Source organism: Pleurodeles waltl, chromosome 8 (assembly GCF_031143425.1).
Source record: "Pleurodeles waltl isolate 20211129_DDA chromosome 8, aPleWal1.hap1.20221129, whole genome shotgun sequence".
NCBI classification, from domain to species: domain Eukaryota; kingdom Metazoa; phylum Chordata; class Amphibia; order Caudata; family Salamandridae; genus Pleurodeles; species Pleurodeles waltl.
In genome coordinates, this window is record NC_090447.1 from 185767878 (window position 1) to 185912056 (window position 144179).

Consider the following 144179-nt stretch of genomic DNA (forward strand, 5'->3'; position numbering starts at 1 on the left):
AAATATGAGTGCAAAGTGAGAAAAGAAGACTTGGCAAAGAAACAGGTTAACTATAGAAACTAAAACTTTGAAATTGTATTTGTTCTGCTGGGCACGTAAACACACACCTTCTGTTTGCAGGGCCATGGAAGTTAAAAAGAAGTATCTCAAACATGTTGAAAGCAGCGGACGGCCACTGATTAAACTGAATCAATGAGTCCTTGATCCCTGCTCCACAGACAGGAACGGAAATGATGCTAGACAAGCAGTGACCAATTAAGATGCTGTAAAGATGATTGCAACGCAAGACAACAAATGGTAAGCAACGGGCAGCCTCCCAGCCCATTGTAACATTACAACAGTCTTGAAGAGACAGTGCATGCCTGTCTAGCCTAGACCGAAAAAGACAGCTGTTTCAGGTTTATTAAACTGGTGTCTGTTCAAAACTTACTGCTGCTGTACATGCTCAAAGAATAGGAACTACATGTCCCAGAAGGCCTAGCACGATGTCCCTCTTGAATGCAGACGCTATAAAATGCAGCCCCACTCTAGGCTAGCTGCAGGTTATCCTTAGACATGCAGGGAGACGGGAAGCTCTGCCTGAGCTTCAGTCTTCAAGCAAGAACACTCAAAGGTATTTTGAGAATGGACTAGTCCCGGGTAGTATTATTAGAGGATAAGACTGTTTTGGATTGTAAAATTGAAAGAGATCTTTTCTGTGCTGCAGTTTGTTGCCACGGTCTAACAAAGGCTCCGTATTCGTAAAAACTAATACATAAATACAAAGTCTGAAGTTCAGACTCAAACAGTTCAAACTTTTAAAGGTTATAGGAATGAATGTACGATAATTTCATTTTTGTTGTGTTTTACTTTTTTTTATTGGAAAAAAACATGAGCGAAAGATCTCATTAACAATAACGACAATTTTCCTTAACATTTCAAAGGAAAGTTATCCTGAAAAAAACTGACTATGGAAAATAAAATCAAAGACAAACGTTATTTCATTTTCTTGGACACCAAAACACCCCTGGCTACTGTGAACTTTGACGCACCTTGGAACAATCCCTGTGGCATGTCTAAGTCAATGTCTCAAGAACAGTTATTTCAAAATAACATTGTGGCCTTGTTAAGGTTTCATTGAATAAGAATGTATTTATATTTTAGATATAATCCAAGATGACCCGAACAGCAGATGAGGCTGAATTGAGGAGTGAGGCAATTAGCATTCTTCTCCTAGGTGAAAAACGACTGGGGAAAGAGATACCGAGAGGGTTGGTGATTACAGTAAGGAGAGCACCAACAGTGATTTCTTTTCAGGTCCCCGTCTCAGCCGCCACACTACACCAATCCCCTTTCCTTACCTAGCCACACTAATAATCTCTGCTACCACACTGTACACACTTGGTACTGTCTGGAGGTGGACCTTTCTGAGCATCGCACTGACCCTGAGGATTCGAGGACCGTGCCATCCACATGTACAAAATCAAATTAGGGATAACCTTTCTGAATTTTCTGGAGGTGGTGATAGAGAGTGTGTAAATACTGGGGAAGGGTCAGCCATGCCCATGCGTATGGTGAAGGAGAACGCCCTGGCAACATATTAGGTGCTATGCGCTGACGCCTCTGTGCCTCAAATAAATATCCCAAACAACTGTTACTTCATGAGCATACCTTCAGGATGTGCTCCAGATTTGTAGGCATTCACATTATACCTCACTAATATATAGACCACCACTAGCTCACAGCCGAAGTCGTTGCTAGCTAAATTGTCTGGGGGACACGGGGCTGGGTCACCGACGCACCTTGCCCCTTTCTCACCAAACCTTTTACTTTAGAAAAATTAAAGAAGTGTCCAGTGTGCCCCCCCACATGTAATGCTCCCGGTCTGGATGGATTTCCAGCCGCATTTTATAAGCGCAATGCAGATGTATGGACCCCTCAGTTGCCATTACTTGAAGAGGCTCTTGTAAGGAGTGAGCTTGCCCCATCTTTGCATGAAGCAGTGCTTATCATACTATTGAAACCGGGCAAACCAGCACAGAGTTGTGAATCGTGTCGTCCTTTATCATTGATTAATTTTGATGCAAAAATACTTGCTAAACTGATTGCTAGTACCTTGACTCCTCTGTTGCCAGAACTGGTGCGACCCGATCACCTGGCTTTGTCTGCTGACGGTCCATAGCTCACAACTTGCACACTTTTTTTCCTCTCTTATAGGACCTAAACCTTCACCTAGATCAGAGGTCTTCAAACTGGGGGCGGGCCCCCCTAGGGGGGCCTGAAGTGATCCCAGGGGGGGGCCCAGATTCTGGCCAAAATAAATATTATACAGATAACAGGCCTTTATTTTAAGCAGGAGGATGTTATTGCAGTTTTAAAAAGGTAACAGTACCTAACTGCAATGTTTAAATAGGTTTAGACATATTTAAACATTGCCATGTTTATAAAATAATTGTGAAAAATTCTGAGGGGGGCCCAATGATTTTTATTTTTCAACTGGGGGGGCGCGGCATTAAATAGTTTGGAGACCTCTGACCTAGATGCAGGTGGATTCCTAAATTGCTATTTACGTTCGTAAATAAACCTCTGCCCATTACTGGCTTCTCCATTCACCTGTTTCATACACAACTGATTAGATTGGCCTGGACTGGCGAGCAGCCCAGGGCAACATAGGGAACACTCACTTTGCCGTTCCATCGCAGAGGATTTGAGGCCCCAGACGTGGAGTTTTATTATCTAGGTACATAAGGCCACCTTGCCCACTATTGGTTACATCCAGCACCTTACCTACCTCATCTTGTCATTGAAACAGATGCATCAGCCCCGTCTTCAACGAAAGTATCTGATCAGGGCTCATCCTCCTCGATAAACATTAATCATGGCCACCAGGGCCTGCACTTCAGCAATCCCAGACTTTCCATTGGAGCTGACATCTTTCACACACTGAGAAAACTGGTGTCATTGACCTCCAATACCAGATAATCTCAAGACTTTACCTGTCTGGAGGGAAAAGCAACCGTACTGGCCCTTTCTGTACTGGCTAACTGGGGGGTGGAGATGGTCTGGAGATTGCGTAGCATATGTGGAAGTACTGCTGTGCATATACAAGTATGATCTCCCCAGCAGTAGAATACAAATCATTCAATACAAATTCCTGCAGAGTGTAGCATTCACCTACCACCTTATGAAGAATCAGCATGCGCAAAAACTCACAGTGCTCTAGATGTGGGCAATCGGATGTGAATTTCCTACATTTGGCCTGGGCATGTGCAAATATACAGACATTGGCAAGGGGTGCTGTACCCCCCTGCCCCAGGTGGTCAGTTGTGAGTCAGCACCTGATTCGGGGGTTAGCTTAGTACGATCAAGGGTGTGAGAGACCCCCCTCGACACAAGGAAAGTTCACTGCTCTGACACTTTTACTGGCCAAGAAATTGGGTGCCTATAGCTGGGGCAGGTGGAAGTCTCAGGATATAAACAATGGATCAACTCACTCATTTATTGCAATGAATAATTCGACCTTGATGCTTAGTTGCTGCCTCCACTGTCCAGTTCAAGAGACATGTGGCGCCCACTGAAATTGTTTCTTCTAACTACCACCTTTAAATGCATTGGCTGTCACACATGTAGCAGTGGTTAGATTTGTCAGTAGAAGTTTGGAAGATACAGGAGTCTCGATAGGCATATTCTTATTGGATGCTATGCAACAGTAATTATGAGAACAAAACTGTTATGCTATGCTATAATGTGTACTCCTATTTGCCTGGAACATATTCTCTAGTACCTCTGTCATATCCTATAACATGAGAATCACTATCATGCTGAATTGCGAGTGTCATTGTATTTCTTGGTTCAGAGGAGCCGCGCTGCAAATGTGTCGCATTAGAACTACCTAAGTATGTTAGTTGTATTTGAAATCTTAAATAAATAAAAAAATTAAAAAAACTTCAATGGGATTTTTGTTGGTGACCTATATGTGCTGCATGGCTAGGGTCCCTATAAGAAGCCCTGCAAAACGAAGAAGCAATCTAAGATGATTCTCAGCTTTTGCCCTGCAGGAGCATTCAGGTCAATTTTCATATGGCACATCTCTAAGGTTGATGTCTCTAAGTATATGGATGGTATAACTTTGAGCGAAGATGGAGTGGTGTTCTGGGCTTAGTGCTTTAGGCTGGTAATGACCTATGTTGGTAGGGTGTCTGGTAGGCGCTTGAGGGTGTTGTGCCCTCTGCATGTGAGTGTATGTGCTGTGAACCATCTTGGTGTAATCCACTGTGATAACTAGGGATGTCATGAGACATTGATGGCCCTACAGACTATGGCGTGTGAAGCCTGGAGTGGCCATGAAACTTGGTAAGGCGGGAATAACAGAATTCCTCCTCTTGTGGGGGGGCTACAAAATGTGTATGCGGTTCACTAGGCTGTTTTGTGTAAGCTGCTATGCCTGCTGCTGCAGGACATGCTGTTGCTCAGAGATTTAGATGTTTAGCTACAAGCCAGCACAGGATGCTGCGGTTTTGGTACCCTGTGTCGGTTTTTATCATAGCAGGGGCCTGGAACAGCAACAGAACTTGATCTATCCTAGTCTGCTACATGATAGAAGATGAGTGCCTAGTAGGGCGGATCCACCCTATTAGACTCCTGGGTTGTAGCTGGAGCCAGAGGATGAATGTATGAAGCCTCCTGGCATAGGTTGGAAGAGGAACAGGCATTGCTTGGACAGTCTCACAGGTTGTGTCTTTTTTCCCATTCTCAGCATCACCTAGTCATATAAACCCCTTCCCATGGTCATCAGGGAAAAGACCTCTTGGAATGCTAGCAAGGACTAGGTGTAGAGTAGGAAGCTTCCTCACTGAGGGTGTATGTAGGTGAACTGCCTGGAACCTACAGGGTTTACCTGTAGGGTTACAGGACGGGGGCCTACAGGGGTAAGCCATTCCCAGCCAGCTTCTGGGTGGAGCCCTTGCTTTAGGAGCCTGGCATAGCATACCAGTACAGTTTCTTAGACCTCTGAGGATGTGGTTTAGCTCATTGGTTGAAGTCAGGCGGCTCTCTGGCTCAGTAGTCGGGATTTACAATGTGGTGAATGAAAGAAGCCAATACTTTAGCTCTGTCCTGTACCATGTGATGCTGCTTCTTTATAAGATCTGGATCGTGCTCATGTTCCAGAATATATGGTTCTTCACAGCTTAGGGCGCAGTCAGGAGGTATGCTACCTCAAACAGAAAAAGCTACTGTCGAGGCCTAGCAACGTAGGTCCTTTAGACAATTCACCCATTTTGGTATTCTTTTTCAATTGCCATTGCATTCCATGTAGGTTTTCTTTCTGGATATTGACACTTCGTAGTTGTGTCATTGGGCGAGAAAGCCCAGGATAGGCACACACAGCGACAGTCTCGTGTTTGTATCTGGAACAGTATCTTTCCATGACCATCCAGTTCTGAAATTATGTCAGTCATTCTTACATGGCAGGCATCTAGTCTTAGTCATTCTGGGGTCTAGCCTAGAGACAGCTGCAGCTGTTTCACCTGACTCATATATTAAAAAATACTTATATACAATCAGGGCATTGGACTGTTAAAATATTATTCTGGTTTTGGTTCTGCCCAGTACTGCATGCTGCATTTGGCAATTGGTCAGCCCACTTCAGTGATTGGTTCTTCCACTGTAAGTAAATGGTGTCAGAATTTTGCTGATCACAAGCGCACAGCTGCGTAAAAAGTAGTATGCTTCAATGATGGGACTGCGGGAGAGTAGGGGTCAATTTCTCCATTCATTTTTGTATTTAGTGTTTACTTATTTATTTTGTTAGTTTCATTTAGAATGCATTTGCTTGCAAAAAACATAAATAAAAGAAGATTGCACAGTTATCTACGCTAGACCTACTAGATTTAACAATGCTTGTTTTATTTCCTAGGTCAACTGCAACAACAAGGTGAAAATCACTTGGATCATCCCAATCCAATCCTTTGTTGGACTGTTCCCATTGGAGCAGGGTTAAGACTTATTTGCATATAGTTGGGTCCAAACTGATGTGTCATTGTATACAATGGACTGGGACGTGACCAGAGTAAATATTAGTGGTTGAGATTAATTCAAGGCTTTCCTCCATCACTTTTTGTACAATTCAGTACACTGTGGCACTAAACTCAAGCAATACTGAACTGATGGGCCCTTAACAAAAGCTAAACTGATCTTGGGCTGCTTGTGTGCTTGTTCAGGGAGGACTGGGGTTGGCAGTCCAGACTGGACTGTTCCCATTGGAGCACAGTCAAGACTAATTTGCATATAGCTAGGTCTCAACTGAGGTGGCATAGTGTGCAAAATAACGATGGACTGCGGTGCGGCCCGAGTAATTACCAGTGGCTAAAATTACTTCAAGCAATCCAGCCATCACTTTTTGTATAATTTGGCATGTAATACTAAGTGGGACGGGTATGCTCAGACATGGGTCCCACGCATACTACATCACTGGAATCAAGCTATACCGGGCTGATGAACCTTTTCTGAGGGCTAACCAAGTTGCAGTTCAGACTAACTTGTTCCCACTGGAGTAGGGTCCAAACTAAGGTGGTCTGGTGTGCAAAATAATGATGGACTGGTATGTGGCCTGAGAAATTACCAGTGGCAGACATTAATTCAAGCATTCCACCTATACATTTTGTATACCTTAATATGTTTACTTCCTAGGCGGAGCAGCATTTGGTTGGCCAGTTCTGGCTCATGATGAAACCGTCCAAATCTGCTCTGCCGGCATTCACAGAATCCAACTCTTTCTGCTGATTTTTAATATCAGCACTTACAGTGGGCTCTGATTCAGTCCACAGATTGGTATTGGTTGGCATTCTTGTGAGTCTCATTTTCATGCCTCTTATTCTATGGCATTCCTTCCTCTTCTTGTTTGTCCCTCCCTTGGAGCATAGCTTCTTTATTATACTTTTGATTGGATGAGTTGTACCATTCCACTACTCACCATCAGGTAACTGCTTATTCATCTTGCCTTTAGAACTTTATGGAACAGTCTATGTTTTCTTCCTCTCTCCCCTGGGTGCTAATATCCCCTTCACATTCCTGCCCACTTGAGCTCTCCATGTTGCCATCACCGTCCCCTAACCTGGTCCCTTTCGTCTCTCGCCCTTCCCATCCCACTTCGCTCTCTTATCATTTTTTTTTATTTCAGCCTCTAAATTCTTCCTTAGATCCTCCGCCTTGTTGCATGTCAATCTTGCGGCTCAGCTGCACTTACTTTTCCCCTAATCCACTCCACCATTACTCTCATGCCCTTCCTAGTCACATATATTTTTTTTTTTTTTGTATTTCTTTTTTGTGTACGGCTCTGCAGCAGAAACTTGCTGCCAGGCACAGCATTTTGGGAACACAATCTTTCACACATTTTTTTTTTCTTTACCACTACACAAATTGGTGATCATCACCTTGGAACACTAAATGCCAGCAGTGGTTCATCCATAGGAGCGTGGGGGCATTTGGCCCCCACTGCGAGCCACTACACCTCAGACAGACTAAATACCACCATTCACTTGATTCATTTAGGGTAGGGGCAGGGCTCCTGAACTCACTCTCTCCCAGCATGTTAACTGCGCATGTCAGATTGGCTGGTGTTTTTGCTGTGGCCAGCCTCACAAACGTAGTTCAGGATTCCACAGTCACTTCTACCTGGGAGCTGGAAGAGCAGACACAGCACAATCGCCAATCCTGGCACTGCTCTCATTATTAGTATTATTAGCGGCATGAGAGCAGTGCTTGGATTGGTTGGGAGGCTATTGCCCAGCATGCACATTGCCAGACAGCAAGAGGCGGGGGGTCAGATCATCAAGATAAGATTGTTTATTTATGTTTATTTACAGCAGTACTCCCAATGAGCTGCAAAATTAAATTCGTATTGTATAGGTGATCAGGTCACATTCTTTATACGTAGAACGAGCCCTAGTCACCTCGGCAATACACATTTAAGCATATCCGTCCTTTATAAAACGAGTTAACTTTTGTGTGCCCCACGACTTTCAAAGGTCCTCAGCCCCCACTGTTAAATGCATCCTCGATTACACGAGTGCGTGTATTTCATCACACTGGACGTCTATAGTGTGATGATGCATGCATGCATACACGATTGCACTTTTTTTTCTTTAACATCTTCAAAAAACATTGGCAAAAGCAACAGGTCTGTACTGGCAAAATCAAAAGTCGCATCCTATTGGCTTTGACAATTCTTATTACTGTTTAAAGCATACCCCATAAACCTTCTCCAACATTCCATCATCAGCAATGCGCCTGTCAAAAAGGAACGGTCTGTGACAGACTGCAGCTGGAAGTGACATTCGACAATCTGTTTAAAATCTCCATTAAATTTTGCATCTCTGATCTGCTTGAAAACTTCTCATTTTTCTGAGCAAGTTAGAGCGTGTCTTGTGCTTCGCTGTCTATTGAAAGACACAGATAAATGTCTTTCAGATTTATTTTCCAAAACCCAAATTAACCTTGTAAATAAATCATTACCTTACTTTCTTTGAGGATGAAGTTAAAGACAGGGAACCATCTCCTTAATGCATAATTTCCAAAAAAGCACAGAAATTGTTTGGGAAGTTTAAATTATAGTTAAAAGGTAATGCAACATTTATTACAAAGGGCAAACATTTTCAAGACAGGTGTGCTTTTGTTTTTCTAACAGCATGTCTATGAATTATATACACATACTGGTAAGTGTAAAATGAGTATACTGTAGTATACAAATGTTTACACAACTGTAATAAATTAGGTTATAAATACAGAAAGTAATTAAAGACAAAGTGCAGGGTTAATCATAGCGTGTTAATGGGAAAAACTGTGATCATTTGAACTTCTAACTAATTTACAATATGGAACGTAAATGCATATAGTGAAGGCAATTATGTGTAGACTTTTTTCTTATACTAGACATTAAATTGACAAATCAGAGTGTATTTTTCGCTTTCCTTTAAGTAGACGTTGAAAAATTCTCTGCATATTTGGACTTAAAAAAAAAAAGAAATTCTGTCAGATTTTTAGCTATTTTTCTTAGATCTGAGCTGTCTCTACTCCTGGGTGATATTTGTATGCAGGGCAAATCTGGTGAGATGCCTTCTAGGATGTGCACATACATTTGCACACAAATTAGCATGAACTGTGACTCCCAGAAGACTCAGCCTGGAGGCAGGTTGGTGGAGCGCGGGAGAAATGTGAAAAGGTGGTGCCCAGCACTTTAATTTGAAGCAGAGAGTGATTATGAATTCTGTCTTTTCCTTAACACACTTAAAGCTAGAGACCTGCCAAAGAATGGAGATCAGGCGTGATGTTAGATCATTTATTTTTTTAGCGACATTCATTTGGAAAAGGAGAAGTTATCATATGTACCCCGGAAACTAAAGGGGCTTAAATCCCTTAGAAGATATAAGGTGCAGGCACTGAAGAGGAAAATAAATATGACTGTTTCTTGGAGGGGGAGTGAGGGGTATGTTTGGGGGTGGGGTGGCGGGGTATGTTTGAGGATTCAGTGGGTGCAATGGATTACCCACAGATTTCTGTTGATTCATCAGCGCAGTGGTTCACCTGTTGAACTCATTCTGTTGTTCAGGTCTTGAAGAATGATTATGTCAATGATTATGTCAATAGTATCGAAAGTAGCAAAGAGTCTGAGGAGGATGAATGGAAGAGGAGGGGTTAATCAGGGATTAAAAAAGAATCCTCATTGGAGCGGTGGATGCCTGATCAGCTGTCCAAGAAGTCTGTGTAGGAAGGTATTTCATGCACCTGTTGAGTGGAAACGTTTTAAGAACTTGCAAATAAATTGTAGGTTTGACACCAGGAAGGGATAGCTGAAGTCGGCACAATTGAGGTGAGTCTTAGCATTAGCATGAAGACAGCGAATTGAGATGTTTTTAAAGAGAACCCATGGACCAGCTGTTATAAAGTATAACAAAACATGAGGGGCAGTACTTGGTCCACTGTGCATCGAAAGCAAAGGAAGGGGTTGCCTTGGTGATGACAATCATGGTGGTATGTCCTGTGTGGATGAGAAGAAAGATGGAGGAATAACAGTGGGACGTTGTAGAGACTACTGTGTTGGGTAGCACCAATGGCTAAAAGGTGGGGCGAAGGCTGGTATAGATGATGATCTTGGAAAAGAAGGGGAGCATGTGGCATCCTTCTGAGGCATGTGCTAAAGCTGTGGCAGAACCGTATGGGAGAGAGAATGGATGTTGGTCGACTGGATCTTCGAAGGCTTGGGAGTGATCAAAAGACTGTTTGGGGCAAAACTCTGTTTTCTCTTGGACACTCATGTGATTGCACTTCTTTTGTTGAATGTACAACTGTGTCTGTCTGGTTGGATGTATGTGCATTAAAAGAAGCCAGATGTACAAAGCCCTTTTGCGGTCACCAAGAATAAGTTACTAATATTCCTTAAAGTTCTTTCTGGGGGGGGTACGCTAGCTGAATGCAGATCTCTCACCTTAAGAATATTCTTAGGCACCAGACTGGATCTGGACAATTTTCTGGGCAGTTAACTTGAGTGCTACTAGGTGGTGCCATGTGGCTCCTTGCGGACTCCATTCTGTCCCAGAATTGCGGGTGTGGAACAGCATATAAGTGTCATCCTTGTGTGCTGACATCAGTTATTTAATCATTCTCCTTCCACACTCCATTCAGCACTACAAAAAAAATTGCAGGTGGAAGTATGCTAAATCCACACTTAGGGGCATATTTATACTCTGTTTGCACTGAATTTGGGTCAAAAATGTTGCCGCAAATTCGGTGCAAACCATATTTATACTTTGATGCCCGACCCCGCGTACGTCAAAGTTCAGCAGTGTACGTCATTTTCTGAATGCGTGAAACTGCGTTGCGTTAATGACATGCAAGGTAGGTGTTCCCGTCCAAAAAATGACTTTAAGGCATGTGTGCCTTATTTATACTCCTGCGTCATTTTGACACACAGGAGGGGGCGGGCCTTAAAAAATGGCGCCCAGCCTGATTTGCGCAGTTTTTTAACGCCTGGGTGAGGGCAGGCGTTAAGGGACCTGTGGGCTCATTTCCATGGTCTCTGACCATAGAAGCAGTCCACAGGTGCCCTTCCCTGCCCCCAGGGACACCCCCTGCCACCCTCGCCCACCCCTGGAGGACACCCAAGGATGGGGGGACCCATCCCAGGTAAGTAGCAGTATATTTTTTGTTTTTTAAGTGGAATAGGGGGGCCTAACTTGGGCCCCCCTAAATGCCACTGTGCCCAATAACCATGCCCAGGGGACATAAGTCCCCTGTGCATGGCCACTGGGCAGGGGGGCATGACTCCTATCTTTCCTAAGACAGGAGTCATTTCAATGGGGGTTGTGCATCAAAAAACGTTGCAAGTCTGGTTAGAGCCATGATTTTTTACTCTAACCTGACTTGCTCCATTTTTTGACCCACAACCCCCATTCTTCCCTACATCTGCGTTGCCCGGTTAGAGTAATTTGTTTTTACTCTAACCAGGCCGCAGCGCCTGCTAACGTCAATCCAGAAATAAGGCACCCGCCTGGCGCGTTGGAATGGCGTTAGCCGGCAGTAACTTTTTTGACGCAAACCAGCGTTGGCGCTGGTTTACGTCAAAAAGTATAAATATGGGCCAAAGAACCTAATTATGATGTCCATGATTCCAAACCACAGAAACAGGAGTTGGGAGGGAAGTGAGGAATCCAGAGTACACACAAGAAACAAGAAACAGCAGTACCAAAAGTAAGTAATTTGTCTTCTGATGGATACTTCTACCTGCAGATTCCTCTCCCTAAGAATAGATACCACAGCGGTACATTCCAAAGGAGGAGGGTCTGAGGAGTGGACTCAGACCAGAAACGTTTGCAAGACAAAAGGGGAAATATATTTATGGTGGCATTGGTAAAGCAGGGTGCAAGTTCTGGATATCTGCCAGACTGTGATGTGGGCAGTGCCTCCTGAAACACTACTTCCATGACAGCCAGGTTTGACAGGAGGGCCATTTTGCCCGCTTGGCCTAATACTTGTACTAAGAATCTCTCTGTACCATATGCTACTGACCCAGTCGGGGTCTATTAAGATGACTTTGGCCTGGTCTGCCCTGACTTTCATCAGAATACCAGGAAGGGGAGGCAGTGGCAGGAATACATACAAGAGGCCTGTGTCCCACTGCAGTTAGAAAGCATCTTCTAGTGACTTTCCTGAAGGAAACTCCAGTGTGCAGTAGAGTTGACACTGTGCATTCGCAATTCTGGCTAACAAACATGGCATACCCACTGATCAAAGATGTCCCTTGCCACCATGGGGAGGATATTCCACTCATGATCCTCCAACCAAATTCTGCTCAGACATTTAGAGACCCTCCCAGATGGTTAACTACCAGAAAGATGTTCTGCTGGTGCAGTCACAACCGTGGGAGTAGGGCCTCCTGTCACTGAACTCTGTACCCCACTATGTGCTGCTTGCACCAGGCTCCCCTTGATGAATGGCAGGAAGACTTTCAAGGCCAGACAGATTGCCCACAGCTACATAAGTCTGACGTGGAACTGGCTCTCTGCCTGAGATCAGAGGTCTCCAATACCCTCCTCCCCCAGGTGATCTCTGCACCCCCAAACTGTGGAGTGTCAGTCAAAACTGTGAAGTTTGAGGCGGGGTGAAAGAGTGACCCACCACAGGATAAGCTGGCATTTGCCCGCCACCACAGAATATCTGAAGCCATCTCCTGAGATATCTGTATGGAGTTGGAAAGGTAGCTCTGATGCTGGGCCCACGGAAAATGCGATTCCAGTGCACGGTCAGCATATGCCACCTGCTGTGTGGGATGACCAGAATTCATGAGGCTAGGAAACAAAGAGGCTTCAGAGATGTCCTCACCTAGACCCAGGATTAACCCTGAGACACCGAGATCTTATCCTGAATGTTTCAGACTCACTTCGGTGGTGGACCGGCCTTGCACGCACCCTTGTTCAGGACAGCACCAATGAAGGGAGTCCACTCTCATGGGGCTAGGTTAGAAATTCAGCTCATTGATGGAAAACTCCAAAGAAGCCAGTTTTTGATTGGTATTCAGAGGTGTCTACAAATGACTATGGTAGGCCCAGCTTCAGCAGCTGGTCATTAAGGTATAGAAACACATGTGTCCTCAACCTTTAAAGATGGGACAGCCACCACCACCATCTCTTTTGTGAACATCAAAGTGCTGAAGCCTGAAGAGGAGCACAGCAATTTGGAAGTGGCCTTGACAGCCCAGTGGGAAGCCTCTGCCTGGAGCAGGAGGCTCTGCTGTATTTATCTAAGCCCTGGCTCGGCAGCTGTTGAATTCAGCACAAAGGAAAGATTTCACTAGCACTGTAGGATAGGTATATGAAAATACACATCCTCATAGTCCAAGTACATCGCCCAGTCTCCTTGGTCCAGAGCAGAAATAGTCTGGGGTAGGGTTAGCATCTAGAATGTGTTGTTATGCAGAAAGGCATTCAGTGGAAAGGGGTCCAGTGAAGGCCTGAGTCCTCCGTCCTTCTTCGATACAAGGAAGTAGCACAAATTCCAGACTTCCCCTATCTCCAAAGTCTGCACCTGCTCCATGGCACACTGGGGCAGCAGAAGGTCAACTTATTGCAGCAAGACTGCAGAATGGTCTAATAGTTGCTCGGATGTTGGGGGTGGCGGGGCAAGGAAGAAATGAAAGGCAGGACCTAGCCTCTTTGAATGATTTGTAAGATCCATCTGTCCATTGTGACAAAGAGGAAATGTTGTATCCTACCTCCTGCCAGCTGAGGATGGGGTTGTGAGAACAACTTAAAGCTGCTTGGCAGTCACCGCAGCAGCAAAGAAAAATGATGAGGAGAGCAATCCTTATTGGTGTGAATGGCCTAGGCCATGATCTCTGCCCCAGAAGGATTAGGCCTACTGCTGCTGCACAGGTGGAAAGGCTGAGGTTGTCTGTTGGCTATCCCCTTGGAAAAACTCCTAATATTCCTGTATTCTTGGTGGGACTACCTGGAAGGAGACAAGAGCCTGAGGGATCTCGCCTTGGCACAACTGTCCTTAAACTGTTTGAGTACCAAATCAGTCTTCTCCCGAAACAAACGTCAGAAGGCATGTCCATAACAGATGCTTACATACCCTGAAAATCTGTTTGGTTGCATTCAGGGGTGCCTTCTAAGCCCTACAAGGATGTCAGTAGCTCTACCTACATAATCCAAGGTGTCCAACCCAGCACACAAGACACATTGCCACATCCTGGCCATCATATATTGTTTGGGCCAGGGAGTCCCTGAGGTCTTCCAGGACAGTCAGCAAGATTTTGCTGGCCATATCCTATAATGCATAGGTGCACCTACCCAGAAGGCACACTGTGTTCAAGGGTCTAAAGACCAAACTGGCAGAAGAGAACAACCTCTTTCCGAAGGCATCAATGCAGTGACTTTACTTGTTGAAGACCGTGCCACTAGGATTTGAGGCAGGGTGCCTTGCCAGAACATCAGGATCACAGCGAACCAACCTATGTAACCTGGCAACAGGTTAACTAACTGGAGGGCCCAAGCATGGCTTGGACCACAGGGCCACAAAGGTGTCTAGAGGAACCTTGTTGAATTGCAGTAGTGAATTTGAATATGTTACTGCTGTTTGAGGGATCTCAATTATCAAATCTGCCTTGGTTTCCACGGAAGACAACTGTAAATCAGGCACTTCTGCTGCCCTTTGCACAACTACTGAGAAAAAGGAGTTTTGTCTGTTGTTCTGTTGGTGGGCCAGGTGACAGGCCTAGCTCAGTTTCTACAGATGTATCTAGATCACTGTAACTCTGTAAATCCAGGTAGAGATCGTCATTAGTTTAGTGGGGAGGAGCAGGTTGCCTGCGTCAGCATCATCATCAGGGGTATGGGGAACATTCTGCATATCCCGAACACCATCAGAGTTGGATCCAAATAAAGTCTTCAGCCTAATAGCACTGGTATCGAGGGAGAGGTTGACCATTACAGTAGGGTTGCCAGTTGACTAAGAGCATCTTTCAGACCTCATCTGTGACCACAAAAGAGCTTTCTTCAATGTACTAATCCCATTTTGTGACACAGAATAACCTTTCTTACTTAAAGAATGTTTTTTTTTATCTGTTTTAACTTGCAGTTGGAAAGAGGCTTGAAACGGGTGCTAGTTGCAATGGTATGTATGAGTGGTTTCCATCAACAACCATGGATCAGTAACTGACAAGTCAAAAAAGGTGGTAATTAATTGGCATTAGGCAGGGTGTCTCTTTGGGACACCTTCCACTTTGTAAATGCTGTCAGAAGCCTTGGTGGGAGCAGGCCGTGGGAGACAGGTCCTCCTGGTGTTTTCTTGAATGAGAAACATAATTTTTTTTTAAAGGCGCACTGGATCCAGGGGACCAGAGCCTGGTCTCCCCAGTGTTTTCCCGTGAGGTAAATTATTATTTTTTAAGCAACAACGTTTTCTTTAGACAACAAGAGCTGTTTTTACAAAATAGATGTTTCCCATTTGGGAAAGCAATACAGGGTCAGAGGTCTATTGTCTTTTGCAGGTTTCCATTCCTCCTGCACTTACAGTCAATCACAGGGGGTTTCAAACTGCCGCCTCCCTAATTGACATTCATTAGACAATCGTTTTGTGATCCCCTGCAAATGGACTATTTGCATTGCAGTGTATTAGTATATAGGTGGCTTGCAAGTTGCATTCCCATTCGCAAACCAGTCAGAGTGCAAACTGCACTTCCGTAGCTTGCAAATGGGGATGATACCTCTGGCCCCACAGTTACTCTCTACATTACAAACTGAGTGGTTGAAGCCTTACAGTTGTGGCAAGATGGGGTTTACAGTGGGCCAGTTGTTGGCTCAGATCACAATGCATATGATATCTACTTGAAACAGCAACATTTGTCTGTGGTATAAAATGCTTATACTGGTTGCTCATTACTTCGTGTTGCCTCAAAACCTCAAAAAAAGATTCTGAAAATAAAATGTCCTTATTATTAGTTCTAAACATTTACACATCGAAAAATGAACACATCCTCAAGTGTTTGTTTCCAAAATATGTTGAAGTAAGGACAGTTTTGGAGCGATTAGGAGCTATGGATGAAGGATATGAATTTAAGGTTTAGAGGATTAGGTTGAGTGTTTGAAGCGCATGGGTTAAGAATCAGGATTTTTGGGTTCGCGTATGTGGGTTAAAGTAATATGGGTTATAGGTACTGAATTAGGGGTATAGGGTTAAAAGACAGCGCTAAGGCATTGGGGGGTATGTTTAAGCTTTTGTGTTATACAGGTTACGGGTACAGAGATTTTAGGTTAAAGAGTACTGGTACATACGAGTTTTAGTGCACAGGGTTACGGGTATACAGATATGTGGTAAAGGTGAACAATATAAGGTTAGGTTTTGGGGCGTAAGGCTATGGACACATGGTTAAGGATTACTTTTTATAGTGTAGCAATTAGAGGTTGTGAATTGACTGTGTAAGGTTTATGAGTAGTGGTAAAGGGTACACAAAGGTATTATGGGTTACGTCTATGCATGTTAGAAGTTAAACTTCAAGTTTATATGTTTAAGGGTACAGAGTCTGTGATATAAGGAAAAGCGGGTAAGTTATGGGGTCAAGGATACAGGGTTATGTCCTATAATTATAACTGTTTCTAGTGTTAAAGGTTATTTTTAGCCTATCTTTATGATAGAAAAACGCAAGCTGTTGCTTTTCACAGTAATATAGCACATCATTTATTGTAATGGAGCAGACTGCAATTTTGAAAAGATGCAATTAGAAGTGTTATAAATTAACTGATTCTATTTCTCAGTTAAAAAAAATGAAATCAACATGGTAGAGCCCGTAAACTCTTTAAGTGCATATGGTGGAGGTGAACAATGCAATCTAGAACTCTAAAGAAATGGCACAAATCTGTTTTGTTTAAGATACTTACATACATTTATTGTTTTTGCACAAAAATGCAGCTCCAAATTTCCCCCAGCTTTCAAAAAGTTTCAAATAAACCTGAGTTCATAATTCAAGTTACTATTTGCAACACAATGAAGTATACACAAGAATCTGCTGTTATGCCAGAGGCATGCGCGGTTTGGTAAGCAGGCTGGTCCGGCCACACGCATTACGAACAAACACGAAATACACTGTACAATCCGTGAACTTTTAGGATAGCTAGAAAAGTTTGGCAAAAATGTGACTTTGAGCTTTCACAGCGTACAGGCACACAAGTTACGAACAAACAGAAAGTTGACGGCTGTATTTGACAATGCCAGCTCCACAGCCACTATGACAACCACCCTAGGTGGGGGCCACCCTTGCAACAGGTGGCACCTGGTCATGATCCAATAAGCAATGTTCTGTACCAAACGCTAGTAAGCACGTCTAACTGGGAGCAACAGCAAGCTGTGAATGCGCAATTCCAAATAACTGGACACTCAACTGGGTGATGCTGTGAACACACAACGATGAACACTGCTGTGTACAGAAACACAGACAACAAAGAAAATAATCTTTGGTTTTGACCAACTACAGTTAAAACCGGCAACAATTTGTTTCCCACAAAGAAAAGAGTTGGCTACAATTTTCCTAATACTGCAGCAATGTTTAATTTTGCAAAGCAGACGAGGAGAGCTACAGCTTCCGAACACTTTGTTAAATGTGAAACGCTGGTCCCTGTAGGGGGGTTTAGTGTAATGGATTTTTCTGTCTTTATTGCATGCTGTGCAGTTTGCCATTATACTTTTTCCAGTAATAAACTAAATATTTATGTATTACGTCCCTGGAAATCTACGTGCAGTTTTGTCCCTTTCATGTGGACTAGGGCATTGGAGTGGCTCCAAATCCACATCCATTCCATTTACAACAGTGACTACTCCAGTGGTAGATAAAGTCTGTTCTCGTGCTAACAGCCACTTGTTCAGGTGAGTGTGATTAACAGATATATGGCGTTTTAATAGGACACTATAAGTCGGGTAACACCAGTAATATACTTCCTACCAGAAATCTGTAAGTTCCACATGGATGTTCCAAAATATCTGGTCAATGTCCGGGAGGAAGCAATTTTTCAAAAAGTGTCAAGTCACGCGCAGTGGGGCTCTCACTGGGTGTGATCACCTGTAACAAGTTGTACTTGGCCAGAAGTGACCATCAACTTTTTGAAACGTCTTTTGTTTTAAAGGTCTAGTGCAGGTATCTTTTTCTCTAGGTGTGAGTCACCCTCATGTTGATGGGACTGTGCTGGGGGAAGAGAAATTAAGAGGATATGGACAGCATCTTGCCCCAACTGTCATCATTAATGAGCTGAGCAGCTTGTTAAATTTATATCCGTGTCCATGTAAAGCTGTCCCCCGGCCTGTCCTCTTACCAAGACAAGAACACTTTCCCAGACTCCCATGCTGGTCACGCTCTATGGCGGACATTAGAAAACAGCCGGTAACACTCATCTTACAGCTTCTTGAACAGAGCACACCTGCAATACAAGGTGGAATAAAAAATGTTTTCACATTGAACAGATGAAATTGGCTTCTGATCAGAACAATCTTTCTAGCAAACTCTTGTGTGCAACAGGCTATGTCTGCTGCTGCCAAATGATTAAAAACAATAAGATGTGTACTCTTTCATGAAACGACTACCACTGCATGTTCCATTCTTAAGGATCGTACAACAGAGAGACAGTCTTGACAATATTACAGCACGACTTCTGGAGAAACGCAGTCCTTCAAGAGGGATGTCTAAGCTCGTGATGGACATTGGCGATTCATGTTCGCTGTCAAAGCGTCCGTCCATCAATGCCGCCTCCATCCCTCTGCTTTCTCCACCTTACAGCTGATTTTCTGTACACACTGCTTAACCGCCGATTGTCCACCTCGCCACAGCCAATGGTCCCCTTATTACACTTGCCCGGAGTATGTTAGCTGCGATACTCTAAATCAAAGCACGAGTTTGATGTGTGTCCCCCAAATGCAAAAGTCCAGTCAATTACAAATATGGGAGTCAAAATAACAGTTGCTTTGCTGGTTGATTCCATAATGTGTTTTCTCTAAAAGAGGCTAAGGCGGTCTAAATGTGCTTCATCTCTGTACCGGCCAAACACCATTCAAATGCCTCGCAACTCCACTCCATTTCACAGCTTTGTACAAAATGGTCCTATTTCAGCGCTCAGTTTGAAAAACAGCCATTTGCGAAAGATCCTTGTGCAAACTCTTCAGGAAAGGTGTATTCTGCGGCAATCAACATGCCTGTCCCTTTCCCCACTCAAATGTCAGTAGGAGGCGGCCTAGCAAATCCTGGCTGCCGACAATGCTGGTGCAACCCTGAGGCAGCCAGCATGTGAAAAGAAAGACCCTGGGGCTCCTTGCAAGCCGCCTTGGGATCCGAATGTGTGTGGGTCTGTTCTGGTATCCCTCCAAAAATTAGTTTCTTGATACCCGCGGAGTGATCCTCCGCCATTTTTCTATCAAGCAACGGTATGAACCTGTATCACTTTTTGCACTTAGAGACCGCGGCAGTTAGCACACACCAGTCACGGGCTCTGGTGTGTCGAATGCGAAGTAGGCCGGATTCATGTGCTGCAGCTGAGGCATTCGAGCTTCCAGAGGCTTCTCCGACTTGGGAGAGGTCACGTGGCTCTTCTTCCTCAACATCTGTCCAATTCCCATCATGGGGAACCTGCCTCTGCTCCGCACGCAGTTGGGGCTCCCCAAGTGGCTCCCATAGTTGTTATTTCCAGACGGCGATGAGGGGGATATAGGGGAAACAGGAGAATTGGGGGAACCGGAGGAAAAGGGAGAAGATGGAGAAAGTGGAGAAAATGGAGAGGAAGGGGACATAGGGGAGAAAGGAGACAGGGGAGATGTGGGGGTGAGGGACATTGGTTCTGGGCTGGAAGGGTTGCTCCTGTCTTCGTATGTGAAAGAAGCCTGGCTGAGGTGAACGGAAACCTTAACAGGGGTTGTACTCCCAGTGGGAAAGACCGGAGACAGTGCCCGTTCACTGGAGTGCTTGGGAGAGAAGTTCACCGGGGAGCTCAAAATCCTGTAGTGGTGGGAGGGGGACACTGGCTCGAGTTGGTCATCTCGGTCCACGGACGTGAACGAGCGCACCACGTTCACGATGAGGTGATTGTCCTTCAGCCGACACACAGGGTTGACGTTTTCCTGAAGATCAGAATCTTGGCTCCGCGTGATCTTCGGGGTCCGCGGAATCGGGTGTTGAATCTCCAGGTATTCCAGGGAGCAGGATGTGACGCAGCCGGTCTTGGTGGTCATGTTGTCATGGAATGGACTTAGATAGCTGTTCGTTGATTCTGGAAAAAAAAGATACAAATGTGAGCGAAACCCAGTGCAGAGTGCAACAGAAATACCATCTGCTTTTCTTGCTTTGTAACTGATTTGCATCTGAACTTGCAGGCATGGGCACAGAGACTTGTGGACAGCAGGGCAAAAGGATTGCAATATTGAATATAGACCCCACCCTCCCCCGAATATCGTGGTACAAAATTACTGAGGACAGAATATCGAGGGAGAAAATATCGAAAGGTAAATAAAAATATAGATTTATTATTCCTAACTCCACATCTCAGCACCTTGAAGAAATAGGTACTGCGTAAGTCCATGTATGTGGAGTGAGGTATAGAAAATCTGTACCTACCTGTAGACTTGAATTTATCTTTTATCCTCAATATTGGGTCCCATCAATATTCCTGGGTCGATAACTAGGATGCACACTGGCAAAAGGAGCATAATAATGGTCATAAGCATTTGAAGTTGCAAATGGTGGCAAATCATCACCAGCCATTTTAGTACCTGGGCACGCGATACAGAGGTTGCAAAGGACACATTTAAAGAATATTCTAAAGAGAGATGGGATTGAATTGCAGAAGTATGATGGGAGGAACAGTGTTCGGATATTTCAGATGCACAGCAGAACCACAACTGATTATGGCTCACCTAGTTCTGCTGTGTTCCAGCATATATGGGAGAACACAGAAATATCAAGAATTGGGTAGCACTTCCTCTGTTAGGATAATAGGTTCAAATGCCTAGAGTTCAATTTTTAATTCTTTAGTGTCAACACGACCATACAAATCTATACCGGTCTGCGCTACCATGACCCATATTTCCATCTTCTGCTTCTCTATAGTCACTGATACTAGTGGCATCTCTGAACCATCTCCAGGGCACTTCCCACCACAGGCTCGTCTGCTCTAGGAGCAAGTTCACTCATATTCCTTTTAATGCCTTGTTGGAACCAGTCCAATGCCTGGTGCAATATCAACTCAAGGCACATAAACAAAAATGCATTTCATGTGTTGAGAGGTCACACAATCTTCTTAACAGACGAGCACTGAGGGGGTCATTCTGACCCCGGCGGTCTTAGACCGCCGGGGCCAGGGTCGGCGGGAGCACCGCCGACAGGCCGGCGGTGCCCCGCAGGGCATTCTGTCCCCGGCGGTAAAGCCGCGGTCAGACCGGCAACACTGGCGGTCTCCCGCCAGTGTACCGCCGCCCTATTGAATCCTCCAAGGCGGCGCAGCTAGCTGCGCCGCCGAGGGGATTCCGACCCCCCCTACCACCATCCAGTTCCCGGCGGTCCGCCCGGCGGGAACCGGATGGCGGTAGGGGGGGTCGCGGGGCCCCTGGGGGCCCCTGCAGTGCCCATGCCACTGGCATGGGCACTGCAGGGGCCCCCATAAGAGGACCCCTACAAGTATTTCACTGTCTGCTTGGCAGACAGTGAAATACGCGACGGGTGCAACAGCACCCGTCGCACCTTCCCACTCCGCCGGCTCGATTACGAGCCGGCATCCTCGTGGGAAGGGAGTTTTTCCCTGGGCTGGCGGGCGGTCTTTTGGCGACCGCCCGCCAGCCCAGGGAAAAACTTAGAATACCCTCCGCGGTCTTTCGACCGCGGAGCGGTATTTCGGAGGGGGAAGTCTGGTGGGCGGCCTCCGCCGCCCGCCAGACTTAGAATGACCCCCTGAGTGTATTACAAATGCAAGTTTGTGTTTTTATTTAGCATTTGCTAGCAGTTTTTTGACGGTACATGGTGTTGTAAGTTACTGGTGTTGTCATAAGTTACTGGTGTTGTCATAAACAAAATCAGAAGCACAAATATTTTTTAAACTCGAAGGAATGGAAAGCTGTCTGCCCTAGCAGGATTTGTAACTCTGACTTTCCAGCTATTAGCAGGTCTCTGAAGCTGCCAAATTTAACCACTGGGCCGTTTTTGCTGGTACGAGGAACATACACATTTATTGCATAGAGTATGTGGACTAATGGCTAACTGGTTCACTTTGAAAAAAAGTGACAGAAATTCAAACCCTACATTCTCCCAGTTGCCCAAATACTATTCTGGAATCTCAATTTCATTTTTTAACAAGTCTTGAAGTTAACAGTCACAGGTTGCTCTAAAAGTGCTAAAAAAAACTTCAAATTTAGGCCACGGTTTGAGTTCAATGATCCCCAAATTCAATCTCCCCCTTAAGTTGCTGATTTTACTTCCACCTGCTTCTTTTGCAGCAGATAATTTCCTTACGGATGTAGAAGCTTTTGGTGTTGTCTAAAGTTCTGAACAGTCTACACCAAAATAAAGGAAGCAGAAATCTTCTCCTTAAAAATTCCCTGGATGCTGCATGGATGTTAATTCTACTAACTCTGGGGCCGGAGTGAAGCGACTTAACTAGGATTCCAGGTTAAACCGTGAGAATCCCCCTATGAGGAATTAACAAGGCAATTAGTCATTTCAGGTTTCACTCCCCAGGAATTCCTGACTTTCCCCTGTAGTTTAAACCTTGTAGCAGGCAGAATCACTGGGGGAAACCAGAGAGGTCCTGAGACATAATTCCCGATAACTGGCAACAGGAGCTCGATTTGGAATTACAGGCCTTTCGTCATGAGGACCTGAGCACTTAGCAAATACGCAGGATGCACTCTCCAGCTCAGAGAAAGTGAGATCCTGTCTGAAACAAAGCGGAATGCAGACATCTCAGAATCCATGCGCTACAGAGAAATGTTTGGAAGAAGCCTTTCTTACCCCACCGGAATGCTGCCAACCCTTCAGCCCAGAGAGACAGGATCCATCAAATCATGACCATCCCGCCTTTAGGATCCATCAAATCATGACCATCCCACCATTTAGGAGGGACTGGTTCCCACACCAGCAACATTTCTTTGCATGTGTCACAATAAACCCTGGATCATTTGAGACAGCTAATGAAATGTTGGGATTTCGCATGCTTTTTCTAGAACTTTCTCTCCATCAAAGTGCGACAAATTGTGGTGGGTCTAGTGCTGTGGCACCCAAGGTAACATTCCGGCCAATGGCAACATCAGGGCATTTTAACATTTTAACCGGATGGGGCCCCAGCAGGTTTGGTGCCCCTTCCTCTAATGGAAAGAGCACGGAGCACTCATATTATACTTTGTCCTCTACGCCAATAGCTCACACTGTTCTAATAATAATAGTTTAGTTGAAGTATTTTATTTAATGGTACGTTACACCATGGGGAACAGGGTCAAGACTGATTTGCATATGGCTGGGTCCAAACTGGAATGGCATGGGTAGCAAAAAAAATGATGGATTTAGGCCCAGATCTCTGTACTGGGGGTGAATGTTTGACATTGTTCAGCATTCCATCCATCACTTGTTCTTTTTGCAATTGTCGCCCTAATGGGAAGGATATGCCCAGACGTGGGTCACGTGGTCCCCATGCCACTGGATTCAAGCTAGCCTGGCTGAGGAGGGGAGATACCCCGAAACCAGTCCCAGGATTCTTGTTTCCAGTCCAGGGAAGACCTGACCTGGCAGTTCGGGCTGGACTGTTCTCATGGGGAACAGGGTCAAGACTGATTTGAATATGGCTGGGTCCAAACTGGAATGGCATGGGCAGCAAAAAAACAATAGATTTAGGCCCAGATCTCTGTACTGTGGGTGAATGTTGACATTGTTCAGCATTCCGTCCATAACTTGTTCTTTTTGCATGTTGCACTGGTATACACTAGTATATGCGTAGCCCGGGTCTAGATTGGAATATGGCCCAGATATATTTTAAGGACTCATGTAATGACCTTAACTGAACTTCTCTTTATCTTCAGGCAGCCCTGATGCCTGCGCTATCCATAACAGCAAACTAAATTAATTAATTAATAAGCTGTGGTTTTATGCGTTGACTTGTTGTTCTGATCTTTGACTTTCAGATGAAACTTGAAATCACTATTAAGAATTCCGTTTCTACATTATATTTCCAGAATTAGTCCATTTCAGCTGTGTTGTTTCACCAAAATCACGTAAGTTGCAAGGAATGGCACAACATGGCTTTTGATGCACACTGACAACACAGCAAGTAGTGCCAATGAACCTTGCCCACAAAGATGGGACCTTTATAGTCCCTTTACTGAGCACAAACAGTGAGGGATTACACATTTCTAAAACTATAAAACTGTTAAAGTGATTGGTTGTAGTGACTGCTACCCGTAGGTGCCACTGATTGACATCAATGGCCTTTTGTGCCACCAACGGACTAGCAGGCAAATCCTCTGATATCACCAGGCCCACTATTCGAGGAAGTGATTGACAGCTGGAACGTCATGCCTCCACATTCTCCTTTTATGGATGCGCTCTCACTTGGTTTGAGCCGGAAAGAGGCGTGGCCAATTTTTAACTGAATCTAAAGCTCGATGACCTCGTTAAACTATTTTGTAAAATGTAGAGCTGAGATCAGAGCCTTCTGCCTCTTGCGAGGTGAAGAAGACACGGGTGTTTAACATTCTCATCTACATGACACCTTTCCCTACATGCACAGCAATAATCCTGCATCATTTTATTCTAGAGGGAATATACCCACTGGGCATTGCCAAATATGTGCAGGTCCTTTAACATACCTTTCTCTGCACTTCCGGACTTCGGCACTTTTCGCTCCTTCACTTGTGCCTTGGAGTTCTGACTTTGTCCGTGATGAGTGACTTGTTGTTTGTGTGAGGGGGGACTTTTCTCAGCTTTCTTCTGTGCCCGCTGGGCCTCCCCTCTTTTCTCTGAGTCTTTAGACTTCTTTTCCTATTTGAAAAAAAATACAAAGAATTAAAGATTTCAAGGTCATATCACGAATGCATAGTTCCCCTGGCCCCAGGATGTTGGGCGAATCTTTGGATGACGAGCATAGTTTGATTCACATTATGGGGGTTATTCTAACTTTGGAGGAGTGTTAATCCATCCCAAAAGTGACGGTAAAGTGACGGATATACCACCAGCCGTATTACGAGTTCCATAGGATATAATGGACTCGTAATACGGCTGGTGGTAAATCCGTCACTTTTCCGTCACTTTTGGGACGGATTAACACCTCCTCCAAAGTTAGAATAACCCCCAATGTTCCTTAGTTCCAGGTCATAGAGCGCATTGTGCCTGAAGTCACAGATTGAAAAGAAAATCCTCACCCATCACAACAAATCTGAGCTTTAGACTTTTATAAATTCACATGCTGAACATAGTGGCTGAGCTATGAAAAGCACTGTATTTTTAAATAAATACTTTTTTTTAGGGTTGACCATGGATGGAGTCTGTAAGAATGCACTGCACGTGAATCTAGAATAGGTGCTCTCAACAAAGCATCCCTTGACTCCTCACTTTGGAAAGCCTGCTTCAGAATTATATGCATCCAATAAACACTGCACAAGTGTGCAATTTACCCAATTCAATTGTTCAATTATGGAGCTGCACATCTGGGAAGAGTCAGCAGCACTGCGCCGCTGCTAAGCCGACTTTTACTAAACTGCAAGAGCGGGTGTATCCTTCGTAGTCATTGGTCCACCTCCACAAGGGTTCTATACACATCTGCACTGTTCACTTTAAAACACATTAAATGGAACCTTATTCATTTTGTATATGACTACAGCTTCGGCAAGGGCGCTACACCCTCCAGTGCTCAGCAATGGGCCGTGTAAGATCTGAGACTACGGCTTCACACTGGGCGCTACAGCCTTCAGTGGTCAGCAATGGGCCGTGTAAGATCTGTGACTATGGCTTCACACTGGGCGCTACACCCTGTAGTGGTCAGCAATGGGCCGTGTAAGATCTGTGACTACGGCCTCACACTGGGCGCTACACCCTGTAGTGGTCAGCAATAGGCCGTGTAAGATCTGTGACTACGGCCTCACACTGGGCGCTACACCCTGCAGTGGTCAGCAATGGGCTGTGTAAGATCTGTGACTACGGCTTCACACTGGGCGCTACACCCTGTAGTGGTCAGCAATGGGCCGTGTAAGATCTGTGACTACAGCTTCACACGGGGTGCTACACCCTGCAGTGGTCAGCAATGGGCCGTGTAAGATCTGTGACTACAGCTTCACACGGGGTGCTACACCCTGCAGTGGTCAGCAATGGGCAGTGTAAGATCAGTGACTACAGCTTCACACGGGGTGCTACACCCTGCAGTGGTCAGCAATGGGCAGTGTAAGATCTGTGAATACAGCTTCACAGTGGGCGCTACACCCTGCAGTGATCAGCAATGGGCCGTGTAAGATCTGTGACTACAGCGTCACACTGGGCGCTACAACCTGCAGTGGTCAGCATTGGCCCAGGTAGGACATCCATCGCCATTTCAAGGTACTCTGAGTACTTGTAACTGCTTACTGACATTAGCCATGAGACAGTTGTGCCTCAGGATGTTAACATCATGTGTCCTTCTAACGCTGAATGGTGAAGCAGCTTGTTCTTCACCAGCCTTTTCATGATGGGAAAACCGCCATTGAAAGGCTGGAGGAAAACAAGGTTGTAATCAGCCAGACGGTGCTGGGTTCAGCGCCACCCTCGCTGACTACAACCAAGACCACTGTCATCCCACTGGGACCTTTGATCCTGGTGGGGATGGCGGTCTGTAGTGGGTCCACCTTCCAAATTTGTAATGTGGTGTTCTGACCATCACAGTTGCGGTGGTCCCACTGCCACCGCGAGGCTGGCGGTCCTAGGGCCGACAGACTCGTAATGAAACCGATTATCTTTACCCTCAAAGACCATTGAGTATGAGTGAAATGATTACTGTGAAAAAGGGTCGTGAAAAACCTAAGGATCCCAAAAACTATTCTGTGGATACAAATGGACTGAATACCTTACTTAACAGACTATTAGAGGTAGGAACCGGTTGAATATAATTGACCAAAGAGGTTCACATATAAATATCATCTAAACAATTGAAGACAACTGAACAATTGAAATGAAAGGAAATATTTCAGAGAAACCCTCCATCCTTTGCAGGACAGATTGTTCATTGCAAAAACTGAGTTACATTAACAACATTTCTACCAATTATCAGTTGATAACTGTTTTACAGACGATAACGGTCTGAACTCCCGATAAAGACCTCACTGAAGAACTTTACCACTGCAACAGGCCGAAATGTGTTAATTATAATCGAGCTGAGAGGATGAATTATTATCACAGTACAGTACAAAATTGGGGGCAACCGGACAATTCAAATAAAAGGAAAAATTTGAGGCGGAAGTCCACTCTCAGTGTGATAAATTGTACATTGACAAAAGTCTTCCTTTAGCCTACAATTGTTCTCAATACTGTACATAATGTATCAAAAGCCATGCAGTGCATTTTGAGATTTTTTTTAATGATAGGTGTCATAACGGTGATGATAAGTCACTTTGAAGACGGGTATGAGCATTGCAGCGTGTTTTCATTTATTTTGGCCCTCTGATTGAGGTATCTCATTCATGAGAATAGAAGAATCCAATTGGAAATGAGACACCAGGTTTGAGTTTGAGTGTGCTATTGTGATCAAGAACCTGCATCATAAGGAAATTAAGAAACAAGTACAAGAATTTAGATTCCTGAACTCACAATTCAGAAAGAAGGTAGATTCCGTTGTCAGCTGAGTATTTGACTACATGCTGAAAATCAAAAGAGACACTGAATCTGCAGAATTTACGTTGATCAGAAAGGACGGCTCTTTGTCCTAATCTTGTGTGAAACTATTCTCAGGCTGACTGCTTGTAACGGGGAGGGTGCAGCTTCTCCCACTGTGAATTGTTCTACTGTCACACTGGAGGTAGTCTGTTGTTCTTGATTTTTGGAAAATCCAAGAGTTGGTCGAATGAAGACAACAGAGGAATTTAACAACCAAACAAGTACCGTTAAATAATGCACCTTTTGAGAACATATGAAGAGTCAAACTACACCAATCTTTGGGACCATTTTTAGGGTCGAGCCTGCGTTGCATGCGCTCGCGCATGCGTATCGCAGCGAGACGCTTTAGTGTTTAGAAAAGGGCTCGGAGCCCTGTCGACGTCACGTCAGTGTTTTTCATTGGTTCGTGGGCACGCAATGTTTAATATAACTTCCACTAGGGAAGCTGGTGCACAGAGATGATTTTTTTTTTTAAAGGTATTAAAAAAGGTACTTTCAAGATGCTATTTCCAGGGACGATTTCAAGAAAGACAGCTTAACCTATGCCTACCACAAATGGATGATCCTTGTTCTATTAAAAGGCTAAAATTGAGATTGCGACATCTGAAATATACACATTGCATGCTTTACATGAATCACTTCCCACTCTTGGAACATTGCCAGGGAACTTAATGACTTTGGCAATTAGCTGCCAATTACTTTTCTCTCTTATTCGCTTGAGCATTTACTCTTTCTGCTGGAAGCACTTGTCAAACATCTCGGATATTGAAAGCTAAGAAAGCCTTTTGGAAGCTATTGATCCTCCAGCGAATAAACAAGCAAAAACAAAGTGATGATGCGATCACAGGTGGCTATATCTCAATCTTCTGATCGATCCTTCGTCCCTGCAGGCATGTTAGTTGTTCTTTCCTCGTCGCATGCCAAGGATTTAAGGAGGGCAGGGTCTTGTGTATTGTTTTTTGCTATTGTATTGTATTTAGGCACGTTCACTAAGTGCTATGGAAACTTTGCAAAGGTATGCACGTTTACACGTTTGTGGGGAAATCTGCATACTTTTAACAACTTGGGTGGGTTTGAGTTGAGTGAAAATGACCTTGCACTGCCCAACAAAAAAAGTACGAGTGATGACGAAGATAGACCAGGAACTTGGGTGTGGAAGGGTGAAACTCATAAAAATGACAAAACTCTGCGGGTGAAAAAAGCATTTTTGAGATAGATTTAAAGTACATGCAGTATGTCATTGTGACTTCTTGGTGCTGGACTTCAGGATGTGTGGGCTTGTAAAGCCACACAATAATCTCACCACTCTGCACAACAACAACAAAAAACAAGAAGGTGCAGTTCAACACGGCACATAACTAGCAACAGCAACATAACAAAACAGCTGCCTGCACACAGAAGTCCCTTGGAGCTTAATTTGTGCCAGGTGGTGGGCACTAGAACTCATTATTGGGGACTGGGGCTATTTTGTCATCTTAATTAAGACATTACCCCAGAGCAAGAGAGGAAAGGGCAGAAAGCAGAGGACGATCAATATGTTAAAACAACAACAGGAGAACCAAGGGATGAACATGAATTTGTAAGAGCAAGATCAAGAAACCCAAAGTGTAGAGCGTGGAAGAAGGGGGCACAACGTGGAATCTGTCTGGGTATTTGGAAGAATAACTTGGAGGCCTGTGCCTTTTTAATCTTTTAAGCAGGGAAGGTCTTGCTCCCATGTCCAGTTCTTAAATCATGGTAACAAGCTAGGACTTAGCAGTCAAATGTTAATGGCCGAGCAGTGGTGCCATCACAGTGAAGGAGAGAGCAGCAGTACAGCTTAGCTTGTCTGCCTCCTGTCTGATCAAGACTGGAGTAAACTGGTGACTGATTATCTGACAATGAGCTGCTATACTCTGGGATCGGCTGACCAGTAGAAAACGTAAGTGATCGATTAAAAAAAAAAAAACTTTGACCCCTCGATTACCAGTTGCCAAATATTTTAGCACAATTTTGGTCCCAACTAATTATTTTATTTTAACAACTACTTGGTGTACATCTTTATTGACAAGGTAACTTGAACGCACACGTTTTACAAGCTAGAGCTATGCATGAAAATGTAGTTTATAGTTTATATATTCCTGCAAGTTCTCTTAATTTGCAGCTCTGTGTAAACGTAGCCAGTGATACAATGCTGAAACCGAAGATCACTACACCACAATGACCCCACTGATATAAAATGTGTCAGTGCACACACAAGCAGCAGACATTAAGGTCAAGCTGCTCCAGTGCTTGGAAGGGGTCCCCCCTGAATCTGAACGTGGAGTCCCATGACCCACTGGACTGCACCAATTCAGTATCACTGCGTTTTCTGCTCCACAAAGCACACGTGTTCCCTCCACATGCAACACAGTTGCACATTTTTCATTATACCAAGGGCATCTAGGAAGCCAGAAACCAAATACAAGAAGCGGGCCCCTCGGTGACCCTAACTACTGTACAGGTTAGGCAGCGGAAGCGCCAGTTTATTTTTATTTTTTAAGTCACCAGCTAGTATGTCGGCCTGAATGCCATTTCAAGAAGCAGGGGGAGAGGAAAAATCATGAGGAGAGGCTTCAAGCACAGGACGGAGACTTCACTAGCAACCTGGAAGAATCCCTGAAAGGTGTAGATTCAATAAAAAGACCGCAGAGTGTTATTTTTACAATCACGGCTCTCTGTGCTCGCTAACCACCACCTATTTCCGGCAGGCGCGAGGGCGCTTTATTGGCCACGTCTGTACCGACAGCCCCGTCCAATTACACACGTTCAAATAAAACGGCCCTTTATAGCAACAAGGGCCGCGATTTGCTCCACCACAGGCCTCTAACTGAAACCACGGGAAAGGTGGGGCCTGCGAGTGATTTACATGATGTGAACACACTTTTAAATCTGTTCCAAGTAGCAGCAAAACAGAAAATGTAGGACTTTGGCCAAATCTATTTTCCTCGGTTTTTACTTGTTTGCTCAGTGTGCAGATCCTTCCTCCCTGGCACTAAATCAAGCTACTCGGAGGAGGATAACCTGACGGTCTGCCGAGGGGAATGGTCTAAAGTTGTTCCTTCACCAGGGAGCAGCTATACCATGCGCCAATGTGAGCTTCTGCTGTAGCATGTGAGAATGAAAGCCTCTATCTATTCTTATGCGTGATACTGTGAGAGAGTTGGAATGCACTGTAGATAGAGGCGTGGACTTCTGTTGCAGCATGTGTGCTTGGAAGTCCCTACCCTGATGCGTGCTAATGTGAGATTCTGCTGTGGCATGTACGAGTGGACGTCTCTATCTACTCTTATGTGTGCTAATGTGAGCTTCTGTTGTAGCGTGTGTGTATGAGAGCCTCCATCTACTTGTGTGCTATTGTGAGCTTCTGTTGTAGCATGTGCGATTCAACGCCTCTATCTGTTGTTATGTGTGCTAACGTGAGCTTTTGTTGTAGCATGTGTGTATGAGAGCCTCTATCTACTCTTATGTGTGCTAACGTGAGCTTTTGTTGTAGCATGTGCGAATAAAAGCCTCTATCTACTCTTATGTGTGCTAACGTGAGCTTTTGTTGTAGCATGTGCAAATAAAAGAGTCTGTCTACTCTTATGTGTGCTAATGTGAGCCTCTGTTGTAGCATGTGCGAATGAAAGCCTTTATCTACTCTTATATGTGCTAATGTAAGATTCTGTTGTAGCATGTTAGCTTGGAAGCCTCTACCCTCAGGTGTACTAATGTGAGCTTCTGTTGTAGCTTGTGCAGATGAAAGCCTCTATCTTCTTTTATATGTGCTACTGTGAGCTTCTGTTGCAGCATCTGAGAAACTAAGCCTCTATCTACTCTAGTGTGTGCGAATGTGAGCTTTGGTTTTAACATACTGGAATGGGAACTTCTGCTGCATCATGCTAATAAAATATGTTAACGTGAACTCCTTGTGTAACACGCTCTAATGTGAACTTCCGCTGTAATGTGATCTAATGTGTGCTTCTGCTTTAACATATGCTAATATGAGCTTCTGATGTTAAGTAAACTACAGTGAGCTACAGCTGTAATGTGCTCTAACGCGCACATATATATGTGTAATACTTTGAGATAATTTTGCAATGTGCTCTGACCTGAGCTTTTCTCGTAATGCACGCTACAACACTCTAACATGAGCTTTTCCTCCAACACGTGCTGCTAACATGAGCATCTGTTATAACATGCCTATGTGAACTTCTGCTGTAGCTCATACTATTGTGAGCTTCTGCTCCTATACAAGAGCTGAAGGGACGTTAAGTCAAGGACCCAAGAATTAGCTACTTCGACCTCACCAAGCCGGCTAGAGCGACTGCCATCTTCAATGAGATCAACAAGAGAAGTAATGATCTCCAGAGGAGGCCCGTACAATCATAAATTGGCTATTCTTGGCTGAAAATGATAACTTAGAATAATCTTGTCTTTCAAGTAATTCTTTTTTACAGAGGACCCAGTGGGCAGACTTGTATTTTGCTACTGGTCTAGTGAGGTGGTGTGAAAACCATTTTTCACCACAAGAAGTGTTATTGAGAAGTGATGGTGAGCTACTGCACCTGGATGCAGTTTCAAGGATGGATGGGCACTCGCAAACTACCCGAGGAAACGGGGTGTGTGAGTGTACATGAAACAAGAGTATCAGAGGAGCGGTACATCTGTACCTGGCATGCAATTACATTTAACTAATCAAAAGCGAGTGAACCAAACTGGTTTGTGAAAACAGGGTCCTTTTGTCTCGAACCCCTCAACCAGTAATTCCCCTGGTAATGTAATAGCGCCATCATCGGGTTTCGCACCTGGCTACTCGCTTCTCCAAGTGAATGCCAACTCCGTCTGGGAGGGTACTAGAGGGATCTGAACAGTGAAAAAATAAAATTACCTCCTATAACTAAGCCACACTTTTAATATAAATAACAAGATACAGGGGAAAGAATAAAAAGGTGACAGAGTGATGCTTTACGGACGTGTTATCTATCTGTAGCATCATTTTAAAATGGTTGACATGTTTCAGCACCTTATTGCTTAAAAGGGTCCTAGGCCTTCATAAGGAACTTAAGTTTTTTGTCAGATCCCTCATATCGTTGTACCCCTTTGTAATTGTAAAACATTACAAGCAAAATTCAGGCCTGTAATGTCCTGGAATACTGAGGGTGACCATATTTAATGCAATGCAAATGAAGAGATTTGTACAGCGCAAACCTAACTAGGAAGCAACTTAGCGCTGAACTCTCTAGGTTCATCTCCGCCTTGTATTTACACAAGCAAGGCCTTCTCTGCCCCATTGGTGGCACACTGCTTGGGTGCACTTTCTTGTGGTTAACTCAGCGGGTTTATTACTCCTGTAAATGTTAAAATGCTTTTTTCTTCTACCTATTTTCAGTCCACAAGATGACTAGGATACAATAATCATAAACCCCCTTAAATAATGATCCCCAGTCATTACTTAGCGGCAGTAACCTGTCTAATGCTAGAGCTTTTCTGTGGGCAGGTTAATTTTCACAGTCCAACCTGTGCATGGCTGAATGCTATTTTCAAGATGCTCTTGCACTGACCATCAGCAGCCCTTTAGAGTTAGGACAGGCATAGAAGGCTTACCTCGTAGACATTCTTGTTCATCTTGTGCAACTGTTGAAGTTGGTTCCTGTGGCACACATTGTCATTTATGTCGGGTTTCTGTTGGAGGAAAAGCAGTGAAAGTCAGGCAGGGTGCATGCACTGCCCTCACTTGTATTGAAGTAAAAATAAAAACTAGAATGTACAACTGATGCTGACTCAAGCCTGACCCACCGTGCAGGAGAAAAGCGACAGAACTCACATGTTGCGCCAAATCACCAGTCACAATTCAACCCTTAATCACACTGTGTGAGCTCAGTGTCCTGAGGGACCTGAATTTACCTGAGCGAGCAAAGTCACCCTCAGAGGCTGAAATGGCATGAGTACAGTCCCTTTAAGACCAAGTACCTCATTAGTGGCTCCAGTCACATTTATGCCTTGTATTCCACTATCAATCCCAGAAGCATTTTTCGCCCTGCATTGCACTGCACAAGCGCAGTTATACTTAGGCTCAGTAATTTACTAACCTAGTAGTTGCCGTCCTGCCTTATATTGCCTCAAGAGGCTGCAGTCATTTTACGTCCCATACTGCACTACGCATGCACAGTTACATGTCCCCCCTGTTTTGCACTGCACTAGTTCAAGCACATGATTGCCCCATGCTGCTTAAGATACAGGAGAGCTCGACTTATTCGTGATTAAGGAAAGATTAGGATTTTGAAAAGGAGATCTGAATTTCACCCTGGTAGCTTTGGAGCAGATGTGGGAGAATTCAGTTATTTCAAGACATTCTCTGGATAGCCCTTTTAATGTTGAAAAGAGTGATGGTGTTAGCTTGGGCCATTTATGGTGATAAAGCCTCGAATGTATCTCTGGTCTACCCCGTAAAGATTTACTGGGTTCATGACAGTGCCTTGAAGGTGGGCTTAGGCAGGTCCCAGCGGAGACCGTGACCTACATAAACTGAATCAGCTTCCTCGAGGCCAATGACCAACCGCACCATCATGCTAAGAAGCAATGCAAGTGCGTACACATATTGAGCATCATCCCTACTCAAGAAACCCCCAAAAAGCACATGAACAATTGTTTTATATGGAAGTTGGCAATTAAGGCTCAGATCTAACCCCAGCAGCCATATATATGCTAAAGTGCACTCTGAACTACGAATTACTGCCAAGAAGCACATAGAGTTGTCATAATAGTCCCCATCTCTGCCACTACTGCCACATGTTATCACTCGCTGCTATGCATTTCACAATCACCATCTGAAAATCTACATTACAAGTGGTTTTGCCCATTTGAACAGGAGAAAGTAGTAGCTGGCACATCCTATCTAGCTCTTACTGCAGGCTCACAGGCTACTGAATATGGGTCCTTACTCATCAAGCAGGTGTCTTCACCCACAGATGTAGTCCTCTTGGAGTTTAAGTGGATATACCAGCATGAGAGCTGCACGGTGATTGCAAAAAGCAAGTGGCGGGCTGGGGTGGTGTCTGATGACAAGCCTTTCCAGCCCACTCTATTCATTTTAAAGAGGCCCTCATACAAGAGGCACACAAAGGTCTTGTTGTACACAGAACAGTACACAGTGATACCATGGGACACAATGGAATCCTGCTAGTGTCCCATGGCTTTACCCACTGCTTTTTGATGGTGAGTCGGAAACAGCATAAATGGGAATGGAGACGGTCACCCCTCCCACCTCCCCCCCCCCTCGAATCTTTAGGCTTAAAGATGTTGGAACACTTTTGAAAATGGTGGACCTCTACAGGGATTTCTGTAGCCTTATGCAGAGTGAGATAGTGCCAGCACTGGGGTAACCTTTGTTACGTTAGCATCCCCTGCTGGTGGTGCCGGGTATAACAGCCTACTCTTGCCTTACCCGCGACCCAGACCTGAAAAGGCAGTAGTTTGATCCCTCTGAAGTACCTATCTTTCTCATTCTGTGGGTTCCCCTAGTAGTCATGAGCAAAGCCATACTTACTCGAATGGATAGCAGGTAATTCTCTAACTTCCTGTTCAACAGGAAGTAGACGGCAAGTGTATGGCACGCTCTATTGGACAGCACCGTGTTGATGACGTCGCTGTGCTTGTAGCCCAGCTTTTCAGACATATGGAGAATCACACTTTGACTCAGGTCTTCCAGATGAATCCTAGAAGTGGGGTGCATCAGGAAGGGAAGGAGGAATGGGCAAGTGATGATGGGAGGAGAGACAAAAACAGACAAAGCAAGAGGGAATGGGTGCAGGCAAAAGACAGGAATTCAAAGAGGGCATCAAAGATGAGCCAAAGGGGGAAGGCAGAGATTATGAAAAACAATGGAAAATAAAAAAATATATTTTTATTATTTACTTAAAACATATATTTAGTCATTAAATCATCTATCGACTATCAACATTTTCACTCATTCTTCCTGCCCCTGCCCTGGTCTGTTAATGACTAGAGGTAAATCACATTTAAAGTGACATCTGGAATCGTTTAATGCAGTCTTGGAATCTGAATCTCAAAAATTATATACATATATATATGTATTTTATATAGCAATTGTTCCACAGATTATCCCTACGTATTATAATAATTCCTAACTCGGCGAGTATATCTGTGGAATTTACGCAGTAATAAATCCTCCCCTCACGAAAATCCCTGCAAATTTCTCAACATCGGAAGGATGAAAGCCTGAGTCGATCGCATTAGGAATCGGCCCTGTGTTAGGGAAAGCCTCAGACAGCGGTGCTACCCACCCTTCGCAGCACTGTAATGAACAACGGTTACTATCACTCAGCGCAGGGCTACACTTCATTCACCTGTGACTAGAGAAAGGCGGCCAACCCCTGCTGGACTCCAACCCTGTGCTCCGCGGCCCACGCACCCAGCACCTCTCACTCTGTGTTGATGTGTTTTCGTTAATCAACGCCACACACAAAACAAAAGCCATTTTCACCTTATTCTGCAGTTGTGCATCCCCCCAGCCCGGTTTTAGCACCAAAAACCATTCCGATGGCCAGTGTCACTCGTAATAACCCAACGACAAAGGACTTGGACAGTGGCTTTACAGAATACGTAGAGCGGTCAAACTGTTCAACGTAGCCGGGCGCTATTCAGAGAGATTTAGGGCCGTATGTACGAACGCATTTTCCCATAGACACAGAATGGGTAAAACCCTTTGCTACATCTGGCCCTTAATGTCTTAAGCTAACAACGGCAAGCGTGATTCTTATTTTAGTTCCAGTTTCGCCTTTCCTAACACAGATGTACAAGTCACAGATTCTGTATGCTGGTGGCTTAAAGATTCCCACCTGGCGTGAAGGCACGTGACAGCTACGACATAATAGCTTCAATCTCCTGCATGTTTACATTGGAATGCTATGTTTTCTCTAACACACTCTGTCGGGACCCGCCCATTTGAGAGGGGGGGCGGCGGAGATCCTGCTTTATTAGAGGGGGAGGGGGTCATTTCTGCAACACACAGTAATAAAACAAGATTCTCACCTCCATTCACTCGGCTGCCGCATTTCAGAATTAACTGAACCCACCAACGGGCAATTTGCTTCAAAGTCTAGTAAATGAAGCGCGCTTTAGTCTATCTTTTGGGAGTTGGAGATCACGCCCCCTCTTCATTAGTGGGTGCGCCTGGAGGATGCTTGCCTTGCAGAAGGGTTGATTAATGGCCGCGCTGCGTTTCATTCCCATGTTTGGTTCTTTGAGCCAATCACACGCATACTCAGGGGCGATTATGGAAGGCCCCGCGGGAGGGCATTACAGTGACGGGTGATGAAAGCAGCTTTCGTTTCTTAATATGAAGAGTCAACCTGCCACATCAAAGGCCGGCGCGGACAGGAGGGCCCGCCCTACGCCCCAAGTTACCAAGGGCAGATAAACACAGAACTTACACGAGGACTCTCTGACAAACAGAAAGGAGTTGATTAAAACTTTTGCCGGACAACTGATTGCACGGCAGCTGTACTATCTTGAAAGACATGACAGGCTGCCATTTTCAAATAATTCCTCTTTTAGTCTGTGAGGCGGGACCTGGGGTTACAGTAACTTCTCGCATTCCACTTGAGTGCAACAATTTTAAGGCCTATTTCAAAAAGAACATCTAATTACAATCAACCAGCAGAGAGTCACGAATTGCAAAGAACATCCTGTCTTCTGAATGAGAAAGTCTGTTTTCTAGTTCCATGAACATTAGCAGGCGCGCGCTCATCCACATTTCAGAATCCTCACATAACCGCAAGGATGCGCTTTGTTTTGGCCCACTATAGGGCACCCACTTCTCGCCATGTTACTGTGTGGGGAATAGAATCGGATTCTTCTGAGCCTGACTTGGCCTTCTAGGAAATCTGGCATTGCCAAACAGGCTATAGCCCCATACGGGCCAGTGCAGACAGGACGAGTTAATCTTGACATTAAAGTCTGGTATTTGACTGACTCCAGCCTTGCCTACCAACTCTTCAAACACAGTGGAATGCTTGGACACTCAAATCACATATTTACCCAATGGATCAGCCTCTTCTAGTATTATTGAAGCCAGGCTTTGGTTTTGCCTAGAAAGGTTGTCTGGCCTACTTCTCAACTCCAACCACAAGATGGAGACAGTTACGACAACCTTTATCATGTTACTCGCAGTATCAATTTGATATGTCCTATATCACCGTTTGATATCTTGTACCAACTCATTATCTGGTCTCGCATAATAAATGGACAGGCATACAATGTATGAAAGGACCTGTGGAACTTTGCTAGCACTTATGACTCAGATATTGGCTATACCAACCGACTAAAAAAAAACACTCTGTCTTAACCAGACAGACCTGCTAACAAAGGTATCTGCCACAAACTGCAGGTCACTGGAAGACTCTAACAAAGTCCACCTTCAGGTACCAAATAGTCACATACTCTGTACACTAATAACAGAGAAAAAACATAAACCATGGTAACACAGTGCCTCATGGTAAATCTATCGGAGTGACACATCATAAAGATAATCATTTAAAGGAGCAAAGCAGTCAATCCTGGCACATCTCTGACACCCCCACACTCTTTAACTCGACACCCCCACACCCTTCAACTTGACACCCCCACTTCATCAACTCCTGGTGCCTCTTGCAGACCCATAAGTAGGGATTCCAGTTGTATGGTATTTAATTGTTTAACGTTTCCGTCTGTATTTATCCATGCTTAATGTTTGGCCACATTATTGGCATTTATCCATATTTATTTTGTGTTTTGTGAACAGAGAAGGTGATAACTGATATATTTCCCACATTTATTTCACAGATAAAGATGCACTAGTACTTTGATGCCTGGGAGGTTTTAGCACATTACACAACTAAAAATAATAAAAAATAACCCCAATTAAAAATATTAGCGTAATAGCACAAATATGTGTTGAGATACGCAGTAACGTAAACAAATCTCAGTGAGTTTTGTAACTCTCCATGATGCCAAAACGTACAGCTATTGGCCTGAAAGTCATTAATCTCAGCATGACGAGTCAGTCAAAAGAACCTAAAGTATCTGTGTTTTTCCGCTTTTAAAAATAAATACGGACAAGGAACACAAGGTTTTCTGTCTGTATTTATCTATAAAAATCAGTCAAACGAAAAACAGGGAGCCCTTTCCACAAGATTACAGCGCTGAAGACCTCCCGCTACAGAAAACATAGGAAATCAATTGTGAACATGGAAGGTAAACTACCAATACAATAAAAGGGACCTTCTCGGCTAATCAGAGCTGCCAGCATTAAAAGCATATGATAGAAAAAAATCTGGTCTATTTCTCACACTCATCCATAACACTGCTAAACTACGCGTCCCATAACACGATAACAGCACAGTGATGGTCATCACGAGTGACGCGGAAACACCTATCCCATAGGATAAAAGCAGGGACAATACACTGCCAACCTCCCCCCACCCCCGGCCCCCGGGTAGAGAGTATTACTTCCTACATAGACAAGCCCTACAGTGCCCCCCCCCCTCCTTCCCCCCACATAGCGGTAAAAATTATTTTACAAATACCACAATAGAAAATTTAGAAGAAATGTTCTCATGCGGAGTGAGTATTCTATAACCACATACAACTGAGTGCGGAAGCAACGCTCAAGTGCCCTTGATTTCTGGGCTGGTAAGGGAGAAGCCGCATTGCGAGATAAGGTGATTTACCCAGGATCACATGGTTTGGTAAAGTGGTGAAGTCGAAGCTTATGTGCGAAACTGTGTCCCAGCCGGTAAGACCAGGGATTTGTGGCCAACGCTGTCTCCTCCAAGAGATCACGCTGGGCAACGAGGGCTTTTGTCCCTTGGCGTGGACCGAGTGACCGTGTTATCTCTCGAAGTGCAGGTCACAAAGGTCAGAGGAGCTGCACCTCCTCGTGTCCTCCGTTCCCTCAGCTCCCCTGACCCGTCACTTACAGCTCATCCGTCTGGGAGCTCTGCCTGCCTCTTTTCACACCCCATCCCCCCACTTTATCTCACTGTACAGGAAAAAAAACACCCCGCAGCCTCAGCCAAATGGAAACCTCAATGCGCAGACACACTCATTTGACCTGACAGCCATGAAAACAGATGCCCCTCGCCTTAATGCAGCCTTGTTTATCTGGCAGGCTGTGTTTTTTCTAACACTCCTAAATACCAAGGGCTCTGATACTAGGTCAGCCTAGTATGGCGGGGGGGGGGGGGGGGGGGGGGGGGTCACATGCGACTGACTCTGCCCCAGACCTACTGGGCTTCCAGAGGCACTGACAGCCCCATTAGGATATGACACAATTTCCATAAAAGGGAGTGCTGTCTGTGTCCAGTCCTCCGTTCCTTACCTGTTGGGATAGATCACAGCATTCAAGACTTTTCCGGGATAGTTATCATTCAGCCAGCGGTTGGCAAGAGCCTGCTGGATGTTGGGCCTCTTCATGGGGTCGGGCTCGAGCAAAGAGCGAAGGAAGTTTACGGACACTGCAGAGAAAAATAGTCGAAGAAAACATCAGCCCCACTTCTAGGTCTTAGAATCAGCCTAACTATGGGAAAACACAGGATTACACAGGCTGTGCCCAGTGTGGGCACATAACACCACAGGGACTCTCGAGGGCCAGGGAAAGTGCACTTTCTGTAGTATACTTTTTCAATTCCTGATTGTAGTAAAAAGGCATCCAAACCGTCAACGTTTTGGCTTTCTTTTGCTATCTGGCAAGCTGAGCTTCTTCAGGACATGGGGTACCAAGCAAATAGATGTGCTCTCTTACTTATATCTGCATCCACCACATTCAAAATACTGCAAGGCTGAGCATGGATCTGTGTAGAGGTACTGAGTGCCCTTACATCTCACTTACAATAATGACTCTCTACAAATCCGCTTGCTTAAAAGTACCAGTGTAAAGGCTATAACCCCTTTAATACACCAATCTCACCATCACACACCCACGTCCTGTGCCAGTTACTCACATGGGTTGGATCTAAAAGAAGAGAAAATCTAAACCAACCCAAGGAGAGGCTTGAAACAATTCCGCAGGTAGGAGACTCTTCCACCAGATCTTGCTTGCAAGGAAATTATCTACCTTTTTCATTTTCCAACAAGAGCAAACACCCTGACTTAAATTTGTCTTACCCATGCTCAAGCAATTTCACTTACATTCTGCAAATAAGTCAGCTAAAGAAATCCAAATGTTGCAGAACCCTGGTTTACCCCTGCTTCGAGTCCATAAGAGACTGCTCCACTAACCTGCCATGCCTGATCTGTGATGCCTTTCATGGACCAAAACATCTTTAGGTGAAAAATGGCCTCTACACTGGATAATGGCTCTTTGGACTACTTGCTCAGGCACTCTAATGGCACTTTAAGGACACCGCACTACTACAAAACATCCTTAATGACACACCCCTATCAGCATCACAACCATCTATGGGAAGCAAGTTAATTCTCTAGTATTCTGTGCACTAACCACAATAAGCGAACTTTAACATTGTTACAGCAGAATTAGCTATGGATTTGTAGCATAATACACAGAGTAGGCATGATCATGCAGCGCACGCCCCAGCATCTCAAATTATCACTGAGTCTCTTCTTTCTTTAGTTCGCACTATGATTTTTTTCAAGTTACATTTTCACTATTTATATGGCAGAGTAGAGATGGGGGAGCAATAAATCAACAAGACGGCCACTGAAGCCATGGCAATGTTATGTCTCCTTCGGGGACTTTCATGCAGTTGAGCTTTGGAACAGGGACTCTTTTCTTACGTCATTTCTGACTGTAATAACCCTGGTACAGACAGGTTGACAGTTCAGATATGTAACAGTATATCTGCATACATGCACACAACTTGCATGCACTAACACACACACACAACCAAACATGTTGTAGTACATACTATAATGTCCCGGTGTGCCCAATTACTGTTGGCCTTTAATCCAATGAACTATATCCTCATTTCATGCATTTTAATTGTGTGAGGTATGCCTTCATCTTGGATTGCATTTTAACACTGTGCACATTGTAAAGCTGGTAGCCGCTTGCATAGAAGGCAGATGGGGAGGTAAAGCTCTTGTGTCAAACCAAAAACAGCTACTGTTCAACACTGTCCTCATATTTTAATAAAGTAATATTTTACTTTCATCCCTCAAAAAATAGGAGTGGTTCTATCATAAAAGGGGCTCTTCAGAATGTGCTCATGCCATCAAAAGACTTACATTTTTATGCCATCCGTATTAAAGTATATCACGAGCAGGCAATTTTCATAAGCTGCATGTGATTTTCTTGCGTTCGCCAGATTTCAATATTCATCGGAGATGCAGCTTGCAGAGTTCCTGAAGCTGAGTTGAAGTATTAAGGCAAAGACTAGCACATTTTTTCCAGCATGAAATTCTAAGTTGATAAGTCATCTGTGAGGACACTGGTTTAAGAGTGTTCACAGAGTACTTCAATGACTTCAGTTAATTCAGTGCCGATACCTAAGAGTACCGGGTACAAGAATTCCCAATCCACTCTATTGGAAGCCTTTTATTCATCCAAGGATATTTCTGCTGCTAGCTCGGATATATTTCCTGACTGATCCTCCATACTGATTGTTGCACTGCTATGGTTTTTAATAACCTGCCCTTTATAACAATGCTTGTAGATAATAGTAATTTTAACAATACCTTAAGTATTGTTTACTAAATATTAGCATCAATATTGCAATGTAAATATGTCTACAATTGTCGGATCTCCACTTTTTTGGATAAGCACTATAAACTCCTCCCTCTGTAGTTCACTGTGCTTTAATCTAGAGTTACTTGTATCACAAGACATGCTTCTGAACAGCATTTTCTGAACACATGTTAAATTCCCTGTTATCCTGCGTTCCCTGTACACCTGGAGCGGTTGATCTTTATCAAATATATGTTTTTGGATAGCAAATGAGATGATGTCTAAGCCAGGGAGTTTACATCATTGTATACACTAATTACCGTAATTATCTCAGAGGGTGTAATAGGTGTTTTCAGGCTGTTTTGCTCAGCCTACTTTGAAAGAGTTGATCCAAACGTATGCTTAATCCTACTTTCAAAAGTTTCAGATTGTTCCTTGTACAGCTAAAAGTAGAATTTTAGACCTCACTACTGGTGAAATTCGATATTCTTAATAAGGCACCACTCTCTAGCTTAAAATAGCTCTTCCACAAGCCCTAGATTACCCTAATCAACGGGTAGGCATGTTCCCCACCTCTCTGTGAGGTAACTGGAACAGTGATGGTGAACACTGTACATTCTTTCAGTGCGTGCGTGCACATGAAACTCAAGACCAATCTATAAGGTAGGTGGATGGAAGTTCAGAATTTATCAGGAAGCAGTACTTAATAGAAAGGGTAAACAGTATATAGAGCAACCTGTCACCAGATACAACTGAAACAAAAGTAAAATGAATGAGAAACAGGCTGGGGCAAAGAAGGAAAACACTGGTGTTATAGACGGATGGGTGAACCTGGAACGCAGATTAGTTCTGCCTGCAGGTGGTTGACAGGTAGCTATATATAAATACTTGCTGGGCTTTCTCTGAAGTCAAATTTTATGTTCAGGTGGGAGTAGGCACATTCTGCCTTTTCAGCATAACGTTTGTCAATTTCTGCATCTAATATGGCCTATACCTCCTAGCTATACATTCAACTCAAGTAGCGTAGTGTCTGAAGTTACTATGTTTTTAATTTTAGTTGTAGTCAGCACATTTGCTAAATGTGCGATCAAGAACAAGAGGTTTGAGCAGTGAGATTGCATGACGGTGAGAGGAAGGGGCGGGCTCTGCACAGGATGCACCATCTTTAGTATGTCTCGAGGGGTTAAATCCCCCATGATTTTACTTCTGGACCCCCTCCTTTCCTTCCTCAGACAGGCTGATGCCACTGGCCAATGCGACAGAACGACAGGGCGAGTCTGAAGGCCACTGAGAGAAACATCTTGCACAAAACAGGGTTTATCCTATTTTGGGAGCACCACTTCCTAGTATACGCTGGAACTCCACAACTAAACTTTCAAAGATTCCAAATGCTCACTTCCAGACTGAGTGAAAGTCCGTGCATTTCAAGAAAAATAAAAGGTGCAGCGTCCACGTTGTAGTCTGGCTTCAGGATTTACTGTAGTATTGAAAATGTGCTTCCATGGTGTTTCTGTACCAAGACTGCTGCAAACACCACGCCACGCACAGCAACACTAGACAGTGGCTGGGCTACGCCTTGCACACAGACTTACAAGCCAGAGGGCACCCCCAGCGATGGAGGGCTTTGCTTGCCCCTGCAGGAGCTGCAGAGGTCCAGGTTCCACTCATATCTGCCGTCCCTGGATCACCCTCGAGCATCAGTGGATACGTGTGCCCTGCTCACTGCTCTCCTGTGGTGGCAAAAAGCCAAATGCAATATTCGCGGCCAGGGTGACGTGACTCGGGGGAGGATCCTTGCAGGGGGCAGAAATTAAGCCAAATTGCCCAGAGATTGGCAACATGGCACACCGTGAAACGTGCTTGCATGCCTGTCATTTCCCACCCTCCAAGCAGTGCTGGGTGGAGCGGGCAATGAATGCCAACAAGGGTACTCGGGAGTCCCGCTAACAGTGCAGTGAGTGTGGCACATTTCACACATTGTAGAAACAAAGGCACAAAAGAGGAGTCTTCTGTTCAGTAATCCGTGGGCCTAGAGGCGGGGGTGGGGTGCCCCCCCCCATGGGCGTGGGCCTAGAGGCGGGGGTGGGGTGCCCCCCCCCATGGGCGTAGCTTCGGGGGTTGGGGGGTAACATCCCCCAATAAATGCATTTTCTAATAAATACTTGTGTACAGATGCTTTCAACCGGGTATGTATAGGAAGATGTCTGCCAGATTTCTCCAGGGACTTTTACATTAATTCAGGCAAAAAAGCACACACACTCGCCCTGTCAGTTTTTTAAGTCGTCAAAAATAGTGCTAATTATACAAAATATTGTGTTTTCCCTCTCCTAGTACGACTACCAAGCCGCATTCATCTCTCTTTCCGCTGTCCCATAGGCCCCTCCCATGCACCGTGCTTGTCGTATAAAGTGTTTTTACAGCATATGTCGGTTTGATATTCAGACAATCCGAAGCCCACAATCCCCCAATCTTACTGACCGAGCTACGCCCCTGCACATCCCCACACTAAGATAGGGACCGTACAAATCTGGAACTATCAGAGGTCGGAGGAGAGAATCGACACAAAAGATCCCGATAATGGAGATCTGGACAGCGAGAACAATATCCATCACCCGGGACATTCCGTTGCCATAGGTGACGGTAGCAGGCGTGCGCGAGGGCAGGTAGACAGCGCTACTCAATCTTGTGAAGAATTCTGTTCTGACGGACTGAGACCCCTGCTCAGGGCCTGCCCTGGCGCGATGCTGTCATCCATCCCACATGAAAGGAAACACACCAGGCGCATAGGTGCAGGCTCGCAAATCAAACAATCCTTGACAAAGCCCACAGGCCTCGCGTTGTGTATAGAGTGAACCTTGCGTAAGAGATGACCATAGGGATGTGTTTTATTGAAAAAGAATATAATTTTATATGGTAATACTTTGCGGTGCACGCTATTGTTACAGGTGTTAAGTGTGACTGAGTCCAGGGCTCCCCTCCCCTTTCCAGGTACTTTGCAGTGAGGGGGCCTCGAGTTTCGCTATGCCACTGATAAGTGTATCTTTTTATCCATACTCAGAACACTACTTTCTTCCAAGCATTTCGTCCTACGTGCACTTGGTATCTCGTCCACATGTTGCACACGACTAAATCACTTGAGACACATGGATACTGCTTCACTTTCTCCGCCCTGACCTAGTGGTTTATGTCCCGGTGGAACCAGTCAGTGTTTGGAATTGGCTGCTCCTGAGTACGCGCTTTTATTTACCTTGAAAGGGGACGCACCAGCACTTCTCAGTAGGCTTGCAACTAGCACTTCTCGGTAGGGCTGCAACCAGCGCTTCTCAGTAGGGGTGCAACCAGCGCTTCTCGGTAGGGGTGCAACCAGCGCTTCTCAGTAGGGGTGCAACCAGCGCTTCTCGGTAGGGGTGCAACCAGCGCTTCGCAGTAGGGGTGCAACCAGCGCTTCTCGGTAGGGGTGCAACCAGCGCTTCGCAGTAGGGGTGCAACCAGCGCTTCTCGGTAGGGCTGCAACCAGCGCTTCTCAGTAGGGGTGCAACCAGCACTTCTCCGTAGGGCTGCAACCAGCACTTCTCTGCAGGGGTGCAACCAGCACTTCTCGGTAGGGCTGCAACCAGCGCTTAGTGGTAGGGGTGCAACCAGCGCTTCTCAGTAGGGGTGCAACCAGCACTTATCGAAAGGGGTGCAACCAGCACTTCTCAGTAGGGATGCAACCAGCGCTTCGCGGTAGGGGTGCAACCAGCGCTTCTCAGTAGGGGTGCAAGCCAGCACTTCTCGAAAGGGGTGCAACCAGCACGTCTCAATAGGGCTGCAACCAGCACTTCTCGGTAGGGCTGCAACCAGCGCTTCTCGGTAGGGGTGCAACCAGCACTTCGCAGTAGGGGTGCAACCAGCACTTCTCAATAGGGCTGCAACCAGCGCTTCGCAGTAGGGGTGCAAACAGCGCTTCTCGGTAGGGCTGCAACCAGCACTTCTCGGTAGGGCTGCAACCAGCACTTCTCGGTAGGGCTGCAACCAGCACTTCTCGGTAGGGCTGGAACCAGCACTTCTCGGTAGGGGTGCAACCAGCGCTTCTTGGTAGGGGTGCAACCAGCGCTTCTTGGTAGGGGTGCAACCAGCACTTCTGGGTAGGGGTGCAACCAGCACTTCTCAGTAGGGCTGCAACCAGCACTTCTCGGTAGGGCTGCGACTAGCGCTTCTCAGTAGGGGTGCAACCAGCGCTTCGCAGTAGGGGTGCAACCAGCGCTTCTCGGTAGGGGTGCAACCAGCACTTCTTGGTAGGGGTGCAACCAGCACTTCTCAGTAGGGCTGCAACCAGCACTTCTTGGTAGGGCTGCGACTAGCGCTTCTCAGTAGGGGTGCAACCAGCGCTTCGCAGTAGGGGTGCAACCAGCGCTTCTCAGTAGGGATGCAACCAGCACTTCTCAGTAGGGCTGCAACCAGCACTTCTCTGCAGGGGTGCAACCAGCACTTCTCAATAGGGGAACATGAGTACCTGCAGTTCTTTATTTTAAAAGGGAACGGCCAGCACCTCTCAGCCTGAGACCAGTAGTGTACTGGGAGAGTTCCTGCACTCCTCAGTACGGGCACAGAGTGCCTGCACTTCATTAGTTTCAAAAGGAATGCGCAATACCTCTCACCAGGTTGCATTACTTGTAATGGAAGAGTACCTGCACTTCTCAGTAGGGGCCCTGAGTACCTAGTAATGCTTTTATTTAAAGGGGAGTGCACCAGCACCACTAAGCCTAAGTGCATTACCTGTAATTGAAGAGTACCAGCACTTCTCAGTAGGGCACTGAGTACCTGCACTTTTTTAATCTGAAAGGGAGCGCACCTGCATCTCTGAGCGGTGGTGCAATAATTGTAATGGAAGAGTACCTGCACTTCTCAGAAGGGGCACGGAGTACCTGCACTTCTTAATTTTAAAAGGGGACGGCCAGCACCTCTCAGCTGGGGTGAAGATCTTGTAATGGGAAAGCACCTGCACTTCTTAGTAGGTGCACTGAGCACCTGCACTTTTATACTCTTTAGCCTGACGAAGGCACCCCATCCCATAGCATGAGACAATTTATCTGATGGACAGGAATGCTGCTGACATGGGTCCTGATTTGGAGCTTGGCAGACAGGTTTCTCTGTCACAAACGTGAGAGATGTCCCATCTGCCTTATTAAAAGTGCATTACATGTGATGGTAGTTGTAATAAGGTGGAGGATATCCGTCATTTTGGGCCTATAGCGTCAAAGCCCTCTACCTGTACTATAGCAAGAAGTATTCGGCTTGAGAAAGCTAAAGGTATTTAACCGCAGACCTAAACATGTTTTTAATGTGTTTACTACAGTTTGTTAAGCATCTGCTACACCACAGAGAGATAGGAGATATACTTCTATGGTGTTTGCAATGATAAAAGTGGAGTCACAGTAACACAAGACAATGCCACAAACATATGCAGATTAAAGTGCACTCTCTCTCTCTGGCATCCAGCGTTGGTGCTTTCACCTCAGCTGAAAGGAGAGACTGCCGCTGGCAGACAGTGAATGCATGCCAAGCAGTGGGGATGATTACCTGGGGACAGGTGGGTGGGCAGGGGGTTCATTTCTTTGTCCACCATCTTCTGGTACAGCGCTCTCAGGCTGAATGGCTCCACGGTAAACGGCAGCGTTCCGGTCAGCATGGCGAACATATTCACTCCTCTGAAAGAGTAATAGAAGAAACATGAGGTTTGCATGATTGGGCCGCATGCAGGGTCTAAGAGGCGTGAGGGGTGAGTAACGTGGGAGCTACGACTCGCAGGGCAGCGAGGGGATGGGGCAGGCGGGCGGCTGAAGGGCTCCTGCACGTGTGAGGGCGCGGGGACCAGCATCTTTCTATTCAGGGGCCCAACACTTAGCAGCCTCCAAACCACCCTCCACATCCTAGCTAAGGGCCATATGTACGAACACATTTTCCCATAGACACAGAATGGGCAAAACTGCTTTCTACATCTGGCCCTAAGTTACTGGCGGGCGTTTGCATGCCCAGCACCGGACTACCATTAACAGGGCTTCGTGGCGCTTTCTCAATCCGTATCTGGCGAGTCATCATTCAACTGTGTCTATTAGGTGTTGGAGATTGTGTGCGGGGCTGACAGTAGAGTTGTTCGATGTTCAATGTTCACTTGCGAAGTGGTTTGTGAGATTAGTCTGAGTGTAAAATGAGTTTGATGTTGGAAAATCTTTTCTATATCTTGTGTGTATGGCAGGCGGCCTGGCCTGGGGGGGGGGGAGCAGGACCATATGGTCAGTCTGGTGCTTCTAAAGGACTGTCATGTCTGAGGCAGAGGCAGTCACATATACATATTTCTCAGCCTTAGTCGGGGACCTGCCTTTTGCAAAATCAGAGATTCTCTATATGCCAGTCTGCCTTTGCACCCGCATCGTCTGTGCTTCGCCAAAATAAATTAACATCGGCAAAATACAATAATTCTGGCTTTAAATGTTAAAGCATGTAAAAAACAGGTATGCGCCAGTGTGCTTTTGTGCATGCGTTGACAGCAAGTAGCAGAGAGAGGGTGGCACGTTATGTAAAATAGTCCCTAGTACATTAAAATGCATGCGCTCTACGGGAGGCGGAAGGATTCGCCCAAAAGCATGAAGTGAGACAAATATACACAGCTGAGCTAAGAGGCAACAGGGTCTCCAGCCGGGGCTGAACCACGTTGTTTAAAAAGGCCAGTGGTCTAAGGGGATGGCTACAAACCCCACTGGAGTATATCGGAGACAAAGGGTCTGTTTGGACTGATGCTCCGTCGAAGCCAGCGCTGAGAACCAGGGAGCCCTCCGCTTGGCGGTGCGGACCCGGTGAAACGCGCCTCCGGTTGCCCGCGCAGCTCCCCCTCCCCCAGACCCGCCCGCGCCTGTCCTCGAAGGCGCCATTTCCAAGCTTCACACCCAGAAGCAGGGATTCATGCTGACAGCAGGTGTCAGACAAAATACAGGCGGCGCCCCGGGGATCGTTTTTGGTTAACTGTGTGTGTGTCTTTAAAAAAAAAACTCAATACAAGGAGCCTTTACCGAACACTCAAAAGTTGTAAAAACAAATACCACGTGAGAGATTTCAAACTACTGTGCGACTACCTGTACATGGACGGCGCTGCTTTTAAGCGGACGTCTCGCTGCAAAGATCGCTCGGCATCCATGCGCACGCTTTATGACTGAGGAAACGTGAGTGCCGGGGCTGGGGGACGTGCCGCAGGGCACAGAATGAAGCGTTCCACGAGAGGGCCAGCTGCCTAGCGCTGTGTGTCCTCGAGGCACCCAGAGAGGCGCAGGGACGGTCGCCCTGAGCCGAGAGGGCGACCTGCACTACGGGCTCCAGCCAGTCCCACTTAACAAGGATCCAGGCCTACAGCTACACAAGGCAACTCCTGCTAGACTCACAACCTGGGGCACAACGTAGCCGTAGCGGTAATATTCCTGGTACCAAGATTATAATATGAGTCGGAAGTGTCTCTGATGCTATATGATTAATCACTCACATATACCATCTTTAAATATAATTTACAAAGCATCATTTTTCTCAAAACATTAGCTATGAGTTCTGAAAATACACGCATTTGCAATTTTGGTATACATATATTAATTCAACCTAGCAAAAGCATCTAAATTAGTAAGCTGGGCTGCACACCGAAGAGCTGCCAGTAGCTCGCGAGCCATTCGTTGGAGAAGCCTGCCCTAGTCTTTACAATTGAGGGTCACGTACAAATGGTGCAGGCCAAACACCCTGTTTTAGTACAACCGAGGGCCTCTGATAATGGCAACGAGCTAAACCCCCATTGTCAGCAAAAAGGAGGACTTCGGACAAATGCAACAGGCGGAAGCCTCACTGGCAATGCAACTGAGAGCCTCTAACAAAGGAGCAGGCTGGACTCCCACAGTCAGTACAACTGACAGATTCGGATAATTAGGCAGGCAGGACCGCATAGTCAGTACAGCTGAGAGCCTCGAACAATGGCAACAGCCCGCCCCCCACAGTCAGTACAACTGAGAGCCTCGAACAATGGCAACGGGCCTGAGTCCCGCAGTGATAACTGAGGGCCTTCAAGATCAGCCCGGACCACAGCCCTGCTGTGCTTTAAAAAAAAAAGTTATTTGCGGGCAGAGTACGGGTACGAAAGAGTAGGTATCTCTCGAGGCGAGGGAATCTCTGGGACTCCGCCATATGCAGAGGGGTCAAGTTACTCTATGAATCAGTCCATGTAAATCTGCTTTAGACGGAATTGCCACGAGGTTTGCTTACATCCTGCTGACTGCTTGTGATGTCACTGCCGTAGAATGTAAACAAGTCGGCTAAAACCAACTCATCCAAACATATGTGAACAGTTAACTGGCATCTCACTTACACACATCTCAGGCAAACAGACTCCCCCACCTATTGGGTAACTTCTTTAGAGAGTAGGTGAAAGGTTGGCGTGGGGTCTGTGGAAGGAGCCCTGGGAGTGAGAGACAAGCAAATGTGTAAGATACTGAAACAATGTCGACTGTATCTTCTGGCGCAGAGGCATATTCCACGCTGATAGAAGGGCTCGTGACGCCATTCTAAAGCCCTTCTAAGGGGACACAATCCAACAAAGAAGGCGCCCGATTATTTCTGAAACAAACTGTGCCCACCAATCTGAAAAAGTGGCCTGTCAAATCTTACACACAGTGGTTGCTGCGCTGTGGCACATCGGCTCCCGGGCGACCAAGCCACAACATAAACAAACACAAAAACCCCACGCCCAGGCTGTCTACTTCCAAACAGGCCTCTAGCACAGCTATTCGTGGCGCTGCGGTACATAATCGCAGTGGGAATGTTCCGACGGCGTTGCTTTCTCAGCTCTTCCCGCTTTTTTGCAGTCAGGGGACGTTTGTAAACCCCAGGCGCCGCAGGGAAGACCTGCAGGCCGCAAACCATGTCAGAGCCACGAGTGCATTTAGGTGCAAAGAAAAAGCATGCATATTAAAAAAATAATATCAAATGTTATGCCAGTGGGGCCAAGAAAGTCCCCAAAAGAACCAGAACGAGCACTAGCAACATACAGATTTGCAGAACATGCACATAAAAGTAATTCTAGCGGGTTGATTATGTTCCAAACCGATGCGACAGTCTAAATTGGTCACTGGGCAATGTCTCGTCTGGGGGCAGAATGTAGGGCTGGTGTTGAGTAAGTTGCAAAAGACTGCACATCTCAAGAGCATGTTGGCCAACTTACGTAGTTCGCACACTGCCTGCAGATTGGAGCCCGAGACACGAGAGTACACAGCAAGGGCTAGTCTGAGCTACTCGCCAATTATCTGAATATTGAGAAACACGCCCCATGAAATTAAGACGAATCCCCGTCATCCAGTGGTGTGCAACAAAATAACAGCACCCTCCTGCAAAAATATGCTAGTTCCCCTAAAATACCCCCTTTAAAAGGGAGTGGGGTTCAGCCCTGTAACTATATTGAGGTCTCAGTATTAATGCAAATGGGGATCTGGCGTGCCGACTGGCTGTACCCGTCTGTGCCCCGCAATTTTATTGAAAATACGGCTCTGGCCTTTAGGTACTTTATGTTGTCCTCAGATTAAATGACAGAGAGGTTCAGGCTTGCTACGTTTCGCGTGGCCATCAGTGTCAGTGGAGTTTTGGCCTCTTGCTACTTTGTGGGTCCTACGTTTTAGTGCCAGTGTGGTTCAGGCTTGCTGCTATTTTGTGGGGGCGCTTATAATTAATTACACTTAATTCCTGGCTTCCTGCCAGATTTGGGCCCCTCAGTTTTGGCTGCCACTTTGTAGGGCCTCAGTTTTAATGATAGTAGGGTTCTGGCCAGTTATCAGCATTTGTCTCCCTTATTTTTAATGAACATAAGTCTCTGGCCTGCTGGTACTTAGTGACATCCTGATTTTTTTTTTATGTGAGTTGAGTTCAGGACTACCGCTTTTTATAGGGTCCTCATTCTTGATTAAACTTACGTTTCTGGCTTCCTACCAGCAACTAGACCCTTTAGTTTTAGTAGCAGCAACGTTCTAGATTTTTTTGGTGAGCCTTGTAGATGGAATTCCAGAGCCTGGGCTACGAGGGGTGGGGGGCTGGGGTGGCAGGGCTTGTATTGCACCCCTTCCATATTAATTGGACCTCTTTCTTATAATCTTTTGATATCTCCTACAGACAACTGAACAGGACATACAAGAGTATGGACCGCTTATGGAAGAAGACTGTCCTGTAAGACTAGTGCCACGGTGACGCCATCAGCCAGATTCTGTGTTTACCTATCACCTGCTTCAGTGGTCCCCATGTCGAGCACTCTCTTGAGAGAGGGAGCACATGCTATTCTGGCAGCCATTTCTATGGGGATGTGAGAACATGCGCAGTGTCTTCTTGCATTTCGTAGGCTACTCCACTCACTGGCAGCACAAGACGAAAAAGGGAAGCAAGATTTTTCTCTTAAAACTTACATTGACCACACATCCACTTTGGGGCCATACTTCTTCCTGGCGAGCAGTTCGGGGGCCGCGTATGCTGGGCTGCCACACTGTGTGCTGAAGGGGTCCGAGTAGCCCAAGATGCCTGCACAGTTGCTTAAGCCAAAGTCTGCAGAAACAGAAGAAGCAATGCAGGTGATAAATCGATAGGGCAGAACAAATTGGGAAAGGACAACACAATGGCATGTAGCGTTCAGTATATAAAAATGAAATTGAATAATGTGTGCACATATGTTTATACCTACATTTTGAGTACATTTACAAACTTTCTTTTAGAAATTCTGAAGGAATTCCTGGAGCATTATCTGGAAGCCATCACTGTCTGATTTCCAGGACTAAGGGTATTAGCATCGATTTAGGCACACAGAAATGTACAGATGTATAAACGCATTTGCTCTTTCAATTTTTCCCATTGAAAATTCCTTCCTGACCCCCAATTTTGAGAATGTCCCCTTTCCAATACCACAATGAACGTAGATTTAGTCCTGACAAGAGTCAATCTACCAAAATGTTCGGGCTGGGAAAATGCCTGAAAAAGGTTGGTGAATATTCACAAACTTGCTTAAAGATTTTCACCAGGTTATAGACGAGGGCCCACCCTGGAACGACGATAACACACCTCTCAAAACAGATTTTTTCCCACATAAATTCCACCATATTGTAAATCAAACCTGGAATTTACCCATGTAGATACTTGTATTTGTGCACCTTAGTTCACACATAGACGCACAAATATGTTTGGTAAAGAACAAGAGCACCATTTGGCCTCATCATTAAGAAAACAGTTTCACATTTACTGAAAACAAAAAGGATGTTTAATTTAGCCTAAATACACCTTCAGTTATTGAGCTTAAATATTTTATATTTTCGTTTATCTTAATGGGGAGATGGAGTTTAGGTCACACAATGTGGCAAATAAACTGTACAATATGCGTAATACTGAATGAGTGTTCTGTTATCACTTGTCTTCTGGCACTTATTACAAATGATACCCTACCTCACAACAGGGAATGATTCAAGCAAGTGAATCTATGAACAATCCAACTCTGAAGAAATGTATATCTGAATTAAATGATCTCAAGTTGATATAAATAATCGCACGGCTTCTGTTGAGGTTTTTTTTTTTTAAACAGTTCATCATATAAACTCTCAGAATATGATTTTGTGTGGTTGTTTCTACAGTGTAAGCCGCTGAAGCCAGAGCCATGGTGGTAGTCTGAAATATTTCCCTGCTACCCTGGGGGATTCAAGGCCTTGCTAGAAACAGAGCCAGGTTTGCTTTTCCGGCTTGTGGTGACCTTGGGAAAACAAAGGGCTGCAGAGTCAGCAAAAGGCAGGAGCAAGACTGGAAAAGAACATGCCTTCAAAGGAAGGCAAAGTTTGTTTGGTTTGAATTTCTCCAAGGTGGTACAAGTTCACTGAGTTGTGCCGTAAGGGAAGTCGGCCATCATGCTGAACTCATTAACGGCGGCCATGTGCTTCGTTCACATGGGCCCTAAAGCTGGCACTCCTGCTGCAGGCACATACATATCAACTCCCTCTAGTTTCCTAGGACAACAATTTGTGCCTGTTTTTTATGAGTTTTATTATTGTGTTCTTTCCTATGGTAGAAATCACACTTCTTTGGTATATCTTAAAGGAGAGATTAGAAATGTTTCCCAATGTTCCAGCCAAATCTCCCTGATGTGAGCTCAAAAGTACTGAGAAATGTGAGCACCAGTGGGAAACTGTACAGAGGAAAAGTGTAAAGAATGTAATCAGTGAGGCATGGGCGGCACAAGGCCGCATCTCCAGGGGTAGAACACATTCACGAGAGCACTGAGACGAGGATGGAGTAGTAGAAGTAGTATCTTACCCTCGCAGGGTACCACTTCCCACAATTCCTAGATCATGGTAAAGGAGCAGATCAGGGGAGGAAGAAGTCACAGCAGACAACTCAAAAAAGGAAAACATCAAGAGGTTTGATGTTGCTCTTATAAAGTCTTCTCCTCAGATACTTTTAAAGAATGGAGTTTCAGTTCGCTTGTAGGACTGCGTCACGTTACGAGAATCAAAAATTACGTCCTCTTTATACAGGTGATTTTGGGAGAAGCCTAATTTAGCAGACAGACTTCCTGGTAAAGTTCCCCGGGTGGCTGTCGTGGCAAGATTTCCCATTGTACAAATCTCTTTCTGCAACACGATACCCATAATACTGGTCTCTGCAGCCACGATTCCTCCCACCGGACTGGTATAACCCCGGTATCCAGTTACCGTGCAACTTCCTGCAGGTGTTGCAAGAAGAGAGGTACACTGAAACAAAAAAACATGTCAGAGGCCGGTCGGCGTCGAACCAATGCTTTCCAATCGAGTGGAAACATCTTTTGCACCCTACCTGAAACCGGCAGGCAAAATGAGGCCGTAGGTATAAAAAAAATATATTTTAAGTGCAGGGGCTGCTGGGGGCAGGATGAACGGAACCTACACTATGATTTGTCAAAGACCTGGATGTCTGAGACCATTAACTCCCTCTCCCCCCACCCACACACACACAGTATTTGTACCATATGGTGCTCTCCTTCGATTGCTCTAGAATATACAGAATTTCGAACATTCTTCTCAGGAACATCTGTGCTAAACCCACCTTTGTGATCGGGAGTCCTGCTGTGCACAGGCACGCCATCCCTGCACGTAGTGGGCCACGCGCCCCCGCCGCTCCCCCCGCCCTGGGGCCCACTGCTCAGGTTCTGCAGGCCTCTCGCGTGGAGATTTTCCCATAGCGCTCTGATGAATAGGTCTCAGAGCCATTCATTTCACAACAACCTTTTGCTGGCAGGGAATCAAGAGAAGGCCTCCAAGTACTTCCTGCTTGCCACAGAAGCCGCACAAGCTGGTGGAAAGTGCGAGCACAGTATCCTGCCTGACAACGCCCACGTGTCATCGTGCCCTTATGCAGACCTGGCATACTGGGCAGATGCACACAGGGTGGAAACGAAGGCAATGAATGGGTGACAGAAGGGGAACTGGGGCCCGCAGTGCACCAGAGCAGATGCAGACTTGGAGAACACACAATAGTGCTCTTAACGCCGATAGGGCCGTGGCAGGCAAGCGGGAGGCAGACCACGCACAACTGACTCCTCCTCAGCCCCACCGGCCTACCAGAGGCTTCGTCCTTTTGTGGAATCTCACAATTTTCTATGTGTACGAGGTTCTGTTTAGTTGAGTGGGTTGGTGTCGACCCACTTGACCTACTGTTTATTTGTAACATATCTTGTTACTCAAAAATGTTTTTTGAAATGTTTGAGGTTAAGTCAGCATTTTCAAATGCGAATAGGAGGGCTCGGGACAGAGGCAATGCATCTTTCGTGGCTTACAGAGAACTTTATTTCGCTTAAGGAGACAGTAGATTTTTTTTGCTCCTCATAAAATCCGAGTTCCTTAACTTGAATTGAAGGAAATGAAACGGCTCTACAATATGGCTTCTCATACGTGTTTCAAGGCACTGCAGCTAGTGCAGCAGGACGAGCTATGATGTTACCACCGCGAAAGGACATCACATCTAACCTTTGGAGATGGCAAGTTCATTTCTATGTCCTTTCTTTAAAAAAAATACACAACCCAATCACCAGGCATTCTGTTCTTTGAATAGCTGTTTAATGCCATTTCAACTTCTCAAAAATGTTTTCGGTTTTAACAGGGTCGTCTGTAAGGGGGTCGCCTGGAAGCAGTCATGCAGCTTGCCAGGTCAGCCGAGGAAGGCCTTAGCCTCCGTCCTCAGGCAGAAGGCTGGCCTCCATGTTGTGGCATCCCTGCCTGCCTCGTGGGACTCTCCCTTCAGTGCCACGCGTGGGCCATGTTTGTTTGGTTTTGGGTGCTTTTTGTTTTTCTTACATAAATACTTTCCGTGCTGGTTGTTTTTGTTACATTAACACCTGGAGCGAGAGTATGTTTTAGTAAAACAAAAAAAGGAATAATCTTGGCACGCAGAAAGGTCCCTCCCTGCGTCTCGGGGCCTTTGTGAGTTTTACACGCCAAGGACTGGCATCGACGAGCGAGCACCACCCCCAGACCTGGTAGCCCAGTGGCTGGCGGGCCGCCGGGTGAAGGGTGTCCAAAGGCAAAGCCAGACGAGGCTCCACCAGCAGACACCCCGCGACCGCCCACCTCTAAGTGAGCTGTACTTTGACTATCGACTGAGACAGGCGTAGGAAGGGAACCGAGGGGCTGTCTGCCGAGGGCCATATTCTACGTTTTTCACTCAAGTAAAAAAACGCACTAACAGGCTAGATAGCGCTCAACTTTAAGATGGTGCCTACCAATGAGCTTGATGTTGTTGTTTTCATCCAGTAGAAGGTTTTCAATCTTCAAGTCCCTGTGAAAACAGAATAAGACACAATGGCGTAAAAAAACAGCAGACAAGCAAAAGGTGACTGAATCTGAAATGTGCATTTGTGAAACTGACCATTCAGCTGGTCCTTGCTTACATTATCTCATCTCTAACCTGCTCCCCCCCCAAAAGCATCCAAAAAGTTGAGCACCACATCAGTGGCATCACGAAAAATGGTATGTCCCCCCTTAAAAGATTTGGCGAGCAACCTTTAAATTAGTCTTTCAATTGTAGGTTTCAAATCCACTTCAATCTCCACTTCAATCTCCCACTGGACGGCCATCAGTTTACACTTGCTGAAGTTGAAGGGCTTCCCTGGGCACATAATCTGAAGCCCCAATGCCCCGCTATAACGAGCATCTCTAGATCGTGCAGCTGGTAGTACATTTTACCTGGAGGTAGTGCAAAGATCCACCATTTTGTATTCTTGTATCAAAATGTTTTTTTTTTCCCCATCACAAATGCTGGATTGTAGGGGGCAGGGATCATGTAGATGTGACGAGGCAGAGACAATCAGACCAATATCATGTCAAAGTAGTCAGTGTGGGGAGTCATTGATGAATGAGGGTGCAGCAGGTCACAGTGACGTAAAGCAGTTCGCACGTCTGAGAGGCGGGGCGAGGAAAGGGTGGGTGGCATCAACAGGGTAAGGGCAAAGGTGGGGTGTGTCCCAGGGAGAGTGGGGGCTGATGGCGGTGGTACAGCATTACTTTGGTAGGGGCGTGAATGAAACGGCGAAAGAAGTCCTGCACCCTCTCAGGTTCAGTGAAAGGAGAATCCACTCGGGTCTTCCCTTCGCCTCACTTTATCACAGATGCCGCGCTACACATGTGCAGATGGTAGACCAACAGCGGCATTACTGGCATAGGCAAACCACACCTGAACCCAAAACGTACTAGAAAACAAAGTCATGCAAGCTAAACACCTGAGTGAACACCTGACACAGAAAAGCTTCATTTCAGATGCTCTGACACTTATCACCCTTGAGACAGTACAAGGGGCATTCATTATTTAATATAAAAGATTACAAAGCAACATTTAACATTCACTCCAAAATTATTTGTGCCAGCGCTGATGCGCAAGTTTCCGAAATGGTGGTGCCAGAACGCAAATAATTCTGAAAGTGGACTTCAAACTTCTCTGAGGCATAGAAAACAAAAAAACAGTCGTGGTTGAAGGGGTATTGTGGCATTATATAGCAGCCTTGTCCTCCAAGTGTGGTGCAAAGGACATTTTTTGGAGAGGAAGCACTCTATACCATGAAGGAGTGCTTGGTTGGCACAGTGACCCTACAAAGGCAGTGTTTTCGTGACTCGAGTGAATGACCAGAGGTGCTCTTTGCTTGCCTTGGTAAGCAGCGCCTAGAAGTGTGACAGAGGTGCAGGTGTCAGAAATACAGCAAATTATAACTGTAGTGAGGACTAAACCTTATAAGCAGCAACACAGCATCAGCCTGCCCGGAAGGGTCACACGTGGTGCGTCATTATTCTTTTACAAAAGCGAAAAAAGACATGATGGCACATGATCTCCACTGCCCATTTTAATTTTCCACTGTTGATAAGTCTAAAAAGCAGAAAAAGGACAAGATATTGGGGGCTTGCTCTGATTTTAAAAGCTTGATGTCCTGTTAGCTAAGCCTTGAGATAAATAGTGATTTGTGCACACTTCAAGAGGACAAAACCAGAACTACAAATTCTTCTGGTTCCACATCATTGCAGAAACATCTCCACCTACAGATACTCTCCAAGCCACAATGACATATGTAGACATTTTTTAGACTTCTCCTGAAATGAAAGAAAGAGCATTGGTAACCTCGCATTATACCAGCTGCACAGCTGTTTCCAACCTCAACAAAATGATAGGGTGGAAGGAAAGAGATCAAATCGCAGGCAGTAACACGTTACTTGCGCACTTGAAAAACAAAGCTGCCTCCTCAGTACCAGGAGCCATCAGAAGACGCAGCTCATCGGATTCTGGCATGTTTCTTATGGGCTAGCGCTGTAATCAAAGTCTCATTCATCCCCACCTTCATGTCCTCAGCTCGAAGCTTCTGTAATTGCATCTTAGGCACATTTAGCTGTGAAGATATCAATGCATTTTGTCAAGCAAATCTGGGGATGACGACAGCCCTCCTCCTCCAGCGGTACATTCTGGGATTCACGTTGGCGACAGCCTGACAGTAATTGCATTGAACGCATCAGCATTCGGTCACAGTCTGTTTTGGTTGGGTGCTCCGCTTGGGACGCTGGCTTACGCAGCATGCGCTGCAGCAGGCAGTCTCGCTCGTGGGCACGCTCCTCTGGCAGCTAGACTCAATGTTTGCCTCTCTGATCACAAAGGTGTGGTGAAGGCCTCATCCCAATCTGAATTCCATCAAATTTAAGTCAGGTATCACACACTTTACTTAATTAATAAAAGACAGTATCTATTTTGCAAGAAAGTGCCTAGGCGGATGCAAAGAATTCAACCGGCTGGTGCGAGTCCCGCACTAGATGCCTTGAGTTTTAATAATGACTACTGTAATATATATTTCCTGCTGTACTAGTATGAATGTTGTTACCCCTTTCTACTACTCTGGTGCAGGCTGCAGTGTCTTGTGCTACTCCTTAGAGATCTCGGTGGGTTAGTGCAGAACTTGAGTGCACAGACATGTTTGGCACCTCAGAAGTGTGTTTAGAAGTTTTGTTGAACAGTCACAGTGCGGCCACTTCAGAGGGCATGTCAGCTGGGTTGGTGGAAAGACAGAAGTTATGATCTACGGGTGGTTATATCACCAGATATATGGACTGTATTTTGAGTTGTGGTCCTCAGTGTTGGCTTGCATGACCCAAAGGCTGTGCCTCCGTACACCTATCTGCAAAACCTAGGAACACTTAGACGGTAGAATACTGTCATGGGTAAGCACTATAAAGTGGAATCCGCCCTAGCGGCACACCACTAGGGGAAAACCTGAAAGTAGAGGTTGTCAGTAAGTGGAATGAGAACCTGACAGCGAGTCAAAAATCAGGATTATTCATTTGAATCTATGATGCAAGGAAAGTGCATAGGTGCCCCTTACTATTCTGCTGCATATCTGCCCGTAAAAGCATGCAGCCCTCTTCTTTTGAAGACAAGAACATCTTTTGATACTGATGATTCGGAGAAAACTGAAATTCGAGATTCTGGTTGCAGAAATGTTGCAGTTGTGAAGGAAAGGAAAACTGCTATACCTGTTTGAGTCCAGAAGAAAACTATCTTGAACTTTAAACTAAAAAAAGTTGATTGCATTTTGCATGGTTTACGGTGAGGGACACCAAGAAAGAGAGTGACCCCCTAAAATGTGGTGAGGATTAGAAAGAGATGGACATGATGACATCTGATGGTCTATAGTGCCATGACGAGCGAGTTCTATGTACTCGACCAGCTCAGAATCAGGCACTAGTGTTCATAGCTCTGCCGAAAATTTAGCAAGTGGGCCAGATGTAACTTCCTGGTGGGAAAGATTCCTACACTTGAGTTCTTATGCACGGGGGGAGAAGGTCTGTTTTTTCGGTCTGATCACTGTGGCTGACCATTAGGTTCTGGTTTCAGACTGTCCTCCATCACAGCTGTACCAGAGTGGGCTTTGCAAACTGTTGTAGCTTTAAGAAGTGGCTGTGAGCACAGCTGCTACCTGGACACAGTGTCTGCTACTCACCAGAGTCCACTGCCCTGGTAGAGGGAAGGCGGAGAGAACTTCAAAATGACACCCTTACAACAAGGGGGCTTCATGTAACTACTGTCATTTAACTGATGCCATATATCGATCATATGTTGCACTAATGTGTCAACACAGTACAAATACAAGAAATGGCCTTTGCGAGATCAAAAATGGCATCTACTCATTGTATGCAGGCTTGTGAAACGTGGGCCCATGCTTCAAATAAAACTTCTTTTTAACTTCTATTTTATCTGAAGGCTGAAATTACCCTGCTCTCTAAAGTAAGGTAAAATATTAAAGATTAAAAAAAACTGCACTCTGAGGATGGTAGTAGTGTTTAGAGGTCTCCAGAAATCTGGTCGGGAGCATTTACATTTGCGCATCTCTGCAGATCCGGAAGACGGCATGAGTGTTAAGACAACTCAGCCTATCCAGTGAAGGATCCTGAAGTTTGGAGGACTTTACAGGTCCAGGGAAAGGCATCCATCTTTGGAGAAATGCATTAGTGTCTGAAAGACTCTGCAGGTCCAGGGAATGGCATTAGAGACTGGAAGGCTCTACAGGTCTGGGGAATGGCATTATTCTTTGGAGAACTTTAAAGGGCCAATGAAACGCATTAGTGTTTGGAGGTCTCTTCAGGTCCAGGGAATGGCATTCGAGTTTGGAGGGCTCTATAGATTCAGGAAAAAAGCACTAGTGTTTGGTGGACTCCCCAGGTGCAGAAAAGGCTATCAGTGGATGGAAGGTTCTATAGGTCCAAGAAAAGGCATCAACGTTCTGGAGAGCTCTACGGGTCCGGGGAAAGGCATTAGAATTTAGAAGGATCTACAGATCCGGGAACAGCAATACGGTCAGCAAGGCTCCACAGATTAGGAGGGCCTTACTGTTTGTGTAGCTCTAGACTAGAGATATTTAGAACGCTGCAGAGGTAGTTTCAGCCTGTCAGAGCGGCTGTCATCTTTCTAGCAGCATCCCCAGAGAAGGTCCAGAGGTGAGTTCCTCTTCGTGACTGAGTGCTTCTACCTGTTTCGTTTACAACTCCGCTCTACCTCCCACTGGCAATTATGGCTCTTCAGGGCTTCCAATAATAAACACTTGACAACGCTGAGGTGTATGTAGATATTGTGCGCACACAGGAGCCTGTGACTCATGGAATGTTCAACTTACATCCTTTATTTTAGGCCACCTGGAAAAAGACGTGCTATTTTTTGCCATCCCGCCCCCTATAAGCATCATCGCAGAACAACATGGGCGAAAGGGTTTGTGGATATGAAAACACTGCACATAAACAGCTTTCTGTACCCTTGGCACAAGGTAGGATGTTGATTCCAAACCAAGCAGGCCATCTAAAGGCACGTACAGAATGTGTTAACCCCTTCCCCGCCATCACACTGAGCCTCCACTTCGAGCTTGAATATACTGTGAACAGGACATCGGTGATACCTGACACAATTGGGCATCACACAACAGCAGTGCTGGGGCAAAGATATCGGGAACACAAAAAACAAAGGAAGGAAGCGCAGGCAAATACTGGTAGTTAGGGCAACGAATCACAGAAAATATGAATTTAAAGAGGGAAGTGGTTTAAAAAAAGATAAAATGAAAGTTAGAGAGAAATCATAGAAATTCTGTTATTTAAACACGTTTAAAAAAAAAAAAAGTAAAGGGAAGGGATTTGGGAATTTCCCCTGTAACATAAAAAATATTAATACCGTAATTATAAAACGATAAACTTCTGAAAATCCCATTACTAATGAACTGAAATTAATGAAAAACGGAAAGATATAAATTGGCTCCCGGTATTAATTGAACCAAGATTAATTACTGACATTAGTTTCAGAATGATTAATGCACCAGATGCACTGACATTAAACCTTGTCTCTTACTTCCCACCCCGCCCCCTCAGGAACTGCAATAGTTCAGAAAAAAAAGCCCACGGATGGAGTCTCAGATATTTTTCATGAAGGTTCCTTTAAAGCATGTAAATGTTAATTAAAGTAAACTCCTTTCAAATATGTTCCACCTCTTTGGTACTCTAAAGTATGATGTCTCGGGTTGGAATATGCTGCAGCCGGCCCTGCTCATCCAGGAGACCCATAGTCTGTCTCATCTAGTGAAATTTCATCCATTTGCTCCCCTAAGTTTGGGCTCCTGTGCCATGGAATGAGGTGTCAGTTCCTGGATCTGCACAGGTGTCACTAAGTTCAATGGGCCCTCTCAAAATTGGGTCCACCGCCAGCGAATGGAGTGTGAGCGCCCGGACTCGCACAGACGTTATGGAGCTCCAATGGGCCCTCCCATGCTTGGGCTCCACGACCAACAAATGTAGTCTGAGCTCCCAGGTCCACACAGACGTCACTAGGCTCCTATTGGCCCTACCGTGAGCGGACATAAGCAGCAGCGAATGGGGTGTGAGCTGTTAACTCTGCGCTGACGTCAGTGACCTCCAGAGGCCCCTTCCATGCTTGGACTCCACTGCCATTAAATGTGATGTGATGTGTGCTTTCCAGCTCTGTGCAGGCGTCACTGAGCTCCAATGGGCCCTCCTAGTATCCCGGATCCGAACAGATGTCACTGAGCTCCAATGGGCCCTCGCATGCTTGGACTCCACTGCCAATGACACCACTCAAGTGCGCAGCACACAGCCTGCGAAGAGGACGTAGATTACAGTATGCTCCATGCACTTATTCATGCATAGAGCTGTGAAACTGAACCTTTAGCCTATAGGCATTAAATTGCAGCCTTCAGCAACTTTAAATGAAAGAAGTGAAAACATCACTGTTGCATCAGACTTCTTGCACCTACTTTTGAACTTCCACCTTATCTACATGCACGTGCTTATGACTTTGGTCCTGCGGAACATGACACTATGCCTACTCCCAGGTAGCCTTAATCAAGTACCATGCAACCAGTGAGATGCCTCGTTCCAGGAACGAAGCCTGGCTAGTGGCCAAAGGTGGACATACACATGTGCCTGTGTGCTCCATCTCCTCCAAATTCTGAGATGAATGTGCAAAATGAGAGGGGCGTGGTTGGATCTGTCTGCGGTTTCTCACCTGTGCACCACACCAGCACGGTGGAGGTGCTCCACAGCCAGGATGAGCTGCCGGATGTACTTGCGCACTTCATGCTCCTCCAGTCGCTTCTTCTCGTAGATCTTGTGCATGAGGTTCCCTCCGGAGCAGAGCTCCATGACCAGGTAATAGCTGTTCTCCGTCTCCAAAATGTCCAGAAGTTGCGTGATGTTGGGGTGCCGGATCATTTGCTGAATCTGCCCTTCACGCCGCAGGTTCTTGGTCACATAGCTGTCCTTTTTGGCCTTCTTCTTGTCAATCACTTTGACCGCCACCTGCCACAAAGCAAATATTTTCTCTGTTACTATGCCATCAGGAAACATTCAATAGTACAATGGATCCACAAGGTAACACTTTCAATTTACAGATAACTTTTTTGTTACCAATGAAGTCAGTCATAAGTACTTCGTGATAGCTGTTTATGCATAATATTAACCATTTAAAATTACAGACTGAATTGACTCTGTGCTTGAATACCAGCAAGGTTTGTTATTTCATTCAATGCTACTCACTTTTTAGAACCCAGAAGGGTGAAATACATGTTCAGTCCTTTCAAGGTTGAAGCCTGTGACCTGTAGGCAGCTGATTACTGTCACTGTCATAAGGAGTCATTAGCAGTCGACGGGATACTATACAAACTATGGGATAGAGGGGTTCAGAGAAACAGCATGCAGGGAGCAAAGAACAGTGTTTATGGTGGAGCTCGGAGACAGGACTTATGCACAGGGGAGGTTAAACTGATTATGAGTAATAGGCTGTAAGTGATCCCATGACATGGCCAATCTTCCAAACATAAGGAAAGTGAGGAGGAACGTCCACCTGACCAACTTGCAAATGGTTCCCAATGGAGCTATATTGGTCACACATGTCTTTTTGGACATCCACCCAAAATGGTGTGCCGCTGAAGATCAGCTCAACCATCACTAAGAATATCGAGTATAGAATACCGAAAATAAAATATCTGCAGGGAAGTGTGTCTATTTTTTCTACACCGAACTGCAGCTATATGTAGGTATGCAGTACATATATCTTCAAAGTACGTAGATGTGGAGTTAGGAATTGTCAAATATATACTCCCCTAAAAAGTCCAATCAAGCAGCGGATTCAGCAGCTCAGAGAAGCTAAGTGGGCTTCTTTATTCACCTTTTAATTCTAATATTTATTAAAGGAAATGTGCTGATACCTGTTCCACCACACAAGGTCTGACATACGCAAGCCGGACAGGCGTGCTCAAGAAACAGCGCCTCAGGTGGCCGCCGGAAGCAGCTCCACCAAACCCACTTTGAGGAATGAATACTGAGCTTGACTGAAACTGTGCCAGCCAGTGCCCTACGATTAATGGTTTCAGGAGGGTAACACGTGCCCACTGACAGACCAGTGCCATCCAGCATACAGGCAGCACAGGGTCACCAACTGATTATGAACTGGGGGCACACAAGCCTGCCATGAGCGGGTGACCCGCAGGTGAGAAGCACTCTCAGTGTTCACAGTTTTTCCACCTCTCCCAAGTCAGCTTCTGAGACTCAACGACAGGTGGACCGCAGGGGACTGGAAGAGGAAAGAGCCCAGGGACATCACGTTGCTTGCCCAGGATCACAAGCAGTTTCTGCAGAAAGCAGACATTGAAACCAAGGGGTCTGTCTCAACCCACTGCCCTGACTTGACTTGTTCCTGAAGCTCCGATTGCTAATCTTTCATTGCGGAGGTTATTTTTTCTAACTATGTTCCAAAGTGTTTTTTTTTTCAAATAATAATGACCTCGGGAGAACATTTGTACAATGTATTCATGAGCACGGTACAGCCAGCGGGCTGCTGACATCATGTTACAAATGCTTCACAATGTCAGAAAAGGCGCACAATATTCTGACTATGAAAGAAACCGAGGAGAAAATCGCTTTCTGCTGGGAAACACACAAGCCTCCTCCCGCCTTCCAAAGAAAGGCAGAAAGGACCGTCTTGTTCTTCCCTCACGAGGGCGCCCACCTTGGAAGACTCATGGGTAATACACGTGTTGCATCATTAATATTAATGAATAGGTGAAGTGAAAAGTGCATGCTGGTCATATAGCTTGGTAGGTTGAACAACTGCTGTTGCAAATCTGGGCACATTTTAACCTGTGGAACTGACTCAGCCTACCATGCTCCCGAGCTCGATGAAACAAGCATTGTTGAGGTTCAATAAAACAAGGCTTTTTCAGTTTTGGGAATGCCAAGTTAAAGCTAGTTCTGTCTGCTTTTTTACAGTCACTCCTACACAAATAGCTGAGCATTGGCCAGGAGCTCTCTGTGTGGCCCTGGATTGGCATATTTGGCCCACTCTTACTAGGGGTGGACAAACCACAACATTTATTAAAGAGCTGAGCAGGGGCTATGGCTTGGCTCTAAGAGCCAAAACTTGAGCCAGACCAGCAGAAATGGCACTGCTATGGCAACCTGGTGGCTGGGTGGAGAGCGGGTCTGGGAGGGGCGCACACGGGAGACTAAGGCAGACTGGCCCAAGATGGGTATGGGCATGACGGGACAAGCTGGTGCCCCCAAGAGACCAATATCATAGGCTGTCACTGTCAGGCATGTCACACTACTGAATCTCCAACTCCACCTGCCTTTCACACCGGTCCGTCAGTCTCACCACTCTTCCATGGCATGTCTTTCCTCCCTGAGCAAGTCACAGCGCATGGAGTTTGAACAGTGGAGGTACAATGGGAACCTCCTCTGATATAATGCTCTTTTCCAGTCTCTGCTCCCTGGATGGCGCATGGTTAGTTTCACATGACCACTCCCGCTCATGCCTAAGTACTGCTGATGGGCTTTCTACTACTCTCTAACAACAGGTCAATCAATCAATCAATCATTGAATTTATAAAGCGCTCTACGTACCCGTGAGGGTTTCAAGGCGCGGGGGGGGGTGCTGTTGTTACTGATCGAAGAGCCAGGTCTTGAGGAGTCTTCTGAAGGTGAGTAGGTCTTGGGTGTGTCGCAGGTTGTCCACCTGATACGGAAGGCTCCCTATCAATAAGGGCCTACAATCTGTTTTCACAGTAGGTGCAAAACGGATGAATGCGTATAGAAGCCCCCTACAAACACAAGGGTTTGTTATAAAGACTTCAGCTTGCAAGGTCCATTAATGGCGGGCTTTTGATAACATAAGAATGAAGGGCTAGGGTGTAATATAAAGAATGCCAACATTTGTGACTGTTTAAAAACTGGAGGAGCCTCCCTTCCCTTTCTCTTACTTGCAGCCAGTGCCATGAAACCCTCTGGTGTACAGGCGCTTAAAAAATAAAATAACATAACTGGTGTCAGCTTCAGAAACAGAACCTATCTTTTTTCACAATTCTAATGTGATATCTGCTGGTTTCACTTGTCCTGCAGGGTTAGAAAAAGTACGTATCCCCGTAGTGGTCATTTCTCAAAGAGTCACTGAAGTTATCTTTCTTTGGAGTACACAACTGCCTAACTCAAGCAAGTGTGTGCATATCCCGGACCCGCGGGAATCAAGTGAGACTGTGGCTGCACCTTTTTTTCGTACAATTATGGTTTTGCAGAATTTGCCACATCACCCATCATCTGCTTCAAAATCTGCAGATTTTAACAAAAAAAGTTGCCTCTTGCTCAAAGGAATCCAAGTTACTAAAATATTGCTACAAGTGTCTGCGTACAGTGGAAGGCCCTTTCTTGCTGTTAACTGGTCATCTTTGTGTTGCTTATTTAGTATTTGGTTGTTAAACTGGTACTAATGAGGTGATGTTACAGTATTATCATGTGTAAAACTGACAAATAGTGAAGTAATACTGTCACAAAATGTGCTGCGTTACACCGCATAATTTGCCTTTTCTTGCCCCCAAATTTAGTCAATAATGCTGCATAATTTCAGTGGCCTTGCTTTTAACATAGTCAATCATATGTTTACCCAGCAGAGGCATATTTTATAGCACAATCAATTCTTTTATTTTAAAATTCACTTTATCGGAGTATATATCATGTTAAAAACGATTTGCTGCATGTTTTCAGTGATGCAGCTTCCCAACACAAGCATATCCGAAGTTCTTAAAAACATGTTCTTATTTCTAAGGCACCAAAAATAATAGAAGTCTTTCCTGATAAAACTCCAGCAACATCCCACATATGAAACATATTAAACTTCCAGAGACCAGAAAAGCAAAAGCAAGTAAATTTGTCAACATCATGAAAGGAACTTGTCTGCTGATGTGAAATGCTGGTTCTCTTTCTTTCGTATGTCTGATGGAATATTGATTGCAAGAGTATAGTGTTTACAGAATACTGTGTCAAAAATATTGAGAACCAAATTATGGAGATGGCAAGTGCAAACAGGTAAGTATAGATTTAGTATTCTTTACTCCAGTTACGTGCTTTGATGATATATACATTCAAGGTACGTAGACGCGAAGTTGAGTATAGTAAAACTTTGCTTTCCAATAGAAACTTACTCTCGCAATATTTTTGTCTTGTCCTTGATGTTCTTGAATGCAGTATTTTGTCCACACAATATTTTTTCCTTGATATTTGGTCCAAACACCCTTCCATTCAAATTGTACAGGTTCTCAAGAGAAAAGCCTCATATTAATCCTGGCTGTGTTTTTCCAAGCCAAGAACAGAACTCCTTTTAATATGCTTTGCAGAAAAACGTTCATTTTAAATACACATTAACACCATGTGAAAACTGATGAAACAGTCAACAGTTCCAGGAAAAACTTGACTGCTTTCTTGCTTAACAAGGCCACTGTCTGCAAGAGCTACTCTTACCACTGCTTTAAACTATACATCGAAGGGGACGGGGACTACTTCAGAACCACAGCCCTCTCGGTCTTCTGCTGCTGGCTCCCTCCAGTGTGCCTCACTCTGCCAGCACTACATGCATCAGCTCATTTAATGTAAAACTATTGGCTTTATCAATCTTCTTTTCCTCTGCTTTCTCCTATAGGTCTGATTTTTAAGGATGTCAGTAAAGTTTAAAGTAAAATGTTGAAAATAATACAAACCTAACTACTGTGACCTGACAAGAAACTGCAAGCAACAAGCTCTTCCCCAGCTAGAGTAGCACGGACGAGAAAGTGCGGCTCTTGGGCAGAAGGACATTTAAAAGTACTGTCCCACTGAGACAGAAGGGGGTGAAGCGAGTATGTTCTTTTAATTCTGCGTTCCACGTGAATAAAAAAGGTGTTTACAATTTCTGGACATGCCAACATTTTGGAAAATCGAAGAGGAGCATCATGACATGAAACAAAAAAGAGGAAAACTGTATTGATCCACTGATGTCTGGTCAAGTGATGAACATATATCGGGAGAAAAGTAGCAATGAAACGGCAAATATACATGTGTATAAAAAATAGGCTCAACATCTAGTGAGTAATGTCACAGTAGGATCCAAAAACCAACCAGGCATCAACAAACAAATGGACATCCTGGAACCCTTTTTGTTGCCTACTGTTGATGATGTCAGAATGCGAAGAGAGCCAGATGTTGTTATTTTCACTGGTTGGACCCTTTAATAGCCACGAGTGGAATTCCTCAATAAGCAGACTTACTGGCAGCAAGAGTCTCACAAATTGTTTCCTACCTCTTAAAATGCCCTCTTATAAACAGGAAAAGAGCAGTTTGCATGGGAGCCCTGGTATTAGTAGAATGACTGCCTAAATGTAGGAAATATTTTTAGATAGCCTAAGGTGACTGCGAAATACGATTTCGTATATACATTTCAGGAAAGAACCTCTGTTGACCAGTGATAAACTGAGCAGGCATATTCCACTACAGACTCTCCCAGTCGGTGTCTGTCACAACAATGATTAATGTATTATTAGTAGTAGTTGAAGTAGTAGTATTATGTTATTATCTTTCTTGACAACGTCCTCATTCATTAATATTCATAGTTCAGTCCTAATGTGACCGGGAAGCCACTAAAGCTGTAATTGGTTTTCTGAACCATGTATTAAATCAGGGATGTGTATTTTAGGAATTTCAAGAATGTGACGATAGATCAAGATCTACTTTTATTGCCTGTTTGTGTGGCCCTGTATTTGCAACAGATGGCATTTAAGGTAAGCCAAATAGAACACAAATGAATAAAACAATATTCGTTATTATTAAAAAATATTAAGTCGCGCTATTACCCAAAATAAATATAGTATAAAAAATATTAACGCCAACAGGGAGGTGCGGGTTATAGGAAGCGAGAGGGATGTGGAAAATAGTGGTCAATTTGGTAAAACACGGGCAGTGCTCTCTATAGCATCAGTCAGCACCACCCCGTCTTAACCACACCAGTTTTGCAACAACCATCATTTTGCAGATGGTAACTCGCATGTGGCGGCCATTTTGTTCTGCCCGAACAGAGGTGGGTGCACGTGCCTGGCCTCGGCTGGCTGCACAGAAAGGCGGTCTGACAGGCTGTAACATAACGCAGGCCCTCGCAGGCTGAAGGCCAGATGTACAGGCTCCAAGGGCAACTGATTGCAAGGATACTCCGTGCCCGGTCGCAGGTAGACCGGGCCGCGACCCCAGATGTTTCTGATAAAAAAAAGGCTTAACTTTCCATGCTGAGAATGTCTTCTGTCACCGCGAGATGGATAAGGCTTCTCCAGTTACAGGAAACGAATTAAAAAGGGGGAATTGTATATGAAACAATCATAGTCCTCTTTCACTGGGCATGAAGTAAAGCCTCTGAGGCCTCACTTATTACGCTTCCTGCTTTCCCACCTGCAAGGCCTTTTAATGAGTAACATATTAAAATGTTCCTGTTTCACATCGCCGTGTCACGGCAGGTCACGACGTGTTTATTTGTTCTTTACAAAGGGTTTACTGGACCGATATAGCTTGACACACACGCACGCGCAGCCACATATATTTCCCTGCTTGGCACATTGAGAGTTCTGATTGGGCGATTGGGGTGTCATGGCCGACGCTTGAAAGGCTAAAGGGCAATGTTGAGGTTTTCTCACTAGACCAGTAGAAGTGAACTTGCCACCATAAAATATGTAAACTGCCTGATGGGCATGTGTATCTGACAAGCCAAAAGGGCTATGGGAGTGTTGATCACAACCTAGGGCAGGCACATGACTGCCAGTTCCCCATTCTGCTTACCTTTCAGAGGCTCTGGCCTATGTGGATGGGTTCCGTGCATGCATGTAGCTCACTCAGTACGTGGCTGTGGTTATTGTTTGGTAGTGTGGAAGCAGAGGAGGGACAGCATCAAGGGCAGGAAGTGATGGGGTGCAGAGGAGAGTGGAGAGCTCCTATGGGCAGGCTTAGAAGGAGGGGAGTGGAAGAGATGGCGGTGGAAGAGGAGGTGGGATGGGTCTGGGAACTCTTCAGGGGTGGTCCAACACAGGCTTGGTAACTTTAACATGACAGCTTGACATTTACCGCTCAATTTACCTGACATGTGACAGATATTTCCCCAGCCTTCTCTGGGGATATCTTTACATTTCCTGATAGGCCAGGCTGCCTTTGTGCACATTCACAGATGTTCTCTTGATTGCAAGTTAACAGATGTTGAGGCTTATGTACCGGCTAAATGGTCCTTGCAGGGTAGTGGGAGAAATCCCATGTTCTCCTGCTCCAGAGGACAAAAATGTCACATGCTGCATTGGATAACCCCTTTAAGCTTCTAGGCTAAAACATGGTCATTTGGCCGATCTCTGATAGTTGAAGGCCGCTTCTTTGCATGAAATCCCATACAGCCTTCCGCACATCAACTAAAAGTAAACATATATCTTCTGCCCTCTCTCCTAATCTCTCATGTAAACAGATGCTGGGCACTTAAAGGTATCTACATGCAGCTTAAGCTCATAAGAGTGCAGGGCTGTGCAAGGAGCATCTTGCTTGGCTCACTCAGACATTCTTCCACTCGAGGTATCCCAGTCCACTCTTGCCCTGAGACATTAAGGAGCAGATTTAAGGGCCCCTAGCACCTCCCTGCGCCACATTAGCATCATTTTTTTTACGCTGAAGTGGCACAAAGAGGCCAAAATCTCTGCGTTAAATTTACAAAGTAGTGCATGTATTGCGCCACTTTGTAACCAGTTGCAGTACATTAAGCCTGCACCAGGGATAATGTATGCAAAGGGGACATTCCCCATTAAAGGGGAAGGGATGGTGCAAAGAAATGTAAGAGATTTTTTTGTGTCATTTCTTTCTGCATTTTTAACGCATGCTCAAAGCAGGCATTAAAGGGAGGCACACCATTATTTATAATGGGCCTCAATGGGCTTTGCAGGGAATATATATATATATATATATATATATATATATATATATATATATATATATATATATATATATATATATATTATTTTTTTCAATGATTTAGGTTTTAAGGTTGATTAGGGGTTTAGGGATGGATAGGGGTATAATGTGGTGAAGGTATTTTAGGGATTAGGGTTGGGTAAGGGTACTGGGTGGTAAGGGTACAGAGTTTAGGCGTGGATAAGGGAACTGGGTTGTAAGGGTGTTTTTAGGGTTTAGGGGTGAGTAAGGGTATTGGGTGGTATGGGTATTTTTAGGGTGGGTGGGTAAGGGTATTGATGAGACTGGTGATTTTAGAGTAGTAAGGGTGTTTTTAGGGCTGGGATGGGTAAACATATTGGGTCTTAAGGGTGTTATTAGGGTTTTGGACTGGGTTGGGGTATTGGGTGTAAAGGGTATTTTTAGGGTTTATGGTGGGTAAGGGTATTTCTAGGGTTGAGGGATAGGTAAGAGTACCGGGTGATAAGTTTGATTTTAGGGTTTAGAGGTGGGCAAGGGTGCTGGGTGGTAAGGGTAATTAGAAAAGGTGGGTTTGGGGGGGTCTCAGCAAAAAATATAACATTATATATATATATATATATATATATATATAGAGATAGATAGATAGGTAAAGCAAGAGAGAGAGAGCGCAAGAGGGAGCACACTGTCTCACATCTTAGCACTCACTTCACTCTAATGCATCATGGTAAATGTAGTGCATGATAACATTTCTGTGACATGTTTTTGTTTTTCATCTTTGTTGGCGCAGCCAGTGCTGTGCTGTGTGTCTCTAGACAAGTGTTTCAGCATAGTTGTCCTTCTTCAGTGGAGAGCAACACATTCTTTTGAGGATGATGGGAATGGTGCCTAACGTCTCTTGGGAGCTTGGTACCTCTCAGTAGGCGCAGGCGCATCAGCCAGAGCTCGTCAAAATTAATATCTATCTATCTATCTATTTATCTATCTATCTACATATATGTAACGCTTTAATTATACTTACCTGCGTGATAAAGTCATGTGTGGTAAAAGGCATCTGCATGCATGAGTTGTAAAAAAAAGTGCGTGGTAAAGGCATGTGTGGTAATTGCCAGCGTTGTAATGTCATACAACCATCTGACCAAGGGTTTGTCTGTCTGGTTCTTATAACAGTCCTGGTGTCCCTGGAGTATGGTCATTGAGTACCTATCCCAACATATAGCATACATGCCTCCTGCCAAGGAGGTTTGTATACTATATCTTGTCACCACCTCTTCTGGAACCGAAAGGTTCGATGGGCTGGACCTTGAGGGTCCAGCCCATCAAACAAGACAGAAAGGCTACAAGATCTTGAAGGGTGTCTCAAGCATTTGGCAAAGTCAATCGGTCTGTGCCTGTAATCGTCGTCCATGAAGCCCCAGAGACATGTCCAGCTACAATCCCTTAAAGATGCCCCAACAGAGCGTCTGATTAAAATGTGTTTTCAAAGAAGGTAAATAGGAGACAAAGAGCAACCAAAAAAGGCCTTTCAGATTAAGCACAAAAAACAGAATAAAAAACACTCTGTGAATGTGACAGCTAACATCGAGGACAAGAGCAGCTTCAGATAAAAACATGGAAGGTGTTGATTGCAGTAAATGGTTTCACATATTTGCAAATATCACGTATCCTGAGGAACTGTACCTTTGTAGTTTTTCAGTTTACAGCCTAAAAGTTTTAAAACCGGCTTACCAGAGCATGCGCTCTTATTCCTGTAGGGCATCCAGGATTTGTGGGACATGTTGGTGATTCAATGTATTCAGAAAGCTGCAGGCGTGCAGACGTCCCATTAAACACCAGCATATGGCTGCCCGCAAGAGCTCGCTCGGAAGCATGGGGTGCCCATACAGATTGCCCAAGAGTTCCATTACCGACTTCTGCGTGGTTACTTGGCCATCTTCCGGTCATGTCAATATTCAGCAAAAATCGAGGCTAGAGTCTTAATGAAATGGGCCATAATACAACAACGTCTTCGACTGCAGCAAAAGTGGGGATGTGAGAATGTATTTTTGTTGTGCAGACAATTAAACCAAGATGTGAGGCACCTCACCACAGTCTATTTTACAGACGGGAAACCTGGACATTCATGCGACAAAACAAATATGGATGAAAATGCTTGCATCACATTTTGTGACCACTGAGACTCCCTCTGGGTATAATTTCATCCCATTGCTTCTTAGCTCATCTGAAACATTTCATGAAGCCACTTTCTCTCTGCACGTTGGATTGAGCCCCAATCAAAAACAAGCAACATGTCAGAAATACTGCAGCAAGTGAGGGTCTCAATTAATTCTCAAACTTCGGCCTAAACTTTGGAATTACCTGTTTGAGATGCAAAATACCATTCACACCTGCTCAAGCAATGGAAAATAACTTTTCTACTGAAATCCACTAAAACCAACAACACATGCGCTAATAATTTTGAGAATCGATTACACCAATGTGATCTTAGCAGGAACTCCAGCTCGCCACCTCACTCCCCTCAAAGGTGTATTCCAGGTTTCTGCAAAGCTAGTCACTGGCAGAGAGAAATTCAACCAAAGTAATTGAATTTTGCACAGTCTCTATCGGCTTCCACTAGAGGCTTCAATGAATCAAAATCAGCCGCATAACTCACAAAGCTGTCGATAAAAGACAACCCAACTGCAAGGCCAAACTCTTACGATTCTCTGGTGGATCCAGAGATTCCAACACGAAAATACAATACTACCAGTGCCCCCGTGTTAAAAACAAAACAAGCACACAACAGATCCTTCACCAGAGCAGCAACATTTCTGCAAACTTCTCTGCCAGTCAACCTGAGACATCAACCAGACTTACCTTCCTTCAGAAGGGGCTAAAAACCTTGAACTGCGCATTTCTGCCCTCTACTGAATCAACCTTTCTGCCTTGTTCGCTCGCTAGCATTAACTAAGCCACTCCCACTCCCCTGCCTTTTACCTTCATCATAACGCCCTTACGTCAGGCCAACCCCCACCCTCAGCATGGAGCTATCTACATTATTACTTGTTTGGGTCGCATATGACTTGAACAGGTTATTAACATTCATAAAGTGCACTAATACCGCATGGTGCAGTCAAGCGATATAAGAATCTCAAATAAATAAATAAAAATTCTCCTTCAAGCACCAACACCTAAAGCTAGTTGCTGGAGGCGAGTCCCTTGAGGGAGGCGAGGTGAGAAGACTGCATTTTGCCAGGCTGAAATGTAGCAGTACATCAAACAGCACGCAAGTGCTGCTATGGAGATAGCAAGAGAGCTGATGCTTTTGCTGGTGACCTTGAGCTGATGACAGGAGACAGCTGTTTACGTGGCAGGGGAGCTGACAGGCATAACAAAGGGCTGTCTGAGCATCTCTTTGAGAAGTGTGCCCCCCTGTTACAAGGTCTGGCCCATTCTCAAAGGGGCTTCCAAGGAGCCTGCACAATGGTGCGGCGGCCCAGCAGGGACTCCGGTGGTATAGGTATAGAGGGGAAAGTACTTAATGTACACGCCTGGGCGGCCTCTTGAGTCTGAGCTTTGATGGGCTCAAGGAAAACTATCACAACAGAGAAGTAGGGTAAAGAAGTACAGCATTGGGGGGTGTGGCAAGCTCCCCACCTTTGAAGGCTCTTCAAAGTGCTGTGTCAGCCTGGGCCTCACACGTCATGCACCCCTAAACAATACAAAACTCAAATAAAATGTCAGCGGAGCACTTTGCATTCCAGTGATGAGGAACCTAGCACAGTAAAGGCCGCCAGATTTGAAAAGTGCTATAGAGCCATACAAATATTAGAATTGTGCCATATAAATACACAAAACATAAGCATATCCCTAATGGGGCTTAGTTTTTAGAGTAAGCACTGACTTTGTAAATTATATACATTTAGAGTCACAATAAGTGAATTTATCTTATGTGAAAATATTCAACCTCTGGCACAGCTCCGCCCCATGAGGACTGTAGGTGGGACCTCCCTGAAGGCAGTATTTGAAGATCACCCTTTCACATGCCCATGATCTCAGTCTGGTCACCTGCTGGGGGTAACTGGAAGAATTAACCACTTAACAACTACTCTAAACGTGTGGCTAGTCGGACATACAATTAAGCCTTGCTCTGTGAGCTAACCTCCACTAACATTTGCTGGAGAAACTTCTGGGGTAACTAACAATGCGATTCACAGACTATTTGTTTCAATTTTATCAATAAAGCCATTTCAGATCCAATTGGTGTGTGAGGAGATCTGACTCAGTACACTATATACATGGTGTGTGCATGGTCTTCACAGCCAACAGTCGACGGTGTATTAGGAACCAGAGCTAATGTCCATCATCTGGCTCTTGGTAGTTCCTGGTTGAACATATAGCTCGAATCTAACAGCGAACCAGTAAGACAGTCGCTGTACGCCACTAGGTGTCCTAACTATTGGTGTAGTAGTGCAGCTTTTGTAATTGTAAGCGAGAATCTCCTGCCAGATTGCGTGACAGTAGCAGGCGGTTGAGGCGTCCCGTCTTCTCTTCTTGTACAGACTGTGGCCAACTGGGAGAACAGGAGGCAGTCGGCTGAGTCAACAGCAAGACTGGGAAGGCTGCCGCTTCAAGCAGCTGATGGCAATGGGCCGTGGTTGCATCTTGATGGTTTGTGGTCCAGGGGAATTGTTATTTTATTTAGTAAAAGTCAGATAAGAAGCAATTAACCCAGACATTTTTTTTTTTTATTCAGATCAAGCATCTGAACATTGATGTTGGAAATAAATTGGACAGCACAAAAGTATGGAAATGCCTGAAGTTATTCGAAACACTGACAAGTATTATGGATGCATTCCATTCCTTTGTTGTTTAGCTTGTTTGCTTATCTACAGAGAGGGGCGAACCGGTGCAGGTCTGCCTAGTCTGGCCTCTCAGTGGACCAGTTCAGCCCACCCAGCCAGGACATGTGCCCACCTCTTCAGCATGCCAGCAATCTCAGTCGCGTTTTGGCGGTACTGGGCCTCCTGCCTTTAGTGCAGCACCAGCTCATGATTAAATATGTTGTTCAAATTAAAATACCACAGGAAAGTCAAATCTCCATCCTATCAGAAGCACTAAGTAACCAAGCAGAAAAGATTAAGAGCAACTAGTCTGGCCAAGATTTTAGGACGGAAGGAATTTGATTGATGCTTTTAATGGCACCCAACTTACAATGTGCACACAAATGCCAGGTTTGAGATGGTAAACTGCCAATATCTTCAATAAATACTCACAAGGACACTGCAGTAAATATAAGTTCTAGGCAGAGCAGGGAGGAGCTGCTTGTGTTTAAGGAATTCACACATAGCACATTCACTGCAGAAGGATTATAAATCACAGGAAGAGCAAAGTCAAAACACAAGTTCTGCAGTATTTCTTCTGGGCGGTCTGGGCGATTGTTGGAGGTATTTTTGGGTTGGGGAGGGTGCAATTTGTGTACTTGGTTGTCCACTTCATGTCTTTCTTTGTGGGGGGCGGGGGCTGCAGGCATAGCCTCGGTGCAGCAGATGTCATAAAGCTCACCCTTCCTGTTATGGGACCGAAGAAGTTGACTTCATACATGCGTACATCTGTTGAGAATCAAACAGACTCACTCGCAAATAAAATGTCAAACAGAGGACACCTCCTCGTGCACAAAGTTTCATGCTCTAGACCCCCTTAAAATAGGCCTTGTTTTAGCAGAGGTCACTGGACAATATCAGAGTGCAAAGAATGAGGTAAGTGCGTGCTAAAGTGGAGACAGGATAGCCACGCAGCCAGCCCGGTGCCGCGCATTCATCTACCATTGTGCTAAGCCGTCAGTGCAACATGGTAGCTAAAATGTACACAGGTAAGAAGCACAGACTTGGTGAAGGGTGTGCGCATAGTATTGCGTTTCAAACCTTCACAACTGCATGGCTGCTAAAATGGAGGCAGGAGGGTGACACATACAGCCCGGTGCACACATGCTTGTCAAGCCATCAATGCTGTATGGCACGTAAAATGGCAGGTGAAGCATGCAGACAGCAGGTGCAGCGCATGAACATAGCCTTACATTTCAAGCCATCAATGCTGTACTGTAGGTAAAATGGCAGGTGAAGCATGCAGACAGCCCTGTGCAGCGCATGCACGTACCCTTGCATTTCAAGCCATCAATGCTACTGGTGGGTAAAGTGGAAGCAGGTGAAGCATGCAGACAGCAGGTGCAGCGCATGCACGTACCCTTGCATTTCAAGCCATCAATGCTACTGGTGGGTAAAGTGGAAGCAGGTGAAGCATGCAGACAGCAGGTGCAGCGCATGCATGTAGCCTTGCATTTCAAGCCATCAATGCTGCAAGGTAGGTAAAGAGGAGGCAGCTGAAGCATGCAGACAGCCTGGTGCAGGGCATGCACATAGCCTTGCATTTCAGCCCATCAATGCTGCAAGGTAGGTAAGGTGGAGGCAGGTGAAGCACGCAGACAGCATGATGCAGCGAACATACACAGCCTCGCATTTCAAGGCATCAATGCTGCACAGTAGGTAAAATGGAGGCAGGTGAAGCACGCAGACAGCCCAGTGCAGAGCCTGTACACAGAGTTGTGTTATCAAGCCATCAGTGCTGCTTGGCAGCTAAAATGGAGATAGCTCAGAAGCGCAGACAGCTCTGTGCAGTGCATGCACATATCTTTGCATTTCAAGCCTTCAGTGCAACACTGTAGGTGAAATGGAGTCAGGTGAGACACACAGACAGTGCGATGCAGCGCGTGTACTTCGGCCTGTGTGACCAAGTTTTCAATACTGCATGACAGTTGAGGTAAGAAGTGCAGACAGATCGCAGCAACTTTTGCAGCTATCCTTGCATTTCAACCCATCAAAGCTGCACTGTAAGTAAAATGGAGACTAGCAAGGCATGCAGATAGCCTGGTGCAGCGCCTGCACGCTGCCTTGTGTTTCAGGGTGTCAGCGCTGCACGGCTTGTTAGTCCCCGCTACTACAACCATCCAGAAAGTGGATTGCTAGCAGTCCCACGCTGCTCCCGCGTGGCTTATAAACAGTATGAACAACCACCACTCCCACACCTTCCCACTCCCCTACTATAAATAGGCTCATAATTAAGGCTGCATTGTCCAATTCTTAGAAGCACACAGGGCAGGAGTATTTTTGTAATCCATCAGAGGCACTTTCGAGGAAATGTTTACAACATAGAGGCAGCCTGGCTATAAATACCAAAATTATTGGAAGAAGAATAATCATACCTTTAATAAAACAACACCTAATGTTTGGGCCCAGCAGGTAGGGCTTCCCCCAAGTGAGACATTTACTTAAAGTCTTACGATTTCACAAAGTGCTCCCATGGCTGCCTCCTTTGCAAGTGGAAGGTAAACACGGCCTGCCTACTGAAGGAAGATGTTCAGAATTGGAGGAAGTAAGGTGGCAACAGGTATTTTGACAATTCATCCATGCAGGAGTATAGGTCACACGTCCTGAGGATACTGAGCCACGCGGTTCCATGCATAAAGAATATTACCCATTTTACTGTTACCTTCCGCGCGACTCTAATTCCGATATTAATCTGTTAAGAATGCTACTGCACACTGTTTACACCCCCAGAGACCCCCACTTCTCCCACACCGGTGCCAAGCTGTGCTCGGTGCTGCAACAGTGCCCTGTGCCCATGACAGCAGCGAGAAGCTTCTTTCAAAACTAGTCTGAAAGCTGCTCTTCAGCCATGCAGCGGGTGTTGCCATGGCAGCCGCGCTACGCGCTCCTGCCCCTGCACACTGCAAGGAGCTGTGAGGACCGCTTCAACAGTACAGCAAAGCGAGCCCTGAGCAGATAACCAAACCATGTCCACCAGCAGACCAGGCCTGGGGCGGAAACGGCGCCCAAAACCCCCTGTACTTCATGCTGAAACCGAAAGGAAGTGCAACCCTAACCCATACACACGCCGCAGCCTGAACCATGTGCACCCCTAACCCACACAGAAGCTGGAACCAAAACAATGTGTACTTTACACCCATGCACAGGCTGAAACTGAAGCAATGTGTAACTCACACCCATGCCACAAGCTGAAACCGAAACAATGTGCACCCCTAAACCAGGCATCAGCTGAAACTGAAGCAATGTGTAACTCACACCCATGCCACAAACTGAAACCGAAACAATGTGCACCCCTAAACCAGGCATCAGCTGAAACTGAAGCAATGTGTACCTCAACCGATGCCATATGGTAAAACCGATCTTGGGTGCACCCCTTACACATGCATAAACTGAAACAGAAACAATGTGCACCCCTAGCCCATGCATAAACTGAAACTGAAACAATGTGCACCCCAACCCATGATGCTACAAGCTGAAACAGAAACAATGTGCACCCCTAACCCATGCTACAAACTGAAACTGAAACAATGTGCACCCCTAACCAATGCTACAAACTGAAACTGAAACAATGTGCACCCCTAACCCATGCATAGCTGAAACCGAAACAGTGTGCACCCCAATCCATGCCACAAACTGAAACCGAAACAATGTGCACCCCTAACCCATGCTACAAGCTAGAACCGAAACAATGTGCACCCCTAACCCATGCATAAACTGAAACCAAAACAATGTGCACCCCTAACCCATGCCTAAACTGAAACCGAAACAATGTGCACCCCTAACCCATGCATAAGCTGAAACCGAAACAGTGCGCACCCCTAATCCATGCCACAAGCTGAAACCGAAACAATGTGTACCCCTAACCCATGCATAAACTGAAACTGAAACAATGTGCACCCCTAACCCATGCATAAACTGAAACCAAAACAATGTGCACCCCTAACCCATGCCTAAACTGAAACCGAAACAATGTGCACCCCTAACCCATGCATAAGCTGAAACCGAAACAGTGTGCACCCCTAATCCATGCCACAAGCTGAAACCGAAACAATGTGCACCCCTAACCCATGCTACAAGCTGAAACCGAAACAATGTGAACCCCAACCCATTCATAAATGAAAACCGAAACAATGTGCACCCCTAAAACATGCAACTAGCTAGAACCTAACCCATGCATAAACTGAAACCGAAACAGTGTGCACCCCTAATCAATGGCGCAAGGTAAAACCGAAACAATGTGCACCCCTAACCCATGCTACAAGCTGAAACCGAAACAATGTGAACCCCTAACCCATGCATAATCTGAAACTGAAACAATGTGCACCCCAACCCATCCCACAAGCTAGAACCAAAACAATTTGCACCCCTAACCCATGCATTAATTAAAACCGAAACAATGTGCACCCCTAAAACATGCAACAAGCTAGAACCGAAACAATATGAACCCCTAACCCATGCATAATCTGAAACTGAAACAATGTGCACCCCTAACCCATACCACAAGCTAGAACCAAAACAATGTGCACCCCTAACCCATGCATAAATTAAAGCTGATACAATGTGCGCTCCTAAAACATGCAACAAGCTAGAACCGAAACAATGTGCACCCCTAACCCATGCATAAGCTGAAACAGAAACTGTGTGCACCCCTAATCCATGCCACAAGCTAAAACCAAAACAATGTGCACCCCTAACCCATGCTACAAGCTGAAACTGAAACAATGTGCACCCCTAACCCATGCATAGCTGAAACCGAAACAGTGTGCACCCCAATCCATGCCACAAACTGAAACCGAAACAATGTGCACCCCTAACCCATGCTACAAGCTAGAACCGAAACAATGTGCACCCCTAACCCATGCATAAACTGAAACCAAAACAATGTGCACCCCTAACCCATGCCTAAACTGAAACCGAAACAATGTGCACCCCTAACCCATGCATAAGCTGAAACCGAAACAGTGCGCACCCCTAATCCATGCCACAAGCTGAAACCGAAACAATGTGTACCCCTAACCCATGCATAAACTGAAACTGAAACAATGTGCACCCCTAACCCATGCATAAACTGAAACCAAAACAATGTGCACCCCTAACCCATGCCTAAACTGAAACCGAAACAATGTGCACCCCTAACCCATGCATAAGCTGAAACCGAAACAGTGCGCACCCCTAATCCATGCCACAAGCTGAAACCGAAACAATGTGTACCCCTAACCCATGCATAAACTGAAACTGAAACAATGTGCACCCCTAACCCATGCATAAACTGAAACCAAAACAATGTGCACCCCTAACCCATGCCTAAACTGAAACCGAAACAATGTGCACCCCTAACCCATGCATAAGCTGAAACCGAAACAGTGTGCACCCCTAATCCATGCCACAAGCTGAAACCGAAACAATGTGCACCCCTAACCCATGCTACAAGCTGAAACCGAAACAATGTGAACCCCAACCCATTCATAAATGAAAACCGAAACAATGTGCACCCCTAAAACATGCAACTAGCTAGAACCTAACCCATGCATAAACTGAAACCGAAACAGTGTGCACCCCTAATCAATGGCGCAAGGTAAAACCGAAACAATGTGCACCCCTAACCCATGCTACAAGCTGAAACCGAAACAATGTGAACCCCTAACCCATGCATAATCTGAAACTGAAACAATGTGCACCCCAACCCATCCCACAAGCTAGAACCAAAACAATTTGCACCCCTAACCCATGCATTAATTAAAACCGAAACAATGTGCACCCCTAAAACATGCAACAAGCTAGAACCGAAACAATATGAACCCCTAACCCATGCATAATCTGACACTGAAACAATGTGCACCCCTAACCCATACCACAAGCTAGAACCAAAACAATGTGCACCCCTAACCCATGCATAAATTAAAGCTGATACAATGTGCGCTCCTAAAACATGCAACAAGCTAGAACCGAAACAATGTGCACCCCTAACCCATGCATAAGCTGAAACAGAAACTGTGTGCACCCCTAATCCATGCCACAAGCTAAAACCAAAACAATGTGCACCCCTAACCCATGCTACAAGCTGAAACTGAAACAATGTGAACCCCTAACCCATGCATAATCTGAAACTGAAACAATGTGCACCCCTAACCCATCCCACAAGCTAGAACCAAAACAATGTGCACCCCTAACCCATGCATATATTGAAACCGAAACAATGTGCACCCCTAAAACATGCAACAAGCTAGAACCGAAACAATGTGCACCCCTAACCTATGCCACAAACTAGAACCTGAAACAATGTGCAATCCAAGACAGTGTTAGCAGCTGAAACCGAAACAATGTGTACTCTTAACCTTTGACCAAGCTGAAACTGGAATAATGGGTACCCTAACCCGTGCCACGAGCTGGAACCAAAACAATGTGTATCTCTCACCCAAGCCACAAGCTGAAACTGAAACAATGTGCTCCCCTAACCTATGCCGCTAACTGACACCGAAGCAACCCCTAACCCATGTCTGAAGCTGAATTCAAAACAATGTTTACCTCCCATTCCTGAACCAATACGGAACTGAAACAGTGTGCTCCCACCACCCATGCCACAAACTGAACCCGAAACAATGAGCAACAAAAGCCAGTGTTAGCATCTGAAATCAATAACACGTGCACCCCTACCACATCTGAACCATCAGAAACACTGTGCAATCCAATCTAGTGTTAGCAGCTGAAATCGAAACAAAGCGCACCCCTAACCCATGCACAAGCTGAAAACTAAACAATGTGCAACCCAAGATAGTGTTAACAGTGGAAACCGAAGCAAAGTGCACGCCTAACCCATGCACAAGCTGAAAACTAAACAATGTGCAACCAAAGCCAGTGGTAGAAGCTGAAGCTGAAACAATGTGCACCCGTAACCCACAAATGAAGTTGAGTCTAAAACAACCCAAGCCAGTGTTAGAAGCTGAAACCAATACAATGCACACACCTACCCCATGTTAGAAGATGAAATCAAAACAAAGCACACCCCAAACCATTGTTAGAAAATAACCCATAAATAAAGCACACCGCAAACCTGTGTCAGACACTGAATGGCTTATGCACACCCATGACGCCACAAGCTGAACCCCAAACTATGTTCATCTCAAACCATTGTTAGATAATGAATCCCATCAAACACCAGGCACAGGCTGAGCCCATATCTATCAGTGCTCAAGCTCTAGGCACAGGCTGAGCCCACAGCTACCAGTGCTCAACCTCTAGGCACAGGCTGAGCCCACAGCTATCAGTGTTCAAGCTCTAGGGACAGGCTGAGCCCACAGCTATCAGTGCTCAAGCTCTAGGCACAGGGTGAGCCGACAGCTATCAGTGCTCAATCTCTAGGCACAGGGTGAGCCCACAGCTATCAGTGCTCAAGCTCTAGGCACAGGCTGAGCCCACAGCTATCAGTGCTCAAGCTCTAGGGACAGGCTGAGCCCACAGCTATCAGTGCTCAAGCTCTAGGCACAGGCTGAGCCGACAGCTATCAGTGCTCAAGCTCTAGGCACAGGGTGAGCCCACATTTATCAGTGGTCAAGCTCTAGGCACAGGCTGATCTCACAGCTATCAGTGCTCAAGCTCTAGGCACAGACTGAGCCCACAGCTATCAGTGCTCAAGCTCTAGGCACAGGCTGAGCCCACAGCGATCAATGCTCAAGCTCTAGGCACAGGCTGAGCCCACAGCTATCGGTGTGCAAACACCAGGCACAAGCTGAGCCCACAGCTATCAGTGCTCAAGCTCTAGGCACAGGCTGAGCCCACAGCTATCAGTGCTCAAGCTCTAGGCACAGGCTGAGCCCACAGCTATCAGTGCTCAAGCTCTACGCACAGGCTGAGCTCACAGCTATCAGTGTTCAAGCTCTAGGCACAGGTGGAGCCCACTGCTATCAGTGCTCAAGCTCTAGGCACAGGCTGAGCTCACAGCTATCAGTGCTCAAGCTCTACGCATAGGTTGAGCCCAAATGGATTCATGTCACATTTTCAGGAATATCACATTATACACATGTACATGCAATGGAGGCAAACTGAACTAATGTAGATGGTCAGTGGGTATCTTGAATTTATGACACAATCCAAAAAAGGGGTAGAGGTCGAGAAGGAATGTCTCGACTTCTAAATATGTAATATAACACACAAGGGGAGACAATCTCCTATCTGTCTCTGATTCTCTCTAGACATGCCTTTGTTTTTAAAAAAAGACTTTCACTATTGCATTCTCTGATTGTGTGCTTCAACACAGCGCCCTCACCCAGCCTCCTTCCATTTCTGGACGTGCTCAACCCTGAGAAACAAAAGGGAGCTTTTAGTGAGGAATGGGATCTTAAGATTAAAAAATGCTTATTGAGTACTTCTATTGCTTTCCTTTATTCAAAGGTCTCCGGCATGATTAAAAACTGATGTGATGCTTATGAGGACCTGTAGTCCCAGCATCAGAAGGGGGTTTACATGTTTCAGCCACTTTTTTGCCCATACAGGTTGTGTGGCTTTCTTCAGGACCAAATAAGATCCATGTATTGTCCTAGTTTAACAGATATCTGTGAATTTGTGCGCACTCACACACATTCAATTCATACAAATGGGCCTAAGAGTATTTCCTACTTGGTCCACAGAGCGCGCGAGAAGGTGAACCATGTTATAAAATATTCTTCAAAAGTCTATGCTCGATGTTGTACCCGTTTGTAGACTCCAACTCGAATAAGTCCTGGGTTGGACCTTGCTGGCCCTGACCAGCATTTATAAAGCGCCCACGACCCAATGAAGCTATCTTGGCGCTTGGACCCCAGTTGGGCACCACTGAACTAGGATTTCCCCCTGCTCCCTAAGCAATGATCACAGATCCATTGTACCTACAAAGGAGTATTAACAGCCCGTCTTTGTCGAGCGAGAGAGAATGAAAACAGCGAGGCGGGAAAGAGAGGGGCGGGGGTGGGGGAGAGAGAAGGCAAACATTACATTTCCAACAGTAAGAGCATCGACGCTCGCTGTGTTTTCCCCGTCCTGACAGCTGAGGAGGCAGCTCATTAACGTCCCCGGGTGAGGAGAATGAGCCGCTCACGCTCTCCACCTCACCGGGAGCCTATTTCGGTTTCTGCGCCTTTGCGGTGAAGGACTTTTTTCGCTTTTACACAAATATGAGCGCGGGAGCGTGTCGGCGCCTGTGACGGCGCTCTAAAAACAGCAGCTCTCCATCGAAAGGGCACGTCTATGAATAGCCGCACCTCGGCGCTCGGCGCTAATTTTAGCCGCTCCCGCCCGGTGCACCTGCGTGATGGAGCAGAGCTGGCCTCGGCGAGCAGCGGGCGCGCAGGGGTTCAGTCAAGGAGAGGCGCCGTCCGAGAGAGAGCGCTCCGCTCTCCTCTCTGGGGCCCAAATATCCGCCCTCGCCATCTCCCCCGAAGCCTCCCACTTTTCACCAGCACTCCATTATTTTCTAAATGTCATTCATTTCTGAAAGGACCAAGCTTACGTTTCCCCCAGGGGCTGCACTCCGCTTAGGTGGGGAGTCCGGCAGACATTTTTTTTAGTCTGGCGTGATTGCGCCTCTGTCTGCAAGACCACTGAATACAATTATTTAAACTAGACATATTGACGGCTCTGGCTCAACCCTTAGGAGTAATGCTCTCACAGGCCGTGCCACTGACATTCGAGGTATCATTCCGCCTCGCGTGTTTACATTGGAATGCATGATGGACTACTTTACATCTCGGAAGTACAATGATCTATTTTCTTTATCACAGCGTTGCATTATGTACAGAAAGGCAATTTGTTTCTGTTTTGTCACAGCTGTAGGCTTTTTTTAAAATATTTAATTCATGACTCAAAATGAGAGCCATACTTTGGCTTTGCCAATGCTTGTTGCATTAGAGGCTGGGGAGGAGGGAATACACGCCACGGAGATGGAGCAGTCTGCAGAGTTTTGAAAATATTAATTTAAAAATTGGCACTTGAAGTTATGACTCAATTTTTTTAAATATTTTGTTATGCGTACTGTAAACAATGTCAGTCACAGCCATCGCATCCTTGCCCTTTATTGGTGAGATGTGGTGGGGGTAGAGTGACGGATCTTCTCACCAGTGCAGAATTTCAGTTCATGTGGCCCAGAGGAAACACACATTGATCGCGTATATTTAGTTTCTTATGTGTAAAACAAAGAACAACCTATATGTTTACAATGTTCTATAATCTCTGCAACAAAGCACTGTGCATGTTTCCCCAAAACAGTGTCGTTTACGAGAATCAGAGATTTGTGTTTTCTCTGTGGAACGATTAAGCTTCTTTCAGCCTCTCAGACCACATCACCCCAGCACTGAATGTCCTGATCGGTTGGGAACAGAAGAGAGAACTCATATCAAAACACTGACCATTGTTCACAAGGTCTTATGGAAGGGCCACCATCCATATATCCAGTGGTCCGCAAGCACCCCTCCAACCAATGTCTTCTTCCAGGCGCCTAAGGTCCTGCTGAACTTGCTTGCCATCAAGCCTCATAAACACAAGAGACGTGGAGGGCTATGTGGGACACACATTCGTGTCCAATGATCCACCGTCTGAAGCACCCTTGTCTCCCATCTAACACCTCAAAACAGAGTCGTCAGAGTCCAAAAAAGACGTCAAACCTACCTCTCCTGACTGCCTGTGGTCTCCACGCAATATGAGCTGAGGCTAAGACTCGAGTCAGTCCTAAACTTTCCAGACCAGAAGCCCAGTCATCTTGAACACTATATTGGTTGAACTACACCCCCCCACACACACACAATCAAGTGCTTGTAAATGGCTGGTAAGAAGTGCTAACACTGGATTTACCCCACTGCTCGCAACACAGAAGGGGTGCTTTATCTGAAACACAGAAGGGTGTGCATTCTGGGCCCACTGGAGATTATGTTTTATATGCAACACAGAAGAGTATGCCTTACGGCCCTACTTGAGGTAGTTCTTTATCTGCAACATGAAAGGTATGCATTATGGACCCACTGAAGATTATGCATGATCTGCAACACGGACGGCTATGCATTTTGGCCTCATTGGATGTTATGTTATATCTGCAACACAAAAGGGTACGCATTATGGCCCAACAGGAGGCTTCATCTTTAATACAGGAGATTGTGCATAATGGCCCCACTGAGGGTTATGCTTTACCTGCAACACAGAAGCGTATAGTTATGGCCCCACTTGAGGTTATGCTTCATCTGCAACACAAATGGTATGCATTATGGATCTACTGAGTGTTATGCTTTATCTGCAACACGAAATGCTACGCATTATGGCCTCACTGGATGTTATGCTTTATCTGCAACACAAAAGAGCATGCATTATTGCCACACTGGAGGTTATGTTTTATATGCAACACAGAAGAGTGTGCATAAGGGGCCCGACTGGAGATTATACTTTATATGCAACACAGAACGGTAAGCATTATGGCCCCACTGGAGATTATATTTTATATGCCACACAGACTGGTATGCATTATAGACCCACTGAAGGTCATGCTCTAGCTGTAACACAGAAGGGTATCCTTTCTGGACCCACTTGAGGTTCTGCTTTATCTGCAACTCACAGGTGTATGTTCAACGGACCCACTGATGGTTATGCTTATTTAACTGCAACACAGAAGGCTATGCCTTATGGTCTCACTTGATGTTACTCTTTCTCTGCAATACAAAAGGGTATGCATTATGGCGCCAATGGAAGTTATGCTTTATCAGCAACACAGAAGGGTGTGCATAATAGCCCCACTAGAGGTTATGCTGTATCTTCAATAAAAAGGGTATGCATTATGGCCTCACTGGATGTTATGGTATATGTGCAACACATGAGGATAATGCATTAAGGACCTACTGAAGGCTATGCTTTATCTGCAATTCAAAAGTGTATGCAGTACGACCTCACTGAATGTCATGTTTTATACACATGACATTAGGTAGTGTATTATGAACCCACTGAAGATTACGCTTTATCTGCAACACAAAAAGGTGTGCATCACCTTCAGTCCTGAAAGGCATTCTCTATATGCAGTACAAAGCGGTATTTATTATATGCAACAGACAGTGTGTAATATCTGCAACACAGAAAGCTATTTTCTACCTGAAACAAAGAAAACTGTGTGCTAGCTGCAGCAAAGATGGGTGCGCATTACTTGCAACACAGCAGGGTGTCTTTTATCTCCACAAAGATGAGTATACAGCATCGGCAACAGACTTCATTTTATCTGCAACACAGAAGGGTGTGTATTATCTGCAACACAGAAGGGTGTGCATTATCAACAAGGCAGAGAAGTGTGCATTATCTGCTACACTGCAGGGTGAGCATTATCTGCAATAGAGAGGAGTGTGCATTATCTTCAACACAGATGGGTGTGCATTATCTACAGCACAGAGGGGTGTGCATTATCTGCAACACGGAGGGGTGTACATTATGTGCAACACAGAAGGATGTGCATTATCTGCAACCGAGATGAATGTGCATTACCTCCAACACAGAAGGATATGCATTATCTGCAACACAGAAGGGTGTGCATTATTTGCAACACAGAAAGATATGCATTATCTGCAACACAGAAAGAAGTGCATTGTCTGCAACAGAGACCAGTGTGCATTACCTGCAAGACCGAAGGATATGCATTATATGCAACACAGAAGGATGTGCATTATCTGCAGCACAAAAGGGTGTGCATTATCTGCAACACAGAAGGGTGTGCATTATCTGCAACACAAAAGGATGTAAAGTATCTGCAACACATACAAATGTACATTATCTGCAACACAGAAGGATATGCAGCAACACAGAAGGGTGTGCATTATCTGCAACAGAGGCGAAAGTGCATTACCTGTAACACAGAAGGATATGCATCATATGCAACACAGAGGTACGTACAGTATCTGCAACGCATACGAATGTGCATTATTTGTAACACAGGAGGATATGCAACAACACAGAAGGGTGTGCATTATCTGCAACTCAGAAGGGTGTGCATTATTCGCAACTCAGAAGGGTGTGAAATTATCAGTCCCTCGCTCAGACAGCCTGTGTCCAGAACATGCATGGATCATGGATGTCATGCATGTTGCTCCACGGCCATGGCTCGCTCCAGATGACACCACCTCCGGGCCTTGAGAGCGGAGCAGGCGCATCTTGTTCGAGTATCTCAAAGGGGGGCACTGCCTACGCATTCGACATTAGCGCCTGCGGGCACAACTTCCTTTCAGATCTATTTTTACGTCTGACTCATGCAGCGGATTCGTTAACAAAAGGAAAGCATTTCTGAATCAAAGCAACTGGCCCCGAGAGTGGAACGACGTCTCTGTGCAGATTTCGTGCTTACACCAGAGATTGCATCGACCCCTTTAAACAGAGCATTTAAAGGGCAGCCTCAGTGTACTTTGTCTCATCGATGCCTCCAGGCATCAGGCATTTAATCTAATGTGTTACTCAGATTCGGACTTCAGACGGGGGGCATCATTCCCAACAGCACTCTGGAAATGGGTGGCTTAGTCGACGACTTGTTGGTTAGAGTCTGCAGTGATGTAATCAGCATGACAAGTGTATTCCTGCAAAGGCTGGCCTTTAGCAAGATCGTTTGATGTTACTAAAAGTATACCTAAGACACATCCGCGGGAGCTTTCAGCTGCCCTCTTCACCCACTGCTCTGTTAATGTGCCATTCATATTTGTCTTCCTCTCGCTACTGCATGCAGCGGGCATGTGCTTTTGGTGACCAAGAAAATATGTTTACTTAGGGCCAATGCGTTTTTTTTTTTTTAAAGATTGAAGGACCAGGCAGTTCCCCGGCAGAGGTACATACTGTGAACTCATAAAGCTCGCTAACAAGTACCCCCAATCATGAGTGAAACCAGCCCTTCATAGCCAAGTCATTCGGACTAGGTAGGCATTCTGGCACCGGTGGGTTTAAAAAGTGTGGCTTTAAAATTGCAGCATGCGCGGCGCTAGTGGTTGACAAATCGGAATTGAGTGAGTGCCACACGTTGCATGGGGCCTGTGCCTAAATGTTATTTCCAATCAGTGCTCACAAGAGGCCATGCCTGTTCTGTGTTGATAAATCTGCAAAATGTCGACCCTTCAAATTAATGAGGTGGGATGACTGTATCACACGGCAAGGGGCCATGCAGCAGTTATGCCTGACTGATGCCATCAACTTCTGAAGGTGACCAGTTAACTTTGGTAAAGCGTTGCAGCCGAGCAATGTCCGTAGCAGTTTAGCCCTTTGAGCTAGAAGTAGGTTATGCAGAAGAAGACCGGTCATGCGGCAGAAAATGACAGGTCATGCGGCGAGTGTGGCAAACTCATATTTTTATGGAATAACACCGGGGCCACACAGTCGCGTTTTCCAGTGGCTCTAGGTGTCGTGTAAGTCAATTTCCACTAAAAGTGATAACATACGCATGCGCAAACTGCACACGATTCACAAAAAAAGAAGAGTAGGCGTTCTGCCGCACGTGTTGGTATGTACAAGATGAACATCTCACTCGGAGAGTGCCAAAGCAACTGCTATGCAAGCACACTGCACATTCAACGCATGTCTACAATGTAGTAACTATTTGGTAGTCGCACAGCTTGAGGGAAACGCTCCTGAACATATGTGAGCTTCCAGTGCACACCCAAATTGGCACTTGGCAACTTGTGCCTTTGTGCACCAACAAATGAGATTTGCCTGTACAGAATATCCCCATTATCAGTGGATTATTTATTGCTAGGAGATGGCAGGGGCTTTGCAGCAACGTTACAAAATATTGCTGCACGGGAGTTCAGCCTGGTGGAATGAACACTAAATGTCAACTGTGCTCGAGATGGCGAAGGGCGCATGTGAGCCGAGGCAGTGGGGACTGGCTGCGCGTGCCCGTGCTGCCTTGCTGTTGCATCCTGTTTCCATGGTGACACTAAGGCGGTGATGTGCAATATGAGATGAGAGTAAGGTAGGCAGTGGGGGGGGGGGGTGCAGAGGAGTGGTTGGCAGGTCACTCGGAGCATAATAGGGGCTCGAGCGTTACTGAAGTAGGTAGTCTAAGTACAAAGCATTGTTTACCATGAGCTTGGAAGGAAGAAGGCGGGAGTGTTGTATTTTATATGTAAATGAAGGAGTCGTGTCCTCCGGCCCTGGAGGGTAATGGGTAAGGAAAGAGAGGGGAGGCTGGGTCCCACAGTCTGTGAATATGGCAGGCAGTTGCCAACCCTGTGAAGAGCTATGGCCTATTGTCAGGGCTACTGAAATTGCACCGCTGTTTCCGCATAATTATGGATTTGCCGCACTTGCCACATAATCCATCATGCTGCATAGCTGTTAACAAAAAAAAATGTTTCTAGCTCAAACGGATCAAAGGTTTCTAACAATGCGGAAATATGTCAACGGGTGGTCGCGTGAAATGGAAAGCCCTTCGCAAAGGTTAACTGGCCATCTTTTAGTTGCATACTTCTGTATTTTTTTAAGTGGTACTAACGAGGTGAAAGCTCTTTCAAGACACTGTTACCATGCCATGTGTAAACATTACAAAATAATGAAGTAATACTATCAAAAGAGCAGAATATGCTTTCTTCTTCACAATCTGAGTCGGAGAATGATAGAAGACAGTGCGGGGGGGGGGGGCTGTTCTATAATCAGTGGGTGGAGTGGACAGTGCCTCTAGGCGGTGAGCCTGTTCTAAATTATGCAAAGGGTAACTAAACGGCGTCCTAATCTGTCCTATCAAATACCTATACAGCGCTCTGTTGGCAGGACGCACTTCGACATCCTAACAGGAAAACCATCCCTCGGGGATGCAGCCGTAGTTGGATAAGAGCGGCCATCTGCCGATCAGGGTCCTTCTTTACGGACGCAAATGACAGGCTGTGCTGTCTTCCTCGGAGAGGAGGGGAGGTTTCCACGTACTTTGCGCCCCTCACCCCTTCAGCCATATTTCATAATGCAACACGCATAAACACAAGTGGTCACCGCACGCTTGAAATAAAACAGGACGCCCCTGAGAGTGTTCTGGTCTACATTTATAAGGCAAGGCCCAGATGGAACAATGACGTTCCCTGCCACAAGGGGGCGGGGCAGGAGGCTACACAATTCGTGCCCTACCTGTGTACTTTCCTAGCGCACTGATGCGAGATTTCCCAAATGGCATTTCCGTTCCGCAAAACATAACAGTTGCAGAGACCAGTGCGCAGCCCCCCACCCGGAGCATCTGTCCTTGCATTCTGCAAAGCAGATGGTGGCTGAAAGCCAATCCCCTCTGTTTACCAATCTGGTCAGAGTGTGGCAAATTCTGTCCTGAGCATGGAACGTTTCAGCCATCAATGGAAGGCATTCCCTCTGCGTGGGAATCAGAAGAGGTCGCCTCTCTTCCAAATCTGATATCGAGCACAAGGTTTCACATTACCCCAGGGGCAGAGCCATCACCCACCCTGCTCAACAAAGTACCAATTGTGTGAGCTGCATTCCTGCACCATGGTTAGGGCGGCTGATGCATGCAGTTGTCGGTTTGAGTGAAGTAGGCCTCTTCGAAGTTTCCAAACGTTAACACGTGTCACTGGTAGGACAGAACCATGTTCTGTGCAACCTAGTGCAGCACGAATGAACCACAGACGTATGATAGATGACACATTATGTCACCAGTGCGCCCTTTTCTGGTCTACAGTGTGCTTTAAAAATTGCTTAGCATAACATTATGATTTCTGTTGTTCTCAGGACTATAGCCAGCCTTTAACAACATCCACTCTGTCCCTCCTTTAAGAAACGTCAAGGTGTTGCCATGCAGGAGCACGCCTGGCACGGGAGTGCCCTGTCCCACATACTAATCGCAGGCTTGCTCCCTGTCTTGGGGTTGCCACTGAAGTATATGTTTTCTGTGCTTTCTCTCATCCCATTTTAAATCTACTTTACTCCCCCTGATCAAGCATGGTGTTCTTTCAGGGTTTGTTTCTGTGAGCTGCACCTCTGAGCTATCCCTGGCCCAAGCTCTCCAAGAGCCCTTCATCCACTCTCTTCAACTATCCATGGTTGGACGTGAGCTCAAGCAGAGATTCTTGTGTTGGGATCATCTATCAAGTTCTGCCCATAGCATGAGGGAGCATTCCCGGTACCATCAGTGATAGCAGAAGACTTGCAGATCTTTCCAGGCGTACATGTTTTTGTGACACCCATGGGTAGCACCCTAAGTCAAGCCTCAGGGTGGACTCTCACGCATGGGACATGAAACAGGAAGATCCCATTCCTCATCCCCCCAAGGAGCACTCACTGAGATCCACCTAGAGTAGGAAAGGCGAAATCTACATCGGTGTCACTGCCTGTTCTTGGTTAGTCGCCAAGAGGGAATAACGAACGCAGCTGCCCGTGCCCTCTTCTGCCTGAAGATGATGGACACCTTCAAAACACTGCATTGACTTTTAGTCTGCAGCTGGATTCAGAATACAATCTTGACTTTTGTCAATCAAGTCCACCACGCGTTAGACCTTCTATTTCTTGCGGATCCAACTCAGAGCTCGATCTCAGCGGAAGCCTGTGATCTTCAGTCCTTTTTGAGTAGCGCCTTCCTACAGGAAGAAGCGCGTGGGTTGCCCACACTTCGTTGCTCTGGTAACCATATTCTGGAACGTATTTCCTAGCACCATCACTGCCATCAAGAAATTGCTTAAAACTTTCCTAAATCCTCTGCAGTCCATCCCTTCTGCTTTTATCCTATCCTGCTCTGCTATTTGCTTAAACTTAAAATCCCAGAGGTCACACCTGGAAGAGCATGTGCTTCTTAAATTATTTCAAGGATATCTCAAGAAAAAAAGAAAAAATATTTTGCACTATTCTAAAAAAGTCTTGTGAATAGAAGGATCTCTGACTTCAGGCATAATCTGATGTAAAATTGATGCACAATTTCACCACTATCAAGGGGCAAATTCCCGAAGGGAATCCCACCTTGAGCACTTCTCAATAGATTTACTCCCCTGGCCAATACTCTGAAAGTTCTCTCTTGTGAATGTATCCTGCAAGACGTGTGCGTCCATTCTGCATTTTCCACCTTATTACAGAATGTGGAAGCATCTGTTGAACTGGAGCTGACACACCCTATGTCAGTTTTGGCTTCGACTGCAAACTGAAGTGTGAGGGGTAACTGTAACCACTTACAGACTAATGAACAGAAAAAGGGAAGTCGTGTGCAGCATTCATGTCCACAAAATGTGCGAGGCAGGGTATTGTGATATGCAAGTGGTTACAATGTGGCACGTGACGCTGCCCCAATAAACAGCGCGCGCTGAAGTGTTTTAACATCCCAAAGTTTCCAGCTCGGATCATCATAGGTCACTCAATGCACGAATAGCTCGCGCGCATGATGTGCTGCCAAGCAACGCTGCGTGTGTGCTGTACTTTGCTTTTTTAGTAGGGCTACGTACGTTCAAAGTTTTGCTTGTGTGCTCAGCGCTGTATAGGAGGGGTGAACGGCTGAAAGCGACGTTTGTACACCAGGTTGTGCTCTCGAACATGACGCAATCCCTAGAGTACACGAGCGCAGAGGCATCCTGAATACATAGAGTCAAGGCGCTATACACAAAGCCAAACTATAGAATGGTAACATAACAAGAACATCTGTACCAACAAAGTAAACTGGTGATCGCGGCAAATGGATGTGGTTTGCTGCATGCACGGGGTGGCATGAAAGCGCTGTCGACGCACTAAGTCCTGCTAAAAGCTAACATCACAGTGCCACACTGAGCACAAGCTACCGGGTGTGTTTCTGCAGGCACTGAGCGCTTACCAGAACTGCTCAAGGACACAGTACTGTGCGTTAAGCGGCAACACAATGCTACAGTGCACTGCAGTTGACAGCCAACAGTTGTCCAACTGCTGGTGTGTGAGCTCGGAGCTTGCAAAAGGGGACCAGATGACCAGTCTGCACTGACTGGCGACACCTCGCTATGCTCTACGGAACACACGGCTATACGGGGAGGGGGCAGCGGGAGCCTGCAGGGAGCAACAAAGCGCCCCTTCCGGCATGTCCTCGGGCAGCCAGGCTCGGCTCCCAGGAGCTCGGCTGCAATGCAGACCTACCAACCCTACCTCTGAGCGCCGAGATGGACAGGAGAGGTGTCCTCACTACGCCTTTTTTGCTTCCCCTAGAATAGATCGTATGCTTCCTATCTGCGTTATGTCGGCCAATCAGGTAAAAACAGTGTGCGCACAGTATCAGGTCGCTTTTTGCACGAGAGACCACCTGTAATGCCTTGAAAATAACAAGCAAAAAATGGTTTAAGCAAAGTTTTGGCCACTCTTTTCCTCATCAGCAAATACCTGCATCATTTCATCCAGGTACAAACCTGAGGAGCTATCCTCCTGCAGGACTAGGGCCTGAGTCCCAAAACCGTGTGCTCGTTCCTTCCGCACCATTTCACACTCTCTTCGGGACTCAAGGGCTTTTGGTGCGAAACAACCAACACACACACACGTTCTTCCAACAACTCATGCCCATGCTAGTTAACAGGGCAGCACCCATCACTCGTGCCCCCACCCCCCCGGGATAAGCAAGCCTACCTTCTCTCCGGTGACCACGTGCAGGCCCTCCCGCACCTTGGCGAAGGAGCCCTCGCCCAGCTTCCGGCCGATGAGGTAGCTGCCCACCCGCTTGGTGTGCTGGAAGCTGCGCAGGCTGTCCCGGGACACGGTGCTCACGCAGGCCGGCAGGAAGGAGGAGCCCTCCTCGGGCACCGAGAGCGAGCGCTCCCCGCTGCCGCTGCCGAAGAAGCACTCCTGGGAGCTGCTGGTGGGAGAGTCTCCGAGCCCGTCCCCGGCGGCGGCCGGCATGGTCCCGGGGCGGAGGGGCGTGTGTGGGGCCAGGGGTGCGGGCACAGAGGGCGCTGTATCCGAGAGCAGGAAGCCGCGTGCAAGGGCAGCGCGGCACTCACGCTAACAAGTGCACAAATAGGACTATAAACAGGCAGAACAGTGTCCAGAATGTGTGCGCCACAGCAGCGATAATCACAGACAACAGCCACCAGGATACAGGCTTCGCGATGGCAGTCTCCAGCGCCTTCAGTGAAAGTGTCCAGCTCAACTGCGCAGAACCGCCTCAGAATATCCCAGAATCGGACAGCAGGGACCCCGGGGGTTTAGGTCTCTGAAGGCAGCGGCCCCGAGGGTGTCTGGGCTGCGCAGAGGCGGTGTCCCGCTGGAGACGGCGGCCGGTGAGCCCGTGCGCTGAGCGGTGGCTCGCTTCCCGCGGGGAGGCAGCGCCACATGTGAGCGCAACGAGCTGAGTCTGGGAGCTGTGCGCGCAGAGCAGCTCTGCTAGGTGTCCCTCCCGAGATCAGAGGATGGTTGGAGCGCGTTGGCAAGGAGGGGTGGAGAGGCGGGAGCAGGCGCGCAGCAGACTGAGTCAGGAGGTGGAACACACGCGCGCACACAGCAGCCTCTAGGAGGACGGCTCAATGGATGCACAGCGCGCTCCGGCGCAGAGAGTGCGCGGTAAAAGGTGGAGGGTCCAGACTCAGACCGAGAACAGCTAGGGGTCCGGTCTAGGAGAGGGTAAACCCCTGCAGGGTCTAGGCTGAGGACAGCTAGGGGTCCGGTCTAGGAGAGGGTTAATCCCTGCAGGGTCCAGGGTGAGACTGAGGACAGCTAGGGGTCCGGTCTAGGAGAGGGTAAACCCCTGCAGGGTCCAGGGTGAGACTGAGGACAGCTAGGGGTCCAGTCTAGAGGATTGGTAAATCCTGCAGGGTCCAGGCTAAGACTGAGGACAGCGTAGGGGTCCGGTCTAGGAGAGGGTAAACCCCTGCAGGGTCCAGGGTGAGACTGAGGACAGCTAGGGGTCCGGTCTAGGAGAGGGTTAATCCCTGCAGGGTCCAGGCTGAGACTGAGGACAGCTAGGGGTCCGGTCTAGGAGAGGGTACACCCCTGCAGGGTCCAGGCTGAGACTGAGGACAGCTAGGGGTCCGGTCTAGGAGAGGGTAAACCCCTGCAGGGTCCAGGGTGAGACTGAGGACAGCTACGGGTCCGGTCTAGGAGAGGGTAAACCCCTGCAGGGTCCAGGCTGAGGACAGCTAGGGGTCCGGTCTAGGAGAGGGTAAACCCCTGAAGGATCCAGGCTGAGACTGAGGACAGCTAGGGGTCCGGTCTAGGAGAGGGTAAACCCCTGCAGGATCCAGGCTGAGACTGAGGACAGCTAGGGGTCCGGTCTAGAGGATTGGTAAATTCTGTCTAGTCCGGGGGGAGACTGAGGACAGCTAGGGGTCCGGTCTAGGAGAGGGTAAACCCCTGCAGGGTCCAGGCTGAGACTGAGGACAACTAGGGGTCCAGTCTAGCAGAGGGTAAAGCCGTGCAAGGTCCAGGCTGGGTGGCACGGGAGCTCGCTGAGGTCCAGACTGGCAGGGATGAGGCTCTGTCTGCTGGATACAGACTGCGAGAGATATAAAGTCCGCGTTAGAGGTCGAGGCTGCCAGGAAGGCAGCATTTGGTCCGTTGGCAGCAGGCCCACGGCTTCCTCGGCATGAAGTGGGCTGGTGCTCGGCTCCTTCCTAGAAAACCTAAATATCCGTCTGTGTGACAGCGGGGCTGGCTGTGTAGCTGAGAGTGTAGGAGGCGCACGTGCCCTCAGCCTGGCCAGGCTCTCTGCCCCCAGGGGGAAGCAGTGGGTGCAGAATGCTTCGTGCCCCTCAAGAGCCCTCCTGCGGCGCACACGGTGGCGCGGGTCTCAGCCGAGGTTTGAATCTGCAGTAACCTAATCCGCTCACCGTCGGCGGCGGGAACAGATGTGCTCTGAGCTCAGCCTTCCGAAGGGCTCCGAGTCCCAGCGCCCAGCAGTCCCCGCCCCTCCCGTCGCACCCTGAGCCTGGGAACAACGCGGGCTGCGCAGACACCTGGAGTGTCCGCCGCGGGCAGCCTCGCTGCGCACTGGGGCGCTGCGGGACTCAAGGGGGATGGGTGGTGTTTAACACATTCACACCTATCTAGGACAGTGCTTAATTTGTAAAACAATAAGTGCCAGGGTACGTCTGCACCCCTTGCCAGCGCAGGCAGTGACTGTACGAAACATCTGCAAACCATCACGCTCCCACAAGTGTGACAGTCCTGACTATTCCAAGAACGCCATAGGAATGGCTTGACCGGCAGGTGTTACTATCTATTAATGTATATTCCGTTAATAACCAGCTCTTCTTGCGCCGTGTTTTAGACTGCCATCTGTGCCGGTGTTGGTAATTAGGTGCCGAACACCGGAAACCACTGGCTCAAATTAAACACTGATTTAGGATCAAAAATACTCTCGTCGTGGCCTCGCTTTCTAATTAACAACACCGAGGGGCGCAGCGCCTCGGCCGGTGCGTGCAGCTGTTCTCACCTGGGCGGTCAGGGTGCCGCCCTGTCAGCACGCGCGCATGCACGAGGCACGCCCTCCCACCCAGTGTAGGTCTCGCACGTGCCCTTCAGCAGCTGGACCTGCAGGGACCCGCCAGCAAGGTGCTGTTTTTATGCCACCTCCATCCACCCGTGCCCTTTACACCAGGCTGTGCTTGGCACTGTAGTATGTAAAGACTTGAAATGCAGCCGGAGTACGTAAACATCTAATATTTATATGTAGTTTCATATAGCGCGAACATGAGCCAAAGGCGTCAGAGCATTTTACACCGCCAAGAGATTCCAAAATGAATGAGATGAGCAACAACACTAATAGTGTGGGTGAGCAACAAAGCAATCAACTGAAACTAAAAAGGGAATCCTAAATGATATATACAAAGTATAAAAAAGCATCCAACAAATGATGTACAAGAGTAGAAAACAAAAGTGGGGGTTATAAACCCACTAGCTACACAAGGCTGATACTGGCAATATGGAGCCAAAGAGAGGCGGAGAGCTCACGTCAATCGTTCAGGAAGCCAAGGAGGGAGTGGAGGAAGCTGGTGGGGGGATGGAGGGGGCTACCATAGAAGAATTGTTCCAATGTGTATTATCTGAATGCAGGTTGTTCTGAGTGTTTCAGAACTAGGAAAGTGTCTTAGATTCTATGACCTGTTCAGGTTTTAGGCACGTTTTGGGGTGAGCTGTGAAGTATAATATTGTAGCAGGGGGTATTGTATATTGTAGTGGGGGTCTGAGGCGCTTAAGACCCTCCAGCCCTGAAATTGTCATATACAAATAACTGATTTCAGATGTGTAAGTCTAGTTCACTGGAAGCAATACAAGATTACAGCATCAGCATGAATAAGGCTCTCACAGTGCCAATAATGACCTGGGGGGAGGTGGTCACCCCGGTATCAGTAGAAAGCAAGTGCTCTTGGCAATCACATTAATTTGTGTTCACAGGTCATGTGGATTTCTCTGCACACACGAGGTATGGCATGTTTGTCTCTTCGGTATCGTGGCATTCCTGATGTGCTGCCCCTCAAAAAATGGCTCTTGGGTGATTATGCTGACCTTTAATTCTAAAGTCCATAAAAGGTTATTTAGGTGTCTTGTTATTTCAGATCACACTTTCATAACGTTTAATGGTGTCTGTTACACTAAGATCATCTGTCCACAGGACATCCCCAGGGAGACAACATCCTCTCCTCTGGATTGACACTATAAACCTACTACTTTGGATTGAATGGCCATTCTTCCAAACCAGAGATCGGTCCACTTCTAGGCTGACCCTTTAAACCTATCACAATTATCTCTGTGGTTTAGTAGTTATCTGGATGGTAGTGGCTGTTGGAAGCCGGCTCTGTATGTACTGTACCAAAGTGAGGTATAGTGTGCGCAGAGTTCAGAGATTCCCCAGAGGCTTTAGAGAGGCTAGTAGATAACAGTAATGCTCTCTTTTGTGGAAGTGTGGTCAAGCAGTTAGGCTTATCAGAGGGTAGTGCTAAGCATTTGTTGTACACACACAGTCAAGAGGCACACGCTTAATGACTAACTCCAGTCCAATGTTTTATGTATCAAAAAATACACTTTGTTACTTTTGCATTAGAACCAAAAGGCTCTTTGTTGCAGGTAAGTACAGTTTCAAGAATGTATCACTTCCAAGTATCAAATGCACTTCGTTTGTAATTCACAGTTAAAACAGTTTTCAGATAAGTAATACTTTTCAATATCAAGAACAGACAGTGCAGTTTTCATTGAAGGCAATGCAGTCCTAGGAGGGAAAAGTACATACACAGTTTACAAGTACTAGATTTACAGTCCCAGGCTTCGGGGGTTAAGTTGTCCACAGGGCAAAGTTTAGGAAAACACCAAGGGTGCACCATCAGCAACTCAGGGCTGACCAGGTGCAGAGGTCAAAGTTGGTTTCGGGCACCCAATGGAATGATATGGAGGCTGGGGGTGTCAAAAGAGAAAGGTTTGCTGGTGGGTACCCACAGGGTCAGGTCATGGGCCCAAGGGGGTTTAGATCAGCACTGGGGGGGGCACAGGTAAGCACCAAACTCACCCATGTGCGGGGTGCAAACACAGCACCGGGCGCCAAATGCTTTACAATGAGGAACTCCATGTTCACAAAGACGCAGCAGGCTTGGTCCAGGGGGCCAGCTGAAGAAGACCAAAGGCTAGACAGGTAAGTTAAGGTTCCTCTGGACGTTGATGGGCCATCAGCTGGGTTCCCAAAGACAACAGGACTGGGGGTGCCAGGATACCTTTAAGCGTCGGGTATCTTCATCGGATCCGGTCACTGTCGGGAGGGTTCTCTGGATTCAGGCTGCAGGCATCATCGTGGTGGCCAGGAGGTTGCAACCCGGGGTAGACTTGCACTCAGAATCACGTGGGGACTCTCTCTGGTCGGGTGGGCCACCTGGACTCGGGCCGTGGAGATGCAGAGTGGGCAAGACTCGCAGATCCTGAGGGCTCTGGGGTCCTTGTTGTAGGTTACTTTGTGGACAGAGCAGCTGTCCTCAGGAGTTCTTGGTCCTTAGATAGGCAGGCAGTCCTCTGGTGGTTTGTAGAGGTTGCTTGTCCTGCAGGATGAGTCATCTTTATGTAGCAGGAGTCTTGAAGTTGCAGACAGGCGGCAAGGCCGGGGCCAAGTCATTTGTCATCTGGAGTCTTCTCTGCTGGTCCGGCTCTTCAGTCCTTCTTCATTAAGGTAGCCAGGAAGCTAAAGAGCAAGGTTCAGGGGTGCCCCTAATACTAGATTTTCAGGCATTACAGGGGTCAGAGGGCAGTAGCAAATGGCTACTGACCCTGAGGGTGGCTACACCCTTCTTTTGCCAACTCCTTTTGGGGAGAGGGGGGCACATCTCTAACCCTATTGGCTAGCTCCCTCCAAAGCAAGATGGAGGATTCTGCAGAGAGGGGTTCATCTCAGCTCTGGGCACCCTAGGGGTGGTCCCAGCTGGGCTGAACACTCCTTCTCCTGTTTACTAATTTTCCCGCCGAACCTGCTGCCAAAAGTGGGGCTTGGTCTGGGAGGTGGGCATCTCCATTAGTTGGAGTGCCCTGAGAGGCTCACCATCAAGTGTTGCTCTTCCTTGAAAGGGGAGGTGGGAATCACCTCCACCCAGGGCAGGCTTTGTCCCTGACTCCTGAGAGCACACAGGCTCTCACCCCATGGGGTCCAAAACTTGTCTGGTGGTGACAGGCTGGCATAGACCCGTCAACCACACAGTAGAGAGTTGGGTGAATTTCAGGGGGCACTTCTAAATTGCCCTCCGTGTGTATTTTACAATAAATCCAAACACTGGCATCAGTGTTGGTTTATTGAACAGAGAAGTTTGATATCAAACTTCCCAGTCCTCAGTGAGTCAATCATGGGGCTGTGGAGTATGTAATGACAAACTCCCAGCCCATGTACTCAAAATGGCTACACTGCACTTACAGGCCCAGAGTTATGAAAAATGACGCTAAACAGCGCCAACGCTGTTTTGCAACATTTTTCATAATGCCGGCTAACACCATCCCTTAGAGCCATCTTTGCACCATATTTATTAAATGACTCAAGATGGCGCTAAGGAATGGCTAGTGTCTAAAAAAAAGACACTAGCTGGTCAGGGATGGCGTTAGGGAAAATGGCGTTAGTGGGTTAGTTAGGCTGGATAGCAGCATATAGCCTAGCATAATTTTTTTACGCCCAAGCAGCCAAAAAATGACTCCTGTCTAGGCGTAGACAGGAGTCATTACCACCACGCCAGTGCCCACCACTGGGGACTAGTGTCCCCTGGGCAAGCCCAACATACCCAGTGCCAGGCAGGGGGCCCCATGTAAGGGGCCCCCAATGGTACTTACAAAAAAACATATATGGTTACCTAAACTTACCTGGGATGGGGTCCCCCTTCTCTAGTGTCCCTGTGGTGTGGGTGGTGGTGTTCCTGGGGCTTGGGGTGGGCATCTTTGTGCCCATTCCATGGTGTTCCACCATGGAAGTGGGCCTATCTGCACCCTAACACCTGGTCTGACCCAGGCGATAAATCATGGCGCCAAGCGGACTTAGCACCATTATTAAGGTCTGCCTCCTTGCACGTCGTTTCTGCACCTGGAGATAAATATGGCGCTGGGGGTTAGCGTTGTGTTTAGGACAGGAACGCCTACCTTGCTTCTCATTGACACAAGGTGGGTTTGTGCATCCTAAACATGGCGCTAACTCCAATATTTTGATGCTAGACAGGTCTAGCGTCAAAATATAAATATGGAGTTGGGTTAGCGCCATTTTAGCACCAAAATTAATGGCGCTAAAGTGACACTAACCATCCATAAATATGGGCCACAATGTCTAAGAATTGACTTAGACACTGGTGGTGCATATTCCTCATGCAGTTATGCCCTCACCTGTGGTGTAGTGCACCCTGCTTTAGGGCTGAAAGGGCTGCTGGAGGGGTTACTTACCTATGCCACAGGCAGTGATTTGTGGGCATGGCACCCAGGGAGGGATGCCATGTCGACTTTACCTTTTTCTCCCCACAACACACACAATCTGCAATTGCAGTGTGCATGTGTTTAGTGAGGGGTCTCCTAGGGTGGCACAATACATGTTGCAGCCCTTAGGGACCCTCTCTGGCCACAGGTACTTTATACAAGGGACTTAACTGTTTGACAGAGGTGTGCAAATTGTGGAAGCAATGGTACAGTTTAGGGAAAGAACACAGGTGCTGGGTCCTGGCTAGCAGGATTCCAGCACACACTCAGTCAAGTTAGCATCAGATATATGTCAAAAAGTGTGGGGGTAACCATGACAAAAGGGGCACTTTCCTACAGCAACACGTCTTCAGCTTCCTGTGGAACTCAAGAAGTGAGGCGGAGGCTCTGATCTGTAGAGGGAGGTTGTTCCATGTCTTGGGTGCGATGTAAGAGAATGAGCGACCTCCAGTTTTGAATCTGCAGATGCAGGAAATGTGTGAGAATGAAAGTGAGACAGAGCGTAGATGTCTGGTGGGTTGATGAAAGTGTATGTGGCTGTTCAGGTACTCTGGTTCTGTGTTGTGTAGGGCTTTGTATGTCTACTTGCAAAGTTTGAAGTGGCTGCCCTTGTGAATGGGGAACCAGTGAAGCTTCCTGAGGTGCAATGTGATGTGGGTGTGGCTTGGGAGGTCAAGTATGAGTCTTGTGTTCACCTATATTCTGTTTGCTGACATTATCACCTACTCTGCAATACCCTCCTAGTAAGCCTGGGAAGTAACCACCCAACTACAGTTAATACTGCTATTGGTTCTGAGCAGATAAACAATATATTGCAATGAAAGAATGAACACCAAAATTAATCCCAGTCTTCTTGCCTGACTCACACCTTTATATCAGACATTAGTCTTTCCACCCAGTATCTGCCGTGAGCCTGACCTCCTCATTACTCAAATTTCACATCTATTTTCAGTGACTCAGATAAAAGCCTTGCAATATTCACAGTATACTCTTTTGGAGCTGTTGTGCTTTGAAAGTTAGCAGGAAAACACTCAAATGCTTAAAAAGACATAAAAGAGTAAATAAAAGTATTCTTGGTTCTTATTATGGAACCATTAATTTAGTCTCTTGGGTATGCAGACAGTGAGCTGCCATGCTACAGCAGCGTAAGCTGCAATGGTGAGAAAAATATGAGATAGGTTAGTTCACTTGCACACAGGGGCGGCCCCTCCGCTATGGCGGAGGAGTGTTGCCCCGATGGTGAAAGCAGAAAAATAAAGGGATAATAAAAATATTTTATTATCCCTTTATTTTTCTGCTTTCGTAGGACGGGGCAAGCCTCCTCCATGTCAACAAGTGGAGGAGGAGTGATGGTGCGCTTCTAAGTGTGCATGTGAGTTTGTCCGGCTGTCTGAGGCCGGCCAAACTGACATGCATACTTAGAACTCTCCACCCAGTTCTGTTGCACAGCCAGGTGGAGACCAAGCGCAGTGTCCCACTCCCTCCCTGATCGTCATTTCTTCCTGCTCAGGCCAGTCCCAGCACTTCTTTCATGCTGTATAACAGCATGAGAAACATGTTGGGATTTGTTGAGGAGGGACGAAGAAGATGAGAGGCTGCTGGAGCGGCAGCAGGTAAGTTTATTTATGTTTTTTGTTTGCCCCTCTGTGGCACCCATACACTGCCCCCCAACCCCTGACGGCCACCAGCCGCTACTGCTTGCACATTGCAATCGCTTCAATGAAGGTGTTCACTCCATGTTGTTTCAGTAGCGTGTAAAGTATTCACCTTCACAGTATCACAGGTAGTGTGCCAAAAAACAGAAAATAGCTGATTGTTTCTAGCATTCCTGTGGCACAGGTAAACAGGCCAATATTTTGATTTGTTGGTTACCCACCTTGAATAAAAGGCACCAATAGGTAGTGGTCCAGCCTCAATTTTAGGTAATAGAATCATCGTATTTCCAGGGGTGCCTGACCACTTTTCAGAGCGGGGGTGCTGCTATTAATGCTTCATAACTGAAGTCACAGAGATTTTGGAAAATCCAAGTGTCACACAAAGAACAAGTGTAACAAATGAGTCATGCCAGTTCAGCAGGAGGGTGATAAGAGCTTGGAATGTAGCCGGTGGTGCATTTTGGAGCACACTGTTGCAAATGCATTACTAAAGCTTGGTGTGGCAGCGCACTGTAATTTACAGATTCCACATTTTCAATGAAATGGCCACAAAATTCACAATGACCTGCAGCTTTACTCATAAAATACACAAACGATAATGTGTGGAAATCGGGCTCCAACAAATATTTATCATTTGCAGGTCATCAAGTAATGTATCTTGATTTGTTTTGGTGCTATTAAAATCTTTGTTTCAATCACAATTCAACATTGAAACAAATGCGCTCTATTTGTGCTGATATGTTAAAATATTTGTACAGTTCATTTACATATATTTACAGGTATATTGTTGTGTTAGGAAAAAAACAACATCCTACAGCCTTTCATTTCACACTTCCTGTATCTCAGCAAGATTGTCAGATAGTTCATTTTACAAAATCTTCTAACTTTGCAGTCAGAGCAAGAAACACCACTCTCCAGTTAAAAGAATTAACAGCAATTTGTCAGAAGCAGCCTGACATTTGACCTCTGTCTTTGAAGGCACATCAAATGTAACACAATAAAAATACAATTTAAAGGCAACCTTATCCCTCATTTGCCTTCTGAACTCCAGCATGGTTATTTTGGGGTGCTGCAACAACCCCACACCCTGACTTTCAGCACCTATGCTTGTTTCAGCATTAACCACATGAGGTAAACTTGTGTGTCCATGTGCGATCTTATATTAAGATAGTGCTTAATTTGTAAATTAATACGTTCTGGGGCAGTTTATCACATTTCAGCATGCTGCGACGTCTTGATTCCACCTCATTTCTCTTTCATCCACCACCAGACACTCCCAGCCCCTTTATTTCATTCTTGCAGGTTTCTTTTGATCCCTGTTTTTCTCTCTTTCGCACAGGGTTCTATATTTTTTTCCTCCTTTCATCCCTCTGTGCTTTTTTTCTCTCTCTCTTACTTTAGGTCAAGATGTGATGAAGAAAAATAAGTGACAGTCCCTGGAAATGAGTGCCGCTAGGCCCAGTCTGCAACAACTGATTCAAATTAAGAATCGTAGATATGTAGGTCAATCACAATGTTCCTTCTTTAGCACTGCTAACCATGTTCCTTGTTTTTGTCTGCCTTGATATTAATTGCACTTGTACAATTTATTGAACTTTCAATTAAATGCTTTCTTTATTTTTTTAATGCTGCCATGGATTAAACATATGGGTTTGCCTGTAGCAGAAGAGGTAAAAGGATAGTCACTTTGATTTGCAGAGATAAGCTACTATAAAAAGATGCACTTCAAGACAGTGCAAATGGTAATTAGTGTCTGGAATGTATGAGTACAGTAGTTTATTATTACTCATTTTAACAGGCACAGTCCCCTCTGGAAATCGGCTATATTTCACAACATTTTTCATGGTCAGCATTGCAGAATATAGAAAATATTAGGTGTAAAGCAACTTGGGTAATGATTTTTGGTCTCACCATCTACAGCACATGCGCTGTCGCTTACCAGAGACTCGCTTACCAGAGACATTGTATACAGCAATGGGCTTGCAGCCCAATTGTTAGCTTCATTGTCACTCTTATTTGCCACCTTCTAATTGGCCAGCATATTCTGGCTTCACTTGCTCTCCTTTGAGCTGGAGCATGGACCAAGTACAGATTGCTTCAGCTTGATTGCTGTCCTTCTGCTGATCGTGCTGTGATAGAGGTACTACTTTTTGTTTTCTTCCCTGTTATGCTTGTGGAACCTCTTGCCATTTGTAAGTAAGTTTTACTATGCCACATGCAATTCAAGAAGACCTTTTCTCCTTTGAAAAGTATGTTTATTGTGACAGTACAGGTTATGTGCTTTTATTGTGACTACAGATATTATCTGCTTCCAAGTTTATTTTCCTCAAGACATGCACCTGGGCTCAATTGTTTTTTTCACGTGATAGGACTTTTTGTAAAACGTTATATATTTTTATTTTTCATGTATGGAGAGATTAACTTATTTTCTCAGAATCATAAGGGTGATGTGCCGAGACCTAACAAGCATTGGCAAAGCCAATAGGTATATTTTTGAGACTATCGTCTCTGCCATTGCCTTTTATTCATGCGTACATTATGGACATTGCCGACTTTGGCAATGATTTGTAACCATGCTCTGTAGCATCGTGGTTGCTGTGCAGCATGCCTAAACATGATAATAAAAAGGGCTGTGATGCATCTAGCGCTAGTGCACTTTTCAAAAAAGAGCATTAGCCCTAGCAATGTAATAGCACTTTTTAGAAATTGTTTTAGCCAATCTATAAAGCATCCACACTGCTGTACACCATGCCAAAGCCAATAGCTCTCATAGGCAAGACATATTAGCTTTTCCAATGCTTGTTTGTAAAATATCATTTTCTACCTTTGCCCAGATTCAAGAAAGGTTTCCTTTACCCAGGCATACCTTTTTAATTATCTTAAAATTTGTGATTTTTTTCAAAGGTTTGTTACGATGAAAGTAACTTTAACACAAAGGGTACTATTTGATGCAGTCTTCAAAGAAAACATAAATCAATGATTGCAGATTTATTATTCAATTTCTCTGAACACTGAGCAGACATCACGATTTAGAAAGTAATTATTGGATGGTTAATTCGAACACTGAAGTATCTCTGCCGGCCCTGCAACAATCAATACATCTGGGGGACAAATTATTGCCACTAGCGAACCATAAATACATCATCATAAAACTATGGTCCAGATTTAAAAGGACCGAGCGCCTCCTTGTGCTACATTAGTCTTAATTTTTTACACTAATTTGGCCCAACAGGGCCAAAATTGCAGCGCCAAATTTAAAAAGTAATATTGCGCCACTTTGTCACCCCTCGCGCCACATTATGCCCCCTGCTGGGGGGGGGGGGTGGAGGGGGGAGAGTGGCAATAAATGGCACTAAGAAATCTAAAAGATTTCTTTGTGCCACTTTTTTTAGCATTTTTAACGGCTATTCAGAGCAGACGTTAAAAGGTGGAACACCATTGGTGACAATGGAACCCTGTGTACTGTTCAGGGTTAGCACCAACATTTTGGTGCTAACCTGAACAGTACATCAATAGGGTCAAAAATTCTGACGCTATTGCCCCCTATCCTGCACCATGGTGTGCCGTATTTTCAATACGACGCACACATGGTGGCGGTAGGGGGGGTGCTAAGGGGCGCAAGGAAAGTGGAGCTGCACTGGGTGCAGCACCACTTTTCTTAAATCTACCCCTGTATTTTGCTATATTATACTCCTGAACGATTATTTAAATGTAGTTGAGGTAGTACTTCTGATTGTCAAAGAGGTCAGCAGGACAGCACCAATATTTTACATATGTTTGCACAGTGTCCCCAATTGCAAGACTATTGCAGACAGCTGTTCCATAAGTTAAGTAAAATATAACAAGCATCAACCTTAATTCACTATCCATCGCCATTCTAGTTGCTAGAACATGCTTCTCCAACAAGAATCTTGCGAGCTACTGGTTGCTCTCCAGGTACCTGTGAATAGTTCTTCTCTGCAGCCCAGCCAACTAAATTTGAACCTATTGCTAGGTTGAATTAATATGTGTACTACAAGACCTAAAATTGCATTCAATTGCAAAAAGCCTGTTTTTTTCAGAACTCAGATGCTGATGTTTTGCGAAAAAGTGCACTTTGTCAATATATTTAAGGATGATATGTGAGTGAATAGCCATGCAGCATCAGAGAGAATTACGACTCATATTATTATGTTGGTACCAGGAGTATTACGGTTATGGCTGTAATGTATTACCCATCCAGAGGCATTCCAAATTGATAAAGACTTCTTTACATTACCGGCAGCAACTGTCTGTGGCACTGAGCTGGTCACTCCTTGTAAACTTGCTTGAGGTGGTCGCCAAGGGAATCTTGTTTGACATGCACACTATGCCAGTAGTAATACTTGTACAAAGAGTAGCTCGGGATGATATTCATTGAATATAAGTAGCTGTTATTACAGAAAGGTTGGAGACCCCTGTGTGAGACTTTGTATTGCTGCATCCTGACATAAACCCTAATCTCCCTGAGTCTGGCAATAATGGTCAGAGTATGTGGCAGGTTTTTCATATAGAGAGCTTTCTTGGTAGAAAAAAAAGGTAAAGTCAGTAATATAGTCAGAAAAGAGGCACCTAGAGAACTGGATTGATTAGAATTTAACATAAATAGAAAGTATACTTATTTCTTTTTAGATGGTGAATAATAACTGAAAAATTAATTAATTGAATGGAATAATTTAAAGATTAGTCATATGGCTTTGTATCTTTTTGTATTATAGATGTGTGCTTTGAATGCATGTTTTTATCATTTTCATCATAAAAAAATGCTGAGATTATCTAAGACACCCCTTCAACTCTTTGCTTGCAGATTCCCGTGTGATGTAGCCCAAAAAAGGACTTTAGGGGCCGAATCTACGACCACCGGCTTGTCCTTTGCGACCCCTGGCTTTCCCCTTGCGACCGCTGGCCTCAGAGGTGTCAAAATCAGTGCCAGGAACACTGTGGCAACTCCTCCTTATGGATGTCGGTTGGGGGCTCCACTCTGTTTTCTTTCAACGTTTTTATTACACTAACAGTGAATAATGTTTGATAATTTACTGTTAGTGTAATAAAAAATGGACTACAATTAGGTGGAATTTAGCCTTCCCTGGCAGCTGAGGTAAATAAGAAAGTGCTTTTAAATGTATGTTGTGTGCGTGTTTGTGGGTGAGTGTGTGTGTGTATGTATGGGGCATATTTATACTATGTTTGCGCCAGATTTGCGTCATTTTTTTAATGCAAAACGAGTGCAAACTTAACTCCATATTTATATTTTGACGCTAGACCCATCTAGCGTCAAATTATTGGAGTTAAAGTAATTTTTTTTACCGTGAAAACCTACCTTGCGTCAATGAGATGCAAGGTAGGCGTTCCCAGGCAAAAAATGACTCTAAGGCCTTTGCGCCACATTTATCCTCCCATGCAAAAATCACGCACGGGAGGAGGAGGGCCTTAATTAATGGCGCTAAGCCTGTTTAGCGCCATGATTTAACGCCTGGGTCAGGGCAGGCTTTAGGGGACCTGTGGGCTAATTCTCATGGTCGCAGACCATGGAAGCAGTCCACAGGTGCCCTTCCCTGCCCCCAGGGACACCCCAGTCACCCCCACCCACACCTGGAGGACACCTAAGGATGGGGGGCCTCACTTGGACCCCCTCCAGGGCACTGTGCCCAATTGCCATGCCAAGGGGACATATGTTCCCTAAGCATTGCCATTGGGCAGGGGGCATGACTCCTGGCTTTACTGAGACAGGAGTCATGTCCATGGGGGTTGTGTGTCAAAAAATGACGCTAGTCCTGTTAGCGTCATTTTTTCTGACTCTGACCTGACTAGCGCCATTCTTCGATGCACAACCTCCTGTTTCCCCTATACCTCCCCCACCCGGTTAGCGTCATTTATTTTATGCTAACCGGGATTAGCGCCGGCTAGCGTCATTCCTTAAATATGACGCCCGGCTGGCATCCAGGAATAGCGCTAGCTAGCGGTAAACTTTTTGACGCAAACCTGCACTAACGCTTGTTTGCGTCAAAAAGTATAAATCAGGGCCTGAATCTCAAAGGGCCTGTGATGTCACTTCCACTAACCCTAGCATTTTGGTGAATTGACGTTCATGGACACTGTGTTTGATTTGTATTTGTAAAATAACCGAGTGTCTGTGCCCAAAACTCTGTCTGTCGTCCGTGGACGTCTTAATTAAAAGTCGGAGCCCCGAACACGAAGGCTGTTTCCTCTTCAATACCCTCGGCCTCTGTAATCCACTAACAGACACTCCCAGCCCCTTTTCTATTTTGTGTATTTAATGCACTTTAGAATATCCCCTTAGATCTGCTCCACATATTGCAGCACATTACAGCCATTTCATTGTTCATTTCAAAAGGAGCCTGCAATCCTCAGCGCATTGCTAATATTTGAGTGGCCTAGAATACAAAATAGTCATGACACCAGGCGATGCAGTGATTATTGTGCCTCAGCTGTGGCCGGGTCATTTGCCTCTCTTGTCCTGGGGTCTGCCCTATCACAGCTCTGCAAACCGGGCCCAAAATAACCACTTCAGCACTTGACTATCAGTAGTAGTGACAGCGAGCAGTCACAGGCTTCTCAGGGAGGTAGATTAGGGCTGGGCAAGCTTAGAACACAATACTCACCCAGCAGCCCCACAACTGTCCAACACAGTGCTTTACTTTGATAAAAAAAGAACTTTAAAATACATGTACCTCATAGGGGAATATTTAAGAAACCTTTGTTGCGCCCCTTAGCGCCCCCTAATGCCACCATGTGTGCTCCGTATTTAAAATACACCTCACCATGGTGGTAGTTAGTGGTCAGAATTTTTACGCTAGTCTCGCGCTTTGCATGATTAGCGTCAAAAATTTGACACTAATCCTGCAAAGCACCCAGAGGCCCATTGTAACCAATGGAAGCCTCATTTTAATGTCTGCTTTGAACAGGCATTAAAAGTGCCAAAAAATGACGCAAAGAAATCTCTTAGATTGTTGGTCAAATGAGCTGTGGTTATGCTGAAATCATGAGGTTCTCTGTTGAGTTCTTTGGGAACAAGGGAGGAAGATTTCAACATAGAGCATTACACCAAAGTTAAATGAGAGGTACAAACCAACAGTATTTCATATCTTAAAAACCAGGGCACGGGAAACTACTGAATTCTAGTTGTCAACAACAATGCAGCTACAGCACTAACGACAGAAACAGTGAAAGGTGGTTCTAACACAATGTTTCTAAAAGCTTCAGAGGCTCTCAAAAATGAAAAAGTGAAAAGCTATTGCCTGGTAGAAGTGTATGGAAACCAAGATAAAGGCAGACTACACGTCTACAGCAGTGAGCCATGCAGGAACAGAGTTTGGTACAAGAGGAAAACTCATCAGTACAAAGGCATTTATTGCAAATAAATTCTATTTAAAATAGGTTTTTCTGATTGGTAAAATAGGACTATTACAAATGCTTACGGTGAGTTCTAAAACCCATTGTTTCAGCAGAGCAGTAATGACTATGCCAATCCCCTCCTCCACCTTGAGGTATAACAGGTTTTGTGGTATGCAGGGAAGTTTTCCCATACAATTAATTCAGATTTTTACAGGTTCAACAATTAAAACACAACCTTCCTCTTCACCACGTTCGGACAATAAAGTGGCGGGAATTTGATCAAGCGCAGCAGTCCATGACTGCAGTGAATACTTCCTAGTATCACCAGTTTCACATGGATCATTGTTTGCTCGCAGATCCACCAGACCAATATTTTGTTATTTTCTACTGGGACCCTCCAAAAGACACCATTCATAGTTTAAGGCAGAGTATAATCCAATTTGCACAGAAGAGCCCTTCGCAGGAGTTTGTCAAGTAAGGCATGGCTCAAGAGGAAAGCTTGTTGGTCTATATTTGGAACCAAAGGTCAAGACACAGGCACAGTAGTGTAGTGATGAGCGTGTGAGGTAGACTTCCCGAGGGCATCAAGTGTTTTGGCTGACAGAGGTAGTAGGGGAAATTCTGAAGTTTTCAATGCAGATCTGCTAGCACCAGTATCAATAAGGCATGTACGCCCCTCCCCTTCTCCACTAGAAGGGTTAAACCATTCACACAGCAGTCGGCTCCCCTCGGACTGTCCTCAAAGGTAGGCTATCTATCTAGGGGGGAAAACTGAATTCAGAATTTTAGAGTTGGTCACAGGAATTCTAGGCTACATTTGGACAGTCGTATTTACTAAGTTCCAACTGGCTATAATCGAAATAGAAGGACCCACAAGACGGGGCTGTTTCGCCTAGATGTCCCTCCTCCCTGTCTTTTCTGCTCATTTTACCGCCCAATTCCTCTTTGACCTCTCCCAGTCACTGTTTGCTGAAAGGACTGTATTTGCAAAGACATGTGTTTAGACACAGTGGATTTTTTGTTTCATCCTTGCGTAGCAACAGAGTGATTTGCAACTGGGACCAATAGTGTCAGACACATAGTTGCCATCGAATAATGTTGTTGTTAATTGTTGCTGTACCTTAGTCAATAACCCTTGAATAAACGCTGGTGCAACAGCTTCTTTAAAAGTTTTTGTGGCATTAACAATACCAGAATAATGATCAAACACACATTTCAATTGATCAATGCAATCAGCAGAGATTTCGTCCAGATGTAGAAACAAAACATTTTGCGACTTGCAAATAGCGAGTCATAGCGACTCGCTATTTGCAACTCGCAAAATATTATGCAGTACGGTGTCTCAGACACCGACTGCGACTCGCTATGGGGTCGCAATGACCCACCTCATGAATATTCATGAGGTGGGTCGCAAATTGCGGCCCCATAGCGAGTCAAGGCACTCGCAAACATGGAGGCCTGCTGACGTCAGCAGACCTCCATGTTCGTGACTGCTTTAAATAAAGCAGTTTTTTTTTTTTTTTAAGTGTAGCCCGTTTTCCTTAAAGGAAAACGAGCTGCACTTAAAAAAAAAAACCGAAACCTTTAGTTTCTTTTTTTTTTCAGGGCAGGCAGTGGCCCCTTGGACCACTACCTGCCCTGAAAAAATTTTTGGGGTCCATTTACAAACTGGAAGGGGTCCCACGGGGACCCCTTCCAATTTGCGAGTGGGTTACCATCCACTTAAAGTGGATGGTAACTGCGATACGATTTGCGACCGCGTGCATCCCACTCAGACTTGCAAATAGGAAGGGAACACCCCTTCCTATTTGCGAGTCGGAAATGCATTTTGCGAGTCGGTCCCGACTCGCAAAATGCATTTCTGCATAGGAAACTCACATTTGCAACTCGCAAACGGCAATTTTTGCCGTTTGCGAGTCGCAAATCGTTTCCTACATCTGGCCCTTCATCTTTATTTTGTTTTCAATTATTAATCTTGGTCCAGTTAGTTGTAACAGAACATAGTTTAACAATAGCATTCAACAATACATCTCCCAGTAACAGCAGCGGCATCAATGGGTACTTGTCGCCTTCAATAAGCTTTGTCTAACCATCTAGCCATCGGTCATTCACTTCAGCTGGTTAGGGTTATCTTGTATTTTAAGGAATTGTTGGAATGTTGTTTAGGAGATCAGATGGGGTCTGGGAACTTTGAATGTTCACTCGCCTTCAGTTCAGTAGATGGATATTGTCATAGGGTCAGAGGGCATCTGGTTGGATTTCCAAGAAATCATTTGGACCTTATTTGTCTTCTTCACTAGCTGGGGGTGCCGGTCATGCTGTTGCTTGTCATATCCTCCACACTCACCATGTTCGTTGCACTCGCTTGGGGATGGTGGGCAGGGGGCTGTTTCTGAAACCCCTCCCACCAGACCATACAACGGTGCTTCTCTGGTCTTAGATGACCCTGTGGTGCACACACTGCATTTCCTGCCAGTATGGGGAAACACAGAACAACTAGTATATCCTCCTCATTTTCTTCAACTGTTTCAGGGTTATTGCTAGTGATTTGAGGAAACATATAAGGAGGAAGTGATTCAGTAGGGGTATAAACTCCGTCCCTCAAGTGACTAATTGCGTGTCTCAGTTTCTCATGGGTGTCTTAACCTCCGCACCAGAGATTCCTGCTTCCACTTCAAGGCTTCATTAAATCTATTTTAAAGGCTACCCATTGTTCTGGACACAATTTAAACTAAGGACCTTTCAAGTGTTTGATAAGGTTATTTAAGTGTTCAGTTTCAAAGGTTCTTTCTTCCAGAAAATACTTCTTATCCTCACAAATATTGTACTCAACTCAAAGTTCATTATACCTATATATTTCCTTTTTCATACACTGGTGGTACATTGCATGATTGGGAGTCCCTTTCGCTGGGTCACTCTCCAGGTTTGATTTACCTCCCCCCCCCTCCTTAGGTGTATGACCGCCTTGTACTGGAGACTGTGAGGTAGAAGTGTAAGTGGGGAGAGGGTTGATGCAACAGCTCTTCTTGTCTGTTATCATGGAGAGAAGTAGGAGCATGCATTCATGCTTATTAGCCGTCTCCTTTGTGCTCAAAGACCTTCGGTCACAGTCTTTTAGCGTTTGTAGAGATTCCGGAGAGGCTAGATCAGCTTACCTGTTTTATTCACACATTCATCTGCGAGTGTCTGTATCAGGGATCCAGTTCAACCCTTTCCCCCCGACTTCCCTATAGACTCATGATTGGGTGCCATTGATTTCATGCACTTATCTAACTTTCAGTATCCCAGGACTCCCGTGTACCACACCGTAAGACCTTATCAGCAAGTCAAGTGCCGGGCCAAACTTCCAGCATAGAGTACTTCATCTTACATTTGGTGTGTCGGGCTGCAGTGTGGCGTTAGGTCCCACATTGATCACTGCATCTGGTCAAGCATAGGCACATCCCACCCAATGCAACAGGAATAATAAAGAAAATCTGCCCACATGCAATAAAAGCCTGAAATGTTTTTTTTAGAAAAAATAAAAAAATAATAGACTATGATTCAAAGGTTCAGACCGCCCCTAGCAAAATACATTTGGAGTACACTCACTAAGCACAGGCAAGTCACAAATGTATAGCTTTATACTTAACAGTCTTAAATGGAGAACACGTGACAAAGTAAGTATACAAGTGTCCTAAGACTGAGATCCCGAGAAATGAATAAGACGAAATCCAGTTTACAACAAAACTCTAAATATTTTGGCTGATCAAGTTAATCGTTTCGGGAGCTAAGCTGTGAAAAAGAGGCTTGGAAATGTCAGAGATGGACACTTTCTTGTTCATGAGCCTAACGTATGGTGCTAACTGAAAACTTATTTCAGACCATAAAAGAAACAGATTAACTAATTAAAACTCAACATTTTTGGCTCTCCTCCTGATTTCTGCCAGCAAATAGCTCTGCAGCCATGCTAGTCAGAGCAAACATTAACATTAACAAGTCCCATTAAACTGAACAGTTTACAGGTTAGGCAGGGTTAGAGTGGCGTATCGGGCTTTGCAGAGCACAATCATGAGTACTGCAGAGAGTGTAGAGATAGATGGGCAGTTCAAAACTGCAAATTTCACCTGGCAGAGTAACCCTTTACCAGGCACAAACCTTCATTTTTATTACTTATATGTCACCCCTTAAGTATGCCCTGAATGCCCATTTGGCAGGGTGCATGGTATTTAAAATGTAGATCTTGTGCGCTTAAGGTTTACATGTCCTGGCAGTTAAAAATCTCCAAAATCGGTTTCCACTGTGGCAAGGCTAGTTCACCCATAGAAAAGCACTGGTTTACATGATACCACCTTATCATGGAAAACTTCAGTTTGAAAATAGCTAGAACCATAATTCAAGGACTCAAATTAAAAGGCATTTCAAATCTAATCTGATGGTAAAGTCGGATTTTAAGTTACTATCTTAAAAATGCCACTTTTAGAAAGTGGGCATTTTCCTGCCTAAAAGCCTCTAGTAGCTCTTTCATAGATAATCCGCAGCTGTCACCTGCCAGCCTCCTGGGAGATTTCTCCAAGAAGGGGAACAAAAGGGCTTTGGCTGGGAGGAAGTGTGGCCTGACAGGATGACCTGAGGAATGTGGCCACCAAATGTACAAGCTTCAATGGGCAAGCCCCTGTCACAGGCAGATGTAGCTCACATCTAGGCATGCCCCTGCCTGATTGGCACCAACCCCAGTGAGGAAACCTATCCCAGAACTTGTTTTGTAGGAGCAATTCCTCATTTTCTTAGACACACCTCCCTCAGAGATATGCTCAGAGGTCTGACCGAGGGAAGAAAGATTCTGCCATTTGGATTTTGGCTGAGGAGGGCACTGTGGGATTGTTTAGGGTCAAAACATAGGCAATGAAGTCAAAGCTGGTAGGGTTACCCCACGGAACCTTTACTCTAATGGTCAGAGGGTCACTCTAAACTCACAAGCCTTTGCCAGTGATAAAAGTAGCTCTCCTTAATTCCTTCTTCAGAACATCTCTGGACCTGTGGAAGATAAAAGGACTGTTCCTCCTGAGCCTTGGACTTCAGAAAGAAGACGTCATCTACTGTAACCTGTGGAGAGAAGCACCAAAGGCTGGACCTGCTCCCACTTTTACCCAAAACTGAAGATTAGTCTCCAAGAGCTAGTTGAGTAGTCTCCTCATAAGCTCCATGAACACAAAACCTGCTAGAATCCCAAGACTCTGATAAGCCTAGCTGACCAGTTCCAACTGGACATGTCCAGGACCCAGGTGATGGTTTCTGAGAGTTTGAGTCATTACCCCCAAATAAGCCCTCAAAAGCCCCTCAACCCATGGCTGTTAACAATTGAACTCCCTCTCCATCAATAAATGAAAAGCTGGACACTTACAAGCTCTACCCACACTTTTTCCAAAAAAGGACCAGAAGCTACCATCGGACTGCCCTCAAGCCAGAGCTGCTGAGGTTGCATCACCAGTCGGACATTGCTTGCTGGTTTGCCCCACTGAAAGAAGTTTGACTTCAAGAAAAGTCTGAACCTAGAGGGATTCCACTGAGGCTGAGGTTGAGGAGTAGCCGACCGCCAACAAGACTTTACCGGGCACAGACTTCATACTTCACCCACTTGGAACTTTCGACACCATGAACTTGAGCTTTGTGCCAAAGCTAAGGCACCCACTAAGGCCCTGTCATTCAGACAGCTGATGGCAGTGGACTCTTCGCTGGATCCAGCTGGCACCCCCACCTATTGACTGACAGCTTTGTCAACAAGGATTTTCTCCAAGAAAAAGACTAAGGGCCTGCTTTATATTTGGCGGATGGGTTACTCTTTACAACGCTGACAGATATCCCGTCCTCCAAAATCTAAATCCTATTGGATATAACATGATTTAGATTTTGGCGGACGGGACATCCATCACCGTTGTGATTGAGTAACCCGTCCACTAAATCAGGCCTTAAGTCAGAAGGTAAACTTTTCACTGTACTGAACCTGGTCCCTGTATCCAGCCCGCAATCTATTGAGTTCAGCCATAACTTTTGATTATGACCTGATATAGCGCAACCAGACAACCGCAGCTGGCAGACGTGCTTTTCAAACATTAGTATAATCTGAGTCTTCAGGAGGTTACCCCGTCTGCTTCAGAATCTCTTTTTGGGAATGTGCTTAGAAGATGTAAACCTATGTCGTGTGTACACAGTTATATCCTGATGTGACTGACCTGAACAAACTTAATCATATGATCTGTGAGCCAAGAACACTAATATGTATCTTTTTGCTTAATGCCACGTCAGATGTTAAAATTCTGTTTAAGTCCATAATTACCCGAAATTCTTAACATAAGTGTCGCAGCTATTCAGATTCTTTACCATACTTCTAGCAAATTTTTAGCTACTCACTATTAGGGGTTAGGGCATCCTTAAAATATGTACAAACAAAAATAATGCTGATTTTTTTCACATTATCTATAGGGTAGCAGCACGCAAGAGCTTCTTTTCTGACGTGTTGTTATTCTTTGGGCTTTTAACTATGCCCACCTCACGCCCATCACTATCGCTTGTTCATGGGCTTGCCCTTCAAAAATCCTTTGTTATCATTGGTAGATGCTTTGCGTTTGTCCCTCTTTGGGGCAGTTTTCTTACTGCCTTGTACATCAACCCTGTTACATGGATAATTGCACTTTTGCCGATACGTTTCACTGCGAGCAAACTTCTTTTTCCTTTTGTGTGTCTCCTTCACGTTGATGCCGGGGCGTTTGGAATCGGCTCACTTATGTGAAACTGTTTTACTTTTCATTTTCAATTTATGTGGCAGGAAAAGTCTGGTTAGTCGTTTACAACGCTAATAGCTCTAACTCAAACAAATGCGAGACCCATTGCATTGCAAATGCTTGTTTACTTTCGCTGTTGCCAATACAGTCATGATCTTTACTACTATTGCGCTGCATATATTCTGTACTACATCAGAATGTAACAAAGACCCATAGTATACAAGGGTGAACAGTCATTGTTTTTGGCCTTTCCTGTGCAGCCTGAGTGAGCCGTCCAGTGGCATTCGAAGGTCACAAGTATTATCTCAACTTCGCTGTCCGGCCTGCGGATTTTGAGAGGTAAGAGAGGGGCGTCCTGGGTCTGAAACCGCAGCACTAATTTTCTAGCCCAAGCAGGTATGGAATGGTTCACACCTGAACTCCCTTCATACCCCATAATGTATAATGTCTCCATTTATGTCCTTGCTGTTGGTGGTGGCCTGTGTGTGGCTACTCCTGGTACTGCAGTATAATTATTTTATATAACTTAAATAAGTGCGAATGTACACATTTGCTAGTAGCACAATGTTAATAACTTCACGATGTGCATTATTTTATTAAGCAAGGCTTCTAAGCATACCAAAACCCCGCCAACACCACAGCGTTTTTTTCATTTATCAGTTAAATAAATCTGGAGGCATCGTAGTTGCCACTTCGTTTTCTCATGGATCAAATTATCACTAATTACCAACAGGAGGAGAAAAAATAAACATGGATAGATACAAATAGAAATATAAAAAAATAAATACCATAAAGCTTGGAACCTTATTTGTAATTCATGCAGTCTAGTGCTCTGAAGGAGTGTAGGCCCCATGTAGCGCTATACAAAAGCAGCAAACGAAGGGCCATATGTACGAACACATTTTCCCATTGACACAGAATGGGGAAAACCCTTTGCTACATCTGGCCCTAAGTGTGCCAGAGAGCGTGATCGGGTCTCCCGGTGTCTTCTGGGAAATCCCTTCTGTATAGTTATTTAACGGTGGCAAGTGGCGACTTTCTCTTCTGTTTCTTCCACTGGCTTCGCATCTTTCACTAAGTCTGTCAATATTGAAAGCAGTTTTCTTTCAAATGAATAACTTTCATCACTTCACCTTTGAAATGAAAGTCTACTGTAGATGAACGGAAAGTGACAGACATGGTGATTTTAGTTTGTAAAGCATACTTTTATCGAGTCTTTTTGGCTCTGTAAAGACAAAATCAACATAACTCATGAGTGCGCAACAGCAGAATAAAAAAAAATAGACGTGCAGTTTTTCTGTTGGGGTGCCCGAACTCGCACAATTTTTCTACACAAAATTTCACAGAACATGTTGTTTGCTGGTATCTCCCATCAGGGCCAATTTTAGGGCGGTGCGACCGCACCTGGTGCTGACCTCAGGGAGGTGCTGTCTTTAGCAATAACCAAGAAGCTTGCGGGTTAAAAGCACCTGCTGAAAAGTTTCTTGTGCGTCCAGCCTTCTGGAAGCAATTAAAATATCAAGATACCTCTTGGGATTAATGTTCCTGCTAGGGAGAGAGATGGGAGTTTCCTCTGGTGGCAGCCTAGACTCGTCATAAAGTAGCGTAGAGGGTTAATATGCCTGCTGCAAAGAACAGAACTATATTGTAGGTGGCTAGCTGAGTGGATTAGTAAAGCCAGCCTTTACAAGCGCTTTAAAACAAATGTATGTATGTGAAAGGGGGGCTATGGAGAGATGAGGGGCACATTTACCGGGCGGTAGTGAGGCAATCCGAGGGAGTGGTCATTGGGAAGGGGGATCAAAGAGGGCATGCAGTGTTGAAATTGTAACATCAATTCAAAGCTGTTCCGAATAAGGGCCCCCAAAATATTTTTGACCCCGGGTCCCCAAAATCCTTAAGATGTCCCTGCCCAGCCTGTGTTAGTGCTGTACACAAGGCATCTCGGAGTTGTGTGGATACAGGGCACTATGCATATCCAGCTTGTCTCTGTTCTATGCTCAGTGCGCCTCCTCTACTTTGTGTTTGTACTGGTTACACTGCTTGTGTGGCTTGTGTTGCTGCTCTACAGAGTGCACCCAGGCTTGTGTGAATACTGTGCGCCATCCATCCTTAAGTTCTGTGCACAGTATCCCTCCAGCTTGTCTCATTGCTATGCACAGTTCGCCTGGGGCATGTTTATATGTATGCACAATGCACAACTCGCCTGTCTCAGAGCTGGAGGCGCTGCATATGATGTGTACAATGCAGCACTACCTTATTTAAAAAAAATGACACTAATGTGGTGCTAAAGCTTCTTAAATCTGGGCCACAGTTCCTTAATCTGACTGCAGCAAAAGTTGTATCTGCAGACTGGGCTTTGCATGTTGCTGGAATGTGAAGAAAGGATGGTTAGCTGATCACTGGCGGCGGTCAGGTTTGTGCCAGACAAATGTACATGTAATGTAGGCTGGGCTTTGGGAGTGTAAGGCTTAGTGTACAATAGTAATAGCCCCTCTTTACGACAGATAACCAGTGCAAGGAATGTACGGTTGCTGAAATTAGGACCTATTCCCTAGACCTGTCAATACTCGAGAACCCACGCTTTGGACCATCGGAAGACAGTCACGTTTTTTTCAGGTACTTCTAAACGCGTGCTCTTGCTGTGCTCAATTCTAGATAATGTTAAACCCTTGCTTACAGTTCTATTGAGTTGCAGATCCATAAATGGTATTATCCTTCAAGGATGGTCAGGCAATCTCACCGATTCTGATCTAGTCTGATTTAGAAATGAATATAACTGCACTTAACTGACCTCTGCCTTCCTCAATCTCATGGCTAACCACTTATTCCACGCTGAGCCCTCCCTCTCACTGTCATGGCTAGCCACTTATTCCATGCTGAGCCCTCCCTCTCACTCTCATGGGTAGCCTCTTATTCCATGCTGAGCCCTCCCTCTCACTCTCATGGCTAGCCACTTATTCCATGCTGAGCCCTCCCTCTCCCTCTCATGGGTAGCCTCTTATTCCATGCTGAGCCCTCCCTCTCACTCTCATGGCTAGCCCCTTATTACATGCCGAGCCCTCCCTCTCACTCTTATGGCTAGCCCCCATTCCATGTTGAACCCTCCCTCTCACTCTCATGGCTAGCCTCTTATTCCATGCTGAGCCCTCCCCCTTACTCTCATGACTAGCCCCTTATATCAGGCTGAGCTCTCACTCTCATCGTTAGCCCCTTATTCCATGCCAAGCCCTCCCTCTCAATCTCATGGCTTGCCCCTTTTTCCATGCTGAGCCCTCCCTCTCACTCTAATGGTTGGACCCTTATCCCAGGCTGAGCCCATCCTCTCACTCTAATGGCTAGCCCCTTATTCCATGCCAAGTCCATCCTCTCACTCTAATGGCTAACCCTTTATTCCATGCTGAGCCCTCCCTCTCATGGCTAGCCCCTTATTCCATGCTGAGCCCCCCTCCCAGGCAGACCAAAGGTTGGCTGCCTGCAAGGCACTAGTATAGTGCTACATGCAGTGAGATAATAGCATTTTATGTAAAAATAAGTTGCTTTATATAGTGCTTTATGCCGCATTCCTGCCACTTCCAAGCACTGTAACTATAAGGTATTATGTTTACGTAACTTAATGGCACTCCATTTACCAGTACTGAAATCAGTATTACAGTTAAGTCAGCTTTGTCAGAATTCAGACTCGTGAACTGGAGATAACTGCATGTTTCAGTGGCCAGCGCTTAACTCGCGTAGCTTCAACGTTTTTTCCTTATTCACTCTATCTTTCCCCTTCTACATTCACTCTATCTTATCTCCTTCTTATCCAACCCTCTCCCCACCGGTCTCTCTCTTTCCCATCTCTCTTGCCCTAGTCAGTGCTTCGAGGTGACCTTAAATTAAAGTGCTAGATAAATGACAGACTTGAGATAACTTCTCCTTGTAATAAATGCTTAGGGGCAGATTTAAGAAAAATGGCACTGCACCAGGTGTAGCGCCACTTTTCTTGCTCCTCTAAGCGCCCCACTACCTCCACTATGTGTGCACCGTATTTAAAATACTGTGCACTATGGTGCAGGGTAGGGGGCAATAGCGTACATTTTTTTGATGCTATTGATGTACTGTTCAGGGTTAGCACCAACCTTGTGGTGCTAACCCTGAACAGTACATAGGGGCCCATTGTAACCAATGGTGTGTCCCATTTTAACGGCACCTCTGAGCAGACATTAAAAATGGAGCAACAAATGGTGCAAAGAAATCTTTTAGGTTTCTTTGCGCCATTTTTTCGTTCCGCCCCGATTGTATACATTATGCCTAGAGCAAGCATAATGTGGAGCAATGGGTTACAAACTAGCGCAATGCATGCATTGCGCCACTTTGTAAATCTGCCATGGCAATTTTGGCTTCGTTGGGCCACAATAGTGTAAAAAAATTGCTCCCTATGGCGCAAGAAGGCGTTAGGCCCTCCGAAATCTGGGCCATAAGGGCAGATTTAAGAAAAGTGGCGCTGCACCCAGTGCAGCACCACTTTTCTTGTGCCCCTTAGCACCCCTACCGCCACCATGTGTGCACCATTTTAAAAATACTGCACACCATGGTGCAGACTAGGGGGCAAAAGTGTCAATTTTGTTTACGCTATTGATGTACTGTTTAGGGTTAGCGCCAAAATTCTGGCCTTACTCCTGTACGGTACATAGGGGGCCATTGTAACCAATGGTGTGCCCCCTTGGTGTAAAAACATTTTTTATATTTCTTTGCATCAGTTGTTCGGCCCCCATAACAGGGGAACGCTCCCTTTGTATACGTTATGTCTTGCGCAGGCATAATGTGGCACAAGGGGTTGCAAAGTGGCGCAATGCATGCATTGCACCACTTTGTAAATATGGTGCAGCGATTTTGGGATCGTTGGGCCACATTAGCGTAAAAAATAAAAAAATGACTCTAATGTGGTGCAAGGAGGCGCTAGGCCCTCTTAAATCTGGGCCTTAGTTTCCAAGCGTTGATGGAAGTACATCACTCAAAATCGCCCTTAAACAAGATGGAAAGAAACCACAATGACGCACCCTTAGATGAACACAATAGATATTATGTTCAACACCAGACCAGGAACCCCTGAATGAATTTGTCTGTGTGTTTTGTGCTTTCTGAAAAGGGTTTTGTGTTTTCCTAGTTCACAAATTGCCTTCCCTCCCCTAGACGGATGGGAGGGAGGCATGTCGGTATTTTGGAAGCAGGCCTCTGCTCGCTGTACTGTGCTTGCAGTTTGCTAGAGGAGTGTGGGAAGATGTGTTCACTGAGGGTAAGTGCCACGTCCGCGCTGCTGGAGAGCTAGTAAATAATGTCCCTCTGGTGACTAATTGCTTTTCAGTGTTTGTGTTCATGAGTTACCCTGCTGCATCGTTTCCATGAATGATGAGTGCAGTAATCCTGCCTTGTGTAGCTGTTAGTCTATTCTCGCGTTTCCCTTGTTCCATCTGGAAACACGGTCCACCTGCCTGGTGCGCCCTAGCCACTCTCACTTTCTCTTCCAGCCGGCCTTGGGTTTCCCAAATCTAAGCTGTGATGTTGTATTTAGTTGCACTTACTTGACCTTTTTCTGTAGGTTAGTGGCAAGAAAGACACCACTGCAGAAATCTTTGTGACCTACAGTCACAGGTTTGAAACCGACACAACCAACTCATGCTTTCATCCTTCCGAGGTCGATAAAATGAGTGCCACTGAGTTGCGTAAATGTAATGTCAACACTAGGAAAGATCAGCTGATGTGTGTGCATCTTAGGACCCCATTACCAGTTCCCTGTTAGATCTGCGGGGAGACACTGGGAGGTATCGCCTCCTTGAGATAACGGGGATTGCAAGTTATTTCCCCATTATGGACAGTAACATGAGGAACCGGGAAGTCCGGGTTCAATTTTGTATGTTGTTCATCCTTCCAGAGGAAATAGGGGAGCCAATTGCTACCACCCCATAGGCTTTTTCTTTTTCCAGTGGGGAGGTGGTAAGAGGGCGGGATGACGTGTGAGGGCAGCTTCCTTTTTAGGTTGAGCATAGCAGCACGCAGGCACTGCTTTTCCAGTGTGTTGGTATGTACCTGAGCTTTGAACCACGCCCACTGCACGCCCATCACTGTCACTCTTTCTTGGGCTTGCCTTTCAAAAACCCTTTGTTTCCGTTGGTAACTGCTTTACGTTTTTCCCTTTTTTGTTACCGCCTTGGCCATCGACCCTGTTACATGGATAATTGCACTATTGCCGATAACTTTGACTGCAAGTGAACTTCTTTTTCCTTTTGTCTCTATCCTTCACGCTCACGGCGGCGCTTTGAATCGGCTCGCTTATGTCAACAGTTTTACTTTTTATTTTCAGTTTGTGTGGCAAGAAAGTTCTAGTTAGAAATTTACAACGCAAATAGCTCCAACTCGAGCAAATGCAAGACATATTGCATTGCAAATGCTTGTTTATGGTATGGCTTGACCGTGCAGCTTTTGCAAGACAATAATGTGAGCAACACTAGAGAAGGGCTTTGGCTCCGCCCACTTGTTGGAATTCAGGAGTATATGTTTTGATTGGGAAGACGTAATGTGCTTCCACAAGAAAAGTGCTTGCCCTCCACGCAGCTGTGATCATTTTGTTTATTTATTCAACAGCCTGAGCTAGCACTTTAAGAGGCACACTCGTGACACTGTAATGCTATAAAAGTGTCTTACACAACTAGATCATTTATGGTGTTTGTCTTTCTCTGGCAGCAGCACAGATGAGAATAAGGCAGTCATTGGCCTACATGGATTTTTAAGTCTGATTTGTCAGTGGAACAGTAACCTGACCTTTTAACCCACTCCAATATTATCCTACACTTCTTTGCTTCAACACAAATACATATTCCTTCCCATGTTCTTTCAGTCTTTCAAAAATCTTTATTTTGGAATTAAGACAGGGCCATAAATGCACAATCCAGTTAGACAAAACATCCTTAAAACAGATAAAAATCACAATTAACATTAATTAAAAAAAAGATAAATACACAATAAAATACTCAGAGTAAAACGTGCAAAATACCAGCAAAACACAATGGTAAACCGTCAAAAAAATGTGTTTTCTTCTACTAATTGCACATTTTAAAAAGGAGCAGAAGGAGCAGCAGAGACTTGGGGAATTCAACGACTACAAATACAACAAGGCCTCCACACATTTTCTAATGCCACAGGCTCTGATTAAAGGGTATAAAAACCTTTTGGAAAGGGCCTTCATAATATTTACAAAAAAGTGACGTGAAAAACTCTAGGGGGAAGACTCATCACAGGGGTAAACTAACACATTAGTAAAATTAAATTGACCCATTGGGAAACTCAAATGCCACCTTACTAAGCCCAGCCTAAACCTTGTTGACAGGACTCTATCCCGAGGGGTGTTCATCCAGGACAAAGAGGGTTCCATATGGGTGGTAGATTGCAAACGATCATACTCCCTAACAGAAATGTTGGCTACTTCAAGTTCCTCTCTATGCAGTCGATTCCTGGTTGTAAACGCATTTTTAACCCAAAATATATCAGCCTTGAGCATACGAGTAGGGACAGAAAAAAGCTCGGGTCTCCCCAAAACAGTCAGTTCCTGTTTAATATAGGACAACCAAGGGAGAGCTAATTGTCTGTCACAAGCAAGGAAATCCTGTTCCCGCTCAGGTCTGCGCGTTGGTTCACCCAGATGCCACACCAGAGTGTCAGAGGGGCCAGTTTGATAAGATCTTCAATGAACCCAGCATCAAGTTCCTGATGGACAATATTAGATGCACATGATGGTGGTACATCCAATATGTGGTGCAGGGCCCTATTCTCTTCTCTCTGAAGGGCAGAGATGTTACAATAGCCCCATATGCCAGCCCCATAAGTGAGGATAGGAAGACATTTGCTCCTAAAAACTTCCAGCAAGGAAGCCTTTCCCATGTTATTTACATTACCATACAGCATTGCTTTAAAGCCAGACCTACAGGCATTGACAATACTTGTACTTCAGATGGGGGGACATCTTTTGCTCCTCCTAGCTGAAGGATGCAGATGGCCGGAGGCCGGGCACAACAATTGCCTGTAGCCCCTGCAGCTCCACAGGGTTGTCCAGGACCTGTTTCCCTGGCCCTGGAATTATCCGGCCCAAACATTGAGGACCTGATAATTCTGGGCCTGGACACACTGAGAAAGACATAGTTGTCCTGAGCAGTATCCCCCATGAGATACTGCTCCCGGCAAATCGTAATGGGCCCTTAATGGCTAGGTTATGTGTTACATCCATTTGTATGCTAATACTTGTATGGCTCTGTAGCATTCATAATCTAGAAGCCCTTTAGGGTTCCCAGGTATTCATTTACCAGAGTCAAAGTATTGTACTTGGTTTCATGTTGTTCAGATCTGAGTGTGAGGACTTTTTCTTAGGGTCCCAAGGAAGTCAGCGGTTACTGGCACAGATTATGAGAAACAGTCTTGTTTAAGGCAAGTGCCCTTTGGCTACATTACTGACACCAAACCGAGGCCCATATTTATACTTTTTATGTGCCGCATTTGCGTCATTTTTTGATGCAAAAGTTGTGCAAACGTACAAAATATAATTGTATTTTGTAAGTTTGCACCGCTTTTGCGTCAAAAAGTGGCGCAAATGCGGCGCAAAAAAAGTATAAATATGGGCTCAAGTACTCTCTTTTACCACTTCACTCTCTCAAGGTAACAGAAACTACCAGTCCAATGATTACTGATGGATGAGATGGAGGTCAGACACACTGAACCCTTAGCTCACAGTTAATGATTATCCTACTAGTGTTTTACGAGGCTAGCACGTGTGGGCGTCCATGTTAATGAAGTGTGAGGAAGACAAAAAGTGACCAAACAAGTTTGCTAACAACCAAACATGTTGTTTTTAATGTAGGCCTATTATACCTCGGATAAGAGGCAATTGATTCCCCCAAATTGTGGTAGGAATGCTTTTAAAATCAAAGAGGATTAAGGGGGTCATTCTGATGACCGCCGGGGCCAGGGTTGGAGGGAGCACCGCCAACAGGCTGGCGGTGCTCCACAGGGTATTCTGACCGCGGCGGTTCAGCCGCGGCCAGAAAGGGAAAACCGGCGGTCTCCCGCCGGTTTTCCGCTGCCCTGGGAATCCCCCATGGCGGCGCAGCTTGCTGCGCCGCCATGGGGGATTCTGACACCCCATACCGCCATCCTGTTCTTGGCGGTTCGCCCGCCAGGAACAGGATGGCGGTATGGGGTGTCGTGGGGCCCCCGTAAGAGGGCCCCACTTTGTATTTCAGTGTCTGCCTTGCAGACACTGAAATACGCGACGCGTGCCACTGCACCCGTCGCACCTTCCCACTCCGCCGGCTCAATTCTGAGCCGGAGTCCACGTGGGAAGGATGATTTGCACTGGGCTGGCGGGCGGCCTTTTGGCGGTCGCCCGCCAGCCCAGTGCAAATCCCAAAATACCCTCAGTGGTCTTTCGACCGCGGAGCGGTATTTTGGAGGGGGGAACTCTGGCGGGCGGCCTCCGCCGCCCGCCAGGGTGAGAATCACCCCCTAAATCCTCACGAATTGGGATGAAGATGATGATGATGTGGATGGTCCGAACTCAAGACAGAATAAATAGACAAACTATCATTGTTATGCCGCCAAAACTTCAAATGCTAAAACATTGTGATATATTCCGTCCTGTCTGGATTCCAATATCATAATATGGATCCTCAGTAGGAACGCCAAGAATAGAAGGTTTTTTAATGTGTTTTTTGTGAATATGGGTGGGAGATATTGTTTGAAACTCTGTCCTGAAGAAGGTGGTCAATATCTGCGTACTCCACCGAAATGGATCAACATATCTTTAGGACTAAATCTGATGACCTTCGGGATGCAATAAATTATTTGGGAATTTCATGTATATCGAATTATGATTCAAAGATATTAGTAGTGGAAAAAGACATGTACGTTGTCTCATGTGTTTCTCCCCTTGTATATTTTTAACTATGTGTTTTTTAGCAAATGTTATTATTGTTTGCGCTGTATTTTCTTATTTTTTTTAATCAATGCCAAAATTGGTCGTAGAAGCCATCAGCTGAAAGCCAAATGATTAATGGTTTGTCATTGTTTATGTATGAAAAAAAACTGGATGTGCATATTTGGTATTAAAGCTCTTCACAATCTGATACTTATGTGGTACTAATCTTGTTTATACCGATTGTTAAATAGTGTACTTAATAATTGTGATAGGGTTGAGTGAGTGGTTTCAGTTGTTTGTGAGTGTGAAACATTACATTTCTAAGGGGCAGTTTGACTTGATAATCTATAAAAGTGCTCTGTTCCCTTGGGCATCGGGCACATCTCTTTTTGCTCAAGTTGCCAGTAGACCTTGAAAGCCATACATATAATACACAAGATCGGGGCACGGGTTGTATTTGAAACCTACTTGCTGCAGTAAAGAATTTCCAGTAGCAGTGTACCTAGAGGGACATTGCACCACCCACAGGACACAGGATGCTCAAGGTCAAGGCTGTATACAATGAAGGTCCACGTTGTGTCCAGGGGTTTGGATGGCGATAGCTCCAGATCTTCAAGGGCTAAAATAAAAATGTCAATCCTTCTGCAATCAGATGTCCACCATCAAATACACGGGCCTCGGTCGGGGAAGTTGAAGATGCCTCAACACCTCTTGCGGCCACTAGAAAGTGCACATGGGCTCCCTGAACCACAGGAGAGGAGGGTTGGGAATAAAATAGGCAGGTCATCCTCCTTGCACTGTTCAGGTACAGCAGCAGTTTCTTCGATCTTGAAACAGACTTCTGCCATTCTATATGGAAGCTTACAGTCAGCAAAGTCCTACATCTCGAACACAGTTTTTCTTAACTATATTGGTGTGCAACTCCTCATTGCACACTGAGAAAGCCATTGAACACTCTACAAGTCAAAGAGCCCAGTATTTATGGACAGATATAAATTAGATTTCTTGCACCCTTTTCGTCTTGGGTACCCCTCCCATGCATGACCATACATGATCATTTTGTGCAGGGATCGCGTTTTTCTGTAAATCTCCAGGGCCTGTTTCAGTTGCTCCAGAGGGAATGGGTATTGCTCTCAGGCAGGGTACTTAAGGTATGCAGATTACTGGCAGGAAAAGCAGAAGGCTCAAGTATTGTTCTGGCAGAGGAAATGCAGCTGCTTCAAAGAGGGCTGGAGAGCTCCCTCCCTCACCCCAAAAAACCTAGTTTGAGTGAAGGGGGAAATAGAATGCAAAAATGGTAGCCCTGCACAAGGCCAAACCACATCATGCCAGGATCTAGCCACGTAGAGTCCAATGGATGTCCCAGTTCACTCAGCTGCAACATTTTAGAAGAGGCCCTCCGAAGCTGCTGCAGCCAGCAGACCACCAGTGCTGGAGGTCTGCTGACCGTCAGATTAGGATTTGTGAATGGACCTCCGCCCATTCCTGGGCGGAAGTCCCACTCCGTCGGCCTGAACGACGGAGGTGCAGAGGCGGGTTGTTGTACCTGGTCCTTTTTGATGGGTCATCCCCAGTCTTTTTGCCTCCTTCCTCCTAATTTTTCTGACCACTTATTGTTGGTTTTAGGACTCTGGGCACCTTACCACTGCTAAAACAGTGCTAAAGTGCATTTACTCTCTGTGTGAATTGTACTGTTGATTGGTTTATCCATGATTGGCATATTTGGTTTAATGGTAAGTCCCTAGTAAAGTGCACTAGAGGTGCCCAGGGCCTGTAAATCAAATGCTACTAATAGGCCTGCAGCTCTGATTGTGCCACCCACATTAGTAGCCCTGTAACCATGGCTCAGACCTGCCACTGCAGTGTCTGTGTGGAGTTTTAAACTGCCAATTCGAGTTGGCAGTGTACCCACTTGCCAGGCCTAGACCTTCCCTTTTCCTATATATTAGGCACCCCTAAGGTAGTCCCTAGGTAGCCCCCGGGGCAGGCTGCAGTGTATGTTTATGGTAGGACATATACTAGTGTGTTTTATATGTCCTAACAGTGAAATACTGCCAAATTCGGTTTTCGTTGTGCAAGGCCTATCTCTCTCATAGGTTAACATGTAGGTGGCCTTTAAATATCCTTAAAGTGCAGATTCCCCTTTGTTCTGCTTTCCTGCCCTTATCTCATAACCGAGCTTACAGAACCTCTCTGGAATGCACTTCTGAGTTTAAAGAAGACATTTATTGTTATTAATTCTCCACCACGAGGTTCCTGAGAGACAAAATTAGTAGATTGGAAGCACACGTTCAAAAGTAGTCGCAGCAATGAAAGCAAAATATATCAAAGTACTTCTCAGTTGCAATGTACACAGCAAATAGATGTGATTATATTATAGCATAACTTCAAAGCAAAGCATAAAAGTCAAAATTCATCACTGTATGGGCAAGGCTGTAGGGCCTATATTCAGCTTCATCTTTCTGGGGTATGCAAGTTGATGACTCCGGTCAACTGCGAGAAAGAGATTTTCTACCCAAACGGGAGACAGGCAACTGACGTCTCCATTCCTGTCTGAAGTCAAGCAGATTCAATCTACCCCTGCTGTAGTCCAGAGTCATCCTTAAAATCAAACTCAGTGGGAGAACCGAAGAACCCTGGAGAGTGGCCAATTCTCCCGAGCTCCCTCGCTCTCAGACTGGATTGCGAGGTAAACACAAAATCTACGTGCTCTTATCAGCTAAGGTCTGGTGTGAAGAAAACAGCTTGGTCTATCTTGTGGAAAACACAGCTTGGAAAAACACAGCTCATCTGCAATGTCTCAACTGCAATGTCTAACCCCATGTTAAAGCCAATAGGCAGCTAACCTAAATATCAAAGGTAATGTCTAATGTCATGTCAAAGCCAATAGACAGCTAAACTGAATACAGAATGTAATGTCTAATGCCATGTCAAAGCTAATAGGCACCTAACCTAAATACCAAATGTAATGTCTAATGCCATGTTAAAGCAAATAGGCAGCTGACCTGAATAAAGAATGTAATGGCTAACTCCATGTTAAAGCCAATAGGCAGCTAAACTGAACAAAACATATAGGTGGTCATTACAACCCTGGCGGACGGTGTTAAAGCGGTGGTAAGACTGCCAACAGGCCGGCGGATTTTGTTTGGGAATTATGACCGTGGCGGAAACCACCAACAAAGACAGCCACTTTAACACTCCGACCGCCACAGCGGTACAAATAAACAGCTCGGCGGTCACCGCCAACAGACAGGCGGAAGACAATGTACCGCCCACACTATTATGACAGGCCAATCCGCCACCTTTTCCGGGGCGGATTCACTGCGGATAAAAACACAGCGGAAACAGGAATTTCGAAGGAAAAACGCTAACCTCTACACACTCCACGAGGAAGGAGGACACCATGGACCCGGAACTCCAAATTCTCCCTGCGATAGTCTTCCTGCTCCTGTCCTGTACCAGGAGCACCGACGCCGGCGGCGAAGACCACGGTGAGTACTGCACCTACGACACAGGGGAGGGGAGAGGGAAAAAACAGGAACACACACACGCAGCATGCAACACCCCACCCCCACCCTCACCCAATACAACACACACACTAATACATATCTATACATTATAGTTACACCCCCAAGCCTCCCGGAAGAATGCAAAGACAAAAGGAAATGAGTGTAACCATTGTAATCTATCAAAATTCAGTAAGCAAAAATATACATATATACACTATTAACAAAATATACACCAAGAATAGTAGTCCAGGTATTGCACCATTCATAGTCCGTGGACCACTGGGCCCAAAATGCATGGGCGAGGCCCACACATGATACCAGATCAAAACAGAGAGAACACTGCAGGGGCATCAGATAGAAATACAACAGGCACCTCAGGGGGAAGGGAAGGGGGCGCACCTCAGCCAGATGAGTGCACAACGCCAGATCCACGAGGGGCCTCCATGCCCATTGATGTATCCTGGGGAGTGCAAAGCCACAGTCTCTCAAGTCTCTACAGTGGGTGGGTTGCCCACTGCTGCATCCTGTGGAGTGCAAAGCCACAGTCTCTCAAGTCTCTACAGTGGGTGGTTTGCCCACTGCTGCATCCTGGGGAGTGCAAAGCCACAGTCTGTCAAATCTCTACAGTGGGTGGGTTGCCCACTGCTGCATCCTGGGGAGTGCAAAGCCACAGTCTCTCAAGTCTGTTCAGTGGGTGGCTTGCCCATTGCTTTACCCTGGGGAGTGCAAAGCCACAGTCTCTCAAGTGGATAACATTCTCCACTGGTTTCTGGAGTGGGCTTTGTGCCCAGAGTGCTTCTTCCTGCCAAGGACTGAGGTAGTGGATGTCTTTCTCCACTGGTTCTGGAGGGGGACTGGTGACCAGAGTGCTTCATCCTGCCAAGGAAAGACGGAGTGGATGCATGTCTCCACTGGTTCTGGAGGGGGACTGGTGCCCAGAGTGCTTCATCCTGCCAAGGACAGATGGAGTGGATGCATGTCTCCACTGGTTCTGGAGGGGGACTGGTGCCCAGAGTGCTTCATCCTGTGAAGGTCTGAGGTAGTGGATGTCTTTCTCCACTGGTTCTGGAGGGGGACTGGTGCCCAGAGTGCATCACTCACCCCGTGACGATCCCTGTTGCGTCAGTGCCCCTGTGCTCATGGGCTAGTGGTGCTTGAGTTGGCGGTCCTTGCCCTGTTCAGCGGTCCTTGCCCTGTTCAGCGGTGCTTGCCCTGTTCAGCGGTGCTTGAGTTGGCGGTCCTTGCTCTGTTCAGCGGTCCTTGCCCTATTCAGCGGTGCTTGCCCTGTTCAGCGGTGCTTGAGTTGGCGGTCCTTGCCCTGTACAGCAGTCCTTGCCCTGTTCAGCGGTGCTTGCCCTGTTCAGCGGTGCTTGAGTTGGCGGTCCTTGCCCTGTTCAGCGGTGCTTGCCCTGTTCAGCGGTGCTTGAGTTGGCGGTCCTTGCCCTGTACAGCGTTGCTTGCCCTGTTCAGCAGTGCTTGAGTTGGAGGTCCTTGATTGCCCAGCTGGGCTGGGGCTGGCCGTCCTTGATTGCCCAGCTGGGCTGGGGCTGGCGGTCCTTCATTGGTCAGCTGGGCTGTGGCTGGTGGGGCCCTCCTGGCAGTTGGGCTGTGGCTGGCAGGGCCCTCCTGGGCAGCTGGGCTGTGGCTGGAGGGGCCCTCCTGGGCAGCTGGGCTGTGGCTGGCGGGGCCCTCCTGGGCAGCGACGATGGGGCTGGCGGTGGCCTCCTGGGCAGCTACGATGGGGCTGGCGGTGGCCTCCTGGGCAGCGACGATGGGGCTGGCGGTGGCCTCCTGGGCAGCGACGATGAGGCTGGCGGTGGCCTCCTGGGCAGCGACGATAGGGCTGGCGGTGACCTCATGGGCAGCTACGATGGGGCTGGCGGTGGCCTCCTGGGCAGCGACGATGGGGCTGGCGGGGCCCTCCCCGTCTGCTCCTCCCAGACTTGCCGGGTTTCTTGTGGCCCTTCCCCACCTTGGAAGGAGTCACAGCTGAGTCCACACTCCCACTGGGACCCCTGGGAGCGGCTTGGGTGGCTGGAGTCTTACCACTCTCCCGCCGGGCACTGGCCAACTTCTGGTGCTTCACAGGGGGGGGACTGGCTGTGCTGTGGCTCCGTGACACACTGGCTGTCCTGGTGGCCGGTGCACTCCACATACCTGTGACAACAGGCACCACTGGTCCCGGAGATGTTGTGGCTGAGGTGCTAGTTCGGGACCTATGAGTTGGACGGGGGTGGTGGGAAATAGGTTAAGGCTGGACAGGAAAAGTTGTTTGGACACACTGGACGGGTAGCTGGAGGGGGTTTGGGAGTGGAGGAAGAGGTGATGGTAGTAGGAGGTGTACGTTTTGTGGCTTTGGGTGCAGGTGCATGCGCTGGAGGCTGTCGTGAGGTGGATGTATTTTGGGTGGGTGTGTGCCTGCGTTTGTGTATCTTCGGAGGGGGCGTCATAGACACACTGGGAGAGGACACAGGGGACGTGTGTATGGTAGTGGGGGGTGGTGACTGCACGTGAGCGGGTGTGGTGGTGGGTGTGCTGGTGCGGGACGTAGTGGCTGTAGAGGTAGTGCATGCAGGTGTGAATGTAGACGAGACTGGGATGGAGGTGGGAGACGGGGAGGAGGGGGACACAGTGGAGGCAGTGGATGTTGGTGTGTCTGTATGTGTGTGATGCTTGCGTGAGTGCCTGTGGGATGTGTGGTGCTTATGTTTGCCTGAGCTTCCCTTGTGTGGTGAGGTGTGTGCCGGCTGGTCTGATGGTGTGCTTGGGATAGGCAGAGGTACAGGGGATTGGGTCTGGGTGGAGGAAGTTGGAGGGGGGAGGCTAGACACAGGGACAATGGCTGCCATCAGTGCTGAGGCCAGAGTTTGAAAGGCTCGGTAAAGGGCCGCCTGACCAGAATGAATGCCCTCCAGGAATGCATTGGTTTGTTGCTACTGCCTTTCTACACCCTGGATGGCATTCAAAATGGTAGACTGCCCAACAGTGAAGGACCTGAGGAGGTCAATGGCCTCCTCACTAGGGCAGCAGGGGTGACTGGAGCAGGGCCTGAGGTGCCTGGGGCGAAGGTGATGCCCACCCACCTGGGTGAGCGGGCACGGGGCGAAGGCTGAGGGGCTGCTGGAAGGGCAGTGCTGGTAGGGGGGCCACCACAAGGGAGCTCCCATCGGAGGACGAGTCCGTGTCGCTGGTTTCAGCTCCTGTCCCCGCCGTGGTGCTCCCCTCGCCCTCCGTCCCACTGGTGTATTCTGAGTCCGTAGTGTGGCCCTCCATGGCCATGTGGGATGCAGCTCCCTCGTGCTCCGGTGCCACTGCTCCTCCGCCTGATGATGCTAATGCACACAAGAACAGGGAGACCACAAAAAAGGGGGGGGGGACAGAAGAAAGACATGTTGAGTGCATGGATTACCACTACCGCTGGCGGACAAGACAGACACAGAAGCCCCCTGCACTACGTCGCGCTGTTGGGCTCTACAGTGCAATTCATGGGAAATGGCCTACAAGGCTATGGACGACATCTGCACACATAGATGACACAGGTGCATGAATAGCTGTACTTGGCACTCTACAGAGATGGGGTGGGGGGCCACAGGGCCATGCCTTACGGAGGGGCCTAGCCTACGGAACTCGCCCTGGCCTAGGGAAACCCACAGCCCTCCTCCCCCACCCAGACACCTCCACTGCACGCAAAGTCAGCTGAATGAGAGTGTACTCAGCCCCTTGTGTCTGCTGTGATGCCCTCAAGCGCCCATCCAACTCAGGGTAAGGCACCGCCAAGATCCTGAACATCAGGGGGGACATGGTTCGACGGGCACCCCTCCCACATTGGGAGGCCATCCCCAGCTGAGCCTCCGCCGTCTTCTTGCTCCAGTGGTGAATTTCCTCCCATCTTTTCCGGCAGTGGGTGCTCCGTTTGTGGTGGACCCCCAGGGTCCGGACGTCCTTGGCGATGGCACGCCAAATATCCTTCTTCTGGTGGTCGCTGACCTACATGAAATGTACAGGGGAAGAAGAGAAGTTATTACCAACTGTGCCGTCAAAGTGAGTGGCCCCCATCCCTACCCTTGCCATTTGGCACATGCACCCACTGTCTTTCATGCACGCAGAACTCTGCCCCCTTCCTTCTTACAACCAGCCCTCTCCACACAGGCATAGCCCATACAACATGCTCCCTGTGTACTTACCTGTTGGTCTGGAGAACCGTAGAGTAGCGTGTACTGGGGGAGGACCCCATCGACGAGCTTCTCCAACTCCTCTGATGTGAAGGCAGGGGCCCTTTCCCCAGACGCACGAGCCATTGTCTCTTCCAGACCGAGGTCACAGCAGCACTTGCAGTGTAGGTCCTCTCCTGTCGAAGATCAGGTATTGAGTGATTGAACAGATAGAAAATGGCAGTCACGTCCGCGGCGGTGCGTGCCATCACCGCCGGCGTACATCGTCATTGGCTCCTGGGACCCATAGGGTCCAATGTTAACCAATGCAGCATTGTGCTGCGGTCTTCGACCGCCTACCGCGACGGTGTACAACGCCAGCGCAGTTACCTCACATCCCATTGTCCCACTTTACAGGTCAGGCAGCCGCCATTTCAGGGGCCCACATGGCCTAATTACCAACTGCGTCACACATACCTAGGCCTAGTCTCAACACACATACAGGCCACATTTTGTGTATGAATGGTGTTCTGTGTAGACTGTGGGTACATACCTCTGAGTTGTTTGACTCTGTGCTCGCTGTTGTCCTTCATAGGCACCGTCCGCTGGGACATGTGAGGAGATGGCGGAATCCTCTGGTGTACCGACCGCTGGTGGACCTGTCGACAATGGAGGAAAGAAATTTGATTATCACCTACAGGTTTGACCGTGCCACAATCCAGAAACTGTGTACCCAGTTGGAGCCTGACCTGATGTCAGCAATCCGCCATCCCACAGGAATCCCCCCTCAAGTGCAGGTGCTATCAGTGCTCCATTTCCTTGCAAGTGGGTCTTTTCAGACAACTGTGGCCATGGCATCAGGGATGTCCCAGCCTATGTTTTCCAAAGTATTGCCCAGAGTGTTGTCTGCCCTGCTGAAACACATGCGGTTCTACATCGTTTTCCCTCAGGTGGAGGATTTGCCTACAGTGAAAGGTGACTTCCATGCCCTTGGACATATCCCCAACATCATAGGTGCCATTGATGGGACCCATGTGGCTTTGGTCCCCCCCCCACAGGAGTGAACAGGTGTACAGGAACCGGAAGAGTTATCATTCCATGAATGTACAGATGGTGTGTTTGGCAGACCAGTACATCTCCCATGTGAATGCCATGTTCCCTGGCTCAGTGCATGACGCCTACATCCTGCGGAATAGCAGCATCCCTTATGTGATGGGTCAACTCCAGAGGCACTGTGTGTGGCTATTAGGTGACTCTGGTTACCCCAACCTGTCATGGCTACTGACCCCAGTGAGGAATCCCAGGACAAGGGCAGAGGAACGCTACAATGAGGCCCATGGGCGAACTAGGAGGGTGATCGAGCAGACCTTCGGCCTCCTGAAGGCCAGGTTCAGGTGTCTGCATATGACAGGTGGATCCCTATTCTACTCACCAAAGAAGGTGTACCAGATCATCGTGGCATGCTGTATGCTTCACAACTTGGCTTTGCGACGCCAGGTGCCTTTTCTGCAGGAGGATGGTCCAGATGGCGATGTTGTGGCAGCTGTGGAGCCTGTGGACAGTGATGAGGAGGAAGCAGAGGAAGAAGACATGCAGAACAGGGATTCAGTAATCCAGCAATATTTCCAGTGAATCACAGGTGAGAGTACATTCCTGCCTACTACATGTACTTTTACACTTCTACCTCTATCCTGTCTGTCGTTTTCACCCAGTGTATGGTCACTGAGTTGTCACTTTCCCTTACGGTTTCACAGGTGTGGGTCCCAATGTGTCTCATCTGCTTAGATTCCTCATGGACTAGAGCTGTGTGACATAGGTATGTTGACATTACTATTTCAAGAACATTTTGTCACTGTAATTGCAAATACACTATTTCGAAATCACAGACAGACTCCAGATCTTTTGGTGCTTTAGGTGTGTTTATTTAAATATAAAATATTGGAGGGGGAAGTTAAATGGTGAGGGGTGATGGCGGAGGAATGTCCATGGCAGAGTCCAGTCTGTTAGTCTTACAGGTGCATTGCCCATATGGGCATAGGAAGTGGAGCTGGGGCAGTTTAAATATGGACAGGGTGACAAAGAGGGACAGTGGGATGACAATCAGGGTGGTCTCATTTCTTGGCGGGGGTCTTGGCATCGTAATCTGTCTTGTTCCTGGATCTCAGGGACCGTTTGCGGGGTGGTTCTCCGTCTGCAGGGGGTGGGGTGCTGGTGTGGTGGTCCTGTGGCGGTGCCTCCTGTCCACTAGCGCCGGCGGAGGTGGTGGGCAGTTCATCGTCCATGCTAGTGTCAGGGGCCCCTTGTATTGCCACAGTGTCCCTCCTGGTGTTGAGTACTTCCTACAGCAACCCTACGATGGTGCCCAGGGCGGAGCTGATGGTTCTGAGTTCCTCCCTGAACTCCAAATACTGTTCCTCCTGCATCCGCTGGGTCTCCTGAAACTTGGCCAGTACCGTTGCCATCGTCCCCTGGGAGTGGTGGTAGGCTCCCATGATGGAGGAGAGGGCCTCGTGGAGAATGGGTTCCCTTGGCCTGTCCGCCCCCTGTCGCACAGTAGCCCTCGCAGTTCCCCTGTGTTCCTGGGCCTCCGTCCCCTGGACGTGTGCCCACTGCCACTGCCCCCAGGTCCCTGTTGTTGTTGTGGTGGTGGGTTATCCTGGGTTCCCTGTAGTGGTGGACACACAGCTGATTGACGTGTCCTGGGGACGGAGGTATGGGCCCGCTGGGTGGGTGCTGTGCTGGTGTTTCCTGAGGGGGGAAGGTCTGTGGTGGCCTGTGCCTGTGTGAGGGGAACCGACTGTCCCGAGGCCCCCGATGGTCCGGGCTGGGCATCTAGATCCAGGTGGACAGAGGTGCTGTCATCACTGTGGGCCTCTTCTGTGGGTGGAGTGGACATGTCTGGACCCTCCTGTCTGGTGACGTTGGGTAGTGGTCCTGCAGGGGTGGAAAGGCATGATTATTGCATCTGTGTGTGTCATGGTGTGCAATGGGTGGGTGACCGTGTACCCCAGTGCTGGCATTCCTGTGTGTGAGATGGTGTGATGATGGTTTAGGGGGTGTAGGGTATGTGCAGTGGGCATGCTTTAGTGATGGGTGTCCATGCGTTGTTGCTGCATGCAGGTCTTGGTGTTGGGATGTGTGGTTTGTGATATTGGTACATTTGAGAGGAGTTGGAGTGATAGGGGTGGGGGCGAGGGTGGGGTTATGTGTTAGCATGCAGGTAGGGTGGGGGATGTAATAGTTAAGATTTGACTTACCAGAGTCCATTCCTCCGACTCCTGCGAGGCCCTCAGGAGGCAGAATCGCCAAGACCTGCTCCTCCCATGTTGTTAGTTGTGGGTGGGGAGGTGGGGGTCCGCCGCCAGTCCGCGGAACCGCCTGGTGGTGTCTTGAGACCACGGAAGGCACCTTCCCCCGTAGGTCGTTCCACCTCTTCCTGATGTCCTCCCGATTTCTTGGGTGCTTCCCACTGCGTTGACCCTGTCGACTATTATTCGCCATAGCTCCATCTTCCTTGCAATTGAGGTGTGCTGCACCTGGGATCCAAATAGCTGTGGCTCTACCCGGACGATTTCCTCCGCTATGACCCTGAGCTCCTCCTCCGAGAACCTGGGCTGTCTTTGCTGTGCCATGGGGTGGTGTAGGTGATGTGTGGGGTGGTGTGTGTGGTGATAAGTGTGGTGATGTGTAGTGGTGTGTGGTGTTTTGTACGTGGAAGTTGTGTGGGTGATGGTGTTGTGTGCCTGTGGATGATAGTTTGTTGATGGTGGTGTCTCTCTCTGGCCTTCTCTCTGTAATTGTGGTTGTAGGGGTTTGTGGGTGATGTGGGTGTGTGTTTTATATTGTAATGGGTGTGTGGGAGTGGTGTGTGTATGTGCATCAGGTGTGTGTATTTTGAATTGTCCAATGTGGTGGTGTTTTGGAGTTGTGTGTGTATTTTGAGCACGGCGGTGTGTACCGCCAATGGAATACCGCGGTTGAAAGACCGCCGCGTGGATTCGTGTGTCGTTATAGTGTGGGTGTATTTCTGTTGGCGTGACGGTGGAGGTTTTGTTTTCACCAGTTTATCACTAACCTTTGGTGTGGCGGACTTGTGTGGGTGTCTGAATTTTGTTGGATTCCGAGATGTGGGTCATAATAGCTGTGGCGGAATTCCGCGGCGGTGTGTTGGCGGTCTTCTGCACGGCGGTAAGCGGCTTTTACCGCCAATGTTGTAATGACCCCCATAATGTGCTACTGGTGAACATTGAGCAACTAATATGCGCAGTGATGAAACACAAAGGCGGTCATGCTGACCCTGGCGGTTGACTACCGCCAGGGCCGGGGACCGCGGATGCACCGCCAACAGGCTGGCGGTGCATCCATGGGCATTCTGACCGCGGCGGTACAGCCGCGGTCAGAAACGGGAAACCGGCTGTGTCCCGCCAGTTTCCCGCTGCCCTAGGGAATCCTCCATGGCGGCACTGCAGGCAGCGCCGCCATGGGGATTCCAACCGCCAGCCTGGTTCTGGCGGTTTTGACCGCCAGAACCTGGCTGGCGGTAACGGTGTCGTGGGGCCCCTGGGGGCCCCTGCAGTGCCCATGCCAATGGCATGGGCACTGCAGGGGCCCCCTAACAGGGCCCCACCAAGATTTTCAGTGTCTGCCAAGCAGACACTGAAAATCGCGACGGGTGCAACTGCACCCGTCGCACCCCTTCCACTCCGCCGGCTCCATTCGGAGCCGGCATCCTCATGGAAGGGGGTTTCCCGCTGGGCTGGCGGGCGGCCTTCTGGCGGTCGCCTGCCAGCCCAGCGGGAAACTCAGAATTACCGCGCCGGTCTTTTGACCGCGCAGCGGTATTCTGACGGCGGGACTTTGGCGGCCCACCAAAGTCAGAATGACCCCCAAAGTCATTGGTCAAACACAATTAATAGCATCACACCCTTGAGAGCAGATAAAAATGTGGAGTTTAGGGTCTCTGAACTCACAATGTAAAAATACATCTTTTATTGAAGTTGTTTTTTAAATTGTCTGTTTGAAAATGCCACTTTTAGAAAGTAGGCATTTTGTTGCTTAAACCATTCTGTGACTCTGGCTGTTTGTGGATGCCCCATCTGGGTCAGTTTGACAGTTGGGCTGTTCGCACCTCTTCTCTAAACAGTGACATAAAAGGGGGCGGGGTGTAGCCTGCATATCCTGATGAGCCATCTGAGCTAGAGGGGAAGGAGGTGTGGTCGTTCACACCTGAAAGGAAAGTGCCTGCCCTCACACAATGCAGTCTTCGACCCCCTGGTGTGCGTCTGGGGCCTGGCAAGGAAGGATTTTGCAAACACTTGAGACTTTACTTTGAAGTTTGGCAACTTCAAAGGCAGAACAGGGTATAAGAAGACCCAAAAGCCCAGACTTTTAGAATCTTTCTGGAATCAAGAGGAACCTCTGCCAAGGAGAAGAGCTGAAGAGCTGGAGGAGGAGAGCTGTCCCTTTGCTGTGCTGTACTGCTTTGCTGGAATGGCCTGCAGTTGCTGCTTCTGCCTGAAAAGAGTGCAAAGGGTGAACTTTGGTGTGTGTCCTGATTGAGAAAGTTCTCCAAGGGCTTGGCGTAGAGCTTGCCTCCTGTTGGAAGTCTCAGGAACACCAAAGACTTCAGTTTCTTTGACCTACAGAACTGAGAAGTGTGTGTTTTGTGCTGTTCAAGAGGAGAAGCCACTGCAATGCCGCCAACGACGCCGCTGGCCTGCACCTTGACCTGCCGACGCTGCACAGAGCTGCATTGCCCCGTTTCGCACCACGACCCTGGTCTCACTAATGCCATCATCAGACGACTTCACTGAGCCACTGATCGCACTGTGGCTTGTGGGCCCCGCATGCCGGCATTGCCTACTCACACTGCAGCCTGGGCCTCCCCGATGCCGCCACTGCTGCTGACACCGGCGCCGCTGACTGCACCCTGGCCTGTGGACACCACTCGTGAAGGTCACAAAGCACTGTCCCGTCCTGCACCGCTGGCTTGGGCCTTCCGCAACAATTACGCCGCTGCCTGCACCGTGACCTGTGGACACCGCACTTTGCACTGCCCCGCTTCAACCTGCAGCACTGGTCTCACCGATGCCACTGGACGCCGTTACCGAGCCGCTGCCTGCACCGTGACCTGTGGGTACCGCATGTCGCATCGTCCCGCTTCGCACCGCAGCCCCGATGCCATCCACGCCAGCACTCCTGACTTCATCAGCCCAGACTTCGATCTGCAACACGTGTGACTTCAAGGGCCTGACAACTTCTACACCGAATCTGGAGCCGACACCGCAACGTCAGCGACGCCGCTCTTCGGAGCTCACCGTGAGGATCACGACGCTCTACTATTCCAAGGTATTGTTTGCAGGTCTTCCCAACACCGTAGCTGGCCCGCGATGCCGCGGCTGGCCTGAACTGTTTTTTTTGTTGATCACGACACCGTGATAGCCCCAGGTGGAGCTATTGACTTCAATGAACTGTATTTTTGAGTAAATCTTACGGAAATCATATTTTTATTACTGTATGTTGGATTTTTATTTTATTTGGTCTTGTTTAAAATAGATAAATAATTGCTATTTTTCTAAAACTGGTGTGGCGTCCTTTTGTAGTGTTTTCACTGGGTTACTGTGTGTTATGTGCAAATGCTTTACACATTGCTTCTGAGATAAGGCTGATTGCTCATATCAAGCTACCAAGGGGGTGAGCAGGGGCTATCTGAGCAGGTATCTCCCTTGTCC

The 144179-nt window shown here is 46.4% G+C and overlaps 1 protein-coding gene across 1 annotated transcript; it reads right to left on the minus strand.

Moving 5' to 3' along the window:
* Nucleotides 1-16899: 16899 nt before the first annotated feature.
* Nucleotides 16900-97526, minus strand: HUNK (hormonally up-regulated Neu-associated kinase). The gene is made up of 10 exons (XM_069204041.1): nt 96775-97526; nt 64149-64441; nt 57343-57398; nt 53021-53156; nt 48129-48256; nt 40263-40398; nt 35430-35598; nt 33488-33565; nt 24853-25024; nt 16900-20276 (listed from the first exon to the last, which is right to left on the minus strand). The coding sequence occupies exons 1-10, from the start codon at nt 97042-97044 to the stop codon at nt 19480-19482; spliced, it is 2235 nt and encodes a 744-aa protein (XP_069060142.1). The 5' UTR covers nt 97045-97526; the 3' UTR covers nt 16900-19479.
* Nucleotides 97527-144179: the final 46653 nt, after the last annotated feature.

What these genes read in the sequence shown, in the direction of transcription:
- HUNK (XM_069204041.1), bottom strand. Translation starts at nt 97,044, where the DNA reads ATGCCGGCCGCCGCCGGGGACGGGCTCGGAGACTCTCCCACCAGCAGC. An exon ending in GCCCACCCACCTGTCCCCAG is followed by an intron (nt 40,399 to 48,128) that starts GTAATCATCCCC and finishes TTTTCTCTGCAG; the next exon opens with TGTCCGTAAACTTCCTTCGC. An exon ending in ATTACCTGCTATCCATTCGA is followed by an intron (nt 33,566 to 35,429) that starts GTAAGTATGGCT and finishes TTCCTCCAACAG; the next exon opens with AAACCCGACATAAATGACAA.